This window comes from Aythya marila (assembly GCF_965140915.1).
Source record: "Aythya marila genome assembly, chromosome: 3".
NCBI classification, from domain to species: Eukaryota; Metazoa; Chordata; class Aves; order Anseriformes; family Anatidae; genus Aythya; species Aythya marila.
This window is the reverse complement of record NC_139044.1, coordinates 53,315,967-53,460,145: the sequence shown is the minus strand read 5'-3', so window position 1 is coordinate 53,460,145 and position 144,179 is coordinate 53,315,967.

The window sequence follows — 144,179 nt, the reverse complement described above, 5'->3', positions numbered from 1 at the left end:
TGCTTTCTACACTATAGTGACTTTGAAATACAGACATCTCAGTCTCTAAACTGCTTACAGAAATATTGTCCTTGATGAAAATTGATTCATTGGTCATTATAATTTGATCACTCTAGTTTCTTAACCAACCAAATATTAGTGAATACCTTCCATTTTTTTTATAAGCATTCTGTGAGCCATAAAATATTTTACTTTAGCAGAGTGTCAGTTGGAACTTCACACAACTCAAAAGAAAAAAACAAGTTATGATTTAAGTATTAACTTTTGCTATGCTACCTTCATATCCAAGACAATTTGTTAATAACAGAAGCTCATGCAGCAATGATGAAAGAACATTAACTAGATGGAAACCATGCAGCAATGATGAAAGAACATTAACTAGATGGAAAACTGCTGCAGATCAGAGCAGATCCATATGGCAGTTAACAATAAATTACTTTCCCCTCTATTAATATTACAAAAAGCAATAAACTTGGACCAAATTAAAAGTCATTCAAGAGTCCATGAGTGGACAAGATGGAGCAACTTCTGGTTGTTATTGTGCATGTGTACTAAAAAGCTGTAACTTAGCTGCTGTGCAGAGCTTCAAGCAAGTAAACCCTGCAAGCATCCCAAGTGTCTCCAGTAAGGGCTGTGTAAAGTGAAGAAACTACCCTGCAGTTCCTGGGGGTAGGGTGGTTGTACTGGGAAAATGCTCGCACATTCCCATGGACCTAGGAGAGAACAACTCCCAATACTACAGGCTGTCCTCTACATTGCCACAGATTTCACTGGCCACATGTTTTATTCCAGCCACACTCTGAAATCTTACTCAGTACTGGAGATAGTGTAGTTTCACATGGTCTCAGTTTCTTTAAAAGTGTAATTAACTGTCTGGGAAGAAGGATCTAAGACACAGTCTTAAAAAAATGATGATGTACTAATACTGACCAAGGCCAGTTTCAATCCTTTGGTTCTCTGTTTATGAAAGTTTTTGCCAAATCTGTGCCAATAATCCATCAAATTGGGGCAATTAATAAGGACATTTTACAGTGTTTCATGTGCTCTTTAGATTCTGGACCTGAGAACTGTTTGTGTGTTTATTTATCTTCTCTAGAAGGGGGAAAACAACAACAACAAAACCAAACACCAACAACAGAAATTCTGATTACTAAACAGATTAAGCATCCCTAGCTAACATTAATTTACAAATTGTTGACTTTAAATAGAAACAATCTGTTTGGGAAAAGTGGTAAAGTATCTGGTAAATTGTACAAAGTAGAATGGCACCTGCTCTTTTCTCAACAAGATGACATTGAAGAAATCTCTATCAGTGCTGACCTCTTCTTTTCATAGTTAGGAGCAAAGATCTTGTCTCCTTGGTGCCAACAACTTATGAAACATAACACAGACTTAATCACTTACAATGCATCTACTGTGCAGCATGTAGAAAACATCTGTGAATATTCTCATCATTGTCATTAAAAATAACCATTTTAACCAATCTGAGCAAATACCTCTTAAGGTGATAAAGTGCTCAAGGAATCATATTATTCCTGGAAACTGGATCTAAAGTGTCTTCAGTTTTCCTGAAGGTTTCCTCCTGTCTGATAAAATTACTTTATCAGAAGATCAGTTAGCATTTATCAACTGTGTCCCATCATGATACTTTCAAGTTCCATCTATTTGAAGTATAATGGCCACCGTTACGCAACCTTAATGAAAGTATGTGGGTCGCTGCAATAACAGACACTGAGTTCGATACAATGCAAGTTTCATTATATAATATCACTGTGTAAATAAGTACTGTATAGTGCCTTTCAAATACACTTCAAAGGAAGTTGGAGGAAATTTTAAAAGCTGAAAGACTTGAGAGGAAAGTGCACAATAGTATCAGGTAGGAGTTTGAAATGCAAGGCTCTCAAACACACATATATATCTGTCTTGCGAAGGCACTCTCTGGTTGTCTAGGTGATGTTCTGAAGAAAAAGACAAGGGAAGAAGTTCCATATCTCATGTCAGCCTGATTATTTTTAAGAGACTACTGACTGATTCCAAGAGGATGTTCAGAGAAAACTTATTGAATAATTTCAATGTAAAAGCTCTCCACAAAGTATTCCTGTAAAAACTGCAAGGGGCAGAATGTCTACAGGCAATATTTTATAGGGCATTTTGTCCCCCAAGTACAATTTAACTGAAATAGTATGACATTTCAAATTGTACCCATGTGACACTAGTGAGAGATAGTATTAGATGACATATGTTTGATCTTGAATATTCAGGAATTGTTTTTACCTAGACCCACTGAAGAGGTGATATGAAAAAATGTAATTAGATATTAGTTAACATAAAAGTGCTCTCACCCTACTACTTTCCTCAGTCAGTGCATGAGAGCTACACTAATCATGTGCTGTTTGTTTGCAGGTGACATTTTGTGGTGTTTGAGGGGAAAGTGTTGGAATTCTAATGCTGAGGAGGGTCAAGGTGAACTTCTCCATATGCCTATTTAATTATAAATTCTGAGAAATGACTTCCAGAAGGAAAACAGAATTAGACATGTGTTCCACCAGTTTTCATTAAGGTGGCAGATAATCCAGTATACTATTGCGGCTTCAGTGTGCAGCAACATTGTGGAAGTACTACTACTACTACTACTATTCTACTACAACTACAGCTACCACTACTAGTAGTACTACTACAAACAATTTTTCCTTTAAATAATGTATTTTTGTCATTACAATTCTGAAATTTTAAATATAAATATCAATTTTAATAACATCAATAGGCAGGTAACTCCTTTGATGCCAGTCATTCTGTACATTTATCCTTCCTCCCACTCTCCACAAATTTCAAGCAATAAATAATAAGGTAGGAATTGTTTTATATATACTTATTATATATAAGTATATACATATTATATATATGTATATATATGCTTTTTTTTTTTTTCTTTTTTTCTTTTTTATTTTTTTTCCAGAGTGGTTCATGGTCCTTAGTATATTGGAAAACACCATACCAAAGTATAAGCATACAAAAGTTATGCTGACACTGCATTAAGTATGTAATAACAGCAAATGAAATGGGGCTTCTGACTGAGAAAGGAACATTCATGGATTCACTTGTTAACATTCATGGTTAATATTATTGATTAATATTCTGTCTATTAATAAAAATGTCTTGTGTTATACATTAAAAGCTTATTCAATTTATTTTTGTTATATTTTTTAACTTACTGGAAGTGCTCTTCTCTCTAGGCCACCATTTTACTGCTGAGGTTTTCTCTTTGTGATACTTCAGTGGGCTTGTTGATTAAGATTTGGAGTTTTCTTAAAAGCAGACTTGGCCTTTGCTCAAATACAAAAGGTTATTTGAGACTGAAGGAGAAAAGCTAGTATTTTTACTTGACATTGTCCTTTATGCAGGGCATATGTCCTCCATCCTTATAATCTTTCTTACAAATATAAAAACAAAAACAAACAACCCCTACAACAACAAAAAAAAACATTATCTTTGGAGGAATGGGGGTTGACTGAATATTTGTGACATGTGAACTTTATTTTTTTTTAACCTAGAACCATCTGAGGATGACAAACAGCAGTGCTTTTTTTTTTTTTTTTTTTTTTTTTTTTTTAAATTAAATTTTGTTTATTTTTTTAATTTAATTTAATTTTATTAACTAGTTATACAGGTGAGCTCTAGAGCTGACCAGTGGAGAACATCTCTCTTTTGTAACCTACTGAGGTTTCAGTGTGTGTTTATTTTAGATTGAGGGAAACAAACAAACAACAAAAATGACAAAAAAAAACCACAACACATTAGCAATAGTTTCATGAAAGAAAACTGTCAACATGGCAGTATTTGTATTGAAGGGATCAGAGTTCTGATTTTATATCACTCTCACACATGAAACGGCCAGAGACTCCTGTTCTAAATTATCCCAGAAAATGTACTTTTCAGGAGTACCTGAGGTAAAAATACAAGTGTTACTACTGTTTTAAATGTTGATGATTAAGTGTTGAATATTTGCACATTTGAAAACTTAATCAAAATTTTAGTTGTATTAGTAGACCTAATAAAATATCTCTTTTTACAAACCCTGCTTCTCTTACATGACTATTCATATGCTTGCACAAGAACAAAGAAGTAAGTTGAAATAAGAACCCGTTGGCTTGTAAGTATCACCATGTCCTCACCAGAGACTGTACTGGTACATACACTCATGCTTTCCTACTGTATAAATAAAATAACTCTAATCTGCCAGCATGAAAAAATGTTAAGGAAAAACCTTATCTTGAAAATACACACATTTACAAGTATAGGTTGTATTCATTTTTCTCCTGTTCAAAGGAAGATCAACAAAATATCCTCCATCTTTGTCCCCATCATTCAATGAAATCCTAATTTCTACTGAGAGTCTTCCAGCTAGCTGCACTTTTCACAGAGAAAGATACACAATGTCAGAATGAAGCTGAAGTATCATGTTAGTCACAAAACCCTGGAGTCACTGAGCCTTTCATTTATCATGAGAATGTAAAAACAATTGTTTAACAGTTCAGAGTTCTCCTTTCAGACAAGAAAACAAAACCAAACATGAAGCAGAGATGAATTCTGTGCCTGGAACTGTCACATCCATCTCTCAGACTCTGCTGGCAAGTTCAATATGAATGGAAAGGGCCAGGTCCTGAGCTGACAGGAGTCAGCAAGAGTTCTTCTTGAAGTACAGTGCTGCATTACAATAGCTCAGGAAAATGCCTGAGAGGTGTTTAAATATCAGTCTGATTTAGGGCCGTTTGAGGATGCTCCCTGCAGCCATCTCTGTGGAGGAGCACACTATCTCTTCCCACCCTGGCAGACTACTCCACAAATGGCCACTAAGCACCTCCTCATGCTTCCCAGCAGAGCCTGGGACGCCTCCTGCAACCTTCTCTGTACTCCAGCCACCACTTGAAAGGTGGGGCAGGCCACCCAGTATGATGGCCAATCAACAAGAATTAGGCCACTGCTACTATCAGTTACCAGCACAAACTTCCTGTTTTTCAAGATCTTTTACAGGAGAGCCTGCAGTTTCCCTGAAACCATAAACTGCTGATTTTAGGCACCCACCAGCCTTTGTTTCTGTCTTTGGGATATTTAAGGCTGTAACCTTTCTGCATGTTTTCTGTCCATCTTGCAACCTTGGGAGTTACCGGGGACATGGGTTCTTTTTGTCTGTTTGTTTTTGTAAGAAGCAACCAAGAGCATAGCAGCCCTTCAGGTATGTGGTGTCCAATGTAACAAAACAAAGCACCACCCTCAACCCTCCCACCCTCACAAAAACAAAACAAAACACAACAAAAACAAACAAACAAACAAAAAACCCACAAACCTTAATATTTTTCTAACAGCTGCTGAAACTACAGTGCCTTGCCTGGAAAGTTATGACCATTATAAAAAGACCATTTAGAAAATTATTTTTTTCACTTCTGTGCCTCTTGGGCTAGTTTCTAGGTACAACATGACACACTTTCTTAGACTTTAAGAACTTCCAAATTTATTTTAACAAGCTGTTATACCAGTTACAATATTGCCTCCTGCTCAGATTTGCCATGAATGTTAAAATGCATAGCAATATCTGAAAAGAGAGCAAGATTCATAACTGTTCCCAGTTCAGCAATTCCACATGCTTCACTGCAACTCATATATCTTTTTTGTTGACATCTTTTCTGTCCCTGGACTTGTGCATCAGAAGCAATTTAATGACAGAAGCATCTCCAGCATGACTGATAATGGGAAGCATTCACCTTTATATCCATTATGTTTTCTTTCTCTGAAATGATTTCAACATCATTAGTAGATCATGGCATAAAGTAATTTCTGTTGCATAAGGCTTTAATGAGATGGAATATAAATTTTTTCAGGTTTCAAAATTTGACAGATGTGTTTAACTCTTTAGAAGACAATTTTGAATTAAAGTTCTCCTGGAAAACAAACAAACAAACAAACAGAGTAAAAAGAACATCTGCATATTTCCAGATATATTCTGTAGAAATATCTTGTGCCATTTTTTTTTTTTTTTTCATGCTCTCATCTCCAAGTAAACATTTTAAACTTTCTAAAACACTGGCTTGGAATCACTTGGACAATGAATGTTCAATACATTCTCCTACAGCTTTACTCATGCTGCACATGAAGGAACTCTGCATCTATGTGTCTTGTGGCATGGTGCTGGTGAGCTTGCAAGAAACTGCAAAGATTTATATGGTCACAAATATGATAAAGCAGTTTTCTTTCCCAAGCCCCACCTCAAAGGAAAATTCAGATTGGTTGAAACTCCGGTCTTTTCAGGGCAGAAATTCTATTTCAATTTTGAAATGATGGAAATATTTCTGTTGAGATGGTAAACAAAGTCCAAATCTCAGTTTCAATATTTCTGAAATAACATTATTATTGTTGTTGTTATTTTGACAGTTAAAATATTTATGTTTAAAGTGAAACATTAAAAGGAAAACAAACAAACAATATATATATATATATATATATATATATAAAAATGAACCTATCTAATATATATATATATATATATATATAAATGAACCCATCTTTCTCTTTCTGATCTTTAATTAAAAACAGACATTTGGGTCCTCATTCATATCTTTAATGTCTATAGTTAAAATTATATTATTTCTGTATCTAATTTGTATGTTATTAGACAGTCTGAAAGTCCAATTCTTTTTGTGGGATAATCACAGATACCACAGTAGTTGCAATTTAAAATGCCAAAGAATTAAACTACAGGGAAAGATGAAGCATAGTTATATTTATTTGCTCTATTTGGAAGTTTAGTGATTGTGAATCCTGTGAAAAGATAATGAACTATATTTCTAACCTAGTGTTGTGGAAATCCTACTCTGAATACCTACTGTTTTAATTCCATGTCCCTTGAGAAGGTGCTGAAAGATGGGAAATAGAGATTTTCTTCCTTCATATAGAATACGCTTGATCTTATTTAATTAATTAATTAATTTATTTATTTATTGCTGGCATCTCTTTATGCTCAAAAAAGGAGGTAATTTTTTGTTGCTGCTTGCTTGATTTTTTCCCCTTCAGTGAAATCTCTGCCTTAGGCCCAACTCCTGCAAGCATCTTTTTGTGCAGGGTAGCTCCTTAGCTCATCAGGAATCCTGCTGAAATAGCACAATTCCTGGTAACTCAGCTGGATTCTCAGCAATAGCAGTTTGGTGTAGCTCCTGTATCCCATACTGGCTTTATGGCCATTCACAGTATCCATGGGTACATTTAAAGCAGGATATTAAATGAGCCCAGGACTGTTGTTCTCAGCATGAAAGCAAATGGCACAGAATGGCCTGTGTCAATGTCTTTAAACTCTGTTATCCCCCAAACAGTGATCCCATCAAAATTTCCTTTGGGAAGTTGGCCTGGGCCAGTATTTATGTCCCAAGCAGAATCTTGTCATCAGTCTGTTGTCTCACCCAAGAATCAACTGGGTAAGTATTATTTAGCTAAAGCTGAGATTTAGCTATAGCTAAAAAGTCATATAAAAGGTCAGCTGAGATATTGTTTAATTTCCTTTTCAGTAAAAACATATCCCATTCTGCAGCAGTTGAAAATGAACTACTAACTCAAAGGTACAAGTAATCTAATGATCTAATGATGAAGTACATCACACCTGGCCATCCAGCATGTGTGAAACATCCATACAGCTAGCCTCTCCTCCCCCAAACATGCATCTCTGCCCTTAAAAGCCAACTGCACTGACCACATTTCTCCACAGCTCCCCTTAAGACACATACAGAGGACAGATTCACCAGGAGGAGAGGAAGGGGAGACTAATGCATACTTTGGTGAAGGTGCAGCCAGATTCCTTGTGGATACAGACCAGTTTGGGGGTGTATGTCCTACCTTATTCTTGAGGTAGCCCACAATGTGATGCCTCCTCTTTCTGCCTCTAGTTTAGGCCAACATAAACTTTTACCTATGTTTCTTTTATTGTTTTATCTGAAATTTTAATGCAATTCTCTCATGATACTTATTTTTATTTAAGACTGATAGTTCTAACTTTATGGTCATTTATTTCATTGGCTTCAGAAGAATAACTTGTCTGGCTTTTACTTTTTTTTTTCTTTTTTTTTTTTTTTTTTTTTTTTCTGTCATTCTGTTATTTATACCAGTTATTCTTGCTGCAGGCTGCCCATTTATTAAAGGCTTACCATGGTGAATTCAGAGACCCAGCAAGGATCAGAGGAACAGTGACAGGCAGAAAAACCCTAGTGGGGGGTGATATGGAGATATGGAGAATTGGCTTCTCCCTAAAACCATCCAAATGATGGGAGAAGGATTGTCTTTGGAGTGAAACTCATCCAGAATGAGTCATTTGGGAAGGACCAAAGCTGGAGAAGAGGAGGAACCAAGGTGGACTGGAGAGGAACAAGAGTGGAAAAAAAAAAAAAAAAAAAAAAAAAGAAAAAAGGGGGAAGAAGGGCCAGCTGAGAGTACAGGTCAACAATTTGTCTGACTGAGCCCTGTGCTTGATCACCGCAGTTGGTCCCCTACCCTGTATAAATCTGATTTCTGACTGCCTCCTGCGTGGCTGTGCTCTCTGCTCTGCACATGCAGGTGTGAACACCATGGGGCAGGAGCACAGGTCTGAGTGCTAGCAGCTGGGTGAGCCATGACTTCGGGGCTGCCAGTGGCTGGAGCAGGACAGGGGGCCAGGGGTTGCTGCTGGACTGTTGAGGGCCCAAGGAGCACAGCAGGAACGACCTATGCATTGTGGGGGCCATATTGATTGCAGCAGCAGACTCCAGCCCCTACCAGCAGGAGAGGAGGAGCAGGATCAGGGATCAGGCCACCCGTGCTGTTCACGAGTGCTGTGAGCATGCAGCTGGGTGCTGGTAAAGACAGCACTTTTTCTCTGTGTAAAGTCATCCATCTATAGGGACGTGTAGTGTGAGCATGCACATGCAGCCCACAGGAGGGTGTGCTCAGCCTCACTGCTGCCTTCACCTTCCCTGGGTACAGTGAACCACAGCAGCCTTGCATCCATGGGGCTGGGACAGGAGGAAAGCCCTGGCTCCAAATGTCCATCAGGTGCAGCTACTTCAGACACATACAAAAACCATTAACACATTTAATTTTGATGGGTTGCTTGCTACCTGATAAATTACCTTCTGTCTTTGGGTTAGAAACCGGCTGGATAGCCGGGCCCAAAGAGTCGTGGTAAATGGAGTCAAGTCCAGTTGGAGGCCAGTCACTAGTGGCGTTCCCCAGGGCTTGGTGCTGGGGCCGGTCCTCTTTAATATCTTCATCGATGATCTGGACGTGGGCATTGAGTGCACCCTCAGTAAGTTTGCAGATGACACCAAGCTATGCGCGTGTGTCGATCTGCTTGAGGGTAGGAAGGCTCTGCAGGAGGATCTGGATAGGCTGCACCGATGGGCTGAGGTCAACTGCATGAAGTTCAACAAGGCCAAGTGTCGGGTCCTGCACCTGGGGCGCAATAACCCCAAGCAGAGCTACAGGCTGGGAGATGAGTGGTTGGAGAGCTGCCTGGCAGAGAGGGACCTGGGAGTGATGGTTGATAGTTGGCTGAATATGAGCCAGCAGTGTGCTCAGGTGGCCAAGAAGGCCAACAGCATCCTGGCTTGCATAAGAAACAGTGTGACCAGCAGGGCTAGGGAGGTGATCGTCCCCCTGTACTCGGCTCTGGTGAGGCCACACCTCGAGTACTGTGTTCAGTTTTGGGCCCCTCGCTACAAGAAGGACATCAAGGTGCTTGAGCGAGTCCAGAGAAGGGTGATTAAGCTGGTGAGGGGCCTGGAGAACAAGTCCTATGAGAAGCGGCTGAGGGAGCTGGGCTTGTTCAGCCTGGAGAAAAGGAGGCTCAGGGGTGACCTTATTGCTCTTTACAGATACCTTAAAGGAGGCTGTAGCGAGGTGGGGGTTGGTCTATTCTCCCACGTGCCTGGTGACAGGACAAGGGGGAATGGGCTTAAGTTGAGCCAGGGGAGTTTTAGGTTAGATGTTAGGAAGAACTTCTTTACCGAAAGGGTTGTTAGACATTGGAACAGGCTGCCCAGGGAAGTGGTGGAGTCACCATCCCTGGAAGTCTTTAAAAGACGTTTAGATGTAGAGCTTAGGGATATGGTTTAGTGGGGACTGTTAGAGTTAGGTCAGAGATTGGACTCGATGATCTTGAGGTCTCTTCCAACCTAGAAATTCTGTGATCTGTGATTCTTTTTTTTTTTTTTTTTTTTCCTCATTCCTAGCTCATTTCTACCTGACACTCTGTGAAAGGGGCTCAGAGATTTCTGACCTTATTGCCCTGCTAGTGGTCTCTAATCTCGTTCTTCAAGTCTTCAACTAAACAGTTTACTTTTCCATCTGCTCTTTCTGCCTTACATATTTTCTCTTTTTGAAGAAATAAGCTAATGTTAACTATACAAATAAATAAATAAATGTGCTGGAGGGGAGGAGAGGAGAGGAGAGGAGAGGAGAGGAGAGGAGAGGAGAGGAGAGGAGAGGAGAGGAGAGGAGAGGAGAGGAGAGGAGAGGAGAGGAGAGGAGAGGAGAGGAGAGGAGAGGAGAGGAGAGGAGAGGAGAGGAGAGGAGAGGAGAGGAGAGGAGAGGAGAGGAGAGGAGAGGAGAGGAGAGGAGAGGAGAGGAAGTCTCAGTTGAGGATTCCGGGCTATACCCTGTATCTACAACATATTTTTCTGAGACTACGTTGACAATCAAATTAAACAGATTGCCTTTGATATTATAGCAATGCCTGAAATGGAGAGCAAACATCTAACAATAATATCTATTTTTAAAATTACGAATTGTGGATACACATCAGCCTTGGTGAATGGCTATATTCACAGGAACGGCATGACAAAAGCAACAATAATAACAAAAACTGAACTCAAATGAAAATAAAGTGTGGATATGTTAAAAAAAAACTTGGCTGTGATAAGAACTTCATTCTCGATCATTTAACCCAGATAACATTTTTATATAGGGAAATGTAAGATGGTTCAGGCAATTCTCTGGAAGATTTTGTGTGTGTGTCAAGTGAATTAAATAAAGTATGTCAGACTCGTGCATAAAGTTCTCACTCAGAAATCAAATAAAACTTTATTTTCTCTCTGGGAACTAAACTGAAACATTTGGCTCCAGTGATTAGTTCCAGTGACTGGATACAAAGACACAAAGATAGTTTTACCAAGCTTGGACTATAAGGTCCTGAAGGAATGAGACAGAAGGGCTTGAAACCCTGCTGGATCTGTGGGAGAATAAATAATTGTTATAATCTGAGGCTGCACACCAGGAATTTAATTGAATGCATCAACTTATCTCAGAAAGGATATTAGGAGTCTTAGGAAGATAATGCCTTTCAGGTATACCTGTCAGAATTTCTAGAACTAAAAGATTGCTCATAGCCATGATTTACTCTTTATGGAAAAAGGTATGCATATGCTTTCTGCTGACTCTTTTAAATTGGTTTTAACATATCTGCTTTTATATCTTAGAAAAATCCCTATGAGTGAAGCTATCAAAGTCAGAATCAAAAGCAATTAGCTGAGATACTGCACTTCAACGTGCTCATAAATAATCTCTATATGCTTTGCAAGATGTTGATACTGTGACCTATTTTAAAAAAAAACTCTTTTGCTTAGGCTAACACTTTATTATTATTATTATTGTTATTATTATTACTATTTGGAAGTTGTTAATAATTTATTTTTATGTTCCCTGAAAGACTTGTTCCATATGCTGTCAGATGGAATAATTTGCTTGGAAAAATAAACAGAAACAGAAGAGGAAAGTTTAGAATGTGAAGGCAAGGCAAAGGAGGAAATGGAAGGGGCACAGCCTCAGAAGGGGAAAAAGAAAACTAAAACTGAAGAAAAGAAAGAGAAGATGAAACATGAAGAGAAGATCAGGTTCCTCAGCAGGAGAAAAAGTGTTCCAAGCAGAATTAGCAGAATGAAATGACAAAGTCCAGGAAAAGTACATGAGAAAGGTCCATAAAGAAACTTTAAGGGAGAGAAAATTACCAAATAACTTATTTAAAACAACTTTTAGATGAAAGATGTAAATATAAAGTTTTGTATGAATTCAGTGACTTCTAAAGCCAACAAGACTTGTTTGATAGTTTGATGTTATATGCCTTGTTTCTATAAGTTGTATTTTTCTAAATGAATTCCTGGTTGAATACCTTTATGGAAAAATGTCAAATATCTTGATTTAGAATGCTTGTAGCAGAAGTGGCAACAAAACTCTTGGATTTTTTTTTTTTTTTGGGTGTTTATAGCACTCTTTTTTACATCTATTTCAGTCTAAATTGGTCTAACTTCAACTTTAGCTCAAAGCCCTTTCAAAGAGATTGAAGAGCCCTCTGTCAAATTTCTGTCTTTATGAGGTACTTAGGCTTAGATGAAATAATTTCTATAATAAGAAAAGTGGTTGAAGTTTTCCAAGTGTCATTATGAGGCAAGTTTTTAAACCTATTTCATGACTCCTTTCTTGCCCTCCCTTTCACCCTTCTTCAGTTTGTTAATACCCTTCTTCAAATAGACACAGTAGTCTGGTAGCAGGCAGAGATGACAGTCTCTCAGGGTTTCTGTACAAAATTCTGCAGTTTCTGTACCTGAAGACAGCACTAACCTTTTGGTCAAGGACCTAGGTGCAACTGAAATTCTGTTGGAGCCAGCACTGGGTTGTGGATTTGGGTAACGAGTCTGGGTGACTGAGGCAGTGGCTGCAAATATAGCTATTGACTAAGAATGTCAAGGTGGTTCAAGTTCATTTACAACTGTGCCCATATATGACCTAACCTTGCCAAATCCTTTAAAAATCCATTTCAAAGTAGCAATGTTTGTTCTGGATGTATGTCATTTAGACATTGTCTCTGAATAGATACCTTTTCATTTGGGTGTTCCATTTTGTTGGTGTCAGGCAGACAAGTAATCTACAGCACTATACGACATTAACACTATATTCCCTTTGTCAAAAAATTATTGATCTCAGAATCAATTAATTAAATTTGTATGATTATAACTTTTTATGATGGTGCAAATCTTTAACTGTTACTTTTCTTCAGTGTATTTAGATGGCCTGGTTTCATACATACATACACACACACACACATATATATAGATTATTTTTTTTCCAGAATTGACTGATATCAGTGTGAAAGACATATCTCATTCAGCCTAGCTAACCTTTAAAATGGATGCCTCAAATGTCACATATCTGCAGCTCTCTGGATTTTTCCAGAAGGAACCTTCTGAAGTTCCCTGTTCCTGGGTCAGAAGCCTTACTGGCTGTTGCTGCAAAGCTCCTCATGTCGGCTCTCATGCCAGTTTAGTCATCATTGGTTTTGTGTCCCACTGAGTTACTATTAAATTACTATCTTTGTTTTCTGGTATTTTTTTCAGATGCAGAACAGAAATATGAAATTCTCTTTCATTTATCTCTTTCATTTTTCTGACACTTCTAGGATTTTTCTCTTCTTGGCTATTAATATTGAAAGGATTTTTTGTGTTTCTCTTAAATGTTTTATTATTCTCTTTAGCCCTGTTTGCCCTAGATTTTGTGTTTTCTGCTTTTTGTGTGTGAATTCTCTAGAGCAACTAGGCTCTACTGGTTCTGATTTTCATTCCCAGTTAAGCAAATTAAGCAAATTATTGTCCTGTAAAGTCTGCATGTGTTCACATCCTGATAGGTACCACTATCCTCCTCTTTCTTCAATCTGAAATGTGTCCTTCACTTAAATATATTTTTGCTATAAAGAAATAGGTTTTTGTAACATTTTGTAAGATTATTTTTAGAACTCAATTGTCATGCATCCCTTTTACACAAGAACTAGAGATAATCTTTAAGCTGTATTTCATAATGGAAATATATTGTGGAAATGCAAAATTGTTCGGGTTTGTGAGCTGAACAGCAGAAGAAACAATACCCATGAAAACAAAACTATGTCCTTTTGCACAGGAGCAGTATAGTATTGGGCAGCTTTAAGGACAGGATAAGGAATAAAGAACTTTTACATGGAAACCTCACATCATGGGCACCTGTGAACAAAGGTGTGTTGTTATTTCTGGGACTCACATGACTGCAGTCTTAGGCATGTGTATTCCCCAGGTGAATATGAGCGCTATCTTTGTCCACCCTCCATCAGAAAGACTATACTATCAGGCACAGTGAACTTGTGTTTCATGGCTAACATAGGAAGGGTGGGAAAATGTAGGAAAAGCTTCACTTCACTTGTAGCTGTCAACTTTCTCACCACCTGCAAGATGGAAAATGTGCTGTATAAGCTAGTCATAGCTACAAGAAGAGTTGAATGCAAGTCATTTGGAGTACCGCATCTACCCCATTACTCTTAAATTCTGCTTTGAGATAAACAAGATGAATGAGAAATTTTTATTTTTTTCCTTTTTATTTCTAGTATCAACATCTTTTAATTTTATGAAATATTATTTTAAGGCAAAATTATTGGTGCTTCTATTAACTTTCTATTACTTTTATTTTGTACAAAATAAATAAATAAGTAAATGGTAAATGTAAGGTTCTTGCCAACAGATATAGCTTATCTGCTGAATAAGATTCCTTCTAATGAATCTCAAAACCACTTATAGAATGTAATTGTATGTGAAGATGAAGAAATCAAGTACCTAGTATGTAAAGAGGGAATGAAAAGTGTTGTGCCCTGCAATCAAGCACTTCCAGAGCTTAATCTGTGTAAACTGCTCTTTTATAACAAGTTATCATAAAAAAGCAATTAGAATAATTTCTCATTCTTTTGAAAATGGAAAGACTTGTAAGGCATTTACAGAGAGCCCAGTCAAAGAGCTGCACTATAATGACACGGTGTGTGAAATAAGGGTCTTTAAATATATCAAATTAAATTTTGCATGGAATCTGGCTATAATCCACATATGATACTAATAAATTTAGTGTTGTAGCAAATAAGTAGGTAGATTTGCCACACCTTTTAGGGTACAAAAGAAAGTGATTTCCAGCAGATGTAATGTTAAAACAAATTAATTCACTCCGTTGTTTTTAGAGTACACACACACACACACACAAAATCATCCTATTTTTCCTCTGAGACATGAAATAAGAGCATACGACATTTGGTCTTTAAAAGACATTTAAATGTAGAGCTTAGTGATATGGTTTAGTGGAGGACTTGTTAGTGTTAGGTCAGAAGTTGGACTCGATGATCTTGAGGTGTCTTCCAACCTAGAAATTCTGTGATTCTGTGATTCTGTGAAAAACTGCACTGGCCACAAGAAGTGCTTTTTGGAGGAGTAGACCATTACTGTTAGCAGTAGAGTATCATATCTCAAACTAAGTAATGGGTAGTTTCCAAAATACAAGATACCATTTCTGAGGAAGTTACATAACCCAACCGGGGGAAGGAACAGAATGAAAAGTGATTCCCAAAACAGTGGCATATGGAGAATGATCCCTGTTACAACTTTCTGGATTTGACTGGGTTATTTCTAACAATGGCTAGTTGTAAAATCCTAAGAGAACTGAAGGTTCACTCTGCAGGAAACATGAGATGGTTTTGTGAACTTCATCTCCTTCCTCAAACTCCAGAAGGTGTCTGAAGTATCAGAGTGAGATGGACCAGCCAGGACTTTGTGTCTGTGCAGTTCTTTTCAGCTGCACAAAGGGGAGCCTAAGTTCTCCCAGAAGCAGAAACACTGGTGCCAGTTAATTATTGTTTCTTGACACATTTGTCTACCAAGTGAGATCAATAGATTATAATGAGCAAGCTTCATCCCTGAATGGATATGTAGCAAGAAACTTCTAAATGTACACTGCAGCAAGCACTTGCAGACATTTAAAGGTTGACAAAATAGATAAGATAACACTGTAGGTCATCTGGCTTTCATAAATAAGCAGAATACCCTTAAGCAAAAATACCCCTTGGCCAGGGCAAAACAGTCAGTCAAAGTCTGATAGCTAGAAGCACAGAAATCTATCATTTGGTGAGAAAGCCTAGATCACTTGATGAAGGTGATTAGTAAATCATCTAAAAAGGTTATAAAAGAACCTCCCCCTCCCTTAAGTCTGATCCAGAACAGCAAGAGGAGAGAAGAATTGTTGTTGGAGATACTTCAGGTAGTCTTCATCTGAAGGCTAGGAAACAGACAGGCATAATGGACTCAGGTGTGTTTATCTTCTGCTTTGTTATTTACTCTTTACTGTCTTTCCTAAGAAGTTCTCAGAAGTTCTGTGCAAAATATATTTGTGTGGTGTGCTTTACCTCCCCTGCACCTCTGAGGAGGTGACTTGTGAATCCACAGTCCCTTGAGTGTCTTGCTATACATACCATCTGTGCAAGCTTGGGCACTTGTGGTTTTAAGGTCAGACAACTATATTAGTTGGGGGGGGGGGGGGGGGGGGAGGGGTGGAGAGGGGGAGGAGGCAAGCAAAATCTATTTTGTAAAAAGATCTCTAGCCTTTGAAAACATTACATCTTTTCTACTTCCATCTGCCGTTTGCACACAGTCTGTCTCCCACTGGTGTCTTCTGTCTCAGTAGATGGGGAGGATCCAAAAGAATCTCTGGCTTGGGACTTGGACTCATTTGACTTCATCAGGAGGCTACATTTGCTGTTTAATTGGAAAGAGGGCTTGGTTCTGGATCTTCTTCTGACAGCCAACAGATTATGAATATAGGGCCCTTTTCATCTGGAAGCTAGGAGCTATTTCCCTGAAATAAAGGCAGCTGCAGCACTTTAAATCCATATGTGGAAGTTGAATTATTTTAGCTAGGATTTCATTTAATATTAACAACACTGAGTAAAAATAAAGTTTCTTTTAGATCACTAAAAGAGAAGCATTTGTATCTAGCCTTAAGTAAAACACTGTATGGAAACCACACCAGTAACCCAGCAGCCATGGAAGAGAAAAGCCAAAAATACTGTAACAGCTGTCCTGCTGATCAGCTTGTACTTATTCAAAATTGTGCAGATCTGACATTCAGTACAAAAATAACCATTTCCCAGTCCTTTCACAATTACATGGGGGAATTGGGTAAACTTTGCAATATGTGCTTGTAAATAAATCTCCTTACCCCTGGAGAGAAGCATTCCTAATAAGTAATTAATTGAAGATTAAGTTCCAACTCTTGAAAAAAAAAAAAAATAATAAAATACAGTCTTGCAGGAGCTGATCACTCTCCATATCCTGAGTTACTTTTCATATTTGTCTCATTTGCTTAAGCAATGTCTGTTTTGGACCCAGATCACATTATTTATGTATTCTGGAATTGGTATCTCTTCTGACTTTGTTATGCAATTAAAATTACCTACTTGACTACCACACAAGGAAGGATAAGTTGCTTAGTATCTCAGCTAAAAAATGCAAAAGTCTCAGAATCTCAGGACTGAAATATATTCTTTTTATAGACTTTATTTTTATAGACTCTCTATAGATAAATAGACTTTTCATAAGCTTTTCTTTGCACAGGAGTATTTGTCAGTCACCATATGTCTTTCTTATTTATTATTTCTCCTTACTGCTCACAGCTTTGCTCCTTGTATGCCAATCTTCCTTTGCAAATCTATTTTAAAATCATTTTGAACACTATTGTTTTCTGTTACCTGTCAGGCTGTGGTGTCTACTGTTCTGTTCCCTGCTCTGTGTTTATTTTCCTTGAAGAGCCACGGGAAAGGGGAGGGCAAGACTACCCAGTACAGTGGTTTCCCTTTCATTTCTCTGATCAGAATTTTCTCTTCATCATTACTGTCTTTCCTCCAAGGATCAGATTGTACAAGTATGAGCTGTGTGAAGAGGAAGATATGAACTAAGATATGAACATTGACCTCCAAGAAATGGACATGGATGCAGTGCAGCTAAAAGTAAATAAATAAAAAATAAAAATAAAAAATCATGGTTTTGGCTGGGGTAAAATTAATTTTCTTTGTAGAGGCTGACTCAATGCTATGATTTGGATTTTGGATGAAAATAGTGGTGATAACACACCCATGTTTTAGTTGCTGCAGAGCAGTGATAACACAGAGCCAAGGACTCTTGCTCCTGCTGTTGCGCTGCCCGCAAAGAGGCTGGGGGTGCAGCTGGAGTTGGGGGGGGAACATGGCCAGGACACCTGACCCAGGCTAACCAGCGAGATATTCCACACCATGTGGTGTCTTGCTCAGCAATAAAAATGGGTAAAGAAGGAGGAAAGAGAGATGCTTGGAGTGATGGTGTTTGTCTTTCCAAGAAACCATTATGTATGATGAGCCCGGATTTTCTGGGAGTGGCTGAACACCTGACCGTGAATGATCTAAAGTGTTGAAAATTCAGCTTAAAAAAATAAATTAATATTTAATTTTAAAATCATTTTATTATTATTATTATTTTGAATGTAGGAATTCTCACTTAACCAATTTATTTCTGCAGGAGGCTGTAAATTTGGCAGTAGAATCCATGGCTGGTTAGTACAAGTGAGGGGCTGATCTGATTGAAGTCCAAAGAAGGTCTGGCATACAGCATATCATTTTTTCTTCAGAAATGACTGTAAGAACCTTCCTGTTATATCCAAGTATTCAGACTTCATTTGATCTTTTTTTTGGTTTGTTTTATAAGGTTAAGTCTTTTCCCAGCTCAGCTGAAGTTCAAAAATATTGAGTTGCTCCTTCTGTAAACTTGAAGGATAGCTTTAACTTTTAGCTCTGCTAGCTCTAGGACAATGATCAGCTGTTTAAAAGTCTACATGTGCATTTTTGTGTGAGTGACAGTGCAGAAAATGTTTCTATTGTTTTTAATTCCATCACCATCTGCTTATCTGGAAAATAATAATAAAAAAAAAAAAAAAAAAAGAAAAGAAACAAGAAAGCAGCCTTCAATTCTATTAAGTGATGAAAATAATTTGGATAAAAAAGGACAAATAGTGGATTCAGAGTGCTGTTTGATCAGTGCTTAGTAGGGTTGTCCTAACATCAGTAATATTAATCAAATCTGATGTTACAATTTGTGCTCAATGAAAGTACTATATATGTAACACAATTATACACCGCAAAAATAAATGACAGATATTTCACTTTCCCTATTGTCTTAACACATAGGCAAGCTCTATGTACAAAGCCCATTTAAAACAGGTTCCAGGATACATAAACAATTCTTAGCAGTGTATCTGGAAGACTTTTTTTTTTCTTGTAAAGGGTTTTGAAGATGGATGTGTGACTGTATTGCAAGGGAGAATGGACATATAGAATGAGACAATATGGTTAAATGACAGTAAAAATTACTGTGCAATCATATGGCCTGCTCTCTTTATTGGTACAATTAATCTGTTTTGTGGAAAGTCACTTTGCTGACCTATCTTTTTCAATCTTTCCAGATTAAATTATGTTAGCAGAATTATCTCGGCTTATCAAAAGCATTTTTCAAAATTAACTTTATTTTTCTCTACAAAACACCTTTTGTCTTACCTTGAGTTCCCTCTTCATCTTATTTTTGGCTTTGAGATATTTCTTGTATTGCATTTTTCATTTATCCCTAAAATCCATTTTCTTTTTTTTTTTTTTGTTGCTGTAACAGGATCTTTTATGTGCTGTTTCTTCTGCATTTCTGCCTTACTTCCACTCACTTCACCTTTTCTATTATATGATTATTATTGCGGTCAGTTCTTGAATTAAAATAATAATAATAATTAAACCCTGTTTTAATATCTTCCTAGATTTGCTTCTTTTTCTTTGTGTGGTACATGGATGATGCATCTGCTTTTATTGAATGTGCATGGAAGAGTTCACTTGAGTGTGCTCCTACAGTCTTCATATATATCCATCTGCATGGGATACTGGGTTAACATCCAAAGGCAATCTTCCTTTAAGGAAATGTTTTTTTAGTACCCATTTCCTACAGAGTGCCTGAAGAATTGATACATCTCCCAGGAGGCAGAAGATCCGTTTAAAAATGTTTTTCTCTAAAAAAGTCAAACTCTTTTTCTCTTGCGCTTGTAGTGGGTTTATGTGGCAAGGTTTTGGTAGCAGGGGGCCATAGGAGTGGCTTCTTTGAGAAGAATCTAGAAGCTGCCCCATGTAAGGTAAGGGCCAGGGCCAAGCCAATAAGCGATATTCTTTGCACATCTGTGAGAACATATTTAAGACGGGGGGAAAAAAAAAAAAAAAAAAGCTGCAACTCACAGCAGCTGGGAAAGTGAGAGGAGTGAGGAACAGCCTTGCAGGTGCCAAGGTCAGTGAAGAAGGAGGGGGAGAAGTGTTCCAGGTACTGGAGCAGAAGTCCCTGTGGTGAGGACCACGGTGAAACAGGCTGTTCCCCTGCAGCCAATGGAGTGCCACAGTGGAGCAGGGTTCCATGGTGAAGCCTGTGGAGGAGACCATGGTGGAGCAGGTGGACCTGCACCGATGGAGGCTGCGGCCTGTGAAGGACCCGTGCTGGAGAAGATTCTGGGCCGGACCTATAGCCCATGGAGAGAAGCCCACGCAGGAGCAAGTGACCTGGCAGGAACTGCTGCCCGTGGGGAACCCAGGCTAGAGCAGTTTGCTCCTGAGAGATGGACCCCATAGTATGGACCCATACCTGGAGCAGTTCTTGAAGAGCTGCTGTCTGTGGGCAGCCCATGCCAGATCAGTTCACCAAGGACTCCATCTCGTGGGAGGGACCTCACAGCACAGGGGACAAGAGTGACAGAGAAGGAGCGGCGGAGAAGAAGTGCTATGGACTGACCATAACGCCCGTTCTTCCCTTGGGCTTCTCAGGAGGAGGTGGTTGAAGAGGGTGGATAGGGGGGAAGTCATTTTTGGTTTTCTTTCCTTTGTTTCTCGCTTCTCTAGCTTGTTAGTAATAGGCAATAAATTTTACTATCTCCCTTCTTGGAGTCTGTTTTGCCCTTCATGATAATAGTTGAGCGATCTCCCTGTCTTTATCTCAACCCTTGAACACTTTTCATTGTATTTTCTCCCCATTCCTCTTTGAGAACGGGGAGTGAGAGAGTGGCCATGGTGGAACTCGGCTGCCCACCTGAGTAAAACCACCACAGCTCTCAAGAGATCAGCCTATCTGCTGGAATGGAGGAAGACAGAATTTTCTTTTCATTTTAAAACTCTTCTGAGAGCATGCCTTTGTTGGGGACAAAAGGAACAAAGTAAAGGAAGACTATCTGAATCACATGCTCATCTGGGAGAGGAGATTTCTGAGTGTTGGTCCCTGTTCTTACTAAAATTTCTATATTTTTATATAGTAACCTAGAAGATAAATCTTATTTCCCTGTCTTTTGAGAATTTAAAAGTCTTGGCTTTTGCTGATGTTTCACTTCTTGCTGCTATGGCTAGCTATCTAAGAGTCTTGAATTTGTCTCCATTGTATCATTTAAAGGAATACAAGTACATGAAACAGGTCAGCGAGTGCTTTTGGTACAGGGGTTACAATAACCTAGCAGGTGGACTAACCAGGAAACCCGCAGGATTCAGCTCCTGCACAACAAAGGCAGAAAGAAAATTTGAGCAATGATGGTTAGCCTGAGGCTTGCATGTACTTCTCAGGACATCTTTGGCTACAGACCTCTGTGTACAGACTGAATAACTGTGAGACCATGGGGGTATATTTCTGCTGTCCTATTTGTTGTGAAAATCAGGGTGCAGGAGGGAGAGCTATAATGTAATGGAGTGAGAGTGCAGCCAGGGCATGCACCCAGGCCCTGGAGCTGGGAGGCACTCAATTGTCATAGCAGGAAATGAAGGAGGAGTTCAGAGGGCTCTAACTGTGACATGCTGCATTCAGTTCAAAAATCCTAATTTGTAGCAGAATGTAAAACCCAGAACATTTTAGTACTCAACTTATTTGATAATAGTTGTCTGAAGTGACTGCTTGTTCTGGTCTGATCTGACCCACGGGCCCCATCTATATTTTCATGTAGGTGTTCAAAGTTGTCATTTTGTGCCTGTGATGATGCTATACTCCCTGGCTGTTCCACATTTCCCTTTTATAGGCTGTACTGTACTGCAGATAAGCATGAAGTTGAACACTCAGTGGAAACCCTCTCTTCTGCAGCTTTCAATATGCTTGTGTCGCAGGCAGTTGAGCAGCTGAAGTTTGATAGTGTTGGCAGATTTTCCTTCCTATTACAGCAGGGCAGTGGCAAGTTCAAAAGCTGAGCCTGAGGCTCTGTTGACTAAAAGGCCTCGTTTATCCCACAGCTGATCACTTTTCTGAAGCACTGTCTGGCGTACAGCTCTTTGGCAAATTCTGTCACTTCTTATGTCTCTGAGTGCTGTTGTTGGAAACAAAGGCTTACAAATATTTCCAGAAGTCAATAGCAGTAAACCATCCATAAACCTGTTTACCCTGTTAAAGGGGCCTATGCTTGCTTCCAAGCCACATGCCTGTTTTCTCTGTGGATGTGGAAAATATTCATCTGACACTTCCACGCCATTTTAGCTTCTCTTCCCACTAAATGAATGTATACACCTACCTGAGCTTGTCTGCTCATTGTAAAGCTTGTGCTTTACTGTCATCCCTCTCTTCCTATGAAAAGCAGAAACTTGAATAACTGCAGCTTCGTTAGTGCCCTCAGCAGCCCAGAATGCTTGCTGCTTTTCACACCTCCTCACTTTATTGCATTTGTCAAGATACAAATTTAAACTACACATGGACATGCAGTTTTGGGAGAAGGAGGAGATGGTAAACAAAAGAAATCAAACTGAGCCGCAAAAGAAGTCTTTATTATGTTGCTAGCAGAAGTTTATTGGAATCAGGTGGGAGGCAGAGCATAACAGGTTTCTTTCCAAGATCCATTCATACTGAATTTATTTATTAATTTATTTATTTTGAGCTGTAGAGAAAGAGCAATCTATCCTATCCTTGAGTTGCAGCTGTAAGCACAAATATAAACGGCTAATTAAAACTCACTTCCAGGAAAACCTCACAGTTTTAGAAAGGAAGAAAAATGCCTCTTTGCAATTTTACCTTATAAGGGAAAATAACAAAAATACTATCAAGCAAGCAATATATGAAACAATCTAATTGATCCAAAAATGTCTGGGTTCATGAGGGTACTGAGAAACCCCCCAAAAAATATGCTTCTGCAAACAAGATAAATCAAGGAAATACAAAAAACAGAGAAATCAAGATTTCTCACGAGGACCTCAAAATGTCCAAGGGAGATAGATGTTCCTAATGTGGGATTTTGCTCTAAGAAGAACAAGGAAAAATCAAGAGGCATGAAGCAAGCAAGCAGTTGTTAGCAATACCAAAGAGAAGAAATGAAATGTATTTACAACTTAACTACTTAGCTTCTGAGCTAGGTAAGAAAAGTGCTCCTGGCAATGGAAAATCTTATATTTGACAAGAAATTATAACAAAGATGTCAATAATTTAGATGGAAGTTAAGGTGGATACTTTTGAGAGAAACTAGTTAACTCTCAGAAAACTTTAATAAGAGTTGTAACATGTCCTCTATCATTAGAAACTTAAAAAAAAAAAAAAGCTGACTAATTATATTCAGCAACAGATTATGTTATAGATAATTTCTAGGAGCGGTCATAATGTTCTTTTCCTAGATTTATTTATTTATTTATTTATTTATTTTTGAGTCAGAGTTGTTATCTGATACTTCCACATGTCCACAAGCATACGCAAGTGACCAGTTAATTAAAAGTTTTCTTCATCTGACTCATACCTTTGCAGATTATATGATTTTACTACCTTATAACTATTTCTTACTTATGAAATGAAGCTGTAAATAATGTTTCACCTATATTGAGGTATGTAATCTAGATTAATTGAGAAACCTGTCCTTTTAATGTTTCCTCCTGTTACTAAATAATATTTATAAATGACATTGGAATTGTGAATTTCATGTGGGTCTTATAAGGAGATAAAAACCATAGGAAGATGTATGAAGGATGATATTGATTTCTGCAGATAAACTTTTTCAACATGAAATAAATTCACACATGCTTCTATTTTGAGTGTTGTATTTAAAATGAAATGATGAAGCTGAACTATCATGCACTCTACAACTTTCTGAAGGGAGGTTGTGATGAGGAGGGGGTTGGCCTCTTTTCCCAGATAACTAATGACAGGACTTGAGGAAATGGCTGCAAGTTGCACCTGGGGAGATTTAGATTAGATATCAGGAAAAACTTTTTCTGTCAAAGAGTGGTCAGGCACTGGAATGGCCTGCCCAGGGAGGTGGTGGAGCCACCATCCCTTGTGGTGTTCAAGAAGCACCTGGACGAGGTGCTACGAGATATGATTTAGTAGTATAGTGTGTAGTATTAGTCATAGGACAGTTGGACTAGATGACTTTATAGGTCCTTTCCAACTTTGTGTTTCTATGATTCTATGATAAACAAGTTGAGGTTTCTGTCTGGCAGGTGATACAATCTGGATGGACTAATTTCCAAGAAATACTTTTCATATTTATTTTTGAAACTCTAGACTTCAGTTGGTATATATTTCTTTCTAAAGAGATTTCTGTAAGAAATCAAAAACAAAAAACAAAACAAAACAAAACAAAACAAAAAAAGCAGGAATGTGGAAACTGAAATTTCCTATCATAGTTGCAGTGCAAGGGGAACTGCTTTTTTCTTTATCTACTGGTCAACTTAAGTTTCACTTCAAGTTGACACTGGATTCACAGATTCACAGAATCGTCTAGGTTAGAAGAGACCTCCAAGATCACCTAGCCCAACCTCTGACCTAACACTAACAAAGCCCTTCACTAAACCATATCCCTAAGCTCTACATCTAAATGTCTTTTAAAGACCTCCAGGGATGGTGACTCAACCACTTCCCTTGGCAGCCCGTTCCAATGCCTCACAACCCTTTTGGTAAAGAAGTTCCTCCTAATATCCAACCTAAACATCCCCTGGTGCAACTTTAGCCCATTCCCCCTCGTCCTGTCACCAGGCATGTGGGATAATATACCAATTCCCACCTTGCTACAGACTCCTTTAAGGTACCTATAGAGAGCAATAAGGTCACCCCTGAGCCTCCTTTTCTCCAGGCTGAACAAGCCCAGCTCCTTGTAGCTGCTCCTCGTAAGACTTGTTCTCCAGACCCCTCACCAGCTTCGTTGCCCTTCTCTGGACTCTTTCAAGCACCTCCATGTCCTTCTTGTAGTGATGTAGTGAGGGGTCCAAAACTGAACACAGTACTCGAGGTGCAGCCCCACCAGTTTGTCCCCCAAGTACAGGGGGACAATCACTTCCCTAGCCCTGCTGGTCACACTGCTTCTTATACAAGCCAGGATGCTGTTGGCCTTCTTGGCCACCTGAGCACACTGCTGGCTCATATTCAGCTGATTATCAACCATCACTTCCAGGTCCTTCTCTGCCAGGCAGCTTTCCAACCACTCATCTCCCAGCCTGTAGCTCTGCTTGGGGTCGTTGTGCCCCAGGTGCAGAACCCGGCACTTGGCCTCATTGAACTTCATACAGTTGTTCTCAGCCCATTGGTCTAGCCTTTCCAGATCCTAAATGTGCACAGAGATGTGCACAGGGCCTATGAAAGACACCTTTCCTTATTTTAGTATGAATCATCTAACTTCTTGATTACCGATGGTGAAGACAAAGTTACATTTCTTGGAGGTTCATGGTGGAAGAACAGAAGGCAACAGACAACCTGGAACATGGGAGATCCCAACATGATTTTCTTTTTTCTTTACCATGACAGTAGGGTGATCCTTTGACATATTCAAATCTCAACTGTAGAAGAGTTTGAGCAACCTGCCTTCAACAGACATTCCATGGGCAGGAGATTGGGTTAGATGAGCTATGGAGGTTCCATTTCAACCTACTTCAACTTCTATAATTCCCAATAAATTTTGAGAGACAATCTTTTACCTGAATCAAGTTGTGGAACTGCTTGCTTAAATATTCTTTAACATCTGAAAATGTAGTCTTTATTAACGTGTTAAAGCTTTCTTTTGGATGTAGTAAGTCATTAATTGCATCAGTGTAACATCCCAGTGTAACAGAGGAGTGAATCACAGCTCCCTGTGACAGGGAACACTACTTAAAGTGTTTGTTTTTCTAGATTAAGTCACTGTCATGAATCTGACAGTCTGTCCAGCTTTGCACTGTCATGCTGAAAGTGATAAATAACAAGAATATGAGAAGAGGACAAGTGCCTGCTGGAGGCTGGGGAGGTTATCATTGGCTTACAGTTTAGTTGATTCAAAAGCATTGCCTAAGGAGGTTTTCTTCCTTACAAGCTTTCAGTTGCTTTCTGAACCAATGTACTATTTTAACATATACCATTTACTAGGATGAGATGCTCACAGTTTACTGTAACGTGTGTGGTAAAAGTATTTCTTCATGGTTTAGACATGCTTTCTGAAATTTCACTTAATGGCCTCTAGTTTTGTTACTGCAAGAAAATAGGGAACCATTTATCTTTCCCTTGCATGTGTGGTTTTACAGATACCAATTTTATCTTTGCTCTCAGTAGGGGGAAATAGTAGTCCAGGTAAAGGTGTTTATTCTTTGTGTTTACACATGTGAAGTCTTGGGAAAGATGGTGACCAAGCTGTGGAGTAGTATTGATGTCTATTCAGCAACTGAGAGGCTGATGAGAGTAGACATTTCCAAATAGCAATACTAACATAATTGCATTTATTTTCTGAAACTTGGCAGAAACTTTTGCAGCTTTTCCCCAGCCCATGAGTCTTCCAACTCTCTCGTTGAGAGAGTTCTTCTTTGTTGTTAATAAAATCTATTATCTCTGAGGCATCACTGAATCCCATGTGCCAGTTTCACAGTAGTGGTCATACACTATAGCACCAGACAGAATTTTCTTTAAAAAATAAAATAAAATGTCTTCCTATAATAAGTATTCAGAGTTAGGATTCCATCTAGAGAAAGAATAGAAAATCAAAGTAAAAAAAAAAAAAAAAAAAAAGCTTTACTCTATGCTTACAAACAAGATTTCTATTTAAATACTTTTGTAGTGTCCTCGTCAAAGTCCACATCTCCTTTACTCCATCTTTGACATTCATTTCCTCCTCTCTGCTTTCTTCCTCCTTTTGCATGTGCTTTAGTTGCCATTCATTCAATGGATGATAATCATATTTGGACTGAATCTTAAATCTCTTATCCCCTAGAACTTTCTCTGTTACTTGTTACAACAGAGCCATTTTTTTCTAAATATGGGTCTTTTGTAGCAGCCATATTTAGGGACTGGTACTTCAGTTTGGACTTTTCTCTTCCTAACTCTGCATGATGAATATGAGCAACTAGAATATAATAGTGAGTTTTGTACACAAAGGACATGCCAAATCTATTGATTCATTGCAGCTTATACTGCAGTATATTTCAGAGACTTCTGAAATGAACAGGAGCTTTCTGACAATCTTTCTACTTACAGCAAGACAAAATTAGTTCTATAATAGTAGAGTACATAAAAAATGTGTGCCTTTCTTTCCTTTCTCTCCTTTTTTTTTTTTTTTTTTTGGTTTTTGTTTTTGTTTGCATGCATTATTAAAAACCATGTCTTTTGGGAAATAATAGTGAATTTTTGAATTTTGACCTCTTTTATTTTTTTATTTTTTATTTTTTTATTATTCAGCAAAAAACTGTGATGCTCTGTAAGAGCAAAGGAAATATAATTATTCTTGTTGGCCCAAGTTCAACTAGAAAGTGCCACAGGACAAGATGGATGAGGGCAGCAGCAATGAGATACTCAGCTATTTACTTCTAGGTCACTTACTTGAATCTGATCCAGGTCAATACTGCCTGAAATTTCTCGCAGATTGATAGCTGGTCAGTGGTTAAACATCAAATGAGTTGGCATTACCCCTACTACATTATAATTTCATTATCATCATTTAAGTTTTGAAACTAAGATGGCAGATATTACAAAAATAAAAGCAACTGTTGGTATAACTTTTGCTGCTTATTGGATGGTCGCCAATGTTTTATCAAAGAAGTCATTCTCTCAGCAAGTGCTATCTGCAAAGCTTTACCCCTCAGCCAGGTCCTAACATCCCTGCAGAATTGGGATTTTTTTAAAAAATGAATGGGTAAACAACTCTCAACCACAGGGAGCAGAATCAGTTGACAGGAAATTCCTTTTTGGAAAGTGGATAGGTAAGATTCCTAGTAATTGCAGGTGTATTATCAGGGTAGCTGCCATCTGGACCACCATTTCTTATCAACCCTTCCATAATGTGAAGCCTAGTTATTCTCAGAACCCTCACTCCAAAGCTTGTTTTCAAGATTTCAAGGTATCTGTCTGCTCTGTCTGCTAGGAGTGTGTGCAGGGTTTTCATCAAACCCTATTTGCATTCATCAAAGGTTACCAGGCTGCTGTTTTTTTCAGATAAAATGGTTTTGCTGGAAAATTTCTGACCAGCTGTTCTCACAGCAACCTGTTTCTACTGCTGTTTGTATGAAGCTCTAATTTCTCTGCAACTGAAGATCTCAGACGATGGATGAATACAAAGTAATGGAACTAATATGGTGTATGCTAATCTTTTTGGCACAAATGCTTCAGTTTTTGATGTATCACATCCTCTAGTCATCATCTGTTAACAATCTCTTTTTGCTAGCTATTTCAATTGAATTCTTTCAGGCATAGATGTCCACCTCATTTTTCATGTTCAGCACTTTAAAAAACCTCTGTAAAATAATAATTGTCTTTACTGCTTCCATTCCATGGAAGTCTTGTGACCAAAATGAAAGGAGATTCTGCTCCAACTTTGTGCTCCAGTGCTGGCAAAGAGAAGTTCCCAGCCCACTCTGTTCTTTTCACCCATGCACATCCCATTTACTCAACCCTTAAATATATTAAATGATCTTTATCTTGCATGACTAAAATACTTAAAATATACAATGCAATCAGTTTCAGCAATAAAAGTGTATAACAGATAGAAGGACAATAGATGTAAGAGAATTCTTTGTAACAACAAAGCATGTCTAACATGGAATTTATTTGTTCCTAATCTTGTGAGAATATTTTCTTTAAGGTCATATTCAGATGTGATTCAAATTTATAGAGGTCCTCAGAGTTACAGTTTACTTCCCACTGAGATAACAGTCAAGTTGACCTACTGATGTCTTTGTGGTGGAGCATTTAGGTATTAAATAGAAAAAAAAAAAAAAAAAAAGAAAAAAAAGAAAGGAAGGGATCATCAGTTTAGAAATGTTCTGCTTAGGTAGTGTTGACAGAACAGTGCTGGTCTCCTTTGGAGTATATCTAAAATGAAGGTCCAGACAACAGCTCAAAGATTTGTATTATGTTTGTCAAACATTTGTTTCTTCATAGGGTGGGCTGCACAAGCAAGCTCAGGCTTTAGCTTTGTGCTTTTTAGTTCAAAGGTATTAAATAGAATTAAATCACAATTGATTCTCCAAACAGAATTTAGGATGACTTAAATGTTGTTAGCACAAGGTTAGCAGGGAGAATGGATATTCTGTGTTTGTGTGTGCATGTACACACTGGCAGGAATAAATTTTATTCTCCAGTTTATCTTTATCCAAGATCAGAAAAGCTGTGAACTGTCTTATTTATTTAGTATGAACATGTCAGAAGTCTTACAAAAGAAGAGTATAACACTTGGCAAATCTCTGCATTAAAAAGTAGTTTGTAATTTGAAGAATGTGTAAACCCATTCTTTTCATAATTAAATGAATCAGGCTACAATGTGCAGGGGACATATTAAGGATAATGTATCCTGGTGAGCACTCAATGCTGTGGGAAGAATCTGATCCAAACTTAGCTTTTCCCACTCACAATGAACTTTTTTTCTAGGAATTTTCATACTTTAAAATCTGGCAACTTGACACTGACTGAGACCAGAGCTGCTGCAGAGTTTTTTTATTTTTATTTTTATTTTTATTTTTATTTTTATTTTTATTTTTATTTTTATTTTTATTTTTATTTTTATTTTTATTTTTATTTTTATTTTTATTTTTTTGTTATTACTTGTTATTAAAGAGAAAACAAAATTCTGTATAGAGAATACTGGTTTACCTTCATCAGCAAAGTTAAGATGTGCCACCAGGCTATTTGTTTTTTTGTGCAAATGAAAGGAGAAAAGAGGGTGATGTGGTGAAGAGTTCATGGCATCTTTTAAGAATCCTAGTGTCATTTTCAGGGCAAAAGCTAGCTTAGAAACCAGGGACTGCTCTTTTTTGCTTATAAAATCTCCTACAGTGCAGTGTGGTGGTGCTGCAGAAGTGGTGGTGAGGAAGGGGCAGTGCTACCCCATGTGCCCAAAAGAGCACCTGACGGGATTGTGGCATGTGGTCTGGGTCATTTGGCAGAGCTGCTTGTCTCTGTGCCTCTGTCTGACCTGAGCAGTATGTGTGGTGGTCAGTGACCTGTTATGGCACAGGTTAGTCTCCTGTGTAGTCTGTCCTGTCTTCACATAGTTGGTTCTCTGCATGCTAAGCTATATATAAAGATGTTGAAGCTGATCAAAGATTAGAAATTGCTAAAGGATATCACAGCTAAAGGATATCACAGTGGAACAGCACATTTACAGACAATGAGCTAATAAACTGGAATTCGACTACAAAGTCCAGACATATTACCAAGGGACAAAACCTTTGCCTTTGTGGAAGGTCAACAGTTGGTTACAGTTTCCTGGAAGAACTTAGTTTTGCATAAGTGTAGGGTTAGTGCATGTTTGTTATGTTAAGCTTCACTGTTGGTTCTGTAAGTGGTTGCTCGTTTTTTAATTTAAATGCACATCTTTATTCATCTTTATTCATCAGAACAGAGGTATCACCTCTGTTCTGGAGTGGCTTCCTTTAATTTCATTAAAAGATAGAGCATTAAGAATCAAATTACTGTAAAAGAAAAACAATATAAAAAGTCAGAAGAGAGCAAACCAAGTATTTTTCACCTTCTATTTTTGATTAAATTTAATATGTGCATTTTTTTTTCTAAATTTACATGTCTGTCTTAAACCAATAACAGAATATTGCCCTGTAGTATGCCAGACTAATTCAAATGTATAGAAATTTAATCTCTTGTTCTCTTCCACCCTCTGTAGGTAATGCAGTGCACTGTTTTGAATTTGGTCTAAGCCCCAACCTGGACGTACATCCGAGCATTTTCCGCACATTGTCATTTTTTTTATTGATAAGTGCTCTGGTTAATAACCCTGTTGAAGTGGAGAACTTCACAACATAGCTGTGAAATACAGTCAATACCAGCCAATTCCAGTGAAATATGAGTCAATTCAGGAAAAATGTATATGTAAAAGAAATGTAGATGTAAATGTAAAACAAAACTAAACTATCTTAATCTCCATTTTTCTCTTTGATAGCTTTTGATAATTTACTGTTATGTTATCTTTTGTTATTTTGCAGAAGATATGTGTATTTTCTAAAGAATTAAGAAGGGAAATTACTAAATTGTGCAGGAATATCTTGGTGAAGTCAGTGACAAAAGCTTTAAATTATCAGTCATCAGTATTTAACTCCTTTAATTTAATAAATACACCAAAAAAAAAAAAAAAGAAAAAAGAAATAAAATAAAAAGAATAACTCAGTCTGTCAAAAAACAGATCCTTGAGAGCAAAAGGAAAAGATGCCATAGTACAATAGGCACTACTCTTTGAATATGAGTTGTTGCATTTATCAAACAAGCAATGAAATGGAAAATAGGGAAGATGCAATTCTCAACATATTACTGATGGGTGTACTGTAAGTCATGAATACTTTCCTGTGAAAGAAATGCAGAAATTTTAAAAGTATTATTGAAAATTTAACTATGTGCAACTACTTTGTATCATTTCTGTTGCTGATGCACCTCTATTCTGAGGCATACACATTCAGAAAGATACAAGAGAAACTTAAAGCAGCCATGTTATTATTATTATTTATTTTATTTTATTTTATTTTATTTTATTTTATTTTATTTTATTTTATTTTATTTTATTTTATTTTATTTTATTTTTTTAATTTATTTTATTTTAATTAATTATTATTATTATTATTTTTTTTTTTGGTGAGAAACTCTTTCCTACTTTACAGCCAAATGTTGGAAAAAATAGGAGGGAGATAATGAATATAGGGGACTGCTGGTGGGGTACACATGCTCAGGACAGGGAACAAACACCAGAGAGGTTGAAGGAGGTCAGAGGAAAAATGAGGAGTTTCTGTGGGGGAAGGTGAGCAAGTTTTATTGTCTTTAATACAGTGAAATTTCACATCTTTTCCCAATGAAAAGACAGATCAAAACTCATTCTAGCAATGATTCAAAATACACTAAAAAAAAAAAAAAGTAATATTATCTCAAAGATAGTGAACAGCTGTGCTCTTGGAATTATATAAAATGTTTGAAGTTATATTCAAATGGTATTCTCTAGTCAAGTAATGATACTATTTTTATTAAATATGATGTCCCATTGATAGATGCTATTTAATTTTTTGTTAAAAATTTTGTGGAGATGAAGAGCCTAGACATTCTTTTAAAGAGAGAAGAAAGATTCCTTTAATAGATGAAAAGACAATTGTAACAATGTGCACATCACAGCTCTGAGAATTATTCATTATTATCTCTCTGACAAAATACAAAGAGAAATCTTAAAATACTTACCCTGTTACAGGAAAAAAATCTTATTGAATAGCAATCCCAAAATATGTTGTTCTGCTTGATTTTTTTATCTGGTTTTAGACAAAAATATTCAGTATATCACTATCAACAGTGGAAAATGACCCAGTCTAGGGGAACACCTGGGAGAAGGCAGTGAGGCCAAGAGAGATCACAGTAAGACAGGTAAGGTGGTCAGTGGTGATTTATGGAGGTGGAGGAGGTATGGAGAAAATCAGCAGGGAGAGGGGGGCTAAGAGTATGGAAAGAAAGAGTCATTAGGCTGTTCTCAGGTAAATTTTAAGGAATTGGGTGCACGTTTTCCTCTCATCTCCACTTTTCCCTGATGGAATCTTACCTCCCTGGTACCTGTATAAGCTTACCCCATATAAGAAGTCCAGTGTAGCTTTTTTGAACATCTGCTCACAAAAGTGCTGCCCCTCACCAAGGAGAAGACAATGGAACAGAGTGTGGATATATATATATATATATATATATTTATATTTATATTTATATTTATATTTATATTTATATTTATATTTAATGTATATATATTTAAGTCTGAGTAATCACTGTCCCAAACCTACATTGACATTGAACAAAATGCCGATTTGCAATTCAGCTGCAGAACTTGAATTGGTTATTCCTGCTCTGACAGGTTCTCAGTTTAGGGACAGATCAGTTTAATTTCTAGAGATAACATGCTAGCTCTTATTTCAGTTAGCAAAACAACATATACCATTTTCAGTTTAATGCATTGTCTTAATGCATTTCAAAAGCATCAGCATTTATTTATTTTGTCTTGGAAAGCTAGAATGTTTTTTAATCTTTCCTGTTCGGTATTTCCCCCTCCTGCCTTTCAAAGGAAGGAGGAAACTCCTAAATGGTTTCACTTTTATATGTACTTTTGTTCCTGTTGCTTATCTGCTGCTTATCATTAGTTTAAATAATGAGAATGATATTGCTTATATGGAGCTTTTATTCATGTTCTTTGCATACTTTACAGAAATTAATAAGTATGTTACCAGTTACTGCCCAGTTAAATGGAAGGGAATAGCCACCTTTTTTTAGCCGTAGGAATTGAGGACCTGTGAGATTAACTGTCTCTGGAGAAGTATATAAGAGGTGAGAAGAGCACTTGTTTCCTGTTTTTCCACTGTTGGGTTTTACATATCAGCACTCCAGCTTGATTTAATCACTGTTTTCTTATTTTTAACATGCTAATGCTTTACATTGTCTATACTATTAAAAATTTAAACACTGTCTCAGGGATTGATAAGAGGAAGGGCATGGATGGCTTTGCTGACTTTTGAGCTAGGATTTCGTTCCCTGAAATCATTAGAATTAAAAGTCTTACTGTTTTTCATGCAGGACACAATTCTTACTACAATTACTTTTGGATAACAGGTAAACAGAAAAGTGTCTCTGCTATGCAGCTGTGGAAAGAGGAAGGTAAACTTGGTGAGCATTGGTTAATGTCTGTGACAACGGGTGTAATAAACTGTGAGTAGGAGTCTGTTAGTGGTTTATAAATCGCAACAAATTCAGTGTTGTAGTCTTGAAACAACAGTGCCTGTACCTAAAGATGTCCAGCATAAGGACAGAGTGAGGTTCCTGTAGTTAAACACAGCTCATCTATGAAGGAGGCAGAGATGATAGGTGGATTTTGAGGAGAGACTTGAACTAACATTTAGGAAAAGAGTTTACCAGATACATTTTGGCAGATATTAGTAGATAAAGTAGTTCCGTAGAAAGTTTGAATTTTACTCTAAAGATTGAGATTTTCACTCAATCATACAGAATCTAAAAACGTGCTTCAATAAAATGCCAATAAAAGAGATTGTACAAATGAATTCAAATTAAAAACTTCATTGTGTAAGCCACAAATGTATAAGGTGCATCAGCAAATTCTTATGTCTAAGACTGCATTTTTTGATATATCGGGTAATCCTAAACATAATGAGTCCCTGGTTTTCATGTGTACCTCAATTCTACTGCAATATGAATAATAAAGCAAGGTAAACATGTTCATAATCTCCCAGATTATATTACTAGTGTCAGTAATTTAACATTTTTACTTGGCTCAATGCAAGAGTAAAAGCAGTATAAAGGAATGTTCTTTAAATTCATACAGCTATATTTTAAAGATGTTATAAAATCATAGAAAGAATCAAATTAACTGGGAATTGAATCAAATGTAATGCTTTGTTTTTATTCCTTACATCTACTATAAAAGTCTGAGATTTTTTTTCTTTTTTGTTTAAAAGCAGTTAGGGTGAGAAATTCATTTTAAGGTTGTTGTTTCCATTACTCATGAATAATTATTACTGGAATACTTAACGACAGAATAATTATATTCTTAAAAGATAATTTATTGCATTGATTTAATTTTCTTATGGTTAATAAATAATTTTGTAACTTGAAGTTTTAAACATTTTAATTTGTGTAGCAGAATTTATTCACTAAACAATTTATATTGTCAGTAAGTTATCTGCTAATTAAAAAAAAAAAAAGGAAATACTCTTCTGCAGCTTAGATTTTTCTGGCCCTTTTTTATTCATTGAAAAAATATTGATCATGAATAGAAAGAAATAATTTTCTTGCTGTCAGATATTAATTTTATATTATCACCAATAGTTTCATTTTCATGGTAATTTTCAGTAATTTACAATCTCTGAATGTCTTTCATCTTTGGGGAAAGGCTAATTCATAAATATTCATACTTAGATGAGTTAAACAGAGCCAAAATCCTCAAATGCTGTGCATGTACACTCAAAAATGTAGTTTTCCAGATGCCTCAGAACAACAGCACCTAAAACCTCTAAGAAAGAACAAAATCTTTGCTTTTACATAAGTATGAAGATAAGAATTAGACTTATTTAACAAGGAATGAATAAACTTTCAATGTTTAAGAAGTTAAGAAACAGGAAAATTAGGTTGGCAACTGAGGCCAAAATAAATACTAGCAGCTGGATAAGTGGGTGTCCAGAAGATTATGGATTAGAGGTCCGACCCTATCAATCTCAAGGTTCTTGTGTCTGTATGAGTTATGTTTTTAAGTCAAGATTTATTTTATTGTTTTAATGGGAATGTCTTTTAGAAGGATGTGGACCCATGTGTACTAATTCTACCATCTTTTCCTTTGGGAGAAAAATAACACAATTGTATCCTTTGAAAAACCAAATAATAACTTTCAGAAGTTTCCAAAGAACCTTTCATGTTACTTCAATTTACTTGTGTAACGTTTTTAGTTGTAGCAAGATTTTTGTTGTGTATTTGTGCTGTAAGTGTAGAATGACATGCAAGTGTTATGTTCAGCAAATAGTAATCTGTGTGTGCTTGAATGTAGAGGTTAACACATTAATGTAGTGACTGCACTTGAAAATTGGTCTGTAGCTTACAGTATGATCATTACTGTAAGTGATTTCTAATTTAATGTGTAACATTATATATATATAACAAAACAAGTTGTAAGAACGTGAAGTCACAAGTAACATAAGTGAGATTCAAGATAAGAAAGAAAATGTCTGATAGCTGGAATTTAGAAGCAGTAATGTGTAGGATTTTTTTTTTTTTTTTGTCCATCTGGGTTTTTTGGTCAAATTTTGAAGAATGGAGTCTTAAAACACAGGTACTGAAATTTATGTAGAGAAGTGAAAGCTCCCATACTACACAATACATACAGATGTCATATGTACAAGTACAAATTAGGTAAAAGTACAAAAATAATATTATGGTTATGCCTACAGAGTTACCTGATTTACACTGAAATCACAATTGTACTTCTGAACACTCAAGCTTTTGACCTTTCTTGGGTGACATGTTGCTCTCTAGCTTCCATTTTTCTTCTTCTATTTTGGCATTACTTTTTTTTTTTTTTTTTTTTTTTTTTTTTCTTTTTTTTCCTTTTATTCTCTGTGAAAAAGCTTCCAGGAGCAAAAGAAAATACATCATCATTTCTTCTTATGCTGTTAGTGTATTGATCCTTCCTGAAAGCCATCATGGAGAGCAATGCTGGGCGTGTTGTCTTTTATTACTTTCTTACTCCATCCTGATGTTCAGTCTGTCCCAGTTGAATTGCATCAGGCACTTCTGCAGTGATTATTTTACCAAATAACAGAGAAAATAATTACAGGTTTTCTTGCAAAATGTACTGTGTAAGGAAATTACTGCTACAGTCTGGCCTGTAGATAGATGAATCAACATAATAAGCTTTATTCACTGCTCTCTTCAGAAATCTCCCTTAGTTTGTCTGTCAACAGTTTTTAATCTGAGGATATGTCATGAACTCTTCATCATGTAGACTGGACGCCATATACATATGGCGAAAAGAATGCCTGAGTTACAAGGAGAAATTCAGTTCCATCCTGAAAAGTAAAAATAAAGCCAGGAGGAAGAAAATTTGTATATAAATGCTTCGTGATTGCTGGTATGTGAGTTCAATAAGATTTCAACATTTCCTGCTTTCTTGGGTGTCATGGTGGCTTTGGCATTTTATGTTTTATCTTCTTGTGTATTACACTTCCAAGAGAAACACTGCATATTCTATTTACTGCCAGCACAATATTTCTTGATGTAAGGACTGAGTTATCATTGCAGCAGAGCTACAGGGGAAGAAAGGGATAGGAACTCAAGTTAAGCTGTGTTTGGTCTTGGCCTGGTTTTACTCTGACCATGGTGGTTGACTGCCTATGGTGAGATGTGTAATGCCTGCTGGAGTGCTGTGTCTTCAGCCCCATCCTTTCCAAGGGACCGAAGTGTAAAGAGCTCCAAGAACACTTGCTCCAAGAACATATGCTGTGCATATGCACAGCAGTGCTGTATGAAAATGTAAATTAATCCCCAAAACACAGTGGTGCACTCAGTGACACCAGGGGTTAGGGCTGAGGGGATGCACCTGCCTTGATGCCTATTCCACTGCTACCTTGGCTCATGATGGAATGAGCATTTCTGTACCTCACTATATCTTCAAATGAAAGGCTATAAATGGAGACAGTCTCAGAAATGGAGGGTAGCACAGGAATGACAGAGCTTTGCAAAGTTGTTAATATTGCACTCCTTGACAGCAATAAAACATATATGTAACTAAACAAACCCTTGATTACTTATGTATATATTTTATTGTGTTTAAGTCAGCTAAGCTAAAAAAGATGGAATGGAAGTGTAACCATCAGAAACACATACATTTACTTTTTTTGTTTTTGTTGTTCCCCTGCAAAAATAAATGAAACATTCACTGTTTATGAAACCATAATTACAATTAATACATTAAATAAAGTTGTACAATTCTGAAAACTTACACTTTGATATCAGAAAAAAAAAAAAAATTAAAAATGACAAACTAAAAATTCCTAAATCCACTAACAGCTGTTCAAATATATCATCATGCACAATTTACTTTCCTGAAGTGTTTAGTAAAATATTAGGTTCTCATGGGACATGGTAGTTGTACCTGGATTCAACCTGTGAAACATGGAAAACCTTTAACTGGAAGGTAACCCACCACATATAAGTATAAATCTTACTTGTATGTGTATATGTGTTTAAGGATTTTCTAGCTACTTGCCCTGCTAAAGTATTCTGATGACATTAGCTAACTGCTTTTTGAAACAGAAGCGATTTTTAGAACCATTTCTGTAGCTGGAAGTTTTGCTTCTATGTGAAAGGGACAAGGAATCACAAAATTTATCCAAATGAATCCTACTGGTGTGGAACATGGATTAGAATATTAACCCTTAAACATAACCAAATAAGAAGGAAAATTCCAGATTTCAGGGTGATACTGCAAATCTGAACACTCCCAAAGGACTTGTCTTAGAAACATAGATTATTTTGGGTTGGTAGAGACCTTTCCTGAAGGATAAGATCTAGACCTTTCCTAAAGGATAATCTAGTTCCAACCCCTCTGCCACAGGCAGGGCAACCTTTTGCTAGATCAGATTGTTCAAGGTACCATCTATCCAATCAATCAGCATTCATGAGCAACCTACATTTTCCCAAATAGGTATGTCAAAAACCTAGTGTGAAGGAGAGATTTCTCATAAACCATTGCCATCATCAACAATAAAAAGATAATACAGTTCTGTTCATTCATTTAGTTTTGCTGCTTATGCTGAAATAAGGAAGGGAGTTAAGGCCAGGCATAATGGTCTGATACAGCTAAAATGAGACTGGAAGGGGTACTGACTGAACAAGGGCACAGTGGGCAATACTTTGCCTGAGAGATCTTCAGTTGCCTAAATAATGTGTGTATTGTGTTGCTATGAAAATTAATGGGACTTTCTTATCCAAATCTCCACAGTACTGTTCTTGAATATCTCAACATGAGCTTCTACAAACTCTTCATAGTCAATGAAGGTTGACCTTTACTACTTGTTTGTACCTGAGGATAAGCTTGTTATGCCTACCCTGCAGGTGAATCACAGTAGTTTAAAAGTGAAACAAGTGACTCAGAAGAATGCACCAATATGCATTCAACACACCAGGGTACATTTTCTAGCAAAATGTCACAGTTCAGGCATATGACCAGAACACTAAGCCACTTTCACCATTTGGTGCCCTTTGGCAAGAGTTTTAAATGTAGTTTTTAAGAGCATCAACACTCCTTTAGAGACTACCTGTTATTTTGTGAAACTGATTGTGTGAAGCTACATAAACATGTATTTTGAGATACACACCTGCAGCTGAGTGAGAATTTCTAAACTCATAGAAAAATTAAAGTTGGAAAAGACCTTCAAAATCATCTGGTCCAACCATCACCCTATTCCAATATCACCCACTAAACCATGTCCCTAAGCTTGAGGTCCAACCTTTCCTTGAACACTCCCAGGGACGGTGACTCAACCGCTTCCCTGGGCAACCCGTTCCAATGCCTGACCATTCTTTCTGAGAAGAAATGTCTCCTAATTGTTTTAACTGTTGAAGGGTAGTGCTCTTTGTTCAATTCTCTCTTTTAATTGTTGAAGAGTAGGGGCATGACATTTCCCTTTTTCCACTCACCAATGACATCACCTGACTGCCAGGACTTTTCAGCTATGATGGAGAGAGGACCCTGGGATTCATGTCATCAGGTCCCATAGACTTGTACCTGTTTAGATTCATCAGGTGGTGTCAAATCTGCTCTTCACAGTGGGTGGGATGTTGATCCCCCAGCATCCATCTACAGGTTCAGGGAAAATGAAGAATTGGGAAGCCCGTCTACCAGTGCAGATGGAGGCAAAGAAGTTGCTGAGTATTCCAGCATTCTCCACGTCTGTCGTTACCAATTACTCAGATATAGAAATTCACTCCTAATGTAAGAAATCAACCACCTATAATTGCTTACACACTACTATTTTCACCCCTTAGTCTATTTGTACAACTGTTAAAGGCGCATGGTGACCCTTGGAGACTCCTCCTGTCACCTCAGTGCAGCAGCCCGAAGGAAGCTGGGTCCTCTCTTGTGCTCTTCCTTGACGCTCTGTGCAGAAGGGATGCCACTGCTTGCACCACGGCTAGGGGAAGGGAAAGAAGCACTCATGCAACCCCTGAGAATTGGCAACAGAGTTCTTTACTGCTGGGACATCTTGCAGGTAAGCCTGCAGGATGTCCATGGTGTTTGGTGGCTCCAAGCTAATGCTTGGGATGGAGCCTGATTGACGAGTAGGGAGCTTGCCGGGCACTCCTGTGACTCTGTTGGTGCGCTCAGATGGCAGAGAGCAAAGACATGCTGGGGTAGTCGCAGGTCTGATCTGGCTGAGGTGGACACACTTCCATTTGTTGCTCCACATTTTCTGTTGGTGGATCCACCTCCATGTGCTCCATGGTGTTTGGCAGAAGGACAAGGCAGTTCTTGCCGAGTACTGCCTTCCATCAGGACTGTTTTCAGGCCATGGTGCCAAACCAAGGGGATGTCCAGTTCCACTCCTAGGTCCCATGCCATTGTCCAGCTGATTTCCATTTGTGGTTTTGATGCTGCCATCTGCTTTACAGCCATATCTGGGTCCCACACTGTGTGCCAGACTATGGGCATGCCTTTGCTCACCAAGGCTGTCTGCCTGACTCTTCTGCCATCATCCCATGCCACCATTGCACCAAAGGGAAGACCTAGGCCCCCTGTAGCCGTGTCTTTGACTGGCCAGCCTGTTCCCTGTGTCACTGTGGTGCCAATAGCACTGCCTGTAAGTGTCTGTGGGTTGCACACCAGAAATCCCTCAAGCACTAGCGTCTGTTGTGCCACAGGTGTGATTCCCCTGCCCATGACACTTCTCATTTTCATTAAGTGCCATCCTTCTTGGTCCTTCCTTGGACTGCATCACTGTCCTCACACCTGGAGGTGGCCTGCCGCTTGCCTTGCTGCTTCTGGACTTCTTTGTGCCACAGAAGCTGGCTGTCAGAGTGCCTAGAAACTCAGTGAATGGTGGGCCAGCTGCAGGGGGCCTATTTTATAGGGTCCACAGCAAAAACAGGGCAGTGGTGGACACTGTGACCTCAACAAGACTCTGTGATGGAGTGGCTCACGTGTGGCCAAAGGCAGCTTTGTTGGGAGTGGCCTGGAAGATTCCCTCACGTGGAAGTAGGAGGAGGGATGCGGGGGGCTGAGGGCCCCTTTTCTGGGGCTGGCTGCCCCAGGCCATTTGGCTTGCCAGAGAGAAAGGCTGCCCCTCAGCTACAGGGACTGCCCTCCACCTCCCATCCTGTGCCCTGGCTTTATTTACTAGAACAAGAATTTAAATGCAAACACAGAGCTTGATGATGATACATAGTCTGGGGAAAAAAGGCAATGAAAGATGTGGAACAGACTAAAATGAACTTCAGAACAGTTCTTTAAAACTCAAGTGAGGGCCATATGGAAAGTCACTTTTCTTTGTACCTGTACTTCAGAGTCTATTTGGGGGGGGTTATTTATTTATTTATTTATTTATTTATTTATTTATTATTGTTATTATTATTATTATTATTATTATGACTTAATTACTTTAGAAAGGAGTTTAATTTCACATTCATTATTAGTCTTTTTAAAGCATAATCCTCAGTATGGACTAGAGAGAGTCTGGGGCATTCTGCATTTAGCTGCGCATTACCCAGACTGAACATATTCCCTAACATACACTGCCTGTCTATCTATACAACATTGAAAATGCATAGATAACTTTTAATAGCCATTCCCAGCTGACCAATAGATGGCCAATCATTCATCTTTTGTTTTTTTTTTAGAAAAAAGATTTATGCTGTACAGGTAAAGACATCGTTCACATGAATCTCAATGAACCTGTTAGCCTGACAAGGAAGGGTGACATACAGGACCAACTAGCTGGTTGCTAAAAAAAAAAGAAATGGAAAAGTGAGGAAGGGATTGGTTTTCTGGGTAGGCTTTCTTGTCTATTTCTCCAATTGGGAAGCTGTTACGAAATGTGGTGTTCAAAAAGTTATATTTTAAATTGTCAGTTTAATATTACTTTTGTCCAATGCCAGAGTAGTAATATGTATCTGCAGTTGTATTGATCGCTATTTTAAACTGCTTTTTTTTCCTGTCTGGTTTGTACCTGGACAGGTTTACAGAGTAATTAAATGCTTTTGTTTTAGTAGACTGAACAATGTTCTCCTCTAACTACTTTATAGCTTATTCCCAGGCATGTTGATTGATTATAGGCCTGTTCTTAAGATGCATAAGCCAGCTGTGATGCTGCGTATCTTTTGGGTTATCATAGGCTGATGAGAAACAGCTACTGCTTTTCTAAAGAGAGAAAAGGACCAGTTGTTTCAACAAAAGCATACCAGTGTATAAAACAATAGTTTTGAATACTAATTCCTCATAGACATCTGGGCATAGACAGTTAAATGGATATGAGATCAAAGGCGTGAATTTCAGGCTCACACATTTTTCCATTCATTTTCTATTGATTAATAGAGTCATTCCACAATTTAGAGTGATGGAGCTCATAATCACATACAGATCCCCACCTTTCAATTTACAGAGAGTTCAAGCATGTACTGAAGCCTTGTGAATTTGATTTATGGAGTCGGATATCTAATTTTTGTCATTATATTGGATATCAAAAAGTTTGGTTCCTGTTTGCTTCTCACCTTAGTATGTGTGGGCCCATTACAGGTTACTTAATAAATCCTTTGTGAAGACTAGTACCACATGCTTCCTCCTTTCTTTTTGTTTGTACCTTAAAAAACTTACATTGTTTTATTTGTCTCTCCTTAATGCTTCCCTACTTTTAATCTATTTGACATAATTGTTGATCAACATGGTTTATTATTTTTAAAGATTTCTATTATTCTTTTATTTCCTGGAATATTTCCTCAGGGGATGATCGATCTTTAGCCTTGCTTGCAGAATGAAAGTGGAAAGTGATAAATTAATTTGAGCAGAGTCAAGAAGGTTAAGCATTTTGAATTTATTAGTTGATTTTATGTCCTGCATAGATTGGTCTGCTTCATGAGGAAAATGTCTCTCTAAACTAGTGACAGTATGTTTGGGAAACAAGGGGAATCATGAGACTAAATTAAAGACTCTTCAAAAGCTATATTAAAATTTTCACATGCAAAAGACTATCCAAAATTACCAAATGCTACTTCTGTAGGATAACTACAACTAAAATTTGTTTTGCTTGTAATAGAATTTGTTCACATACTTTTTTTTGTTTGTTTGTTTGTTTGTTTGTTTTTTCTTAAAGTGTTCTGTTTTTTGTTTTTAATGAAATTGTAATTAGATTCATGTGGTTAATCCTGTTCAGAAAACCCCAGACTTTCTAGCATGACAAAACATACTGCAGGAGTCTCCTGGAAGGTTGCCCCTCTTAATTTTGCCATACTTATAAGTCCATGATTCAACAGATATAGTTTAAAACCTAAAACATTTTATTCTAGAGCTTTTAAAGTTTCTCTTTCTTCTATAATTCCTGTTTTAATACATGAAGTTGGACTAGATGATCCCTGTGGGTCCTTTCTAAATCAGGATAGTCTATGATTCTATCACATTTAAAAAAGAAAAAGAAAAATTCCTATGGAAAATATACTACAGCACATGAAGAGGCTTGGAAAGGTCTATTAGCACTAAGTTCTAGGCTTTACGTATTCATAGGTCAAAACAGAATTACCCAGGATTTACACAATGGCAGTTTGTTGCAGGATTCATCTCTTGGATACTTTTAAACTAAGTACAAGTTTATGTACCATTCACAAGGCATTGCAATGAAAGAGATTAATGAAGGAGTTGGAGAGACAGCCATATGGAAAGATAAGTAAACTTGTTTGTCATTTGTTGTTGGTTATAATACTTAGTATCCACTAAGGTCACTTAGTGACACTTCATTTTGAAATAAGAAAAATAACAAAGCATTACAATGAAAACAATGAGCCCTATGGAACTTATAGGGCTGTTTCTGGTGATGGAAATTAATTATATTTGTACAAATAAACTTTGGCAAACCCTGGAACAGATGATAGCAGGAGAATTGACCTATAGGTGGAAAATAAAATAGTTTACTTCCACTAACACCACAGAATTCATATTCAGTGTGTGGAGGTTGAATAGATGCCATTCAACAACACTTTGGAAAGCAAAGCTGTTCCTTGTGTAATTCTGCGGTGATTTGAAAGGCTGTCATCCACATTCAAGACGAGTTGTCACTCAAACCTGGAGAAAGATGCAGTGAATCTAACCTGCCTGTGAGCATCTTCATTCAACCATTCTGCAGGCAGCAGAATTCACAGGCATGTTTTCTCTGTTCAGGAAAATAAGATGGTCTTTGCTGGTTTGTCTGTTTCTTTTCACTGAAACAACCAGAAATGTCACTGGATGAGACTTTTTATGGCACATGAACATAATGATGCTGCTTCCAGACTCGTGCCAGTGTTCTTGCACAGCCCTGCATTGTGCTGTGCTGGATGTATTAGCTTGGTCCATATCTTGTTCTCTATTGGTACCAATCTTTATATCTCGTGTATACTCATGATGTTCATTCCTTTTACCTTTATACCATCTGCAAACAGCAGTGAACGGAAAAAGATAAAACAAAAAATGGAATTATTTATTAGACTATACAAAATCTGCAAATTAAATATTTCATTTAAAAGTAGGAATTTGAGATAAATGAGGTTCTGTGCATAGTCTTTAACTATATTGGAGACTGAGATCATTCATGCTTAAGACTATTTCAATATAATGAATTTAAACACCAAAGCACTACAATATCTGACATAATTCTGTCTGATATGCATTGTATTTAGATTTATTTGACAATGATAGGAAAAAATTGCTTGCTCCTACTTGGTCTTCACTGTACTAGGGATAATGTGGCAATTTTTAAGACAGTGCAATGGTGAAAGAAATTAGGATCTGTTTCATCATTGCCTAATCCTCTTTAGAGCTGTTGTCTCTGACTGAAATACAAGGAGTATGTCTGTCCATACTTCTCAAGAGAGGCATGCTGAATGTGAAACACTTGTTTCCGGCTTCTCCCGTGTTTTGGTGAACGCTTCTTGACCACTGAACTTCACAGGGAGTTGAACATTGACACCCTCCACTAGTTTCTGTTCAGAAAGTTTTTGCCTGGAGATACAGTAAATCAGATCAACAGACCAGTACATCATACAGTGAATATCAGTAAAAACATTTGTAATGGAATTCACTTATTCTAGAAGTGAGTGTGTTAGAAATAAAATATGAATGAAAAATCAGTGCAAATATAGTAATAGTATAAATATATACATAGAAAATATAAATATAATTAAAAGACTGTTATCTTAATGTTATAAAATAATGGCTTTTAAAAATAAATAATAAATTATACAACTATAAGTTTGAGAAATCCATCAAGTCATGTTGAATGGCTGAGAATTTATTTTATTTTATTTTTTTTTGAGAGAGAGAGAGCTGGGATTAGAAGGAGATTTTGGAGAAGACAATGACAGCATTAAATGAACAATACACCTAAAATGACATTAGCAGCCTGAATTGCTCTTGTCTCTCAAAGTGTGGACATTTCGACATGCAGATCACAGAAAAAGCAGCTAAACGTGGTATTAAAAAATAATAACAATAATCATAAAAAAAAAACAGTACAAGTATATGTCCTGTATATATATGTGTGTGTGTGTATATATATATATATATAAAAGTATATATATATATATATATATATATTCCTTTTGATTTAGCTAAGGTCACTGACTGATAGTATTATTGGATGTCCTTTTGCCTTGGAGCATGAACAACTTTGAATAACTGTGAATAACTTTGACTTATTTATGCTTCATCTCCATGTAATTCACATTTTTATAACCTTCTCTCATGCTCCCAACAGTTTTCTCCCTTCCACAGATTATGATTATAGAAGCTGTTTTCAATTTCCAGTCCTCTAAGCAGTCTGTTTTTGTTTGTTTGTTTGTTTGTTTGTTTTTTCCCTTGAGATGCAGAAAATGGTATGACATAGTTTATAAAGTGGCTAAATGCAGTGTTGTTTTGTTTTATTTTGTTTTGTTTTGTTTTGTTTTGTGGAATATCTGTGGAATATTTCAGTACAGCCTGGTGTTGGTGAACTCCTGAGTTTCCTTACAGCCTAAATCATTCTATGACCCTTGAAACCTAGCAGAGATTTCTGTTTTCCAGCTTTGCCACTAAAATCCAAATGCTTCTTCTTCCTGTGAGATGATAGCATGAAGTCCCATGGTTCAGGAGTGGAAAACAGAATGTTCAAAACAAAAATCCTTAGATTTTTTAGTTGGCTAAGAAATTCTAAATGTTTTTTATGTTATGATGTTGTTGCAAGAACTCTTCTTGGTTCCTGAGTCCAAGATCAATTTCTAATCGTTCATTCTTAATACTAATGGTCACTTTATTTTATGTGTTAAAGAGCTAGATGACCTGACCTTTTCAGACCAGTTGGTCTTTTAATCAAAATTGTATTCATCTCCCCATGTTCAGCATTTCCACTTTATTAATCTTTTCTGTTGCCTCTGGAGCCAGTTACATTTGTTATGCATTTGAGAGCACAAGACACTTGACATGAATACAGTAGTGCTCTGGTGGAAATCAACCATTTTAAAAATCACCTCTTAGCATAACTTAATTTCATGCTGCTTTAACTCCCTACTGTCAAACCTGCTTAATATCTATCTTTTAAGTTTGCTCACATTTTCCCCCTAAATACCTTTTTGCCAAATGTACCCGTTCCATTAAATTGATAACATATGGCATAATCATAGCTTCTGAGAAGTAGTAAATACAGGCTTCCTGAAAGTGGTTATTATTTCCATAAGCTTTGGATAAATTAACATATATAGTCAATTTATATAAATTTCAAAGAATTTCCATTCTCTCTCATTTTTTTTTTTTTCCTGGCCACTGGGTATTTTGGAAATGGTGCACATGGGAATAGCTAGATTTGGATTAAGGTTTATCTAACCCTATACACTGTCTTGATTAGTGGTCCACAGCAGGTTCTCAGGGAGGAGTAAAAGACAAGCAAGCATTTCACTAGGTTTCCTAGACATATACTTCCTGTTTCAAGAGAACTGCTGTTTGTGTTTAAGCAGTTGTTTACTTGAGCCAGAACTGGTATCTATGCATTTGATTGTCCCTACATATCTCTACTTTCTTGTCATATCCTCATAATGTTTTAACCATACACTTTTTTTGTATCCATGCAACCTATGGCAATGTGTTGCAAAGTTTATTTTCCATGATGTGAGGCACTCTTTCCTCTTGATTGTTTTCAACTGCTTCTTGATCACTGAAATGGCCCCTAATGCCTGTGCTTGGACATTTATATTCATCTCCGAGCTGCTTGTGATTTCATGAGCTATTATCAGATATTTATCTCCCTCCTATTTTCAGACTTAGGATTGTTCTGAGTTCATTGATTTGAATGGAAAAAATTAATTACACAATTAAATTCACATTCAAGGGATACATGAGAGTGGTAGACTCTAGCTGTAACTTGTACCTTTCCAATATCATAAGTCAGTCAAGTCAGTTCAAAAGTGAATTACATACTGTATTTTTTGGGTAGTGTTGACTTCAGGGATTGTGGCAGGCTCTGAGAAATAGCAGAGTGGACATTGGTAACATAATATGTATGTCAGTGAATACCATTTAACTTAAGTTAACAATGACATTAGATAAACAATTCCAAAAAACAATGATCATTCCTGACTTGTCAAGTATAATTTCTTGTGAAGCTTTATAGATTTTTATTTTTGCTTTTAAAGTATAGTTTGCACAAGAGTTATCTATGTGATTGGGTTTAGATAGAAAAATATTATATAAATAAAAGTTTGTGTGCAAGCAGTTTTTGAATTTCATGAATACAATGTGTGCTTTATTAGACACAGGATCATCCTCCAGAAGATCTAGGTGCACTTTTGAATATTTAGTTATTCAGATATGCTTAAAATTGGCCTGATAAGGAGTGATAGGAACTTCAGTAAAATGGGCTTCATTCACTGCTTTAGTTAGCAAAAAGTGTTTTGTGTTGTGTGTGGTATTTTTGATATCTGCATTCACAAAGCAGCCAACTTGCATCCCTCTAAACCAATACTCCATGGATTATCTGTGGTACTGAAAAATGGAATGCAAATGTGCTAATTTACTCTTGGCTTCATGGAGCAATCTTCTTGCTGAGTAACACAGTAACAATTTAAGAGTACACCAAGGTAAAAAATCATTATGGCCTCATCTTTCCAACAGCTCTGCTTGAGGGGCGTGGCACTTGTTCCCTCAGGAAAGAAAGTGATAGCAAGGTTCTGCAGTACTACTGTTTTTTCTCATTTGTGTTTCTCATTACCTTTCCCTCAAAGATTCAAAGTCCTGCTGCTTTTTTGAGCTTTTTCTTCACTGCACATTTTTCATTCTTCTGATACTTTGCAACTCAAGCAAACAATCCTTACAAGCAGAGCTTGAATGTCAAATATCATACTGTGGATATCTGTTCTAAAATACTATGAGATCATTTGTTTTAAAAGGATAAAGACATTTGTGAAGTACTGGTGGCGGTATCAATTCTGGATGCAATTTTTCAACCAAGTTTTAAAATCAGAGACCTGCATATCTCTAAGAAACAAAAATAACATGGAAGAAAATGTATGTCCAAGTAGTGCCTACTAACAGCTGAGAGAAATATTAAGTTAATGTACAGCTTGCTGTGAGTTATTAATTTAATTTTACTAGGAAAACAAAAAAACAAAACAAAACAAAACAAAAAAACAAACAACAAAACACACCACAAAAAGAAACACAGACAATAAAATTCCACACTGGCAAGATATAGGGATAGTTAAAGCACAAATTTAATCACTAGCTAAGTATTTGTTAAATCCCTTTCAAATCAAATGATTTGGCCTCTTGTAATTTGGAATTGAGGGAGTAAAGTTAAATCATTAGCTGTTTTTGGCTCACCATAGAGTAGTCTGAAAATTAGCTTTTAAAGTTTGTGTGCTCTGAAGACAGAAGAAAAGTGTTCCACTTTATTTTTATGTATTTTTTGGATATATTATTATTTGTATTCTGAAATTCAAGATAATATTTCATATTTATTGCAGCAAATGTTGCTATAGTGAAACTGCTACTGAATCTGTAATTGACAATACAGTTCAAAAGTATTTAAAATTGTTTATATTAACAGATGTTCATGCATATGCTGTTTATTTTAATAAAAAGGAAAACAGTATAATAGTTCTAGAGTTTTTATTATATTGATTTCCAATGCAGTGAATCTAAAGTGGTTAGATGTACACCCGTACAAAAGCACATATACTTAATGAGCCATCAGTCCATGCTCGGTTCATTCATAGGTACAACCACTGGGATTCACTTCAGAGAATGGTTAATTCTCTCTGACTTTAAGCAGAGCCTAGGGTGAATGACTCGGGTGTAGACACGTCCCTGTAGGTATCTGCAGCATGTGATCTCTAGCATCTGTTCAGTGTATGCCATATTAATGCCTCTCCTCCCTGAAGACTATTAGCTTTGAAAATTAATGCTGGCCAGCTCCTGTGGTTGTTTTTCCAATAGCTTCATCTCTTTGTTTGGTATTTTTTTGGGATTTTTTTTTGTAATTTTGGTAATTTTTGGGGATTTTATTTTTTTCTGCTGTAGGATGTTTTTATTCTCCCTGTCCAAGCTAAAAATTTCTTAACCCTTCACATTTAACTAGGAATTGTAATTAACTAGGAATTGTATTTTTTGTATTTTTTCCCTTTCAATTTCCCATTTCTATTTATGTATTTATTTATTTATTTTTATTTTTATTTATTTTTATTTATTTTTGTTTATTTATTTATTTATTTATTTATTTATTTATTTTTCCTATGCAGTCAACTGTTTTCATAATGACCTTTGTTATCAGTTTTGAAATAATCTGGGCTGCTGTGGATTGTTTCTGTCCAATAATTGGTTCACTGCATGTACATCACATGTTCAGAAAGTCCCAAATCCCTACCAGTCCCTACCAAGTGCAGTGGCCGGCATCCACAAAAAACTGTCCCGTAATTTTTCATGAACTAACATCAAAAGATCAAATTGGAACAGTTTAGTTACCATATTTCTCAGAATTTATAACATCTTTCTCTACCTTCTTCACGCACTTCCCCATTTCACACTAGGAAGTTTTTAATGTTAGTCAATACCTGGATACTTCCGTCATCCATTTCATTTTCAACAATCTTGAAACTGAAAGGAGAGAAGAGAGGAAAAAGAGAGGAAAAGTTGGAATTCTAAGATGGTTGAGACCTGAATCTGAAGAATGAAATTACCTTAGTCTACAGATGCTTGCATCTTGTTTCTAGCCTAAATCTTGATGTGTTGTACTTTTCTGTTCATCATCAGTGCTTCCTCCTTCTGCTTTTCAACAAGTCTTACATTTTTGCATTTTTGTCTCTGAATCTCTGAATTGCCTGCATGTTACCTTTTATTTATTTATTTATTTATTTTCCCCTCTATGATTGGCCTTTCAAATAAATATTTAGTCCCTAAGCAGGTACATCTGCCTCGCTTCTTAATCCCATTGTACAAGCAATTTGGGTACATTTGTTTCAGACAATTAGAGACTGTCCCTTATGCTCACAATTTGATAAGTGGTCTGCTAGACCTAACAATCCTTCATAGAACTGTTCCCTCACTTCTATACTTCCCACACCTTGAACACCCATTGTTGTCATACCTATGTTATTTACCTATGCTTTCTTCCTTGAAGACTGTCTTTCATGGTCATCTTTCTTAGATTTGTCTTTGTTCTCTAATGAGAATTATCAGTCAAGACCTCTCCACTGCAAACCTTTCCCCAGAGCATTAGGTCATGGATAACAAGAAGGTACCTCTCTGGCATCGTATTTTTGAAGAGAAAACAAACAAACAAACACCTTACCAAGGACAAAACAATGTTTCTCTTGAAAGTCAGAAAAGCTACCTGGGAGAAAAAGCATTCTGTTTCTCTAAAAAGATTTTATGCAGGTAGTTTTTTTTTACAATCATTGTCACTTTATCTACATATGACGGATGGACTTTTGATGATCTTAAGAGTCTTTTCCAAACTAAATGATTCTATATACCCAGGCACAGGACTACTAGGGAGGCAATTGCTCACTGAGGAGTTTACCAGTTTGAATGGGTATGAGTTTAAGCCATCTCCAGCTATTTATAACACAGTCAAGGTGATGGCCTTGAACACAGTCAATGGGAAACATTTATTTCTCCATTTTAGAGGTTGTGTCTGTAGGTATGGTACTGTCTGGATATTAATGTTTGTTTATAGAATATACATGTATGCTGTTGCTGATTTATAAAAAATCAGTGTCCTGCTTTAAAAGTAGTGAAGGATAACCTAATAGTAATTTAATAATCTATCCCTACCTGGAAGCTGAACAAAACACAGGAAGAAAATTCAAATTCTATATTAGATACCTAAATCAATAAGAGTTTTCAATAGTGATGAAAGAGTGATTAAAAGATAGCAGCAAATATATACAGTTATGTAAGTCCATTTTCAACTGATAAAACAGTGCTGGCATCCCTAGGTGGCAGTCCAGTGTTCATAACATTCCTTTTCTATGAGATACAGATGCCTCTTTTTCATATATTTCTGAGGCAGTAAAAGTGTTAACCAAATGAATGAGGCAGTAAAGAATTTGTCCGTTTCCCATAACTGCCCCCTTCGAAGAAGGAGCAGATGCAAGAAGAGTGGTTGCACTGGGTTTCTAGCTTAAAAGAACTCTATCACTTGACATGCTGTTCCAGGTGACCCATGAGCTTGGATGGCTCTCGCTCTTCTTCCCTGTGGCACCCTTCCTGTGCCTGGCAGTTTTGCTCAAAAAAGCTCACCTTAACTAAAACTGTGGTATTTTCACTGTCAAAATGTATGCTTTTGTGGGAAGGAATCATCTATATATTAACATGTTCTTTGATGTAAAATGATTAATTTCTGAAAATAATGACAACTGGGAAATAAAAATATAAGATTAATCTCCTGGAAAAAAAAATATTCACAGTTACCAGACTGTTGATTCCTGGCATACAACCTGCAGCTAGCTCTGTCTTGTCTTTTGTTCACCATTACAGTGCATGAGTTTTTTTTGTTTGTTTGTTTTTGTTTTGCTTTGTTTTGTTTTGTTTTTTGTTTTGTTTTGTTTTCCTTTTTTGCATTTGTCAAACACAGGCTTGGTATCTTCCCTTTCTGCCTCTTCCACTGTCATAGTCTGCTTCATATCATCAGTAAGTGTTCAACACTAAGCTTTTGAAAATTAGCATTCATGCCAGGTGAACATTTAAAAAATGATAAATGTTCTTGCAGTTTTAAAGCTCTTTGTATAGTTGTGCAATTTACTTAGTAATAGTGCCTTTCTGCAAGCCAGAGACTATGAAACAATTTGCAGTTTGGTTCAAATAAGTATCAAGTATTCATCTACAATCTTTCTTGTGGTCCTGCACCAGCTGAATTGGAGTAAGCAAAACACTTTTTTTTTTTTTTTTTTTTTTTTACACATTTCTATTTATATTCCATTTTAATTTGGAACTTTCTACCTAATATGAAAAACATTTTTTAAACAATGGTGGAGATCTACATTGTATGCAGGTCACTTGCAGATTGCCAAGATTTTAAGTTGTAATTTCTTCTTGAGAAGAGGGGTGGCAAATTAAATGAAAGTGAAGAGAAAGTAATATGATATGTATGGGGTTGTTTGCAGGTTCAGAACCTCCAAAATATCTTTGAATATTGTGTAGGCAAAGGGAACAATTGCAGTATACATATACTATTTATTTTTTTAATGGAAATATGTAACATTTATCTTTTTTTTGTTGTTGTTAGAAAATGGAAAAATGGCTTTATTAAACAAGAATTTAGAGAATATAAGACTTAAAATATATAGTTCCTCCTTAATAGATGCAAAACAGGAGCAGCTGTGATCTTTTCTGTGCCTTACAAAAAGGTAGTAAAGTTTATAGCATCCTCTGGAGCCTCAAAGGCCAATTGCTCTGAGTGCAACAGAACGAAGATATTGTTGTCATAATGACTGTAATAATATTGTTGATGGGAACTTAATGTGAGCCAAAACCAAAGCAGAGTTTTAGCTTAGAGAGATATTTTGGCAGGAATTTTAATAATGAAAATAAAGCAATTAAGTCTTCAAACATATCATCTGCTTTTACCCCTACAGCCTGTACGTTATCTCCCCCACCCCTGTCCCTCACCATAAATTTCCAGAATTCTTTTTTTCTACTTGTCAGAAATTAAGGTCATTTTTACTGAATATATGTTTATTGTTAAGAGAAGATTCTCAAAGGTGAATTGTGGGCAAAGCCTAGGAAGCAAAGCCCCAGAGCAGCATGGTTTTAGCTGTTATAAACAACTCTTTTAGCCAAAGCTTATTAGCTTTCTCTTTCCCAATATCTCACTGTACCAAGGGAGCAAGAAAGGTTTATATAAAGGTGCAATTTTGACATTTCTGTGCCATTCAGGAGTTTCTCTGTATGATATGAAAAGTTAAGATGGCTTCTCAAAGCCTCTGGGATTCTTGAGACTTTGTGGAAAGGAAGAACTCCAAGTCCTTAATCTTGCTCCATATTGGTGGGTAAAACACACTAGAGTTTAAAGGACTAATTAACAGTGCTGAAGTACTGGGTACAAGCAGAAGACATATAGAAGACTATTTTTTTTTTTCTTTGTTCTATGTGTGTGCACGAACACAAGGATGCAGTTTAAGGGACTCTAGCTTACCCTCTCTATTTTTAATAGCTGCATTCACTTTCATACTCCCACAGGCATTTGTGAGCACACAGCTAAGTAATTACAAAATAAAATCCTGAAGTCTTTTCCCCAAGACTGGTTACCAAGAAGTTCAGTTCCTCCTTCCTGTCACTTGCTACTCAATGGCATAATTTATTACATTATTACTATCTTTCAAACGAGAAATAACAAGCACTAAGGAAATTTATGATGAGTTAAATAGTTATTTTCTCACATACTCAAAATTTTGTATATGATGATTTCTAGCATCCATGATGGACAGCAGTGTTTGAATAGTGCAATCAATAAACCCCCAAAATAAATAGTTATAATAATGAAGAATCTCAGAAATAACAAGGACCTTAATCTGCAGCATCCATAGGACTTGTATGCTGACCACGGTTCTTGGTCTGGCATCATTTCAGGAAGACAAAAGGCAGCTGTTATGCTTTCCAAGTGTTTGTTAAATAATAAATCCAAAACACAGCCTGCCCATTTTCTAGACTTAACAATGGTTTAATAACAGTATTGTAACATGAATGCCAAAGTGGAAGTATGCTGAATGTTCCCATCAGGAGAAATTTACTCATGTAAAGCATCTTACTGAAAGTTCATATCCAAATAACAATGCATCCGGGCAACTTTCATATGATTCTAGAATTCCATGAGTTAATTAAATACTTTCTAAAGAATTTGTGGATCTTTAACATGTTCCTTCAAATTCCAGTGTAATTTAAAAACAACAACATCAAACAAAAAACAAACAACAACAAATACCCCACCCTGTTTGCTCCATATCTGTTGCATTTTTTCTGTAAATAAGCATTATTTAATTATTTTGGACTTTTATGTGTTTGATATTTTCATTAAAACACAAAGTCATCTGAAATCCTCAAAAGCATAATCTTCTATTTGTCTTTTATTATTATTATTATTATTATTATTATTATTAATTATTATTTATTGTAACTGGCTACCATCACACCCATATTTTTATTTCATAGAATAAATAAATTTTATTTATAAATAATTTTTAGTCCATAAAATATTTATCAATTTTTTATTATATTTAATTTTTATCTACTCTGGGTTGTGTGATCAGCTTTTTTCTTGCTAAAGAAAACCTGGGGTTTTCTTTACCTATAACCTATACTTTTATAACCTCAATGTTGAATAAATCACAAAAGAATAAACCACTTCAGAAAATTATCAAAATAAGATCTCTACAGTAACATCATCTGGATTTAGTAGGATGGCATATCATTACTGTGTTAGTCCTGTACACACTCCTTTTTATGTTCTAGGAAATATTTTTTTTTTCTTAAATGTGAATATATGGGAGAAACTTTACATAAAAACTTTTTTTTTTCTTCCCAGTTTTAACAAGTAATTCTATTGATAGATTTCTGTTTCCAACATCAGACCCTGAGTCACTGTTTTTCATATACTATAATCCAACAACATTATGACCATTGTGTTTGACCTGCTGAATTTAATAGTTTTCATTCATTCTGCTAGAATTTTACCAGATGCTTAAAAAATAAAATAAAATATTAAAAAAAAAAAAGCCTGTTAAGACATTATATTGAGTTGATTTTATTTTGTCGTTGCTTTCTAAAAAATATTTACTTGTTTACACAGAAATTTTAAAAACCGTATAAAACCAATTTCAACTAGAATAGCACATGGAATAAATGCTTTCCTCTTTTCAAAGTGTCTTCATTAGTTTGATCAGTGAATTAATTCTTTCCCATTTGATAAAATACAGGAATATTTTTTGCAAACATGGAGTGAAAAAAACGATGCCATTGATTTTTATTTTTATTTTAGATTTTAGGTTGTTTCTCAAATTTCAACATATTCTGAAGCCCTGCATGTAGTCCACATAAATCAAAGTACTTGTAACAATAAATGATATTCATGTGAAATTAAACAATAGATTTCCAAAAAAAAGCCCGTTAAATGACTGTCCAAAAACCATATCACTTGGAATACTTTCATTTCCAAAAAGTTTTCAATTTTCATCTGACCTTTTAAAAAAACATGCATGCTTATACCAGAATAGATAATATTAATTCATTACTCAATGGACAATGTAGTTTGCAAATGTCAACTGCATACTTCAGACACCTTCAAATTTTTATTTTACTTTCTGGCACATACATTAGAAAAATGAAAAAACTCAGTTTTGACGTCTATTTTTTACACATTAAGTTAGTAGAGTGTGGTTTTCAACTGAACTATCCAGAAGATGATACCTTTCAGAACTGAGAAAAGAAAAAATACCTTTGAAGTGTGGAAGAGATGTAAAAGTAGAGTCACAACCTCTTTTCTTTTCAGTTTCTGTCAGAAATGAAAAGCTAATTCAGATGGAAACGGTACTTTCTTCCTTCAACCACTTGTCTTTCAAGGCTGACCTAAAACTCCAAGTCACTGTATTCTACTTCTCTATATTTGTCTTCTGTAATCTCAGGCTATAGGTGAGCTTTGAAAAAAAAAGTGTGAAGAAACACTAAAAGTGTAAGTGTGAACAAACCAAATATTCTACACTGTTTCAGGAATTTTTCTGTTTTTGTTCAATGACAATTTTGATTCTGATCTATGTCAGATGTCTTCTGTTCTTTTCTCAGGTTTCAGTCCTTGTCTGAAATGAAAACTACAATATAAACAATTTTTCCAACTAATGTATAATGATGTATGGTAAATAATTATAAAAAAAATCATTTACACTGTTAAATGTTTGGATTTATGTGTTATCACAGTATGGTACCAAAACATGATACTAGAAAGAAACATCTTGGTTCAACATATTATTATTAATAGCTTCATTATTAGTTATTCTCCTTTATAAATAAGCTGTGTTCTTTCTAGCTTTGTTTCCATTCCTGCCAGCTCAGAGAAGATTCTGATGCCAAGCAGGACCTGTGTATCATCAACCAGAAGTTTTCTGCGAGTGCTACTGAGCAACTATCAGGAAAATATTGCAACATTTCACAATGGAATCTAATTGATTTTCTTTTGTTTCTGTCTCATGTTACCACAACATAGGAAAACGGAGAGAAAAAAAGACATTATTTTAAAGTCAGCAAATCAGATATGGAATATATTCTGTGATTATGTCTGTAGAGTCAGAAAATACCATGCTTTCTAACTGCTTTGTGGTCCAGCTCTGTATGAAAACCACTTGAAAACTGTATTATTTTTTGTTTTAATCAGATTTCCTTTGTGTGCTTTCACCAGAATTAATCTAAATATATATATATATATAAAAAAAAATGAGGTATTGAATTGTAAAGAAAAGTGGAAAGGATCTCTTCTGTGCATCCTGTCAGGATTAGCTACTGATGGAATTTTGTCAGCCTAGATTATTTCTCTTGCAAAACAATAAATGATGGTTCGTACATCTATATTAAACAAAAAGGTGCTCGGCTAGCCCATGATAAAAATAAAAACTTAAAAGGAATTTAAGAAACATCCAAGAAAAGAATGGCAACAGGAAGTAGCTACTTAGCTGCACTGCCTGCACATTTTGCTGAAGTAGGTGGGAAAGACCTTCAGCTTAATAGAAATAAATAAATAAAAATTAAAAATAAGAGATGAGGCCAAATGACTTTTTGCAAGTCATTACAGTTGTATTTAGGCTAAAAATTTCTTCTGGGATCTTTGATTCCTCAAGTGATACATAAATTATAACAGTTAAATTAACTTCACAACTTCTGTTTGTTGATTTATAAGATTAATAGATTTTTGAGCATCAGAAATTAATGATGATGGATATCTTGCCTTCTTTAAATGCTTATATCTTGAAAAAGTAAGAGTTCATAATCAAAATGCCTTTGATATATGAAAACACATTCAACCTAGTCCTCCTCATGCTGTGTTTCAATCAAGACTAGCAGTCTCCTAAACTCATGAATATTTTAGACATTTTTGACATCATATATTCGTTTGTGGATATTGAATCAAGAATATGAGGAACAGTAGATAAAAATATATTTTATGTAGTTATCAAAGCCAAAACAGCATGATAATTCATCTTCAGTAGCTCTGCTTTAGAAGTTGACAAACAATATTTTCTCTTCCAGCAACAAAGCATTTTGGGCACAGCATGAAAGCAGTGCTCTCCAGACCTAGCATTAATATTCTGCATTCATACACCTCCAAGGGATAATGACAATATCAGTTATTGTCTTAATCAAAACTAGGTGATTGAAAGCAAGTGAAAAGCTTTTAACTAAGATATGGTCTATTAAGGAATGAATTTCACTTTTGAATCATAGAATCATTAAGGTTGGAAAAGACCTCCAAGAACATCTTGTCCAACCATCCCCCTTCCACCAATATCACCCACTAAACCATGTATCTAAGCACCACGTTCAACCTTTCCTTGAACACCCCCAGGGACAGTGATACCACCATCTCTCTGGGCAACCTGTTCTGATGCCTCACTACTCTTTCTGAGAAGGAATGTCTCCTAATTTCCAATCTTAACCTCCCCTAGTGTAACTTGAGGCCATTCCCTCTGGTCCTATCACTAGTTATCTGTGAGAAGAGGCCAACCTCCAGTTCCTCCAACCTCTTTTCAGGTAGTTGTAGGGAGTTGTAGAGAGTTGTTGTCCTCCAGACTAAACAGCCCCAGCTCACTCAGCTGCTCCTCACAGGACTTATGCTCTAGGTCTTGCACCAGCTTCGTAGCCCTTCTCTGGGCATGCTCCAGGGCCTCAATGTCCTTCTTGTAATGAGGGGCCCAAAGCTGAACACAGTACTCAAGGTGTGGCCTCACCAGATCAGAGTACAAAGGAATGATCCCCTCCCTGGTCCCGCTGGCTACACTATTCCTCATACAAGCCAGGATGCCATTGGTCTTCTTGGCCACCTAAGCACACTGCTGGCTCATGTTCAGGCGAACTTCAGTGGGCACCCCCAGGACCTTTTCCGCTGCACAGCTTTCCAGCCACTCTGCCCCAAGCCTGTAGCATTGCATGGGGTTGTTGTGACCCAAGTGCAGGACCTGGCACTTAGCCATGTTGAACCTCATCCCATTGACCTCTGCCCATCTGTCCAGGTTCCTCTTCAGGGCCTACTTACCATCTGGCAGACCAACACTTCCCCCCAACTTGGGGTTGTCTGCAAACTTACTGAGGGTGCATTCAATTCCATCATCGAAATCATCAATAAAGACGTTAAAGAGGATGGGCCCCAACACTGACCTCTAGGGAACACCACTTGTGATCAGTTGCCAGCTGGATTTCACTCCATTCACCACTACTGTCTGGGCCCAGTCATCCAGTTTTATTTTTTAAACCAGCAAAGAATGCAACCATCTAAGCCATGGCCTACCAGCTTCTCTTCCCTGGCCTTGCCATAACATTTACAAATGAGAAAAAAAGTCTTAGACTGTAAGTAGTAGGTAAAGATATAACATAGACATACTTAAAATGAGAAATAATTGTTTCTTTCCCAGCTTGCATACAGTCTTCTCTTGTTCTTGTATTTTCTCTGCAACTCACCTTTCTGCTTCTCTTCTAATAAGATTAGGCTTTGCTGTATGAGAAACTGGTTTTTGTTTGTTTGTTTGTTTGTTTGTTTTTAAATCATTGCTGCTGTATTGAAAAATTAAAATACACTATGTCGTTTCAAATACATAGCCATTCTTCCTAACATCCAGAAGCATATCTCTACTTTTGGTCCATATTAGAAATGTTAAGTTTCAATGATAGCTATGATGGAAATTTTCTTTCAGATAAATCCTGACTATTTTTATTAATTCCAGCTGGTAAGTTTGATGGAAAATCTACAAAATAAAAGCATTAGAAATATCATCTTCCTAGAGGTGTAAAACAGGTGGTGAATTTGATAAATAAACACCAAAGGATTTTTTATTTCCTTATTATCAGAGGTGAAGTGGGATTTGATTTGATCACATGAAGTGTAGTCCTGACAGTATTATTAAATTTCATTAATGCAACTGTTTGTATGAAAATATCTCTGCAGGTATTAAAAGGCTGTTGTCAACAGCTCTAAAGAAGCCTGAAATGCACTCTCCTGGCAGAAAAAAAAAAAAAAAAAAAAAGTTTTATTTCCATGCTAGTGGTGTCAGGCAGTCAGTAAAGTCAGTAACCTTGACTAATAGGAGCTTCGTAGCTCCCCCCCACTTTTTTTTCTGACTTGTTTCTTAGGGAAATTTCCTGCTTTCTCCAAAGGAAAAAATATGTCCTCTTTAAGAGCAAATTGCTGATGTACAGATCAAGCAGTAGATGTTTCAATGACACTGGGAGCAGGGAAAGATTTCACAGACTAGATCACTGCTCTTTTAACAAACCACATCATGCTGATTTATAGATGATTTTGTAGACAAGAATAACCAATATTTAAGCACTGACTGGGATAAACAGAAGTTTTCAGAATAAAGTAAAATCAAGGTGGTATTCTATTGTAATGTCTTTAAGTTTTTAACAGTTTCAATTCAAAGAGAGAAGATTATTTTTTTATGTATTTATTATCTGGAGAGCATGACTTTCCAAGCAGAGAATATTTTATGTGCATGCAATGATCTAGGAACTGGAACTTTCTCATTGTTATAATAGTGACTCAGAAAAAGTTAGAAAAGATTAGAAATTTCTCTCTTCTAAACAGGAAAATTTCAGCCACAGTAGGAAGAAAAATCAAATTTATAATGTACATACTTAACAGTGCCTGGTTGTATAGTATAGAGAAAATGTCAAGGACTTAAAGATGGAATAAATTTAGTCAAAGACCTTACAATCAGACCTGGGATGACTCAGCATCCTGTTTTTGTCAAAAACATTTAATGATATTTTCCCTAAAGCATCTAGTATTGATTGCCTTGTTGCTTATAACCCCATTCTCGCATTGTCAGGGATGACCCTGTTTTGAGCAAAAAGGCGGTACCGGAACTATCCCCACAAGACACAGTACTCTTGGAGGTACAGCAGGGTGCTCTCTAAAAAGCTTTTCAGCAGCCAGATTTGACCTGGCTTTCATAGCCTCATGCTGGTAAATGCCACTCATCATTTTAATTGTAATTTTTACCAAAAGCAAACAAAGAAACACCCAGGTGGAAAGTCAGTGACTGTGAAGTGAAGATCGATTAAGAGTTAGTGGGATGTATCTCTACAATTGGCCCAGGGATAGTAGCCACCCTAACCATCCACCATTCGGCTTAATTTGCAGAAGTGCTCCCAGCATGTTTGTCATTGCTTGACAGAGGAAAGCTAAAGACTATAATTTAAGCAATATTATTTCTATAACATTTCCACAAGTTGTTGTTTCATATATAAGTCCCTTGGGCTCTTTATTGCTTTGAAAAATCATGACTGATGTCCTTGTGAGTTTGTCCCTCAAAGAGCTGTCTTCTTCATATTATAAAGCATATGAGTAAAATATATCATAGGTTAGTCTCTCAGATTTTTGTCATAACCTTTTGCTCCAACTTTGGCTTTTGCACATCCTTAAATATTTTCAGGAACTGGTCAGTAGCACACATCTTGGCTGTGAACATTCTGGGGTTTTGCTTCTGATACTGAGTTTAAAGGTTAAAGCAAAGTAGCTTTCCTTATCCTCACACCTTCATGAAGCAGCCCTGCTCCAATACTGAAATATGTGTGCAAGCTTTAAAGAGGTAGCCAGCAGTAAATTAGGGCTGGTAAGATAAATCTTCTGAAACAAATCAATATTCCTTTTACAGTTGGACTACAAAATGTAAATGTGCTTGGTCTAGAATGGCCTGATGAAATCACCATATCAGCTAGTTAGCAGCACAATGTGATAACTTTTATTTTCTTACCCTATTTGTGTTACTACTCCAAACTTTCATTTCCTTGTTTATAAATTTTCTTCTTGTACTTCATATAAGATTGCACTGTTGAAAGTGGAAGATGTCCACTATTTGGGGCCCTTCAGTTCTTTGTCTGCAGTCATGCCTTCTTGCCTCTCAATTAAAGGTAAGATTTTGCCATCTTTTACCCCTTAAAAGCAGCATACAATAAGTGGGGAAGATGAGATATTCACAGCGATTGCAGAAATTTCTGAAAACAAATGTCAATTTCCATGAAACTGTTAGTGAAACTGCTTATAAGAGTTTCTTGAGTCCCCCTCCAAAATGATGGAAATAATGATTTATTGCTGCAGGTTTTGGTGTGGCTAGCATTGTGAGCACTTTGAGAAATGCACATAGTGAGCACCGCTAGACTGTCCTGGAAACCATGATCATGTTTTTACTGTGCATTTCCTGGTTTTTAGACCTGTTCCTCTCCACATTTTTTGGGACAAAATGGTGCAGTGTTCAACTTTTTTTTTTTTTTTTCTTTTTTTTTTCTTTTTCAGGATTATGAAATTCAGTTATCAATGGACTTTCCAGGTTGAAAAAAATTGAGCTCAAGAAACCAAATGTCCCACCTAGCATTGCTGGCAATACAGTGCTTGATATGAAAGAATAAATTTAGGATCAAAATGAATGCTTGAATATGGAGGAAAGACAACCATTTTTAGAAATTATAAGTTTTAGAATTAACCACAGCTCATGCAATTAGGATTTCCCCTTTTCCCCAAACCAAAAATGACATAGTATAGGATCTTCACAATAAATGCAAATACCCTCTTAAGAGAAGTAAAACGTCAATAGCCAAGTGTCTCATCTCTAGGGAGAGTTTTCATGCATCTGCATTCAATTGGTTTTGTTTCAGATTGGCATAATCTCTCCCAGGTCATTCATTTTAAGATAGATTTTGTTTTGCAAGCTGTGGATTTCAGGAAAAAAAAAATAAAAAAAAAAATCATTTGCTCCTACTTATAATGGTTTTAACAGACGATATTAAATTTATTCCAAAGCAAAACCTATGAATTACACCCACTAGAGTTGAGAGAAAGCCCAAGAAAAACCTGCTTGGATCTACTGTTCTGCTTCTGTAGCATCAAATTGCTTAGTAATGCAGATATTGCCTATGGAATTAATAACAGTATTGAGACATAGGCTTATTAAATACTGACTAATGCAGTAATGTTTTCTGTTATATTCATTCAAGAAAGCTTTGAAAGACAGTGTTATGGTACTGATATACACTGCTGAGAAAACAGAAGTGAACACAAGAAAATATGGAAAAGCAGAGAGGAAAGATGTAAATTTGGTACTGTGACAGAGTTAAGGTTATTTGTAATGTTTTATTTCAATGTAGATTTGTTATGCTTTCTGGTTATTAACGGAATTAAGGTATTCAAAGTAGAACTAGAAGTTGTTTCAAAATAAAGACAAAATATTTTATTCTGAGAAAGCTAAAATGAAAACTGAAGTATTAATCTTTTACTACTGTTAAAAAACTTTATGATTTTATTATCTTTTCCCCCCAGTTTTTAAACTAGAAATTAATAAAATAGTTATATGTTATTCAGTGGTAGGTAATTTCATCAAAATTCATGATTTCTCCAGGTATTTGTGAACCAATAGTGTGAGGTGAGTCTAAAAGGAAAATGAATTTCTTACTGTATCTCGTACTTGGTTGTTACTGATTATTCACTTATTCAGCATCTGGGTATTATATGTATAAGAATTATGGGAAATGTTAAAAGAAAGAATAAAAATCTAGAATAGCTTTTTTTTTCTTGCATACAGTAAAAGGGAAAAGAATATCTGAAAGAAGTGACGAAGGTAAAAGAATCAGAGATGGAGATGTTGGGAAAAAAAAAAGAATGTCAAAAGAAACTGCAGGAAAGGAAGTGTTTTTGATATGGTCTGGTCAGCATGCATTTGAGATACTTGAAAGACACTAGGATGCCACTGGTGAGATATGACATAGCTGCTTTGAACGCATATATCCCCAGGCACTGATGGAGGATATATGAGAGGCAGATCTGTTAATGAGGATGTCTGGATGGTCCATGTTGACGTTTGTTGCACTATCTGGAAGAGTTATGTAAGCATCTCTGGAACTCTAAATACCTCAATTGCTTGCTCCAGGATTTGAATTCTGTCATTTCCTACAACAATTGAGCTGGAAGGTCCTGTTGCTGGTTAGCACCTTTTCAAATAACTTTAAATTGGAGACAAAGAGGTAGCTAATCAAGAACTAAAAAGGAGACACCAGGCACCTGCAGATTATTTGGACTGAAGGGAGATTTTGGCAAATTTGGAGAAATTTGGAAATTTGGAAAATGTCCTTGGAAAAAGAAAACCAAAAGACGTCATGTAGCAGGCCTAGTGGCTCTGAGGAAGTATCAAAGATGTGTTTTAATCCTGAGACCTTTCTTTAATTCAGTTTTAGTGGCAGTCACTGATGGAGCCTTCACAGCTTTTCACATGATCTATTCTGATACTTCACAAACCTTTATCATAAAATCATAGTAATCTCCCTGAGCAATTCATGTTCATTATCTCATGGAGAACAGATTATTCTCCCCTTCTTTGTAACAACCTTTTATGCTTTAGAATATCAGTATTATGCCATATTATGCTCCTAAAATTTTCTTCTTTAGGCTAAATGACCTCAGCTGATTTAACTGTGCACCTCTTTTTCCATTGCTGTCCTCTTTTCAGTTGTCCTATATTTTGCAAGAGAGTCCAGTAACTTCTTAACTAAATAGGGAAGTTGCAGCTAAAACTTTCCAGTGCTGTGGAGTGGAAGAATTATTACATTTGTCTTGTGTATAGAACTCTGTTTACTTCCTGGAATGAGGTTTACCTTTTTTTGCAATTATATTTTTTTACTTCTATATAGTATAAAATTAATATCAATTATCAGATATCTTTTGTTATTATTATTATGATTATTACTGCCTGTTTTCCATTAACCCACCCTGTATTTTGATAGTTTATTACTCCTGCCCAATTTGTAAATTAAATCAGCTACTATAACTTTCCCTTTCCTCCTATTGAATCAAATATTTTTCCAGGTACTATTTTCTTATTAAAATTTTAATTACATTCCCCAGCAAGCTTATCATACTCTTCAGCTTCTTAGAATGTACATGCTATAGAAATGTGCTCCTTTTCTTCATCTCGGTTTTAATGAAAATACTGAAGAAAACTGAAGAAAACTAGATCTAGCCAGAAAACTAGCCTCTGCAAGAGTGCAGTTCAGCATCCTTTTATTTAAAATACAACCATTAATTAATATTTTCTTTGGTAAGATTATTCAGCCACTTTGCTACTCACCTTTCATTTAGGGCATACTTCACTATATTGCTTGCAAAAATGTTATATCCAACTGTATTAAAAGTCATCATAAATGACAATTACTCTTTCTTCTCTATTCACAAGTCATGCTGTCCCATGATAGACTCGTTAGTTTGGTTTAAGATAACTTACTTTTCACAGATCCTTAGTAATTGCTACTTTTTTTTTCTTTTTTCTTCCATATATACTTTTTCCCTCATTTTAATTATATATCATTTTTTTTTTAGTTATGTGCACCAACTTGCCTCATTCCACTCTCTAGTACCTCTGTTTCCTTCATGAATTCACACATACATAATGGTGTTAAGAGTAACTTGGACAAATTTTCAACTATTTAGAAAGAAACTTTCCTGGCTTTGGTAACTTAATAAAATTTATATATTTTTTAAGAGTCTCACTGACTTGCTCCTTCCCAATTGTGTTATTTTTTACCTTTGATGCTGATATTAAATTGTGCTACTCCACTAAATTGTGCTATTCCACTATCTACCGAAGACAGACAGAATGCCTTGAATACTTTGGCTCATCATCAACTGTTTAGTTTTACATTATTTAATGTTCTGTCCCTGATGCTACAATGCTACAAGGGATTCTCTCTCTCTCTCTTTCTCTCTCTCTTTCACACGCACACACACACTATTTCTTGTTTTCTTTATTGTCACTTGCAGGTCATGTTATAGCTTTTCTGACTTAACATCTACGCATTCTACTTATTTCTACATGTCTCTCATAACCTAACCCAATTTCCACTTTAGCATTCTTCCATTCCTGTAGCTGAGGTCATAGTCATGGCCCAATGCTTTTCTCTGCACTGGGATTGTACCAGTTGTTTCATCTCTTTGAGGAAATGCCAGCTTTCTTTAATAAGTTTCTTTCTTTCTTTCTTTCTTTCTTTCTTTCTTTCTTTCTTTCTTTCTTTCTTTCTTTCTTTCTTTCTTTCTTTCTTTCTTTCTTTCTTTCTTTCTTTCTTTTTCTTTCTTTCTTTCCTTCTTTCCTTCTTTCCTTCTTTCCTTCTTTCCTTCTTTCCTTCTTTCCTTCTTTCTTTCCTTCTTTCTTTCCTTCTTTCTTTCCTTCTTTCTTTCCTTCTTTCCTCCTTTCCTCCTTTCCTCCTTTCCTCCTTTCTTTCCTCCTTTCTTTCCTTCTTTCTTTCCTTCTTTCCTTCTTTCTTTCCTTCTTTCTTTCTTTCTTTCTTTCTTTCTTTCTTTCTTTCTTTCTTTCTTTCTTTCTTTCTTTCTTTCTTTCTTTCTTTCTTTCTTTCCTTCTTTCTTTCCTTCTTTCTTTCCTTCTTTCTTTCCTTCTTTCTTTCCTTCTTTCCTTCTTTCCTTCTTTCCTTCTTTCCTTCTTTCCTTCTTTCCTTCTTTCTTTCCTTCTTTCTTTCCTTCTTTCTTTCCTTCTTTCTTTCTTTCCTTCTTTCTTTCTTTCCTTCTTTCTTTCTTTCCTTCTTTCTTTCCTTCTTTCCTTCTTTCTTTCCTTCTTTCTTTCCTTCTTTCTTTCCTTCTTTCTTTTTCTTTTCTCTTAGACCTTCCTAATACAAATTGCAAAATAACAAATTTCTGAATCCAGTCTTCATCAGTTTTACTTTTCTGTTTTCCTCCTTTCCCCTTCTCATAGGCAGCCACTCTTTCGGTGAATGGTCAACCTCACTGAAGCTGCTTTCTATGCTGACTTTCTCCCCAGCTGGTAAGATTCAAACTCAATAAATTAGTGTCCTTGAGTGACATACTGCCCTGATCTATTATTACATAAGATATAATTATTCTTTGTGTGAGGCAGTTGAAACTTTACAGGCATGAAGATAACTTCATAAGGGAGGAAATGCTGTAATATTTGCTGTTGGTGTTAGTCTTTTTATGTAGAGTTGTTTCAACAGATTGACTGCTCTTAGTCTTTTTGGAAAGGTGATGAGTCCTTTTGAAGTGATGTAATTTGATGTAATCAGGAATCTTGGGTTAATTTTTCTCCATCCTTTCCTTTGATATCACTAAAGAGCTTTCAGCTCACCAGTGAACAGCACACAGACATTCCACCTCTCTTCCTGAAGTATCTTCCATATGCAAACTATTTGTTCTTATTCAGTCTTATTCATAGTCTTCAGTACTATCCTGATATTAACATTTTTATTATTCAGTAATAATTGACCTTGTGTTTACATCCTGTTTACTTCAGTAGAAGTTGAATATGTCATAGAATCATACGACAGTTTGAGTTGGAAGAAACCTTAAAGACCATCCGGTTCCAACACCCCTGCCATGGGCAGGGACACCTCCCATTAGATCAGGTTCCTCAATGCCCCATCCAACCTGGCCTTGAACATTTCCAGGGATGGTGTATCCATGACTTCTCTGGGCAATGTATTCTAGTGTCTCACCATCCTCAGAGTAAATAATTTCTTCTTTATATCTAATATAAATCTCTCCTCTTTTAGTTTAATTCCCTTGTCCTATCACTACAAACTCTTCTAGTTCCTCCCCAGCTTTCCTGTAGGCCTCCTTTAGGCACTGAAAGGCCACTATAAGGTCTCCCTGGATCCTTCTCTTCTCCAGGCTGAATGTTCCCAGGTCTCAGCTTGTCTTCATAGAAGAGGTGCTCCAGCTTGCTGCTCATCTTTGTGTCCCTTCTCTGGACTTGCTTTAACAGGTCCATGTCTTATGCCAGGGGCCTCAGAGCTGAACACAACACTCCAGGTAGTGTCTCAAAAGAGCAGATTAGAGGAGAATCCCCTGCCTCAGTCTGCTGGCCACACTTCTGTTGATGCAGCCCAGGATACAGTTGGATTTCTGGGATGCAAGCATACATTGCTGACTCAGGTTGAACTTCTCATCCACCAGTACCCCCAAGTCCTTCTTTGCAGGGCTGCTCTCAAATATGCCTCAGGAAGCCAGGTATCTGCAGGTTATTGCAGCCTTGTTTATACAGCATGCTATTATGAGGCAACTCTGGAAACATTTTAAATTATTTGCTATGTTTTTCCACTTTTTTGTCAACTCTTTCTATGAGGGAAACAAACTGTTTCGTAGTCTGCACACAGTGGCCACTGCAACAAATAGCTGTCTGATGATTTCCTTGCCAGGTCACAGTGTGTTCACTCACAGCAGCCAGAAAGTTGAGATATGCAGAACAAGGCCTGTGAAGCATGACAGTGCTTCACTTAATAATATGTACTCATTCCTTCATGCATTTTATTCATTCTGGTAATACACAGCTGACTGGCTACTGTTTTCTACAATGAAAATACCAAATCACCAGTACAGTCAACAGTGTACGCACCTAACAAATCTGTGGTAACATTTTTTATGCTTTAGTGATAGTGTTTGAGGTACAGATATTTGAAGCAGATGTGTTTAAGTGGTAGCTAAATCACTAAAAAATGTGTTTGTATGGAAACACACACATACAAGAAAAAAAAAAGTATACTCCTTCTGAGACTTCTCTCCAATAGAAATCAGGTTCCATAACACACAGGCAATGTGGATAAAGAGATTAAGAGAATATATTTATTTAACCTCCAAATTCATCAATTGCCCTAAATCAAGAATTTTAGCTAGAGCTGTAAATCAACATAGATTATTTTTAAACTTTAATCTCCATGACATGGCAGTTAGTAAAATGAAATACATTTTTCCAAACTCTTTCCCTTGGTAGTTTTCCAATGCTACTTATTAGGACAATCAAATAGAAGGAAAATTGTTTAAACAAGCTGTAAAGAAACTGAATCTTTATTTGTATGGAAAGCCACAAGAATTCAGCCAGGCTGTGTATTGTACAGCTTGGGGTACAATTAGGAAGTGAAAGTAAAGAAGGCAAAGGTTATGATCCCCAGAACACAAAGGTCTTTTTAATGTATTTATTTATTTTTATTTTTTATTATTTTTTTTATTTAAACTTACTGTGTGTCTGACATTTTACTAAAAAAGATAGAATTAAAATTCAGCTATATCAATGCACATCAAGGCTACCTAACTGTAGTAAGATTCATCTTTGAATAATTAGATACCTGAAAATGCAAAATGCACTATTTGATTTTGAATAAGCTTTCATTAAGAATTCTTAATACTGTCCTTTCAGACACCCACAATATGTCTGTGAAATACCTGAAAATGCATTACAAATACATATGGAATACTTTGTTTCTACTTTTGTCCTCAGTGAGGTGTTATTTAGTCGGTGTGAACAGTGCTTATCAAATACTGGTTTTCTTCAGGACTACTGTGAACAGTCAAAGGAGAGAACAAAGAGGTGGTCTGTATTTCAAAACACATTGAAGAATGCCATCTTTCTACACACGATAGGGAAAATCTAGTATTGTACACCAAACATTATTGTATTCTATCTTCTACACAGAAGAAACCCAGAGAATGTTTAAAAACTTTTGCACAGAAGTTATTCTGTAGGTCAGCTGTTTAATTATTTTTTCCCTGTTATTGTACAGAATAGTTGTATGCTTGAAAACCAATTTGAGTTACAAAATATGTTCACAATACATTTTTTTAAGTCCTTTCATTTCTGTGGAATTCCATAAAGGCAGCTTAAGGGGAAAAATGACTGAAGACAGGACAGTCCCAAAACAACACTGAATCATAAGACTAAACCAAGATGAGATAAATTTTATTTTGTAGCCTGAATTTGAATTGTGAAAATAAGAATCTATATTATTATTTATAAAAGTGAAGATCTTAATCTATATATCAGTTTGCTAGTTCTATAGACTATTATCCACAGAAAATGATGGATGAGAAACCCAGATATACTCAGCTTATTGATTTAACTGAAGCAACTTTCATATCATTTTCCTTGAGAAGGTCTGGCCACTGTTTGATGTATCACATCAAATAGCAGAATACAAAATGCTTTGCCTTTGTTTTTTAATGGAACTTCCAACATAAAAAACATAAAAATAAAAAAAATGTCCAGTGTAGGACAGATAAATAAGTACTATATGTGCTGAACAAAAATACCAGCACTGTTGTCTTCCACACTGCTTGTGACATGCATATAATTGCTATTCAGACTGGCAAGAGTGACATCCAACCATTTCTGGTTAGCCTGCAGAACATATTCTACTCAGCCTGGTTTTAATGTCTCCTCTCTTTTGTGGAATTCGATAGAGGTCTATATTTACTGTAGCCATGTCACAAACAAAGAGGCCTGATTAATATTTTTGTGTGTTTAAAAAAACTTTATAATTAAACCAACATTCACAAAACAAGCAAGTAAAAAATTATAATTTTTAGAATGTCTCAAGAAATTTTCAGTAAATAATCACAAGAGTCTGCCCAGATCATGCTCTGTCAAAAAGAATATATGCTGCAAGCAGGATTTCCTCTTACATGGAGTACATCATGTTTATGGTTAGCAGCTACAAATATACCTTCATGTACATGATATATTGTGTGTATTGTAGAGGAGTTAAGTATTTTTTATGAAAACTTTCAATGTTTTCCCATGTTGACTTTGAAGCTGTATTAAATATGAAAGAATCTATTTATTTCTATTATTTTCATTACAGACTATTTTCAATGCTGATAATTATACTACAATGAATAAAGCTGACACAATAACAAACACAAATAGAAACTTCTTAGTGCAAAACATGATAGATCTGCACAATAAGGAAACATTTTCTGTTTTAATCTCATTTAAACAAAGATGAAACAAAAATTAAATTCTTAACAATGAGAGTTTATGGGAAAAAATATATTTCTGGCAAAACAAAACAAAACAAAAAAACATAAAGGCTTTGAGAATATTGGCTAGAGATTACTGCAAAATTGATTTTCTGTCTGCAAATTTAGTGTATTTTTATTAATTTTATTTTTTATATGGAAGAAGAGTGTTAATAAATTTAATGGAAAGAAAAAGTATTTTCCTCATCCCTAGTAAGGAGGATTAGCTCAGCAAAGAAGATAACTGTGGAAGTTAGTATAATTTATTCTCTTTTTTTCATATGTTCCCAACACATAAGGTTTTGTTGGAAAATGTACTTTATTTTTCTAGCAGTTATGATATATTTTAATATATATAATGATAAGTGAAGGAAAGAGGAGATTAGGAACATTGACATCACTTTGTAACAATTCCTTCCTAAGGTTGCAAAATGCATTCGGAGCTTTCCAAATTCATGACACTTTCCAATCACGCAGGCACACAAAAACACAAACAGAAAAGATCATGTCTGATAAAATTACAATATCTACTTTCCTTTCCCAGTGCCTGCACCAGCACAGATTTTCTTCCAGATCCTTTCTTTCTCTGTTTTTGCTGTATGGGCCTCGCGTGGTAACTATGACTTCATGAGTTTCCTATCAAATTCCTGCTTCTGCTCATCGCAGCCCCTTGCTTAGTTTCTGTTCTCCCAAGTCAGCCTGCTCTCATCATCCTTTCCAGTCAACCTGGATTTCTTTGAATTGTGCTTTTGTTGTACATAATACATTCACAGGTAGAATGGAAAAAAAATTTGGGGTGCAAGTTAATTCAGGGCTTTGTAATATATTTAAAAAGAACTTATACCTATCTTGTTTTAATGTAGAAAATATGAATATAAATCATTATTTCCAGTATTTAAAATCTATTTGTTGGCCAGGACTGTTTTGAGCTACATCCCAACAACAAACATTTCTACATTTCTCTTTCAATTTGAAAAGAAGTCATCTCTTTATGTTTCTTGCTAGTGAAGATCTTTTATTCTGTAATGTCATTTGGGTTCAGTTTATTTAACTGATTTAATTAGTCTAGATAATCTAAATCACTTTAGCATGTTTAGAAAGAGAGAATCCTGTAGGAATTTCTACATCTTTTTTTTTTTTTTTTTTTTTTTTTTTTTTTTAAATAAAGATTTAAATACTTGAACCTGCAAGGCTTTCCTTAAAATATGCTGTCATTGTCATTTAAATTATCGGTGACTTCAGAAACCTTTTAGCTTGGCATGCCCTGTGTGACACTATCTGGCTGCTTTTAGATCTGGAAGAAAATTTCTGTTTAATATTACATACCTCTTCTAATGCATAGTTTGTTATTTTGTCATACATCTTGTCAGCAGTATTACCCATGCACTGTGAGTTATAAGTTTGAATATATCAAAAGCCAAAATAAATTAATCCATGTTCATCCTTAAAGAAAGCAAAACATAGTAAATATCTGTTATTTAGACTTCCTTTCTCTGAATTTGCAAATCCTCACTTCATCTGCTGTATGATTATTTAATCTGCTTGGGATCATTAAGAATCATTGAGTCCAAATCCTGGCTCAGGGTTTGGACTCAATAAGTGCACAGTCCAAACGCTTCTTGAATTCTGACAGCCTTGGTGCCGTGACTACTTTCCTGGGGAGCCTGTTCCAGTGTGCGACAGCCCTCTCAGTGAAGAACCTCTTCTTGATATCCAGCCTGAACCTCCCCTGTCGCAGCTTGCCATCATTCCCTCGGGTCCTATCGCTGGTCACTAAAGAGAATAGGTCGGTACCTGTCCCTCCACTCCCCCTTGTAAGGAAGCTGTAGGCCATGATGAGGTCTCCCCTCAGCCTCCTCTTTTCCAGTCTGTACAGGCCTAGTGACCTCAGCCACTCCTCATATGTCTTCCTGTATAGGCCCTTCACCATCTTAGTAACCAAGGAAAGGTTGGATGTGGTGCTTAGGGACATGGTTTAGTGGGTGACATTGGTGGTAGTGGGGTGGTTGGACCAGATGATCTTGGAGGTGTTTTCCAACCTTAATGTTTCTATGATTCTATGTTACGCTGATGAGAGACTAGAACCTGAGCTGGAAAAGGCCATGTGGAACATGTGGAACAAGGTAGATAAGGCTGCAATTTGCAAGTTCCTGCAGTTTTGCCACCTAAATTAACCCATAAAAGTGGCCTAAAAGAAAGCTAGAGAAGGACTCTATCAGGGAGTGTAGCAATGGAACAAGCAATAATGGCTTTGAACAAATGGAGGGCAGATTTAGATTAGATGTGACGTGAGGAAGAAATTCCTCACTCAGAGCACAAAGCACACATGGGAATTAGGGCCGAAGATGCACCTTGTTTCTGTTCTTTTCCGTAAAGAATAGAATGAAATTACCTAAAAACTGGTGTTAAAAATAAACCCAGGGCACAGGATGGGAGGTGGAGGGCAGTCCCTGTGGCCAAGGTGCAGCCTTTCTCTCTGGCAAGCCAAATGGCCCGGGGCAGCCAGCCCCAGAAAAGTGACCCTTAGCCCCCCACATCCCTCCTCCTACTTCCACGTGAGAGAATCTTCCAGGCCACTCTCAACAAAGCTGCCTTTGGCCACATGTGAGCCACTCCATCACAGAGGCTTGCTGAGGTCACAATGACTACCACTGTCCCGCCTTTGCTGCGGACCCTATAAAACAGGCCCCCTGCAGCTGGCCCACCATTCACTGAGCTTCTAGACACTCTGACAGCCAGCTTCTGTGGCACAAAGAAGTCCAGAAGCAGCAAGGCAAGCGGCAGGCCTCCTCAGTGTGAGAGGACAGTGATGCAGTCCAAGGAAGGACCAAGAAGGATGGCACTTAATGAAAATGAGAAGTGTCATGGGCAGAGGGATCACACCTGCGGCACAACAGATACCTGTGCCTGAGGGACCTCTGGTGTGCAGCCTACAGACACTTACAGGCAGTGCTATTGGCGCCGCAACAATGCGGGGAACAGGCTGCCCAGCCCAAGACACAGCTACAGGGGGCCTAGGTCTTCCTGTTGGTGGCATGGCATGACAGCAGACACATCAGGCAGACAGCCATGGTAAGCAGAGGCGTGCCCATATTCCAGAATGCAGCATGGGAGCTAGGCATGGCCGTAAAACAGACGGCAGCATTGAAACCATGCGTGAAAATCAACCTGATTTTCAGCCTGCCCCTCCACTCCCCATGGTGAAGAAGCTGTACACAACAATGAGGTCTCCCCTCAGCCTCTTCTTTTCCAGGCTGAACAGGCCTAGTGACCTCAGTTGCTCCTCATACGTCTTCCCCTCTAGGCCCTTAACCATCTTTGTAGCCCTTCTCTGGACACTCTCCAATCGTTTCACATCCTTTGATGCATGTATATTAAAAGGGATATTCTATGCTCTTTATAATTTGAGATATAGGCAATTTTCTCTTTGGAGCAACTTAAAAAAAAATAATCACTTAGAGACAGTGAGGTTGTTTACTAAGATCTGCTGCATTAAAATTTGTTCAGGACAAACACAAATTTTCTAGCGCCTTGGAGGGAGTAGTGTAGATGTATTAGAGACACAAGGTGTTTCTTCTTAGCCTTGTGAATTCAGAAAATATTTTCCCATGATTCTCAGTACTATCAGTGATTGTTTGGCATGGTGCATATTTTAGCTTTTCACAAGTGTTTATTACTATATCATAATTTGTTTAGCATCTTTATTTTGTAGTGCATACATTATTGTTAGATAATAACTAATCAAAGCATATTCTTAATTATCTCTAATACTTCATTTTTCTTATGTTTTAGAAAAAATATTCAATACAATTGACCATTATGACCTCTGAATATGAATATTTAAAGATCTCTATAAAATTCTTCAGCATGGGGAGGATAGTATCTACTAAAATCTTGAATGTCTTTAAAGTTCACAGAAAAGTTTTCCTCATCAGTTAAATTTTGGAACTTGTGTTGAATAATTTCAAGAGAAACCACTTTCTCTCTCATTCAATTTTTATGTTCTGTGAGCAGACAAATGCTGACTCACTTGAATAATTTTAATATGAGGCAATTATAATTTTCTGTCCAATGTTGAGTATAATGTGATATATTACGTATGCAAATAATTAAAGACCTTAGTAATACCATTCAAGATCACTGCTCTTTTTATTTCAACAGAAGGTAATGATTCTTTATACAGCATCTGATGTTTTTGCCAATATCATCTAAAGAAAAAGTCTACGAAAAAGAATCAGTTATACAATAATTTGTTACATTTCTTTACTGTGGGCTGATAAAATCCTTTGTGACAATTTTTGTACTTGTTACAATGACAACAACAACAACAGAGATACTTTCCACTGCTCTGCATCACCTCATTAGTATATGCATTTACCTTTATATTTTTTCTACTTTTTTCATTGAGTCCTGGTGGTGGAGAATTTGCTGCAATATTTGTGTTAGAATTCATTCACCGTAGAATTCACCCCCATTTTATTTGTGTCTCAGTGAAAATGATGAAGATGGAATTAGGAGGGACAAGTAGAGGCTGTCTGACCTGCTCAGCATTAGCGAGCAGAACTTGTTAACAGAGAAGATTAATACACAGCTCAGCACCAAGTGTTATTTGAGCAGCCGTTCTGACTGAACCAACCAAGCTGCATCTACTACAGCCCCCTATGGATATCTATTGGTTTCAGTATTTCTGAGTCCTGTTCCAACTCTATACCTCCAAAAGGCTGATACAATGCTAAAATAACAAATGGATTTTAAGCTGTTTAAGATGTTTTCTCAAAACAAAAAAGAGTTTGTTTAAAAAAAAAAAAAACTTTGCTGAAATTCTTTTTTTTTTTTTTTTTTTTTTTTTGTTCTAAAACGTAGTTCTGTAGTTCTGACACATGTTGGATTGTCAAAACTGTTTAAAAGTTTGCCTTCATATGAGCATCAAAATTGAATTTGATTTCTCTAAATAATCTAAAAAACACATCATCATACTCTGGTCATCATTATATTTCCATTATTCCAAGAATTATTTTTATCCAGTTTTCAAGCAATTTTTCTTACTCTACTCAAGATTCCATAGAAAATCTTGAGTTACGGGGGAGATAATCAATACCTTGCAGTACAGTGAGACTTTCCTGAGGTTTCAAGTCTGGTACCTAAAAAATGGAGCCAGACAAGCTCATTGGTCACATTTTAAATTCATAGTGTATATGCGAACATTTTTCTTACTTCTAGCAAGCTTTTCTTCCTCCTTGTGGAGCTGTCAATGTCACATAATCTATTTTCAAAGTGCATGTAAGATGCACACAACCTTGAGATGTTTCTCCAGGAGCTCACCAAATATGTTACTTAGTTATGTCTGTACAAACAATACTTAGCATTGTTTTTACAGCCTGAATAAAACTTTCGTTTGCTTGTCTTGTGTGTTTTTATCATCTTGTGATACAGTGGACATTAGAAGTCCATTTTTCATCAGTAACTTAGTTCAACAGGTATCAAACTGTTCCACTTGATCACAGTGATAGTTCATCTTTGCTGAGTAATGTTATTGTCACATCCTCAGTTTATTTGAAGTGCTGGAAAAATTAGTTTGAATCTTACATGTTTGGGTGAGCACAGAAACAATTTTACCACTATAGATGATGTGATATATCAAGCTACAAGAAAGTGAAATGTTGTTTGGCTGAAAGGTTCAATGTGCACGTTTAAGAGTGAGACAGCACCATGGCTGTTAGGGGGTCATGTTATGTTACACTTGATAGAAAAAATGAACAAATACAAACCCTTACTTTTAGGCATAAATTCACAGCCTATACGGGGAAGATCGAGAGAAGTAAGAAATAGATTAAAAAAATAATAATTTAAATGTCTGAAACAGTTAATATGCCAAACAAGCTGATAGAAGAGAGTTCTCTTTTACTTTAGGTCTCTGTATTATGTATTAATTATATAATATTGTTATATTTTTCTATATGAATGAATTTTTGTTTTGAAAGAAACTTTGAAGTTTCATCTACTCTTTCCTGCAGATGCAAGGCAACATTAAACTAGCTATTTAACCAAGTTGCTTTTCAAGTTTTTTAGTACTTACTATTCTACATCACCCATAGCTTATTTATTCAAATGTGCTGTCCCTGTGACTATTAGAATGGTTTCCTGGTGTTTCTTTCTGCTACTTAAAGTTATTATTTCTTTCTATAAACACACTGCACAGTGAAAACAGGTAATGTTCTTCCTGGTTGGAGCAGTATTTTAACCTTTTGAGGACTAGTATTTTGTATTCACTTAGGATTCTCCTCTTGCTTGAATTTACCTACTCCTTGGTTCAGTCAGTCTTTCCCCACAGCTCATGCTTTTTGGACTTCCGATCAATCTTGTTGCTCTCTTCAGGACTGTCTCCTGAAGGTGACGGACTCTTTTTAAAGAGCAACAGCAAAACTGAACCCAGTTCTCAAGTGTCAATCCATGCTGACTTCATGCACTTGTAAATTACACCACTGTTTGCACTCTCAGATGATATTTGCCTTTTTTTACTATGTCGTTATTGATGTGTTTAACTTGTGGTCAGATAATAACAACAACCTTTTATTCTGAACTGCTTACTTCTTTATTTATTTTTCACCTTTTGTGTGGCTGACTGCACCAGAAAAGATAATTCACATGTACATATTGAACTGTATTTTATTTAGGTTATTTTTCCAATTTATTATGAACAAACTATTCTGTAATATACCTCTAGTGTTTTCCAGGATAATGCCATTATTTCTTGAAGGTGTCTTTGAATAGGCTTGATATTTATTCACTCCTCCTTTAATTTTCACAGTATTGTACCCAAACAGTCTGAAATGTTTTGTTTCTATCTGAACAATCTCCATACTTATCTCTAAACATATCTCCAACTTATGTTTCTTTACTGTAAGTCAAGAATATTTTCTATGGAACTGTCTGGGAAGATTTTAAAAAACTCCATTTAGCATGGAATTATATTTGATAGCTTTTCTTCTGTGTTAGGTAACCGTTAATTTATATATAATTTACATATAATTTATACATAATATATTCTATAATATACAATATATATTAAGTACTATTTCTTTATACCCTAAATGTCACCTGTGAGATGTGCTTCAGTTGGTATCCTGGCCTGAATGTACTCAGCTTGTATTCTGGCCTATATGCATACAGTATTTATGTATAAGCCTTATGTAATCTACTCATTTTTTTTTTTTTTAATTTTAGTTATTTATTTATTTATTTGTCATTTGACTTGCCTAGAAATTGTCTTAGTTTATCAACATTTTGTAATAAGTTATCTGTTCCTTTTATTTGTAAAGACTAGGAGTTCTGGCATTATTTATTCGTTTATTTATTTATCTACATGTATCTATCTATCTATTTATTTATTTATTTATTTTGTCACTTCTGTTATAATTGTTTTAATTCTCATTCCATAATTTATAGCAAGGCTTCAGTCTGGACTAGCTTCCCACCTATTCACTTTCTTCATCTCTCTATAAAGAGATATCTTAGGACCTTGAGGGGCTCACTGTATCTGGCTTTGCCTACCCAGGTACAGCTAAAAAATCTTTCATTCATATATCCCCTTTGCAGGATGATTCTTCTAGTTATTCATGAAGATTCCTGTTCCTGTAAACCCATAGACGCAGCCATGGCAGCACTTAAGCTTTTCTCAAACATTCTCATTAGTCTTAGAATTCTTGCACTCTCTACTTGAACAGAGACTTATTCTTGATATATATTTTTCTCTCTTACCAAAATTCCCATCTTCTATGGAGATTTAATGATCATTTATGTTGAAAAAAAAAAGAATAATGGAGTTGCTGTTATGTGAATCAGACATAATTTGTAGTCTATGAAACTTTTATGAATAACCTAAAATCTCAGTCCTACTTTTAATAATCTCTGCTAGATCAACATCAAAAATGACAGCTTCTATGTGAAATATGGTATGCTGACTATGAATTCAGGATTGTTGATCTGGTCAATATACTGAAATCACTGTGATACTTTTATTTGCAGCTCATAGCATAAATTTATGTGATATATTTACCTAAAAGTGGTAAATTTCAAAGACAAATTAGGATGAAGGTCTCAAACATAGTTTATTGTCTTCTGGTGGGTTGCTTATAGACTTGAAACATTTTATTTCTAGAATCGGCCTAGAATTTCAAAAAGTCAGGAGGCAGTATAATAAACAACAGGCTTCTTAACTTTGAAGTAAACAACAGGCTCCTTAACTTTGAAGTGAAAGAAAAAAACAGAATTTATTTACTGGGAAGTAAACACAGAAGATTAATCTCTAAAAAGTCCTTGAACACAAAATACCTTAGCTCTCTGTAAATCAAAGATAATTAGTGTTATAGCTGTCAGTTTGATTAAGAGCAATGCCATTTGTTTTCAGGAGTTTCTGTATTTTTTTTTTTTTGTTCTTTTTTGTTATTTCATTCTTTCTATGCCTAATGGTGTTAATGTTGTACTTATTGTTTCTTAATTTTACTCTTATCTTGGTGACACTGACTAATCCAAAAACTCTTTGCCATCGTCGCAGAGTCTCCTGGGTAATAACAGTGCCAATGCTTGATAAGTGGCTGCCAGATAAAATGCATGTTGTGTTCAGGAGGCTGTGTCAACTATAATGCAAAAATACATGAATCAAGACAGAAAAAGACCATAAAAATTTGCTTTAAGTTTTGGTTATTGAAACTGTGTATATTCAAGTTAACCAAATGTTTCAGGAAGCAGTGCAGCTTAATTTTTACTTCCCATCAATTAGGACAGAGTAACCAAAATAATTTTGTTTTTCTATATATCAAGTACTCTGCTGGGACTTATAGTGATTAAGTCTTTGCTATTTTACAATTTGTGAAGGATAAGTTGGTAATAATAGAAGCCCGTTTCTGAGTGAAAGAAAATATATATCATTTCAAGTCTTTACACAAAACCAATAAAGATGTGGAGACTGAACTGCAGCTTCTATATATTCTAGATCAGAGTGTAGTGGTTAATCAGAAAGAAATATGGTGCAATAAGAAGGAAGATCAGCAAGTTTTTATATATATTATATATATATATATGTTTTATTTTGAGGGAGAAAGGATATGAAGGGGACCAATTACTTGTATTGTGTACAATTGCAGAAGACAACTGCAGCCACTGAAATTTAATGATCTTTCTTTTCCTTCCTTCCTTCCTTCCTTCCTTCCTTCCTTCCTTCCTTCCTTCCTTCCTTCCTTCCTTCCTGTGCATGAGTCACTTAGTTCGGGACATCTGTACAGGGTATGTAAAAAATGCCTCCTGCATAACACATTTTTGCAGGTTAGGAAGACGTTCATCTTAGATACAATCCAAACCAATTTGGGGAATCCTTGAATATATAAATTACTGGACAATATGTACATTTAGATTACAGCAGGTTGTTATAGCCAGCAGAATTGTGCTCAACAAAACTGCAGTAACAATATTTGAAAATGAGTAGTAAGAAATTGGGAATTATAGCTATGAAGGAGAAACTTAGTTTTGAAATGTTTACATTAGACTTTTACATTACTGTTTTACATTACTTTTAAAATATATCAGGTCAGACTGGTCAGCGCTAATCATTGTCGTTTTATCAGAACATGGTTGCTCTGCTGTTAAGAGGAACAGACAGTGTTATTAGTGCTGTAATTAATTTAAAGAATGAAACTAATTCAAGAACAATGTTTACTGTGGAAAGCTGTGTGGCCTTTGAGTGAGAGCTTCTGTAGAGTTCATCTGTATTCTTAGCTAAAGAAAACTATCTAAATTTGTTTTGAAATTTTGTTACAATCTTTTCTTATCTGTCCTTAAATCAGTGAATCATGAAGCTGGTGCACTGGGATGGATCAGAGCCACTTCTATCTTTTTAAGAGCATGGAAATATTCTTAATCTTTTCCATTCTGTTGTTGTTGTTTTTGTTGTTGTTCTTGTTCTTGAAAGGACTGGGTATTATGTGTGTTACAAACTTGGATCACCTAATCTTAGTTTTCTACAAATCAGCTACTCAGATATGCATATTACCAAGAAGTTGGGGTAATGGTTAGGTTGGACAGACCAGCAAAAGCCAGTTAAGTTTGCAGTAGTCACAACTGTTCATCATTTGACATTTTACTACTGCATTGGAGCATTCAATTTGCTGGCCTGCAAGGACAGAATCTCCTTCAAGATTAGCAGAGTCTTGATTTAAATGCCTTTGGTTTCAGGCGTGTGTCATGATAAAGTTCAGCAACTCTGTGAAGTCATCTAGTTTCCATCATTCAGTCTGACAGCATGCAATTCCCTCTACTACCACTTTTCCCTTTTATTCTCTTTACATATATTATTAAATGTTAAATTAAATTCTCTTTCTCCCCTTTAATGAGTTTTCTTATCTCATCAGAAATGTAGCATGTTGAACTTCTTTTGCACTGAGTTCCTCAGGAACAAACCCTGACAAAAGTACATGATGAAGGGAGCTGGCACATCTGAGTAATCTTTATCACTTACAGATTTTGTTACTACAATTAAGGAAATTTTCTTAAGTCATATATCTGTAACACCACTGAACCCTAGTGTCCTCATGCTACACATTCTTTGAATCATCTAGGTTAGCTTAAAAATGGCAAAAGAGGCCCAGAAGGAATATCTTCATTAACTGAAGCCTTTTTGTGTTCAAGTTCGTGTTCACACTCCTGTTCATGACATATCTGGGTTCTTTTATGATTGAGCAATAATATAGTTATAGCCTTTGGAATTATAATAAAAGTTGAAGTCAACATCAGATTATTCTGCCACTGTTCTTCTGTTCTAGCTACCTCAATACAGACAGACAGTTTTCACTGTAGTGGGAGGTTATCAGCAGAAGCTCCTAAAATCTTTATATGTATTAAATATAATTATAAACATTTTTAAATTGTTTTGAAAAACAAAAGGAATGTCGAATGACTTATGTAGCTAATGTAACTTTTTTTTTTTTTTTTTTTTTGCCAGTCTACCTGAAACATAGAGAGAAAAGAGACATAAGGTTCTTGTAAGACTGTCTGAAAAAAATGGCCATTGAAGTCCAATGAGGAAAACTGCAAAGATCATGAAACATATTTTGTAGTGGCTTCTCTTTATATATGAAGTCAAGAAAAAATGCCAGGAGATCTGTATGGATGAACAAGGATCTTCTGGCCAAACTCAAGCAGAAAAAGGGAGCTTACAGAGGGTAGAAACAGACAGCCTGGTATGGATATTGAATGAACTGGCTTTCCTCTGTGCTCTTACCTAAACTTGTAAGTGTACCATATGCTCTTTCTGTAAAACTGCAATGATGCTAAAAAAGGAATTGTGAGAGGAAAAGAAAAAATAGCTCTAGAAATAAGAGGGTAGGAGTGGGGATATATAGATAGTGTCTGGCTTTTCAAAATATTTTCATTTGTAAATGAATATGAGTATTTTTGAGAGCAAATAAGAGTGTCTTCCTCTGCTTTTATGTTTTGTTTCTAGTGTCTGTTGATAATATTGGCTAAGCACCTCTTAAACTGAAGGAAATAGGAATTGCAAAATGAACTGGATAAACTCATGTACAGATTTGTGGAACCAGAGCATTAGTATCATATTATTCTTACCTATGGTGCCTCTGAGGAGATAAAACATTGTATATTCAGTTTTATTCAAACTCTAAAAATCATAAAATTAGCAATAAAAATAATAAGTCAAATACAAGATTGTGGGAAATTTTAAGCTAAGATGACCACAGACTGTGAACAGGATGGTTCTCACCCAATTTGTTGGTAGGAAGCAAAAACCTCACTGCAAATGTTTGTGGCATGTTAGACCATGGTCAGCGATATCTCTGACATTCTTGAATGCAGTGATTAATGTACAAATAAAGAGGTGACATTTTATATCAAAAGAAAAAAAGCGATTTTAGGGTATTTGTATCTCTTCAGCTCACATGATGGTGATGGATTCATGAACACTTCATGAACACTCCATGAACACTTCCAGCTATCACAAATGAATGACTGGCTTTTACAGCAGAAATGCTGAAATAAATCTAAATAAAGTATCAAGCTGAAAACTGGGCAAATTTGTTAGCTCTATTTCAGGTGGGTCAATGACAGTGTCCTTAAAGAAAAAATGATGTTCTTGCCTGCTGATTATTTGTACCATGAGGCAGACCAACAGAAATGGTAGCAGGCTTTATTAACATTACAATAAGGTATTTTACAAAACTGAAATATTACCATATGAGGGTGTAGCAGTATGCACATAACCATGTATATGCTATGCAGAATGTGGAAAAGTAAAAGTTAGATAGCAAAAGTTTGGCCATAACTGCACAAAAAATAAGTTGTGGTTGCATCCATATTGTGAGAAAATGACTAGGGCAGAACAAATATAGATGATGTAATAACTAAGGAAATGTACAAAGAAAGCACATATTACTTACTCATGATCATAATAATCAGTATACTATTACTACCAACCTAGAAGCTACAGCATAACATCCAAGGGATAAAATAAGGGTGTTGGCAAGACTCACAATAAACACTGTGTTAGATTGGTTATGCAAATTAATTTTCTGATGTTTTAAGTAGATTATTTATCTGTCCCCAAAGGTGGCTAATGTATGGAAGTATGCTGTTCTGTTGCCAGAGCCTACAACCAGCAGGCATTTCTGTGGCATTAGTCACAAACTGTGCATTAACAAGATACGCACTAAATGAGAAGAGAAAGAGGTCTTCTAGATATGATCTAAGTTTGATGATGAAATATGATCATTCCCTGAATATGACCAGAGGCAACACACAGCTAAGCTAGTTTAAGATTCTAAAATATAAAAGATTATGAGCTTTCTAGAAAAAAAAAAAAAAAAAAAAAAAAAAAAGAGTTTTATGGATAAAATATGAGTTTTCTGGATGAAGGGATCAAGTACACCCTCAGTAAATTCACAGATGACACCAAGTTAGGTGCGTGTGTCAATCTGCTCGAGAGTAGGAAGGCTCTGCAGGAGAATCTGGATAGGCTGGACCAATGGGCTGAGAACAACTGTATGAAGTTCAATGAAGCCAAGGGCCGGGTCCTGCAGCTGGGGTGCAATAACCCCAAGCAGAGCTACAAGCTGGGAGAGAAGTGGTTGGAAAGCTGCCTGGCGGAGAAGGACCTGGGAGTATTGGTTGATAGTCAGCTGAATATGAGCCAGCAGTGTGCTCAGGTGGCCAAGAAGGCCAACAGCATCCTGGCTTGTATAAGAAGCAGTGTGGCCAGCAGATCTAGGGAAGTGATTGTCCCCCTGTACTTGGCTCTGGTGAGGTTTGATGATGAAATATGTATGTCCTATTATAGTGTAGAGAGGGATGGTACAGTGTTCTAGGCTTCACATATTAAAACAAAACAAAACAAAACAAAAAACTAGTAACTTTTCTAGCTGACACAATCATACATGATACTTCAGCTAGAGAAGATACCGTATGTTTCCTGAAGCCACTGTAAAGTTCAGATATCGTGGATGACTATCAGGCAGGCTTGAGGCTTGCAGGCCACCACCACCATAGTTATATGACAGATATGGTTTAAAATAGCCAGTTTCCAGGTGGTTATTACCATCCTTTTTGCAGATAAGCTAACATAAAAATTCTTGAGGACCCTGCTTCAAATTACACCCACTGTCTTAAACATGCAGTACCTGTGAACATAGGGAGAAGAAGAAATGATATCCCAACTCCTTCATCTTTTAAAATATACCATTGTAGAAGTAAGGTTAATGAAAATAAAGATGCCTTTATAAGCCACAGTACAGGGAAAAGGAAGGCAAGGTACAACTGAGATATATGTCTAAGCTCATCTTACTTAAATTCCCATGAGAAATGCACTTTAATATACTTTCTTGCCCTGGTGCTAAATTCCTTCTTTGTTTTCAATCTCACTTTGATATGAGAGTCATGTATGGGTTCTGGGTCACTAAGACAATGTATACTTTTTGGCAGAAAGGTGTCTGTGAGTCTTGGTAAGCAGGCAACGTGCCTGACTGCTAGCTGTCCTATGTTCCTTCTGCAGCAAGGCACCCTGAGTTGCCAGTTATCTTTCTAGGCACTAAATCTTCATACAGTGGTTTGATGGCATTTAATGAGAGGTCAATGTTGCAGAGCATTTATCACAGACTTGTGTAAGGAAATGGGCAAGCCACCTGATATTACAGGAAAAGGTCTGTGAGGAAGCAGAAAAGACTCGCCTTCTCTCTGGTTGCTAGTCACAGATATCACTACCTGCCTAAAATATTTCACCAAGAATACTTCAAAATGTCTGCCTGCAGCAATACACATCTGGATATATGTTCTTTCAGCACATAAGTAATACTCAGAATATGGAAACATCCAAGTTTTCCATCAGCCTTGACATTTCCGCCTTCCTGTCTGCTTCCATATGATGCTTGATTGCTCCTGCAGTGACGTGTGAGCAATTTGCTGCCCTCAGTATCTGCTCCTTTTCTGAATTAATTTGAAGTGTTACCTCATTCTTCCTACTGGACTAAGCTTGCTCAGTAATGATCTCATGGCTGAGTGGCTGTGTCACTGGAGACAGCTAGCTTTTGCATTCATGGTCTCCCATTCTTTCATAGAATGCTGTTATGGCAAATGATTTTCACTCATATAATACTTTATACATTTTCTGAGATAGTTTATCACATTTGCACCTACCCACACTGTCACTTTTTTTTTTTTTTTTTTAATTAGTAGTGACATATTCAAAAGTTATCTTCTGTTTTCTATTGAACAGGCTTTCTGCCTGTTGCTGCCCATGTTACAAGTTTTTTTTTTTTTTTTTTTTTTTTTTTTTCCTTTCAAGTAGAAAATAAAGGTTCTCTACGTATATAGTCTAAGCTTCAGAAAATATCCTCCCTATGTATTTTATTGTAATTATTTCCCCATCTCCTCCAAATAGTATTTTGCCAATAGACAATGTGGTTTCCAACACAGACTTTTGCAGGCAGTTTAAGATAACATACATAATTTTTAATTTCTTTATGACTGCTGCATTTTGTTGACATATTGTATAGAACTGAAAATATTGTTTGAGTAACTAGAGCAGCTGGAGCAAAGTGGTGATTTGTTTCTCAGTTAGTTCCACAAACCTGGCCAAAATCCATATGTCAATTAGGTAAGCACATGAAGTGAGTTAGATTTTAGAAGTGCCCAGGCACCACTAATTGCATCTAGATGAGGGAGAATTGAATCCTACTATGAAAAATATTAGCCAAGTATGTGGTTTTATTTAAGACATATAAAAGTGAACCTGTTTCATTCACACTCCAGTACTAGCAAGACTTTTGAATGCTTCATTTTTCAGCTGCTGATGCTGAATGTGCAAAGGAAGATAAAAGTTGCAGTGGAAAATCTTCATAATGGAGGATATTTTGTGGATTGAAACATCATAATGCTTGGAATGGTTTTCTAAGCTGCCCTTATGTAGCCAGGATTCAGACCAAAATACCAGCTGTGAAAACTTATTAACACATCCTTTTGTTTATGATGACTCATTACACAGGGGCAGCATATGAACAATTACCCTTGTTAAAGAAAGTGCCACTCTGTTCAGCTTAATTATGTGAGATTTGATGTAGACTGATTATTATTGCAAATGAGGACACAGGGACAGTAGGAATCTAAAAGCATCAAAGAAATGCATGCAAATTTTTGTAACTTCTATAAATCACTTTGCTGAATGGTAAGAACATTTACATATCATTTTGCATATGTATTGCCTACTCTACCTAAATGACAATGTAATTTCTGTTAGTGGTCTATTGGAGCCATTGGATTGTAACATACAGAGTGCATTTCTGTGATAAACTTGTGTTAAAAAATAACTTAAATTGTGGATTGTCAAGGTAACCACATGAGATACAGCAATTTCTTTTTAAAGGGATGACTAACAGAGTAGGCAAGCTATGCTTACAGTGTCAGTCAGCCTAATTACAAGAATTCACTGCAGGTGTTGCCATGTAAAAGTAGAACAATTAAGTCTCCCATCAAGCTTTTGGCACCAGATAAGGCCTAATACTTTGGTTAGAGACAAAAATCCCATGTTCTACCTGACCAGTTCAACACCAGTATATAAGCACTCTGACAGGAACATCAGGAAGGCTTTGTCCTTCCTGAATTAAACTCATCATGAACATCTCTACTTTGGAGGTGTTTTTTTTTTTTTTTGTTTGTTTTTTTTTTTTTGTTTTTTTTTTTTTTATAAACAGCTGGGATTTTCACCAGATCATTCAAGTTCTTTGTCAAGGGTTACCTATTGACCATGTTATCTTTGTCTCTTGGCTAGCTAAGTAAGAATCCAATAGGCCATGCTAACAGAACGTTGCTAAGGGCTGGCAGGGATCAGACTAGATTTCTTACTGTCTAGCACTCTTTCGTAGATGTGGATGATTATACAAGCTTTAACAGACATTCTCAAGATATCAGGAGTTTAAACCCTCTTCATACCTGTGTAGTGTTAAAAATAAGTGGTAGTAGGATGATGAAGAGTGATGTTCTTTGGTTCTAATACACAGTTTTGTTTAATGGTAAGTCATAAATAATTACTCCATAGTTTCTTTATACATGAGTAAGAGTTTGGATGAAACTGCTATCTGTTTGAAATAATAAATTAAGAGAATTTGAGTTGCATTTTTAGGATGTTTTTCTGATTTAAAAATAAAAAGCTGGCCACCAGGAAATTAAAATTTCTTTACACATTCATGCTAAGAATGGGTAAAGGTATGTTGGATATCATTAGGCTTCTAAGCATTTAAGTTTTCATTTGAGTTTTTGTGAGGAGTGTCTGTTAGTACCAGTTTGTGGTGACTAATCAGACAGTATATCAAAGAGAATTGATCTCCTCGGCAACTTTTCTTCCATACTGCAAACTGAGTAGTAACAAGGGTGAAAGACCAAATACAGTATTTCACTATATGGAGATAAACAACAACAACAAAAAAGCTGAGAAGTGTTTTCTAATTAAAATCTTTATGCATGCTTCATGTCCCATTATTTCTTCTGTGTACTGTATTTCTTTTTTCTTGATGTGTCATTCCATTGTTACACTTTTTAAAAGCTTGTTCTAAATTATTCTTATATAAGGCATTAACTTTAATAAGGCAATGTGTTCCCCTGGTTGTATGTGATCCTATAGCATTGTTTAAAACAGGACTGTTTCATGTAGGACAGTTCTGTCTTTGAGCTGAAGGAAACCTTTATATCATATACTGTTACTTATGTATAAACCTCATATCATTTTGATGCAATAATCCAGTTTAAAGCCTTCAGTCTGGCACCCACTTAAATTTTTATCAGCAAAGTATGAATACATTTTGTTTCAAAACTCAAGAATTTACTGTGATAACAGTAATGGGCAACCCATAACATAAGCAGGCTAATGTAAATCTAACAGCCTTCTAGGCATAAGGACTGTCCATCCCTTTATTTAGGGTCAACTAAATCCCATTAAAATGTTAATCAGACAGTTTAATTAGCCATGATAAATGCCTTATGCTGCTGCAAAATAAACTGTAGTCACAGAACTATCTGAAACTATGCTAATGTCAATAAGTGGGCAAGGTGGATTCCAATGCAATAAAGTTATGAGAGACAGCATAATGTTACTCACAGCACCATAATGCACAGACAGAAAACTTCACAGGCAGTATAGTTCTGACATTTCCTAACTTCTGTGTCATTATCTTAGAAATGAATATCTAAGAAGTGTTTGGTTGTTTGTTCCACTAGACCTTCAAGCAGAAGTGCCATTGGAATATATGTTCCATATGCAGACCAAAGATAACATACAGGTACTTCATACTTCACATACTTGCATGTATGATGTAGGAATAAAACAAACAAAACCATCAGAGACAGTAAAGGATCAATTAATTTTCATTTGCATGGATTTAATCTATAAAAACTAACTTAAAGTGTCAAATTATTCTGTCAAGCAAGGAAAAGATTTGCAGTAGCCATTAAAATAAGGATGGGAAAAACAGTTAGACAAACCAGAATTGCCTCTAAAGACATTGGAAATGCAAGCTACTAAACAATGTAATTTTCATAGGATATCTATCAGTATGTGTGAAAACTTCTCTCAGCTCAGATACAAATGTGATTCTCTATATTTTCTCATATTTTCTTTCATTATTGTTATTTCAAAATTGTGCCCTGAATATATAAGAATGAAAACAGAAAACATTCCAGAGTGACAGACTGACACATGCTGATGGAAATAACTGTGGAAGTGTGATAACTATGATAACTCTGAGCTGAGGAGCTGGTGAAGCCTAGCTTTCTACAGATGGGCTTCTTGCTGTTTATAGAGCTACTAACTCCAGATAAGTTTTTCTTGCTGTTGCAGTGCTCATACTAGTACTCTCTTATGTGGCTCTTCAGTGTCTGTAATAAAATTCATATCACACTCTTTTGTTTATCAGGGCATTAATAGAGCCATTCATCCAGCTTATTTTCATAACACCTGTAAGTTGTTAATGCCTCTGAAGGCACTGTCCATCTGTCAGATTGGTTGAAATTGTTCAGAAGGTGTTAAATGGAAAATGTGGATAGAAGAAGATGTATGTGCTTGTATTTAAAAAACAAACAAAAAAAAATGTGATTGCATTCACCTCATTCCTCTTGATAGATGGACTAAAAATGCAATCTAAGTTAAGATACAGAGTACATTCTTTCAAAGGAATCAGTTTTAAGGAAACAATTGTAAAATGCACCTTGCATCTCGGTAGAGGTGGAGGGGCAAGGAGGGTAGTGGAGGGTCTGCTGCCTAAACATAAGAATCAGATCTTATGCTTACAAACACATCCTACCTGGCATCCAGCTACCTCTTCAGGAGTTTCTTATCAATCTTCTGTTTATAACTGTCTATGCAGCTGTCTTAGATGACCTAGCTATCCAAATAATAAATGCCTGTATTTAGGGAATTGAGTCACTTCCTTAGAATTCTGGTTTTTCAGGACAGTGACTGTCTTCATAGAGATAACTGCAAAATGTCTGACTAACTGCTGCTGTTACAGAAATGGCAGTAATACTAATCAACCTAATTTTGCCTCCTGTCGTCCTGTTAGGGATATTGCATGTGAAGCTTCTGAAAATAAGGATTTATACATTTTATAAATTGCTTCTATTGATATTAATTTTCTGCCTCCCACTTCCCCCCAGTCTGAAGATCTGAATTTCATGCTCTTTTGTGAAGGCTTTCTTCCAAAACTAAGAGCCAGTACAGGAAAAATTGCAAACCTTGTCCCTGGGCTGAAAGTGGATCATGTCACCCATATACAATATTTCCTTATTTACTATCTCGTCAGGTTTCAAGTAACATGACTGAAGAGAAAGGATATTAATCAATATGTCATCCTCCAGTTTTCCCTCAGGTCTATAAATCACAGCAGCATTGACATGATGCACTTTCTTTTTGTAGCTAAAAATTATCTTAGGATTTGAGAGCTTCTTTGCTAACTCTGTTTCTATTTAAATTTACCCTTTTTTTTTTTTTTTTTTCAAAATTTGAATACTATGAGTTTTCAGATAAAAATAGAAAGTTTTTTGTTTGTTTGTTTTTTCTACCACTCCTAGTTACTGTAAATATGTTTAATTAGAATGTTCTGGATAAAATTTGTAATCCATAAAGTCAGTGAAAGAAGTTAAGAGGCGTTGGAACACAGGAGTATCTTAGCACTTACCTCCCATCTGAGTATCGTAGCACTGGTAACTTGACCCAATCGATTCTTTGTTTAGACTTGTGGATTCCATAATAAGAAACAAGCAATTGAAATTACGTGTTATTATGCTTATATTTCTTCAGACACACGAGCCTGTGCACTATCTGAGACCTAAATCTTCTCTAAAATATTCTCACACACAATACAATACAGTCTCACAATTCACATCTGGGGAGCCATAGTCTTCAGACAGTGATAGATGGTCCACATACTTGTTTTTGAGAAAATACAGTCTATGTCTATAAATCCTGCTGGCAATATAAAACCTACAGCCTGCTTTCCTTTTATTTATGGAGTAGAAACATTTTTGATAAATGATCTCTACAGATGCAAGAACGTACTAATATGCTTGCATAATAATAAAATGTTAAAATGAGAGTGGTGTAAAGTAATTCTTTGCTTGCAAGTCAATCAGATGTATTAGAATGAAAAAAAAGGTATGCCTGTAGGCCACTGATGAGTGCTGCAACCTTCTCCTCTTTCTCATTCTGACAGTATTCATGCCTATATACTCTAGCTTGAAAGTTTCTCCGTGAATTTATGCATCCAGGTGTGGAAGGCCACAGTGGGTCAGTGAGGAGGCAGTTATCACACAGACTTTTTTATTTTGTGGCTGTGATAGCTATTTGATGCTCCTGTCCCCATTAACATTTGCCCTTCATTACAGAGCTTTTTTTCTTCGTGAAAACCACTTCAATTAAGTATATGCAAGCTGTTATCCTCACACTATTTTATCATATTCAGGTGCTGTCATGCAATATTTCAGGTTTGCTCATTACCTTATAATTTGGTCATATGCTTTCCTCTCTCCCACAAAAATCTCATTATCTTTTTCAGACTCATTCTATCTTAGCTACTTTGAAAGGTTTTCATTTTTTTGTAGCACTATGGACTTCTCTAAGACTCATTCTCTTGCTTTAAAACATGATCTGCTGATATTTGTCCATATTACACTAATATTAACAGCTGATGCAGTCAATAAAGCATAGTCTACTGCTTCAGTTGCTCACATATTCACCCTTAAAAAAAAATGAGACCTCAGATGCTTTATTATAAAGCCTTAGAAGAGGCTGAGAGTTTTGTTTGTTTGTTTCCTTATCTACAATGATTACTTAAACTTAAAACTATGTCCAGACATTTTATATAATCCTGAGCTTACATTTCTGAATAATTCAGCATTTGGGGCAAAAACCTACCTTACTAAACAAAATGCTTATTGCTCAACTGAAAGGCAAGAATTAAAAGAGTGACTTGACATACTGCACACTAGAGTTTCAACCCAGAAAGACCTCAAGTACTGGACAAATTGGTCAGAAGAAATCACATGAACTCCAAGAAATGAAAACCTCTGCATCTGGAATGGAATAACCCCATGTATCAGTGAGGACTTGGAAGGGAATTGCTGGGTAGAAGCCTTGCTAAAAAGGGCCTGGTGTTTACTGTGGAAACCAAGATGAACACAACCCAACAATAAGTTCTCAATGTGAAAAATGTAAATTGCGTACTAGTGTACAAGAGGAGATATATGGTTAGCAGACTGAGGGGAGCTATTATTTCCCTCAGTTCAGTACTGGAGAGGCCACATCTGGATCCTTAAATTAACATTAAAGAAATTAAGTAAGTTTCTGTGGAGGGCTGGAAAATGGTCATATATGACTTGCTAAGAAGGGCATGAAGTGGCAGACTTGTTTATTCCTGCAGAGAGAAGGCTAAAGGGTGGGAGATCTTATAGTCTACAACTACTAGATTACATTAGATTGATTATAAAGGTAATGAAAGTCTGTTCTGAATGGTGTCAAATGACATAACAAGGGACGTGGTCCACAAATTGTAAGTTCAGATGTTGTATATTCTCTGTATTTGAAAGATTTCAAGGTTTGGCTAGACAAAGCCTGGGATGAGTGGGCTTGGAAATACTTCTGCTTTGAGTTGGAGACTGGCCTAGATGACCTTCAGCATTCTCTTCCAGCCAACATTTTCATATACTCTTTTGTTTTATTTTTTTTCTCTATGTACTGCTGAACCAAGGTTATAGATTTTCACATATTTTATCCTTATTATGTTTTATTAAATTGTCTTTTTCATTATCTGAAAAAAAATGTTATTTAATGAGAGAAATGCACTACTTTGCACAATTTAATATTATTTTTTTTAAATTATGTACATTACAAAGCCAGTGTAACGAGGCTTCATATTCTTGTCAGTCATGTCCACTATTTAACATATGATATGGAATAGATTCTGTCACCTTAAGTGTAGTTACCTAATGTGATTTTCTGGAAGATATATAAGGTAATTTCTCAGTAGTGAAAATATAATTGCAAGCATTCTCTTCTATAGCTGAAGCAAATGAGGTATTCGCATATTATTACTTTTGGGGAAACCGGCACGACTGGATGCCTCTCTGAAGTGGCTGTCCACTTATGCATACAGCATAGTGAACAAACAGGAGGAACTGGAGAACTGTGTGTAGTTATAGGGCTATGATCTCACTGGGATGATAGAGGCACGGTGGGATGCAGTGGTTGGATACTGACTCTTTAGGAAAGACCATCTGGCATGTGTCATCCTGTTTGTGAGAGAGTAGTGGAAACACATGGAACAATGCCTTGGTACAAATGAGGAGCCAGCTGAGAATTTATGGGTCAGGATTAGTGGGCACATCAATGTGACTGACATTGGGGTAGATATCTGTTACCAACTACATGATGAGGAAGAAGAAGCAAATGACTGACTGGCTGGAAAGCAGTTTAGCACAGAAGCCCCTGGGGACCCTGGCAAACATCAAGCTGACCATGATCCATCAATATCCTTTCAGGAAAAAAAAAAAAAAAAAAGAGAAAGAAAGAAAGAAAGAAAAAAAAGCCAAGAGCAGCCTGGGCTGTGTTAAGAAAGGCAACAGCAAGTAAAGGGAGGTGATCCTTTCTCTCTGCTTAGCGCTGGTGAGACAGCTGTTGTGCTGCATCTAGTTCTGAGTTCTCCAGTATGAGGGAGATATGGACATGTTGGAGTGAGTCCAACAAATGGGATGGTTAGGGGACTGCGTGTGGAGAGATGTTCAGAGAGCTGGGACTGGTGAGAAGAACAGACTCAGGAGGATCTTATCAATGTGCATGAATACCTGCAGGCAGTGAGGCAGGGACGTTCTTAATGACAGGTTAAGAAGCAACAAGCACAAACTGAAACACAGGCAATTGTGTTTAAACATAAAAATATATTTACTGTGAGGGCAGCTGAACATTGGCTCATGTTACCCACAGAGGGAGTGGAGTCTGCCCTTGGAGACATTCAAAACCAGATTGGGCACCTCCATCAGTAACTTGCTGCAGGTGATTGTGGTTTGTGTGTGAACAGGGGGTGGACTGAGCAATCTTCAGGGGTCCTGCCCATCTCAGCAACTCTGTGATATCTGTGATTACAGGAAGTGAGAATCTGTCAGGGAAAACAGAAAAGATTACTACCAAGTTTACATTGATTTAAAACCAGTACGGAGCACTGCTGTACAGTCTCACTTTGGACAGTCACAGGAGTTCCATATTCACTAGAAAGGGATGAAAAAGAGAAAATTAGCCATTGTTTTTTGAGGTATTGACATGTGAATAGCTCATATAAATGCAAGTTAGTGTCTGAATTATTCCAAACACAACTAAGGCCGGGCAGAGAATGGATTGAGAGCAGTGCTGAGAAGGAACTGGGGGTGTTGGTTGATGAGAAACTCAGCATGAGCTGCCAATGTGCCCTTACAGCCCAGAAAGCCAACCATACCCTGAACTGCATCAAAAGGAACTTGACTGACAGGTTGAGGGAGGTGATTCTCCCCCTCTACTATGTTCTTGTGAGACCCCACCTTGAGTACTGCATTCAACACTGGGGTCCCCAACATAAGAGGGACGTGAACCTGTTAGAGAGGATCCAGAGGAGGGCCATGAGAATTATCAGAGGGCTGTAGCACCTCTCCTATGAAAACAGGCTGAGGGAGTTGGGATTGTTCAGCCTGGAGAAGAGAAGGCTCTGGGGAGACCTTACAGTGGTTTTCCAGTACCTAAAAGGGGACTACTGGAAATCTGGACACTTAATCAGGGAGTATAGTGAAAGAGAATAATGATTTTAAACTAAAAGAGGTGAGATTTAAATTAGATATAAGGAGGAAATTCTTTACTCTGAGGGTGGTGAGGCACAGGAACAAGTTGCCAAAAAAAATTGTGTATGCCCCATCCCTGGAAGTGTTCAATATCAGGCTGGATGGGGCTTTGAGGAACCTGGCCTAGTGGAAGGTGTCCCTGCGTATAGAAGGGGGCTTGGAACTGGATGGTCTTTAAGGTCCCTTCCAACCCAAACCATTCTATGATTCTATGAATTAGCATCATATTACAGATTCTACAATAACGGATGGTATATTTTCTCTGTAGCAATTACGGTTGGTTGCATATTTATAATAATGTATATGTATATAGGCGACTGCCAAAGAAAGGCCAATGCAAGTCCAAACCCTTGCTTGTCTCATGGTCACTTAATCAAGTTGTCGGAGAATCATTTCAATTTTACTCCAGGATTGTCAATTTGAGCTCTAGGGCTGACATTGAGAGGCCATAAGGACAGAATTACATCTGGTAATAGCTACATGTAATTCCTACAGAGGCAGTTTACACTAAATGTCTGGAATGTTGAAGATTCAAGAAGAATATTTTTGTAAGTCATTTGCATGTATTTGACTACATCAAAAATGGTTCTTAAAACTGGAGTGAGCAGGTTGTCTAAGCTAATTTTCTCAATGCCTCTTGAAAGTGCTCCTGGGAAGAGGACAGGGAAAATACATTTCAGAGCCAATCAGAAGTTCAGAAATAACTTCACACATGCTGGGCATCAACCCTTTATTCAAATAGTGGTGCTCGCAATTTCAGTAAACACAGAAGAGGAAAATAGAAATTAGGCTGTTATGAGAAAAACTGATTTCCATTTGCAGCGTAGATAGTCCTGCTGTTTTCAAATAATCATTTTAACTAAGTAGTTGTTTTGCACTAGGAGATACTGGTCTGTTACAATCCCAGTAAGAATGGCACTCAGGCTCTGTAAAGTACCCTTTAAAATACTATTTGTTAGAGATAGTGCTCTAAAGAAAGAAAGAATAGTAAAGATACTCTTACATCCCTCAGGTACTGGGAATCCCCAGGTACGCAGCTTTGAATGAGCCTCTGACCATGTGTAACACCACATGCAGACCCTGGCCTTGGAAAGGGTGACCCCATTTTGGTCATTTGGACTTCTGTAGGATTTTCTTACAAGAAAACAACCCTGATAATAATTTCTACTGTCACAGAAAGGATGTTCCCATGAGAACTTCTTGTTGCACTTCTAATTGAAGGCGAGGAGAGGCAGGCGGCCCAATCCTTCAGCCAAAGGACAGGTGCAGCACAACACAAGTGTAAAGTCCATGCTGGATGTGCAGCACAGCACAACACAGATCTGTTAACTCTCATGTTAACTGCTGTGTAGCTCACTAACTCCTCCATGAATAATGGTCTCCCAGGCAAGATCATTACAGCAATAGCTTTTGAATATTCACTATATATTGTTTAGAAAATATTTCAAAATACCATCTTATCTTGAGTTAACTTAGGAAATGTCTAGTTCCTTTTCTGGCACTGTATGAGTAAGCTGTATTTAATGGTATATATATTTCTTTGGCAACTCCTTTTTACTCCAAAAAAAAAAAAAAATAAAATTATTCTTTCCTAATTAAACATATTTTTGGATATAGATTTGCATTTAATAATTTTAAACTAAATTTTGAAAATCTGAACTTCTCTAAAAAAAAAAAAAGCAAATAGAAATAGTAAAATATCAGATCCTCTAAAATTGACTTGATCTCAGGATTTGATTGTAAAGCAAGGAAAGTTATGATAACTGTAGGCTACCTCAAGAATTTATTTTTCAAATTATTAATTTATTTCAATTTTATCTGCTCTAAAGTAAGGTGTTATTCTAATATTATAACAGGTGAAATCTCACCCTAAGTGACTGACCAATTATTGATAAAGAATTAGAAGTTTTGGCTGACAGCAACTTGAATATGAGCCAACAGTGTGCCCTAGGAGCCAAAAGGGCCAACCATACCTTGGGGTGCATCAACCATGGCACTACTAGCTGTTTGAGGGAAGTGAATGTCTTGCACTGCTCTGTGCTGGTGTGCCCTCACTTTGAGTACAGTTTGCAATTTTGTGTGTGTAGTGGGTTTACATGGCAAGATTTTGGTAGCAGGGGGGCATAGGAGTGGCTTCTGTGAGAAGAATCTAGAAGCTGCCCCATGTTAGGTAAGGGTCCCGCTGCTGGCCAGAGCTGAGCCAATAAGCAACGTTATTTGTGTCTCTGTGAGTGCATATCTAAGAAAAGGGGAAAAACAAACAAACAAACAAAAACAACAACAACAACAAAACTGCAGCTAAACATAGCTGGGAGAGTGAGGCACAGCCTTGCAGGTGCCAAGGTCAGTGAAGAAGGATGGAGAGAGGTGCTCCAGGCACCTGAGCAGAAGTCCCTTGCGGCCTGTGGTGAGGACCATGGTGAAGCAGGCTGTCCCCCTGCAGCCCATGGAGTACCACGCTGAAGCAGATCTCCACACTACAGCCCGTGGAGGAGACCACAGTGGAGCAGGTGGACCTGCACTGATAGAGGCTGCGGCCTGTGGAAGACTGCCTGCTGGAGCAGGCTCTGAGCCAGAGCTGCATCTTGTGGAGAGGAGCCCACACAGGGGTAGGAGGTCTGGGGGAAGCTGAGGCCCACGAGGGACCCATGCTGGAGCAGTTTGCTCCTTGGGGATGGACACCATGGTAAAGAGCCATGTGGGAGCAGTTCTTGACGAGCTGCTGCCTGTAGGCAGCCCCCGCAGGCTCAGTTGGGGAATGACAGCATCCCATGGGAGGGACCCCATGTAGAGCAGGGGCAGAGAGTGACCAAGAAGGAGTGGTGGAAACGAAGCACTATAGACTGGCTATAACCCCCATTCCTGTTCCCCTGCACTGCTTCAAGGGGAGGAGGTGCAAGAGGGTGGATGGGGAGAAGGCGTTTCTTGTTTCTTTCCATTGTTCCTCACTTCTGTAGCTTGTTAGTAATAGGCAATAAATTTTACTGTCTCCCTACTCAGAGTCTGTTTTGCCTGTCACAATAATTGTTGAGTGATCCTCATCTCAACCCTTGAGCCCTTCGCATCATATTTTCTCCCCCTTTCTCTTTGAGGAGGGGGAGTGAGAGAGCAGCTGGGGTGGAGCTCGGCCACCCACCCAAGTAAAACTACCACAGGATGCCACAATAGAAGGACATGAAACTACTAGAGGGTGTCCAAAGGAGGGCTAGGAAGATGGTGAAGGGTCTAGAGGACAAGACGTATGTGGAGCAGCTGAGGCCACTTGGTTGCAGAGCAGAGAAGAGCAGACTGAGGGGAGGCCCCATGGTGGCCTGCAGCTGCCCTCACAAAGGGAGCAGAGGGGCAGGCTGAGCTCTGCTCTCTGGGGACAGCAACAGGACCCAAGGGAATGGCATGGAGCTGGGACAGGGGAGGGTCAGGCTGGGGGTTAGGGAAAGGTTCTTCACTAAGAAGTGGTCGGGCACTGGGACAGGCTGCCCAAGGCAGTGGTCATGGCACTGAGCCTACTGGAGTTCAAGAAGCATTTGGACAATGCTCTCAGGGACGTGGTTTGTTTTTTGGGTGGTCCTGTGTTAAGAAGGTCCTGCCTTCTCTTCCAACTCAGGATATTCTGTGATTCTAACAAAGAAACAAAAATTTCTGGTAAGTAAACATATCGTTCATTCTGTAAAACATTAGAGCTTCTCAGTGATTTTGAAGCTTGTCAGCAAGGTACTTCTGAGGTGGACTTTCATAGTGGTTTTGTACACCCTATATGAAATATATATGAAAGGATGAAAGGAAAAGCAAAAAACAAAAACAAAAACAAAAACACAAACCAAACCAAACCAAAAAACCTCGGGATTTATTAGCTAATAATTTTTCTTTTTAGATTTTTTTTTTTTTTTTTAGATTTATTAGGTAGGATATATTGCAATATACAGGATTGTTCTTTGATGGAATAAGAAAATCACTCCAGGGTATGAAGAAATGCTTCCAATGAAAGTCAGTAAAGGTAGCTTCATTTTAGCCCTTCTTAAAGCTTTTTTCTTAAAAGCAGAAAAGTGTTAACAAACAAGCAGAAAGATCTAAGCAGGCAAACAGACCAGAGGGAGGAGTGAAAGAAATATGATATTCTCCATGTAAGGAAAGAACCCAGGGCAATAAGTGAAGATAACTTCTACCAAACTTCTGTTTTCCAAATACAGGACAAAGGAAGGAAAGCCTCTGCAAGGAAGCAGCCAAACTAGAGGCACCAGAAGAGAAGAAAATCAGTATGTCGATTGTCACAGCTGGACTTTTTGCCTCTGTAAAAGGATGCTGCAAAACCTGAGGTCTGTTTGTGCCTGGTTAAAAATAGGGACTTTTCAAAGCCAAGGTGAACATGCCAGTTGCTACAGAAATGGAAGTGTTCAAGCTGTGTTAAGCAGGATGAAAGCTCAGGATTTTATTTGCTATCAAGGTGATTGCAGAAGTGGTGAAAACAGATGAAAGGTAAAAGCACTAATGGTTAGAGCTGTTGGTATGTATTAAGTGAAAATGGGTACTGGTGATTTATAGGCACTAGGAAGAGTTGAGAGTTGATTTAAGGCCAAGGTACTGATTTGAGAAGGGCTTGTCACAGACATTAATGGAACTGGCTGCAGTGCTTGGCCAGCCTGGACACCAACTTCAGTATGTACATGAACAAACTCCTTGAGTGAATGGGCCTTACCCATCTTTTGAGAGCTTCCTTACTAGCAAGTAAATGATTATGCATCATTGTTGTTACTGTAACATGGCAAAGGAAAGAGCATCATGCAAGCGAATGAACCATGCATTTGACTTCCATTAAGAAAACTGTGTCCACTCCTACTGGGATTATGTGCTATATCACATTCTTATATAATCCAGGGTTCACGTCTCCTTCGGAAAGCTAGAGACCATGAAAGAGTATTATTGATATAGACGTAGTCAAAGTTCATGGTTTATAAAGTTGTTGATCAATGCAAAATTTCCATGGGAAAGTGCCTCAAAGATAACACAATCCTAAAATAATTTTTTATGCAACTTTCTGTGTTTTGGAGGAAGTTCTTCACTCAGAGGGTGGTGAAGCACTGGAATAGGTTGTCCAGAGAGGTTGTGGATGCCCCATCCCTGGAGGTGTTCAGATTGCCCTGGGCAAACTAGTGGGTGGTGTCCTTGCCTATGGCAAGAGGTGTAGTACTAGATGATCTGTGAGGCGCCTTCCAACCTAAACCATTCTATGATTTTTTGATTCTAAATGAGCTCTGTCTTGTACCTACAGTATGCCTGAAGATGTGCAGTTCATCAACATTTATAAAAGTAAGATAATTTCTTGTGGAAGCAAAGTAAGCCTGGTAAGAGCTCAGTTAAAAATCCAGTCTTTGGATCATCCATTCTTCATTTCAAAAGGTGTACATAATGGCCAGCAAAATAAATAAATAAATAAATAATAATAAACTTGAAATTAAACTTCTCCTGTCATCTGAAACATATTTTTTCATTGACAAATCACAACATGAAGAACAAGAGAAAGTGCTATGGATATGAGATCACACCTTTGAACCATTATGTCTAACCAAGGTACTATTTTTTTTGTTTTTCACCCAAGGCAGAATTTCATATATCAGGAGAGAATGCAGAATAAAGCTGTTTCTTTCAGATTTCAAAATAGAGGTCTTTGGTAGATGTATCAGTTAAATAACCACTGCCTTCCAAATATCTACTGCCAGATTAATTACTGACAACAAGGAGAATGCTCATTATTAATCATGATAAATAATATCCAGTGGAGAAACTGAACTGCAACGTCACAGAGCTGTGGCAATTTCCAGTCTGACTTATTTAGTTTATGGGTAGACTACATTGTCAAGTACTGTAGTGCAAAAGAACTGTATAGCGAAACAGATGGTGCTGAGGACTCGATGACCACTCTATATATATTTTGTGTCTCTCTATTTATTTTTTTTTTAATCTATGTTTGGATTTCCATCCTATGTTTGGATTCAGGTCTCAAGGACTAAATGCATTAGCAATTGGAGAGTGTTTTTGTACTCTTGGGCCATATCTTATCATTTAGTCTCACCCAAAATAAATTCAGTTCTTACATTCCAAAATCACTTCATGAAGTGTGACTCACAGCATGTAAGTAGGGAGATACAGAAATACAATTCAGAAATGCTAATTACTTATAAATTGCTAATACAAGTGGGTAGATATACTTTGTTTTGAAATTAATGCTTAAGTCCACCCTATTCATAAAGCATCTCATTAAAGTTTTGTTTGTACTGATAGTGAATTGATGGGATTTTTCATTGTGCAGATTTTCTATTTCAATGAGATCGAGGAGTGAAATTAATTATAATGGAATTTCATTTTTGACTGTGATGATAGCTTCTTTGATGGGATTTGATAGGAGAAATAAACCTTCAGTTTTTGTTATAAGCGGAAACACACCAATGGGGGAATAAAACACTTTTAAAAATTATTCTATTTTATACTCTTTTTTTTTTTTTTTCCTTTTTTTTTTTCTTTCTGTAATTTTTCATTAATGAAGAAATCCTTACCAAGAAAAATAATTTTTAAATGTATCCGTTATATGACTTGAAATATTGATGTTCTTAACAGTTATAATAACTTGAGTGAATATCAGTGCAGTCTGTTGGGATCCTTCCACAAGATTCCATGAGAACTTTGGCTAAGATTCTAAATTTCATTCTGTTACAGTATTCATTTTTCAGAGAGAGTTGGGCTTGTTGATAAGTGACCCTAAGTCATAATGAGAAAGAAGATCAACCAGTATATATCTTTGATTGTTAACAAAGAAAATGCCAAACAAAAACACCACTTAAGTTTCTCTGATGCTGATCTCATAATTTCTTGACCTCCTAATAAATGTTATAGGTTTCCATCAATAAGTACTGACATTAATAGATTATTTTCAAGCAGATATATAATTTATAGCTCAAAATGTTTCTATCTATAAATGGGGGACTCTTTAAAACTGTTTAGATCCCATGTTTATCCCATGTTAGACTACATGATAGTTTATGCTTTTTTTTTTTTTTTTTTTTTTTTTTTTTTTTTTTTTTTTTAATTTACCTATATCTGGAAGACTAAAAAATAGTACAATAGGGAGTCTTGTTTTACAATTACTCTACAGTTCAACAGAGCAAGAAACAGCTTATTTAAACAAAACAAACAAACAAACAAAAAAAGTCAATTATAGTTTTTCTCCTGAGACTAAAATTTCTGGCTTAAAAGAAGGCAAAATTATAGTGATATTAAAAAAAATATATAAAGAAAGCAATGCAGATGATAAGTAAATAAAAGATTATTGAAGGTAGATCAAACAGTGCAGAAGAAAAGAGATAGTAAAAAAAATCCCTTCAATCAGCTTAATTTCTCTTTATCTTCAGTTCTGAAAAACCTGCCAGGGATACCATTGCTGCTGAATCTTGGCAAGTTGAAGATGTGTGGGAAACAAATTGTTATAATGGCGTGTCCGTATGCTTAGAAAGAACGTGCATTGAGGAAAATACAAGAAAAACATTACACTAATCCTGACCAAAAGTGAGGAATGGAAGCTCTGGAAAAAAAATAAGAAATGTGTATGAAGTAAAGATAATGAAGTGGTAGGTGAAGGCTAAGGGAATTGGATGAAGATTTGCTAGAATTTGGGGCTTTGAAAAATGTTGACAATGGTAATGATAACTGCAGTGTACGTAGGGCATTGGTTCAAGGACCCAATAAAAAGGCCTTGAAAGACATTGCAGCAGAACGTTGAAATGGTGGACTTAGAGTTGCAAAAGACTATTTCTCTCCTCAAAGGATTTAAACAGCCTTTGATTCTGCTCTAGTTCAGAGTAAAATATCTGTACCTGTACCGCTTCAGAACAATCTGGGAGGTATTTCTCTGGCTGGAAGTCATAGGAAACAATAATGCCAGGGTAGCGAAGATGGGTGACCTTGGCAGCCCAAGCCACCTGGCTGGCAGGTTGCCTCAGGGCTCTACAGGGATCTTTCAGGAAACAGAATGGGAAAGTGAAAGGCCTGGAGGGGAAGACGTACGAAGAACGGCTGAGGTTACTGGGCCTGTTCAGCCTGGAGAAGAGGAGGCTGAGGGGAGACCTCATCACAGTCTACAACTTCCTCGTAAGGGGGTGTCGAGAGGCAGGAGACCTTTTCTCCGTTAACACCAGTGACAGGACCCGCGGGAACGGGGTTAAGCTGAGGCAGGGGAAATTTAGGCTTGACGTCAGGAGGGGGTTCTTCACAGAGAGGGTGGTTGCACACTGGAACAGGCTCCCCAGGGAAGTGGTCACTGCACCGAGCCTGTCTGAATTTAAGAAGAGATTGGACTGTGCACTTAGTCACATGGTCTGAACTTTTGGGTAGACCTGTGCGGTGTCAAGAGTTGGACTTGATGATCCTTAAGGGTCCCTTCCAACTCAGGATATTCTATGATTCTATGATTCTATGATTCTCTCTTGGACTATTAGACTCATTTCCCCATCTCTGCTAGTTTTCCATGGAATATCCTTTCTTTGAGCCCCATTTGCCATCCCATGGCCTCCTGTTGAGAGAGGAAAAAGGCTCAGTAACTTTTCCTGTCTTTCTAAGGGAGGGAAATGGACAGAGAACAATGGAGAAACAGAGGAAGGTGGGCAGCTCTCTCCCTTTTTCTGCTGCTGGACTAGGAATGAAGATAGTGTTAGCTGAAACTCCTGCAGAGGGGAACCACTTCTTTTCCTTCCATGCAGTAGATCTTACACAGTTCAGTACTTCTCTCAGCTGCAACAACCACAAAAATGAGCAACGATTATAGCAACTGAGTGTGATACTTCAGTCTGGAAGAGTTCATGCCATCACTCCAAGCATTGGCAGGTGTGCACGTTGTTATCCCCCACCTGCTGCCTTAGGCAGTTGCCTTCCTTATCTTATTTTTCAAGCCAAGAATGCCTATAAAATTGACTTTTTTTTATAACTCAGAATAAATAATTGTCTTTCTTAACTAACTACAGCTGTGGCTGAAATGATAGGAAATGTAATAAACTATGTCATTTATAGCATTGTTTATAATTTTATGTGAGTTTTCCTGTCTTCTTTTCAATTATAAAATCAACAGCTTTGCAGTGTTGTTTTTGTCATATCCAAAGGGCAAAAACATCCTTTCATAGTTGAGCCAATTTTCTTTCACCCGTTTTACTTTAGGATCCTGTCATTTTCATGTTTTAGTAATCTCTTGTATTTTAAACATTCAAATATAGTAGTGTTTATTTCCCAAACTCTAAAATTTCTAAACTCTCACAGGTCAAATAATGAGTAGTTGGTTTTGTTTAACGTTTGTTTATTCAACGTCTGTGCACCTCCAAATGCTTAATTCTCTGTTCACGTACAATTATCAAAATGAAAGCCTGATGACAGCATATTTCATTGTGACTAAAACATAAATTAGTACACCAGAAAGTGTACACTTACAACTATATCTGTAGAACAACTTTTAGCCAAACAGAGTTTGGAGAGGATACCATAAATATCCAGCTATCTTTAGTTACCTAAATATTTTATTTTATTTTATTTTATTTTATTTTATTTTATTTATTTTATTTTATTTTATTATTTTATTTTATTTTATTTTCTGGGGGGGAGATGAATCTGTATTTTGCAGTACAAAAGCAGAGTGAGGAATATATTGTCTTGTTATGGGTTTTATAGCTATGTTGTTTCTATAGGAAATCTTCAAAGTTGATCTTGTTTAGGAGCTGGGGAATGGATGTTGTTATTTCTTGAAGTCTCTTCGAAACGATAGTTCTATGATTTTATCAAACAAAAAATTTTGTGATGTGAGGGATGTAGTAGCAGTGGTTTGTAAAGGATTAAAGAGGGAATTCTTTACAATCCTTCTCCTTAAGTAGCTATATAGTCTCTACTAGTCTCTAATTATTCTAGGAAACAAGTCAAATTAAATGATAACAACCCATGTTATTTCTTGTACCTATACATGAATTTTTAGACAACAGTGTTTTACTAATATCCTGTTGTTTATTTCAAACCTGCCTTCCACTAGCTTCATTTGATGGCCCCTAATTCGTTGAAAGATGTGGAATATATTCATCTCACTTATTATTTTGAACGCCTTTACATATACCTGTTCACATTTAAGGAGCCTCACATGGAAAGATTGAGAGCTGGAAGGAAATATTTCTTATCTCATCCTAATCCTTTCTCCAGGTGCAATGTCCCTTCATTTTCTCTCAAAGATTTATAATTTAGACATTTTTTCCCCTTTTGAAAGTAAAATGGCAAGAAGCTTATACCTGGTACCAAGAACAAAGCTGACAAGTTCTGAAGCACAGTTCACTGACAAAAGACTTTTAGAGCTTATTTTTTGTTTGTTTGTTTTAATATAGGAAAACAAAACAAAACAAAACAAAATTTCTTTCTTTAACTGAGGTCTTAAAAATGTCTGGAATTGGAAAAAGTATCAGTCTGGAAGACAGCAAATGAAAAAGTTCAGATCATAAGAATGTCAAAATAATAAGGAGATTGAGAACTACACCTCAAAAAGGGAAATATTCTAAACAAGGCTAACAGCTTTGCCTCTCATCTCTCAGTTTTCTTTGCTTAAAAAAATAGAAGACTGAAACAGCAAAAAGACTGTAGAAATCATTGTGTTTGTTGTATTTGCCAGGCCTGTTCTTCGTGATTAATTGGTCCAAAACACTTATCAGCTATGTGGTTTAAAATGAGTTACTCCATTATTCTCCTACCAGTTACAGAACGATAAAGGGTGATGGTCAGGATTAAAGTAATTGATGCAGTCAATGATAAAGTGACATTCAACCATTCTCAGCTCCTGTTGAGGGTCCTAAAGTTCAAACTGAGATCCTTAAAATCTCTTTTTGGGTGGAAACATTTTTTTTTTCCCTATGAGGAAGTGTGTTGTAAGGAAAGCAGCAAAATGTAAAAATATAGAATATAGATGAAGAACCCCTTTTCTGTGTCCCAGTAAAAGCCATGGCTGAGTGGATGATTGATCTCATGGTGTGCAGAAATGCCATTGGCTTTGCTAAACAAGCAGCCTATTATTTGTGAACAGAAATTGAGGGTGGTGTGTTGTGGTCCCAGTGCCCTGGAAAATGTGCACAAAAAAGGATGTCTCCTGGGCTGTCTCTGCAGAGATGAAGAAATACGTGTCTGATCTTTTACTAACTATACTACATCTAAATTTTAGAAATCAATAGGAGCAGAGAATGATGCTTCACATATCTAGCTGTCTATAATGATTCTTACAACAGTCCAATCACTTTCCTTATTAATGAAGTAGTGTGAATTTTGTGCTAGGCAATAAAAGTATGAGGGACTGGAAATAAAGAAGACAAGGAATAAAAATCACTGGTGAAGGTAAAATAGGTTAAAAAAACATGTCACTGCAAATGGAGAAAAAGAAGAATGATGGAAAGGCAAGGAAAAATAGACAAGGAATATAATAACACTGAAAATACATTTTCATAAATGTATAAATATTTTGTATTAATGATTTTAAATGTCAATGAACTCCAGAAAAACAGTGAGAATTAACTAAAAGAGGGAAAAACAAAAGTGACAAGATCCAGCATAAAGGAAAATAAAATTGGGAAAAAGAGAAATTGAAATAATTTATAAATAATATTACACATAAAATGCTAAAAAAAATAAAAATAAATAAATAAAGTTGAGTGCATAGAGTAACATTTAATTAAGGAGCCTAAACTACAGGTGCAGTGTTTTAGTGCCTTTTGGAGACATCAAAACAGTTGTGAACTTTGTGAGGCAAGAATTGTGGGAATGAAAACCTTTTGGACATCTAAAACAGTAAAATAAAACATGGGGGGAGGGGGAGGGAAAATATATATTTTATTATTACTTGTTTCTACATAAATTGATACGGTGGGTAACACTGAAGGGCTCACTCACAGAGCCAGAAAAGTTAAGAAAATTATGGTATTCCCTAGTACATGCCAGAGCATACAAGCTGCCTGCCTTCACCCAGCTTCGGTATGGGCATCAGCCTCCCCCTGTGGCAGACTTGCTGATACCACCATGGAGGATGGCATCAAGGATGGAGATGTGTGTTTGTGCAATTCACAATAGCACCAGAGAGCCTGAAATACAGGGGCTTGTCAAGTCAGTGGGGACATGCCCATGGCAGCTTCAAGGTACTTCCAAAGGAAGGATCTGATTTTTGCTCCAGTGAGTGTTGGAACAGCAGCACCAACAATGAAATCATGCTGAGCAGATTTCCTCTGCTGTTCCTGGCATTGCAGGCCCAGCCTTTTCTAGTCTGAAATCTTTGCTCAGTCATTTCCTCTTACTTCAAAAAGCATTTAAGATATGTAAAGCCTGCACTTTTTCCCACTTCTCCCTCAGTTTGTGAACTCAGCCAGCTGAAGCAGTGAGATTTAAGTCTCTCTTTCTTGTTACAGTGGCAGAAGATAGCATTGTCCAAAGGATATCTCTGTCCTGACATTTTTGCCTACCTTTGTTTTTGTCCCAAATACAGTACAGCTCTAAGGATCTCCAAGCTTGCTGCAGGTGAGCCAAGGTCCCTTGAGTACAACTCTTCTCTGAATTGATCCACTCCCTGAAAATTCTATCAGCTTCATTTGAGTCCATTTTAAAATACTGAGGCAGCTTAGACTGAAAACAGCATGTTTTATGTCAGCAGTGCAGAGGCCGAACATTCAATTACAAAAGCAAAAACAACATTTCAAAACACATCCCTTAGACAGATAATGAGCTGAAATTAATCTCTTTTCCAGGCTCTCTTTTAGGTCTGTTCTTCACTGCCTTAGTGAAAAGCTGTTCTGCCTGGAGGCAGCCTGGGAAGCCAACACACAGGGCGCTCACCTATGCTAATGCTCCCAGGCCACCTCCTTTCTCTGCTGTGATCTCCTTCTTCTTCCTGCCTTTTAGCACTCATAAGCTTCCTCACTGCTTTGTCAGTCATTCTCACATCCCCTTCAGTTCATTTGTGTAGTGTATTCTGGTTTATATCTAATGTTTGAGAACCCTGTTTTTAACCTCACTCTCCTTTTGCAGTTGAGTTCTCAGAAACATAGTGCAGAGGAGGTAGTACAAAATCCCCTTCAGAGATCTCCAAATCACCACTTTAATTTTACTCCTTAATTTGTCCTTCCTGTGCAGCTTGAGCAGAAAGTCTGTTCATCTATTTAACTTCTAAGACTGCCAGTGTGCTTTATAAATGCAGCCTGAGAAAGATACGTTCTACATGCAGCATACCAGCCCACACTCTTTGGGTCACTGGTAGATTCTCAGGGAGACGTAGGTATTGCATGATAACAATGTAAATGATAGCCTTCTGGCGTAAAGTACTTTTTCTAAATTTGTTTTCCTTCCCTCATCACTCCCTCTGCTTTTTCCCTCAGTTTGATGGCTGTTACAGCAACCAAAATTGAAAGAATATTTTTCTTTACCATATCTATATCTTACATTCATGCACTGCATTAGTATTATTATTATTGTTATTACTATTATTATTGGGTTAAAATCAGCATCTTTTATTGCTGAAACATATGCAGTTCTTAACTAGGAAATTTCCATAGTGACGTTTTCCAGAAGCTGGAGGACATGCTGTAAAAAGCACCATTTGATATGTATATGTGCAACAACTTTTGTGCATTTCTCAGGGGCCTTGACAAACTGACAATTAGCATCTGTTACAAATAAGATGCTCTTAAAGGTGTCCTGAAACTGATGCTTAGCAATATTCCCCCACTCCAATAATATTCAAGTTTATTTATTTATTTGTTTTCAATTTATGAACTGTCATTTTCATTGGCTGAACCTTCAGCTGGAACAGCATTTTTGTAATTTTGTACTCTTTATTAAGGAGTGTAGGGATAGGGCAAGGAATAATGGCTTTAAACTAAGTGAGGGGAGATTTAGATTAGACATTAGGAAGAAACTCTTCACTCAGAGGGTGGTGAGGCACTGGCACAGAGAAACTAACTGCCCAGAGAAGCTGTGGATGCCCCATCCCTGGAGGTGTTCAAGGCCAGGCTGGATGGGGCTTTGGGCAACCTGGTCTGGTGGGAGGTGTCCTTGCCCATGGCAGGGGTTTGGAACCAGGTGGCCTTTAAGGTCCCTTCCAACCAAACCATTCTATGATTCTATGATACCTATTGATATATGTGCCTCCTTTCTATCTCGTCTTTTGCAGGCCAATACTGTTTGAGAGACTTTTCTTCTCATATTTAAACTATAGTTTCAAAGGAAGACTCTTTTTTATTTTATTTTATTTTATTTTTTCTGCAAACAATTTTTACTTTTCAATCATCATGGAAGAGAGTAACAGCTTTATTTATTGGTTTGTTTGTTTATAAATTTATTTATTTATTTATTTTAAAAGTCCCTCTGGCAGAAGAAGAACTATATGCTGAATCAGTGCACCATACTCAGAAGGAATTGATTTTATATGTTACTACTATAACACTGTTATGTCTGATGACTCATTTTCCAACATTTTAATAACTAGTTTGATTAATAATGGGTGTACATTTTTATAACTAATTTTTAAACCAAGTGTCTTTTCTAGACAACAAACTTGTTTTGTTCCTCCCCAAAATTTTAATTCTTAATTCTTCTGGATAAATGATGCAAGGGAGCCTTGCTTCCCCCTCCCATCCTCCCCCCTCCCCCAAAGAAGTGAACTATATTTGCCTTTTCACATTCACAATCCAAACAGGGTATTTGGAGAGGAAAACCCTCTCAGTATGGTGCAATTCTGTTTTGCTGTTGTTGTTGTTATTGTTGTTTTCCTCACCATACTTGTCTGCCTTTAAAATCACAGCTGAATCAAATTATTCACATGGCTTCCTAGAAATTTATTCTTTATTGAACTGAATCTGTGAAATCCCTATTCACAGCCCTCAAGTTCTTCTGATGCTCATTCTATTACCTATCAGCCCGTAACATATCATGGCACAGCAAGGAACTGGCAGGAGGTGAAATAAAAACTTAGCCCACTGATGTGTCTGATGTTCCTTCTAAGTAAGGCAAATAATTCCTCAGGCTTCATGTGAGTCTTTGATCATTTTTGAACAACTTTGTGGAAAAACATAGGGCTCTTGCAGAATTTCAGCTATAACAGCATTTCCTAAAAAAAACCCTCTGTAAGGTTTCCATAGTCCTATGCAATTTTCTGTTTCGATCTCTCTTCTTTATGTGATGGCTGACTCTGGGGAGAAATAAAAAAAAAAAAAGAAAAAAAAAAAAGAGAGAGAGACCTTTATTACCAAATTATATTAATTATATTCAAACCTCCAAATTCCTGCCGAGAGATTCCATATGTTCTGTAAGTATCCAGTCACTAGTTCTTTTTTCCATAGCTTACATTTTTCCGTCATTAGCAGTAACCCATTTGTATCTTCTCCATTTCCAAATTTAGGGATAATTTTTAGATTCAGTTGCTGGCACCCTACTTATTTTGATTAAAAACTCTGAAAAGACAGAAAGGCTTTTAAACTAAGCTCCAGGGATCAACAGTGCATTTTCATTTTTCTGACTTGGCTTTGGAAACTCAGTAGTACTTTCATCCTCAGAAAAACTTTGTCTTCATTTTTACGTGTCCTATTATTATGAATGACAAGGGACATCGGAGCATTCAAGTGGGTTTCAAACAATGTTATTAAGTTCTCAGCTGATTAAATGCATATTTAAACACTAACTTACAGCTGTTCTGTATATAATTAAACTTCCTTCTATCAGATGTTCTTATGTTAAGACTCACGTTCATTAGCCAAAACAGTGAAGTGTATTCAAACACTTTAAGATAGCAGTGAGCACTGACATGTTATAGCTATCCGTAATGCCCATAGAGTACAGAGCTAGAGTTCATTCCATTTAGACACAGAGATAGATGCTAGCTGTACTGAGAAACCAGCTAGGTATTCCTGTGCTAATACACAGGAATCTGCATGAAGATCTGCAGACCAGCAGAAATACTTTTGGCTAGCACATGTATCTACAGGCAGCTTGAGATAAGAGGATCCTGGAGACATGCATTAGTGAGGCAGCCCATGAAGTGCTGGAAGACTATTCACTCATACTGATCTACAATTTTTACATCTACCAGATGGTAGCTTCTTGCCAAATTGCTATCACCCCACAGCACCAGCAGCTACTGTAATGTTACTAAGTCATGTGAGACTAGTAATATATGAAGGCATCTTTCAGAGAACAATGAAAATCTACAAGTTGGCAATTTCTGACAGTTGTTACAGTTTATGTGCACACCCCAGGGCTGTCTCCTCATCAAGATCTTCATCTACCTTTTGAGAACACGGCTTCTGGAGCAGCTCTTATGGCATTTTCAAATCAGCTATGTTTCATCTACAGCTGAAGGAAGGAGTGTGCAGAAAACAGAGTATCTTAGTTTATGGACTTAATGTCTTTTAAGTGAGTTGGCAAAAATAGAGAAATTTGAATCTCCACACCCCACTGATTTAGTTTTTCAGACTGAATATTATTTCACATTTAAATGTCATGAAGGCAATATATATGATTAATGTTTAGTTAGAGAAAGTCTTTCCAGTGCAACACAACTTTGTTCTGAGCAACATCCAGTTTAGAATTCAATAAGACTGTGTGTTTTATCTAACAGAGAAATCAACAATACTTTGGAGAGGGCTTTCAAAAATAAATGTTGACATTTCCTAAATATTCTGCTCAATGTCTTTGTATTCTCATCATAGAGCCACCTCTGTAATATGAAAACAAAATCTGAACTGACAATTGTTGTTAAGCATTAGGCAAAAACAACTTAAACTGTAATAATCCTCATGTGTAAAGAATATGAAGGCCTTCTACATGTCCTCTTAGTACCATCCTCTGTATACTTATCTCAGAATGAAAATGAAAGCTCAGATGTTATCATGACTCCTGGGACCTAAGTCTAAATAGATGTATCTTTCACTAAATAGATGTATCTTCGATAAAACCAGAAAAACAGGAAAATGTTGGGCAAGAGAATCAGACTATGATATGAAGGTCATGGGGAACCGGCATGTCTACAAGGGCTTCTTGCTCAAGAAAAGAGCCAGATATTTTTCTTTAAGAAAGGAAGTCTGGGACTCCTCTTCATCAAGATCTCTCATCAAGACCTCCATCAAGACCTTCATAAAGTTCCGCTGGCAGGGGTACCTGTTTAGCCCTCTTGGCCCCTCTGGGGGTCACTGATCATGCCAGCCTGCCTAACTTCAGCTGTCAGTCAGGTTTCTTCTCATGCAATTTTTGCATTTTCTTCTTGTAGCTTCTATCATCCATATCATACTAAAATAAGCCTGTACAGCTCTACTGCTCTTTTTTTTTGTTTGTTTGTTTGTTTTGTTTTGTTTTGTTTTGTTTGGTCTCTCTTTACGAAGAAATGAAGGTAGGATCTACGTGACTCCAATGGAGTTATTAAAACCAATAATAGAGAGCAGCAAATAAGTCATGAAGTTTTGTGGGTAAAGGAGAAAGGATGAATGCTACATAAGGATGATACCTGCTGATAATAGACTTGTGGAGTTTGTACAAAACTGATAGCTGCTCGTAGCTGCTTTTTATGCATATCCAGAGCCATTCTTTATCAGTAAGCATATCCATAGCAATCATAATAGCCCATACTAGCCCACCAGCCAGCCTGGTGCCAGAAGGAGATATGATTAATTTTAGTTTGCTCTTCAGAGGTTGTGCAATGAACTGTGTGTTTGTGTGGATGTCGGAATTAAATGCACATTACCTCTTGTCTGATCTTCACAAACCAAGAGATGCAGGAGTCTCCCCTGTGGTAGGTGCTCCTAGGCAAAGCATGGAGGACACTTCCAGTTTCAAAACTGCAACACATTTTTACATTTTCTGTGAATAAGTAAATTTAAATGCAAAAGTATATTCACAGAACAGAAAACTTTTTTTTTTTTTTTTTTTTTTTTTTTTCAGAACCGCAATATTTGTATTTTTAATATTCAGTTATATATGTAGCATTTTAGGCATTTTCTGATTAAAATCTTTACTGCTCTGTGTGTTTAAAAAAGTTAAAATCTAAACATCACCTGTATTTTGCTGCTTGACTTAAACATAAGAACTTTATTTGAACTTTTCTAACTTCAATTTTTCCTGGTGTTATATCATACACCAGGAAATATTTCCTGTGCTTGGTCTTCATCTTTAGGTGATTATTGTGGTACTCAATTCTATCTAACAGCATAATATAACATTATGTTTTTCTGCAATCTTATGAAGAAAACAGATAAAATTAAATATTTATTTATTTATTTATTTTGTATACACATCTTTGTGTTTGATAGCTCAGGGTAGTAATTACTTAACTGGATCTTGGTAAATTTTATAAAGAGATTAATTGCTACTTTTTAATAAAATAGTTGCAATGTCTGAAACTTGTCTCCACAGAGACAATGATAATGTCATCCATCTCCTGGTTTGCGGGAGACAATAAAAAGTTAATTTAATTGAACTTGGCCCACAGATTTATACTGCAGAAGTAATTTCAGAAGAAATTAAACCTAGCAGGATCTTTTCAGTGAAAAACATTCATTTCATCAGAAAATATTACTTTATAAAAACTGTAACTTGTAGTGAGAAAAAAAATAATCATCAGACTTTTCACATTAATATTTTTACAAGTCTTCATCTTTTTAGTATATCTGTCTTTACTTTAAATAAAATAATTTAAAATGTAAACTAATTACACTTTATTCATGTTTCATTGTAATGGAAACATTTAAAAGCAAAAATTGAAACAATGCTTTGAAATTGCCTTTGAATTTTTTCTTTTTTTTTTTTTTCTTTTTTTTTTTTTGACATAGTTTCATGTAATTTGGTTTTGACTTAAAATCATTTTTACGAATAAGTAGATAAAATAAATACTATAAATCTTATGAATTAGCATAAGCATGCACAGAACACCTTAGAAGAATAATGAATTTAATGTTATATTAAAAATGATGATTGCATAGGAAATTGAGTGAAATCTTAACTACTTTTTTCTTTGTAAGTAAAAGCGTACTTTTATGCTAGTCATTTCTTACTCTCAAAGCAAGATGTCTCTGTGAAGTAGAAAATAAAAATTTCCATTTAAAAGTACTTGTTCTTTGGTGAGAATCCAAGACAACTGTACATAAAATGATTTACTGGGTCAAGATGAAATTGAAGAAAATAAGGGTATGCCTTATATAATCTTTTTATAATCTTCAGTAAACATCATAAAGCCAGTCCAGTAATCTACTTACTCCTTAGCATCTCTGATTTGATTTTCCTCAGAGGCAGGGTTCTAGGCAGTGAGGACAAAAGTGCAGCTGCACAGTTCCGTGGAGCTGAAGAAAAAAGGTATTTTCTCAACTTTTTCTTCCCCCAAAATATTAGCTAAATCACAATGATTTGTACACCTAATCTCAGAGAGAAAATAAAGCAAGTTTCTCTATAATGTTTTTGATAGGGCTATGTGGAAGGTCAACATATTTATTGTTTTATCTGAAGCTCTAACTGAAAGGGGTAAGAGAGATCACTGAAATACATTTGTCATAGCTGCACCGGGTTTAATATTTAAGGAACGGGAGAACAGTGACGCCTCCCAGCCTAGAAGAAAGAGTATTAGAACTCAAAATACTGAAGGCACGGTAGTACTTCCTGATAACATTCAGGTTTCCAAAATGGTTTACTATCATGTTAGATCCTTTCTTGTTTGCTGTCACAGTAAGGGACAGTAGAAAACAAAGCAATATTTGCCATTAGAAACACCCTCATTTTAATGTCTAGAAGGATATATGGGTTAGAATCAACAGTTTTCTATCTTGAAAAAAAATTGAATATTTGCCAGTCTTTGATCCATCATACTGTATTTGATTCTATTCTTACAAGATCCAGTTTGTCAGAGGAAGTCTTGCAATTGATTTATTGAATTCAAACTACTTGTGGGGTGGGAGGTGAGGGAAGTAGAGAAGAGAGGAAAGTCAGAGTTTTCAGCTAGGCAAGCAAAATTAATAATAATAATTTATCTGTCATGGTAGCATGTATGGGTGTAAGTTTGTCGATGTGTAAATGTTCATACACAGAACAGCCACCTTTTAAACCTGCCCACACACTTTTCCCAAACTCAAGACCAGTCAAAAACTTGTGCCATTCCACACCTTTAAGAAGAAGTGTGCACCACAGTATTTCAAAAAGTGAAGTACAGGTAAATGGATTGTAGAACAGGACTTGAAAATGTTCTCTTCAAAGATGGTATAAGGTGTATAGAATGCAGCTATGCAAACTACGTTAAAAGCTGACTGCTGTACACTTTACTTCCAGATAATCTTCCCCAACTCTAATCTTCCATTTGTGTCTTTGTTACACCCCAAGCCTAAATCGCCCTCTCTTATCTGAGGATTCTTCTTGTATTTTGCAAGAAAATTACTCTCAGCTATTAGCTACATGAGTAGGTTTGCTCTCTGGCGTAGATATCCACAGGGCTGCACTTCTAAAAACTCTGAGCTGCTGGTCTTTAGCAGCTCTGGCCCACGTGAAATCATGTTTGTTGTACAGAAAGGAAATGCAAAGCTTTTAGCACCTTAGCTAAATTTTTCTCCATGAGAAACAAAACAAAACAAAATAAAACAACAAAAAAACAGACAAAACAAAACTATTAGTGTAATCAATGTCCTACCATTTCAACTGTTCTCTACTGAATTAAAACACTTGCTCTGGCTGCTTTGCTGCTTATGTCCAAGTCTGTTGTTGTTGTTGTTTGGTTGTTGTTTGATTTTGTTGTTGTTATTTGGTAGTCTTTTTCTTCATATTTATTGTGTCCTTGAGTTACTCTTATGTATGTGATGTATTAGGCTAAATAAAGAGCTCTGTACAAAAATAATTAGATTTCTGTGCAGCAAGTGCTTCTGTCATTTACAGTGCATAATAAAGTATAAAATAGTCAGAAATTTTGAATTAAGGAGAAATCTAGTTTTCCAAAGCAAATTTCTCAGGTTTTGTTTGTTACTCAAAAATAAAAAAATTAAAAAAAAAAAAAGAGGAAAAACATCCGCATCATACAACAGTTTCACTTAAAATAATAAACACATCATCAACAACAAAATGCTCCCCTTTCCCAGCCAGATACTGGAGGTGAGTGAGAAGCTCAGCTCTTGACTGAACTCTTGGAAGTATTAACACTTCTCTTAGTAATGTTAAACTTGAGTTTCATGATCACTCTGGATTCACTCTGGGCATACAAATTATCTGCCTCACGAATAACTCCTAGCTTCAACACACATCTCATTTCTCTTAATCCACAAATTCAAAAGCTGTTATTTCACAAAACTTCACTGTGATTTTTGCTTTTTATATACTTTACAATACAGGCTGAAAGATTTTCCTGAAGTAATTTTGAGCTAAATGCTAGATGAGCTATTACCAGACAGAATATTGAGAGTATCAATATCTAGCCAACGGGAGTCCTTACCTGATGAAGGAAAATATCACGTAGGAGTAAGAGTCACCTTTCTGGCATAAAAATCTTTTAACAGTTAAATGGTACTTAGAGATCAAAAAATTATTCTGGCAGCTTCCCTCATCAGAGATTATTAAACAAATCCAGATGTTATTGGAGAAAAGGGAGCATAGTTTTTTGTAGATTTATAATCCATGAAAGAATGAGAATCGAAAAGGAAGAGCAGATCAATTTTATCAATAAAAAGAGGTTGTCAGCAGAATTTCAGAGATCTTTTATACAGATGTATGCAAAACAGATCTGAAAGGATGTAAATAGTGAAGGGATAAAATTTACTTTTAGAATTAAAAATAAATAAATAAATAAAAGATAAGCTAACTTGAAAACTGTGAAAATTGTGCTGAGTGAGTAGACAATAAAATTAGAGAAATTCTGTCTAACTCCTAGAAAATACTGTAAGTGGGGGAAAAACAAAACAAAACAAAACAAAACAAAACAAAACAAAAACCAAGCCACATCCTAATTCAACATAAAGAACAATGGACAGTAAAATAACTGTTCTACTTAGGAAGGAAGCTCGTGGTCAGTGCAGAAAGTTCTGTGAAAATGTTACTTATTGCTGTAAAACAGCAAATAGAGTAACATGGATGAGTAGAAAGGGACTAGAGAAGAAACTCAAAATATCATTGCACTATTGTAAGTACCTATGATCAACAGATTACCTAAGTAACAGAGTACCTAAACTCAACAGGTTATTCTTCATATTCCCCATCAGAATGACTGTATGACAAAATAGGTAAGCCTATTTTGAAGAAGAGCAGCATGACTTCTAAGGAGATTTTTATCAACAACACTTCAACCTGGTAACACCACACCACATACTGGAAAGGACAGGAGTCTATATAGTAATGGACAACACTAAGTAAGTGATGGGAATGCTTCTTCTCTGTTGCTTAAAACACAAGAAGGGAGGGGTAACACAGAAGGCTTACAGGGAAAGATAGATAATACCATCATGTATAGCTTACGTGTATCTTGAAAAAATTGTGCTTTAGTTTTTTGTTTTGTTTTGCTTTAGATCAATTATAAAGATAGCCAAAGAAAAATGAGTCCATTTCAAGGATCACATAGCTATTCTGTCTATATATCAATGCAGTGGTCTGAATAAAGCTTATACCCCAAAAAGTGCTGCTCAGAAACAGTCTTCATTCCTATACTTTCTACAGGTATCATCTTTGCTGTTGCCAAGGGCAAGATACAGTTTGTGACTTGCTTGGGGCAGTGACATTTTTACCTCTGTAGAGTATGTTTAAAAGCAGCAAAAAAGTTCAAATCATGTTTTAAATTTACAGTATAGCTGCTCATAGTTGCTCTGCTGGCTTGTAAGATTAATTCTTGTTAGGGCACAGAGTATTACGTGTGAAAGAAAAAACCACAGGCAGACAAAGCTGCCCATTAGTGTCAGCAAGAGCAGGATATGAAATAATATTTTACATGGCAACACACATAGCTCCAGAAAAGCTTTCTTATTTTCACTGCAAGTACTTCATACCACCACAGAGAAGCTTAAGGAAATTACAACAGGGAAACAGTCCAACCACTAACATCTGTTCATAAAAGCTAGGAAATGGTCTGCTGTAACACAGGCAAGGCATCTCAGAATTTATAAAGAATTTATAAAAATCCTTTTTTTTTTTTTTTTTTGGAGTCACAGCATCTGCTCTCTACTCTTTGACAGTAGACATCTAATAAGTTGACTCAGAAATGATGGGTTAGAGAAATTGAAGACTTGTATCACAGCTATTAATGAAGAAACATATATTACTAACAGTAAAACACTTCTGTAAAACCAGACACTTTTTATTTTGAGGCCACCTTATGCCTCAAAGAATATCCAAGTAAACACTGTTAGATTAAGTGGATAGAGAACATGCTCTGCTGATGTTTGCTTTAAAGCAGCTCATGGTAAGCAGGAAGACTGCTCCAATTACCAGCTGAGGACAAATTTATATCTGGACTTTTGGAAGACAGGATATGAAAACAGTGAGTGGTACTCAGCTAAGTCTCTGGGGATACCTTTAGACATAACACACACAGTTTCCTGCAAGATCGTACAGAAAATTCTTTCAAATGTAGTATGAAGTTCAAAACAAGTACTGGAATGGCCCTGACAAAGCTCTAGATGTCTGTGGCACATCCCTTTTCTTCATGAGTTAAGAGGGGAAGAAAATTAGGAAGAATGATTGTGCAATTTTGTCCCAGGAGCCTTAGTGGTTTTTTAAGCTACTTGTCCCAGGTCCTCTTAGGATGTTGGCATTGCAGAACAAAGCAAATGATAGTTCAGTGCCAGTTATTTCTGTTGTGTTAGCAACTGTTCCAGGGCTGCATTTCTCTTCTAGCCCCTTCCTCAAGTCCAATTCAAGCCTATAGCAGTAATCCAGTCTTGCTGTATGCAACATTGTGGAAAAGAGTGGCCTGAACTACTAAAGGTACCTTTCCATTATTTCCTTATAACTTAATTTTATGTTCCATTACCTAACAAAACTGAAATCTGATATAATAGGATTTATCTTAACCAAATACTAGATGAAAAGATTCAGACCTAGAAAGGAAGGGCTCACTCTCCAGGAAGTGGCACATAATTTAACATTTAGGAAGTGATTTAAGGTTGCAACTATGCTCTCTAACCAGTACTGTCCCTATCTTAGCATAGATTTCTCTTCAATGTCAAAAAGTCTGTAGAAGTTCTTGCTCAGACTGCCAGCATAGCTACCCAGAGAAGCTGTACTGAAAATAAAGGTGTATATCACAGGACCAGGAGATTGGGAACCATTAACGAGGAAATGCTTAGGCTTAGCTGATGAGAATGGGAACTTTTACTGGTTTACTCTTTGTTAGAGTAAGTATGACAATAGGCAGTGGAATGCGTCAGCTAAGAAGGTGTTAAGAAACTAGAAAAACAGTTTAAAATATACTGTCAATACTAATTTAAAAAATAGTGAAATTAGTTTTCCCATAATACTGGAAATGGATTTGAACTGGTCCATTGAAAGTCAGTTTGCTCTGTGTTTAGGACTCAGTCAGTTTGCTAAATCACATTTTAGATACAACTCTTCATATGTCATCCAGCTGTTGCTAATAATCTGGCCAGCATGAAACATTTTGATCATATTGGAGAAAGGAGATGGAAAACTAATTGAAGTAGAAAAACATATTCATTCCACTGGGGAAATAAGGGAGGAAAGAAATATTAGCTTTTATGCTGCCATTCTCTGAGCCTCCAATTTTAATAAAACAGATGCTTTATAAACAATCAAATTTGAAATGTAGCTCAAAGATTAGACCTCTGTTGTCTTCTCAAAAATAAAATTAAGGTTAACAGCAATCTCAGATTAGTCATATCCTGAATTCTTAACGTAAAAGAGAAATATGTTACATTATAGACACTAGTAAAGTAGATATAAAATAAATTATGCAAACTCAATCTGATACTTATCATGTAGAAACACTAATTTTTGAGAAGCAATTCCTACCATCTTACGAAAATAACGGTTTTTGTCTAATACCAATACAAATTCAGATTTACATAAGTGCACAGTAACAACATGTATTTTCTGTTAGATGCCTGGGGATGTTCTGTGCCATTCTAGCAGTACATGGGACTTCTGCTGAATGCAAAGTCAAGGTTCAAACCCAGTGTCACATACATGCTTTAAGTTGTGCCATGCCTGCAGGTAGATGCTATTGATTCCCAGGGGACCTGGGACCAGCCCAAAGGGAACAACTAAAATCTGACACAAGAGTGCTGATGGAAGAAATATCTTCCAGGTTTTGTAAAACACTGAAAGAAAGTTTGGGATAAAGTGCATGGTTACATAAGTTAAAGTGAATTGGGGGCTGTAGTAGAATAAAATTGGTCTACCATGTGTGATGTCCTGAACACCACTGAAAACCTTGTGTTATTGATGTGAACATGTATGACACTCAACATCTCGCTTATGGGCAAAGCAGAAATACACACTACATATATCTACCTAAAGCTAAGAATGTATTGTTTTTATAATGGAAATCCTCAGGACCTAGTCATTCAATCAGTCCAGATCTGGCTGTTACAGAAAAATAAAGAATAACTATATAATTGGAATTGCTATACATATTCTTCTTAGCTCCTACCCCTTTTCTGGGTGTTAATGGTCCCCTTCCCCTTACTTGTCTGAGTCCTGTGGTGGTGGATTCAATTTGATGACACTGTTGCCATGTTACAGTGAGTTGTCAGCACCCTGAGTTCTTTTCTGGGAGGAAAGTGGTGTTAATTTAGATAATTTCTTCTTCCTCACGCTAGGATAAACTTGGAGTAATTTCTGTGTTTGTTATCACACTTTTAAACCTCTGCTCTTTCTTGCTTGACCTGCAGCTCTATGTTGCATCTGCATTTACTACATATGATGCCTTTTGCATTTGCTAGATACTAAAACCAGCACTGTCTGGGTCTGCAGTTTTTTTGACTGTGAGTGAGTTTTTTATGGCTGTGGAGTTTCCAGTACTAAACATGTACCTGGCCTCCGGCACTCCACATTCTGAGTCTTCACTACATGATTCCCCTCTTCTTGTACCAGGTCTGTATTTCTCTACACTATGTCATTATCTCAGGCCTGAGTTATGGCCCACTTAATAGAAATTATGTCATGCACAGAGAGACATATTTATTTGTGTGCAGTTTTATTAGGCACTGTCTTTTTTTTTTTTTCCTTTTTTTTTTTTTTTTTTTTTTTCATAGTTTAATTGACTATAGATACCACTGCATAGAAGAGGTTTTATGTATAAATTACATTTGTTTTGGAACTGTGATAGCTCTGAAGGATATAATAGGTAGTAACTCCATGCAGTTTTAGTGCAGAGGGGGGAAAGAGATATAAGGGTGTCTTTCAGCGTTATTACTTGCAGATGATCAGTGAGAGAGACTGAACTACAGTGGTGAGCCTTCACGATGCAGCATTTCTCACAAACCTGTAGCACTACTGAGGTTACCATTGCACCGGCAGGTCCTGGAACAAGAGGATTCCATCTTGGTATGAAATTGAACAAATTCATTTACCCTGTCAGGACTCAGATCACTTCTCACTCAAGTTAACAGAAAGTCCTTTATTAACTTCAGTTGCATCTGGAAAGTTCTGACTGACACTTGGAGAGATTTGTCTGCAATATTTATTAATCTATTTTGTACTAGCATCATGAAAAATAATGAACGGTCATAAAACTAAATCACATAATAAGCACATCTTAAAAGACTTCCAGTAGTAATCGCTGTGTGGAACAAACCTGAAAATGCTGAAAATATCTGAATATATCTGAAAATAAAGGTTTGACTGAAATAAGACTGATAAATCTATAAGTTCTAAAGATGCCAGCATAGAATTAGGAATATATTTTTTTAACAATAAAAAATAAAGAATATAAAGAAATTATAAAACACCATGCCAACACTTGCTTTACATTTTTATTGTTCAATTAGCACTAAAGAGGTAACATAACTCAGGATATGACCTAAAAGTCTCAAAGAAAAATCACACACAAATATTACATATTACTTTCTGAGGCTTTCTTTGTTTTTGTTTGTTTGTTTGATTCCTATCATATGTAATTTTTCAAAGACTTATTTTGATTTCATACAAGGTATGCATTTTCTATCTTGACTACATTTTGTCCAATGGATTAGAATTTCCATGCAACTGTAAATCATAATTCAACTGTGTTGCTGTAAACAAAAGTAATCCAACCATGTGTTCCTGTTCTGTTCTTACTCCTTCAGGCATGCACCAGATTCAAAGTCATCTTTAATTCTCTTTCATTGTTTCATTGACATTGAGATGATCATATTGTTACATGAATTGCTTTCCAGCATGTATTCTATTCCCTGGTGGGAGAAAGTTTGGCAAGGTGAGTAGAATCACAAACCTCACTGCTGCTATCTGAGTGACACTGACACTGTTCCAGGTTTCCTGGATGCTGTTGTTCTATCAGAGGAGCCTTCTAAGCCCTACTTGAAGTACCTTCAAAGAAAAACTTGAGATTTTTTTTCAGAGTTTCGGAGTTTTTTTTCAAGAGTTAACTCTTTCAAAGTTATTTGTGCAATGGGCAATAGGATTAAGTGACAAGGGCAGTGGAGGCAAATGAGCCCTGGGAGACCAAAGACACAGAAAAGGTAAATAAAGCAGGCAGGCAATCTCCAAACTTCTTCACACCAACACAGTTCAGCTTTAGAGTACACATCGCTTACTTCTGTGAATGGTATTGGCCAGAATAGAGATTATTTATTTTATAGAAAAATACTGAGAGAATGAGAGGTAGCAGTCCTGTCAGGAATGCTGTGAAATTGAGAAAATCTTCTGTCTCAGCAATTGTTGTAAACTAAGGAAATCACTGCCTTTCTAATATTTAGAAACTAAAGAGAGAAAATGTAATGTGATCTTTTTGCTGTTTGTCACTGGAATTTTGCCATTTGTTCTGAAGGACTATTGAGGACTATTATAGGGGCCGTATACCATCCTCCATAACCTGTTTAATAAAGATGTGAACCTGAACTTGACATTTCCATATTGTGCACTTTTTAATTTTGTGCATCTAAATTTGACATGCTCTTAAGATGTGGTCTTTAAAATTTTACACTGTCTCCAGAAGATATTTCTCATCTTTAGCTATTTACTAAAAACAACAAAAATGGAAACAAACACGTGCCTGAAATGAAAGAAAAAAAATATTTTAAGACATTTTAAGACCTGTTTTGCTGGACATTTCAAATAGGCTGTAAAGCAGCCTAATCAAAGTCTGTCCTGTCAGGAAAACAAGCCCTATTGACTTCACTATTACAAGTAGGCTCAAACAGTGACTGACTCAAACCAAACTCAAAATAATGTTATATCAAGCAATTTTAAGATCATAAATATGGATTTTTGTTTTCTTGTGAGCTACTTGAAGTTGTGTCACTAGCAATATTATATAATAATTAATATATAATTAATAATGGTTCATAGCCCATTATTTTTCAAACCATCTAAAAAGGAGCTTTAAAGTGCTATGCTGCTATTTTGATTTATTTGACCATTTGTGAAGCTGGACTTTCGCTGCAAGGATTCGAGTACAGCCTTTTTTTTATATACCATAAACCACCCTGTCTGTAACTCCTGTAACTCCTCCCTAACCTTGTCTTATTTTTTATTCTAAATAAGAAGGTTTGATAGTTAAATCCCAGATTATTCTCTCTCTCTCTCTCACACACGCACACAAAATTAAAATACCATCCTACAGTTCTTTGATACTAAAATGAAAGTATCTTGCTGGAAGTGAATAGAAATCTGTATTGTTAGACTTTTAAATCATACCCTTTTGACTCAGCTGAGTTCTGGTGGAACAAGAAAGACTCTTTATTCCATATGCAAGTGGTCTGTGGAGCCTCTATTTTTTTTTCCTCATCTTTCTCAGGTAACAAAGATGTTGGGACTAGTTGGCAGGAGTGTTTATATAAATCTGCCTTCTACTACAGTGGTTTCTAGAGAAAGTCCAGAAGTGCTTTAACTAAAAAAAAATAATAAAATATGTGAAAAAATAAAACTTATTATTTTTTGAATACTAAAAACTGCAATTAAGGAAGAATAACATTAAGGAAATTAAGTTGAAATTGAGTAAGGAAATTAAAATTAAAGTTATGAAATGTACATATCTCCCTCACAGTCCAAGTGCATGTCCTTGTTTCTAGGGAGTTACACAGCAACTTATACATAGCAGAAACCTGCTACCTAGAGAATTTATTTCTCTAACCTCAGGCTTTCTGCTCCCTGTCACCCTTTCCAATCCCTGAGGCTAAGCCTTCAGCAAACTGCTCTAGAGAGTGCTTCTGGGCACTGGAACTTAGTCATTTGCAATGTTAAACTGCTGGAGTGGTGGCTCTTTTTGCTCTGTGTTGACCAAGGTTGTACCCAACAAATCACAGATACATTAACAGAGCCAACACAGCCAAAGACCATTCCCAGAAGATGCACTGGACTTGGCCACTCCTTTTTGTAGGGTCAAAAAGCCTAACAGTGCAAAAATGGGCTGCTCCATGCCAGCTGAATGCAGTGCCAGAGAATGATATCACAAACATTAATAAGGACTTAATCTTTCCAGAGACTTTCAGGTCTCTTATCCTTGCTCTTCCCACAGGAGTGAGGGGACCCAAACTTCACATTGTGCCTCTCTCCTCACTCACTCTCCACTCTGAGCAGCCTTCAGGGAAACAAGGAAATCTTTCTCCAGTCTAGGAACTCCAGACTTTTTTTTTTTTTCCCCCTTAATCAACATTAATGGCAAGTAGTATGGATCAACTTTGCAACGCAGAGAGACTTTTCAGTACATAGCTCATGTGTCCAAGCTTTGGACAAAATAAAGAAATTTCTCCCAGTCTTGGTAGACATGGTATGAGGAAAGAGAGAAGGGCAAAAGAGGTTTGCAGCATTGGGTATGATTTGCCTGCTGGGATCATCTCACCATAGTTTTCCAACAACAAAGATTAAGGTACAGACAGTGTTTTAGTCTTTCTTTCCCTCTACTCATGGCAATTTGAGAACAGAAACATCTGGTTTAAATAAATATTTAGATTTGATAATGAGTTATTTGTGTCAACCCTACTGACCTGTGGTATATAAAACGTCAGCCTAGATGATCTGATGTTCCCATCTGTCTCTTTCTGTAAGACTAGAAGAAGATGATATTTTCAAAAGTGTTTTGTTCAAGGTATGTTTAAAGCACAGATGAAATCCACTTATGACATAACAATTCCAGCTATGAACCAATCTGCGGTTATATCTCAGATGATTATCACAAAACACACATCTATTTCTGTTTAATATTCAGTTAGGTGAGAGCACATAGTAAAAGGAAAGGCCAACACTCCTTACTTCTCAAATCAGCTACCCTCTGTGAAAGTTAAATAACACTTTTTTTTGGGTCTGGTTTCTGAACAATTATAAGTGAGCCTATAACAAAGAATTCATCACAGAGGACAGACTTAACATGACTTCTGAGAATATGTATTTGTATTGGTCGTATTATATTCATTTTTCTTTTTCCTTTTCCTCTTTCCTGAATCTGCACTGATATTTAATGAGCATAAAAGTAGTTTCATTTAAAAAAAAAAAAAAAAAAAGATTTTTTTAGAAAAAAACAAAAGTTTTTTCAAGAAAAACTTCAAAGTGGGAAATTTTGCTGCTAGACAGTAGATAGTTCCCCTAGAAAAAATAGAGAAAGGAAAGAAAAGATAGAGGAAATGAGAAACTGAGAGATTTTCACTTCCAAAAAAGAATTCAAGAACCTACATGAAAACAGAGGAAGAGCAGAACTTCAGCAGTGACATGAGAGAACAGACTTTTCAGGCCTTAGGCATGCTAAAGTTGCATAATTTTAAATAGTAGATACATTTTCCTCAGCATAGATCAAATGTTGAAACCTTCAAAAATACCTGAAAAACAAAAGATGATCGGACAGGTCTGCAAACAGTCTTGAAAAAAGTCGTATGGATTCAAACTGGGTATCATGTGGGGAAATGTTTTACTAGAAGTATAATTAAAAACAAATTAAAAAATATATATTGTGGAGAGCAAAAGAAAAGTAAGGTAAATTTAGGTGAGAGAAATCCCCACACCAAACATGTTACCTGTGCAACAACAGAACAAGCTGAGCAGTAATGTCCTCTCTGGCTCTTCTGACAACATGTCCACAGGCACTAATAGACAAGCTGCTGCTGTGAGAGTCAAATGCCTCAAATCTTTATATATACCGACTGATGGTGTTAAGAAAAGAGGCAGAGTGTCTTAAGGAAGCTCTTCAAGCCTGCTCTAACAGGAGCACCAGGAAGGCTGTAGACAGTTTAACAGTGAATGCTTTTGTGCTCCTGCCTGAAAACAGGCCTTGACGGAGCACCAGGGGGAGAGAAGTCTCTTTGAACAGAAATGTTGAACAGCTGGGGAGAAAAAAATGAGTGAGATTAAGCAGGTGACAGGAACGGCAGACTGAATCACACAGTATTTAGAGGCTTATACAATTATTCATACACCTCCTGAGTTCAACTTGGTAAATGTCTGCCATCCTTACCTACTTCTATGAACACCAATGATAATGTCTTCGCTGACTTAAATGACTTTTACTTATTGAATTCTAAGAGATCTTTTTTGTTGTGTGTCTCAGTGGGACATCCTCCAAAACCGTAGGGTACTTTGATATTTGTATATGGAGGAAGCAGAAAAGAAACCAGTTTGTATTGCAACACAGAAAAGAATACTTATCTTGTCTATCTTCAGAATTTGAGGAGTAATTTCATACTGTCTGGAACAAGTTGCAGAGGATCAGACGTGAATTAAGAGCTACTATAAGAGGAGAGATGGACAGAATGCAATACAGAATTAATCTAATTAATCTAATTTTATAGAGGGGACATGGCCATTCCAGTTGTTTTATACAGTTGGTTGTTGATTTAATATACGTTTAGGTTGAATACCCATGAAATTAGACTATATGATTAGGAACAAAAAGGCCTAAACTTTAAAGAATTTCCTTTTAGACTCATGAACTAGAACTGAAAGGTAGTATCTGAAGCCTAGTACTACAGAATACTTGTAAATCACAGCGGCTACAACATTAAATCATCTAAGAATGAAATTTAAATATTGACTAAGACGACACTTAAGTTGCCACTGTTCTTAAAATTAATGTAATTATGCCTACATCAAAGGGACAGAATGCAGAAGTGTTGGAACTCTATGTCGTCTCCTGAAGATGCTTATCAGGACTGCAGGACTGCTGCTAGAATTAAAAACTTGACTACGCCTGCTGATAGCTCCTGAAAGTAAATATCATTAACGTAAACTAACACTGACTAGAAAATAAAAGTGAAATAACTTTCTTAAGGTGTGATTAATATACTCAGAAAATAATGTATAATAGATGTGTACTCAAGGTTGTGTTTATTCCTTGTGTTGTCTTAAACTGTGTTTTTTGTTGTTGTTGTTGTTGTTTGTTTGATTGATTGTTTTTGTTTTGTTTTGTTTCATACTGGTTTCTTAAATTTTATATATCTGTCTGTATTGCTCCATAATGAGATATTTCTTTTGCTTATATTTTCATGCTTACTCACAGTTTTCTAAGATTTAACAAGATTCACTGTCATTCCATTGAAATCTGAAAGATAAACTGATTTTGAGCTCACAGCAGAGTTCCCTCTCAATTTGCTTTTTAGCACTCTGTGCATAAAAAGAGACTGATTTCCAACAGCCTCGTGGGGCTATTTGTGGTTATTTAAACTGGCTGAAAAATGCTATGGATTCAGAATAATGTAGAAAAATAAAAAATGTACAGGGCAATAGAAGATCAAACATAATGTCTGACATCAAGCTTTGTAACCAATAAAGACATAGTTGCTATTACTCCATATCTATAGAAACATCAGTCACCGTTCTTCCTGCAGAGTATTGACTAAAAATATACTTTCCCAGTGAAACAAAATTTAGCAACAGCATGTCATCAGATTGACTTTTATCATTTGATTTCTGATTCCTAAGGGTAAAATATTAGACTAGAAAACACTCAAAATTGTGTTTAACCCTGTGCACCACTTTACCAGGGAATCATTCTTTATTACTATGGTCAGAACCAGAGAATTTTCTAAAGTCCTGTGTTCATTTTTTGCTTTTACCTATGTATACCTCCAACTCTCTTCAAGTAAACGGTGAGACAAAAGAATACATGATTCCTTTGATATAAACATTCATTAATGACAAAGAAGGAAAGCGGCAAACTGTATTTTAAAGTATTCTAAAATACCGAAATGTTGATATTAAATAGTTCTAAAAATAAAAAAAAATAAAAGGATAAAGAAAATTATTACTGCATTTTTCCCTGAATGGATGGATATAGGAAACATTCACCAAACACTCTAAACACCACCATCACCAAAACAAAAAAAAACAAACAAGAAACCAAAGAGTGAAACCATAAGAACAATTATTCAGCAATGTATTTTTTTTATTATTTTTTTCTTGAAACTGAAGTCAGTGTTCATGGCTCTGATTTCCTTGTCAAAGTTTATGTTTAATAAGGGGAATCGTTACAGAATTAATTTTGATAACTTGAAACTGTTGAAAGAGATGATTATCTCTTTATTATTGCTGATTATGTATTTGTTTATTTGTTTAAAATCACTGCTCTCTATTGCTGCCTAGGTATGCATGTGCTTAACTTTCCCAGTAATTTCAACTATCAAAATACCCTGCACAAAACTGGAGACTTGTGCAATTATTGAATGTGCTGAAATCAAGCCACATTTTGAGCTTGCTCTGCTCACTGAACACTATTATTAAAGGTATCATGTACAGACCTTTGACAGTTAATGCAACTCATGTCATTCTCTTTAAATAGCTGTAATCTAGATTGAGACATATAATTTATATTGGCCTTGAACACAGAAAATAAACAAAGACTAATAATTTTTATTACCTTTTCATTGTTAAAAAAAAAAAAAGTCAAAAACAATGTCTCCATTATACTGAAATCCTATCACTTCCATCTAATTCTGTTTAATAGTACATTTGAGTTACATTCAAAATAAAAGGAAAGAGACAGTAATGTTGGGAAGGACAGAAAAATAGGATATGCTTTTCCTTACTTTGCCTTGTCATTCTGTTCTCATTGTAAAAGTCTGTTCACATTGCTTAGTTTTTCTAGTCGTGAATTTCCTCTGGTATGCTCACTGAATCATCACCTATATCTATGAGAAGATTTAAGGCAGCACTAATGCAGCTGTACTGGACTTGAATGGTGAAATTGTCGACACAGTAAATATCTGCAGGTTGACCACCTGCTATGAAGAATGTACCACAGTGTGAGGTCCAAACTGAGAGGTAAGCCACACTCAGTGGAATTTACAGCTCACACCCAGCATTGCTGCAATTCTATGTGCCCTCTGCTGTATATAACTACACATAAGAGAAAAGATCTCTCTTAGCTCTAGACCAGTTAGACTACCTACAGTCTCAGCCAGCTGGAGGCCTGGCTGTGCTCCATAAAGGACCCCTGGCTCAAGACTCACAATGTACACCTAACCCCTTTGGCAAGCAAAGCAGACAGATTTCAAGGAGGAATTTCTAAATTGCAGATGCAGCACTTTGAAGCCTCAGAAAGTTAGAAAACTCTGAGAAGGAAACAAACAAACAAGCCAACAAGGAACAGAAATTCTGTGTTAAATTTCTGATGGTTTATATCACTCCTACTGTAAATTCCGGAATTAAAATCAAGATCAAGATTTAAAATCTGCAAACTTTCCATCTTCTTGATTTGGTCTATTCGCATGCAACAACATAAGAGCTTCCTTTCACGCAGAAAAAAGAACTTTTTTTCTTTACCCTGTTAACATTTTCCCCATCCATGGCATTAAATAAAGTATTATCATATTCCTCTTACAAGTACAAAGTATTTTATTTCACTGGGGAAAAAATAAATTAGAAATGAAATGCTTTAAAAGCCTATTATTTTGTGGATACCCAGCTACAAAATAAGTACATTGCTCTAAATCCAAAAAGGAGACTAGAAAACAAAAATGAAGATTACCGTGAAAATTGCAACAAACAAGATATGCTGTTCACAAAATAGAATGATGTTTACAGTTGCATTCAGATATTCAGATAGTGCTCACTTTGTTGCACGTGGTAAAGGGAAAAATATTACCCTTCATTAAGTAGAAAAGAAATGGAGCTGAGTTGAATTTTAGGAAAGAAAAAAAGAAAAAAGAAAAAAGAAAAAAAAAAGAAAAGAAAAAAAAAAAGGACCTTATTCTTATCTAATTTGAATGGATAGGAAAGCAGGAAAGGATAAATATTAATCCTCCATTCCTTTGCCTTCACTGAAGTTTGGATGTGAGAAGGACAATACATATTTAGCCTGGAGAAGAGGAGGCTCAGGGGCGACCTTATCGCTCTTTATAAGTACATTAAAGGAGGCTGTAGCGAGGTGGGGGTTGGTCTGTTCTCCCACGTGCCTGGTGACAGGATAAAGAGGAATGGGCTAAAGTTGCACCGGGGTGTTTTAGGTTGCGTATTAGGAAGAACTTTTTTACTGAAAGGGTTGTTAGGCATTGGAGTAGGCTGCCCAGGGAACTGGTTGAATCACCATCCCTAGAGATCTTTAAAAGACATTTAGATTTGGAGCTCAGTGATATGGTTTAGTGGAGGACTTGTTAGTGTTAGGTCAGAGGTTACTCGGTGAACTTGGAGGTCTCTCCCAACCTAGGTGATTCTGTGATTCTGTGATATTTCCTACCTATGACATGACTACCGTTCTGCAAATCCAGTACAGTGATCCAGGTCAATATGCTATTCAGAAAGCTTATGTTAAATGTTTTTAGAGATGAAAATGGTTATGAAACTGTGCCTGGAGTTTCTTTCTGATGGCTTATTGACAAGCTACACAGAACTGTTTTTCCTGATTTAGTTTTAGTTGAGGTGGATAGCTACTGTACAAAATACATGAACAAATAATTAAGTAAATAAATTAATAAATGATCACAAAATTAATAAAAATAATAAAATGATCACAAAATGTGCAGAGAATTTACAACTTAAAGAGTCAAAAAAGAAGGTTAGGAGTGTTGGGAAATATTAAGTAGTTAGCTGTTTAAAAGTCTTAATATGCTGATAAATTGATACTTGAATTATATATATATCATGGATAATTCTTGCTCCATTTTAATAACTACTCATAGAACAGAGAATAATATGTCTCCCAGCTACAAATAAGTACTGTTAATACTATTAGGAAAGTAAGGAACAGTTGAAGTTACTGCCCAGATATTTTTGTTATTTCACTTTGAAGGACGTGCAAAAGTACCTCTGCTGGGCTGTTCCTTACTATGGAGACATCCCAGACATTACTCTTCTCCAAAGGCTGTCAGCCAGTGAGCAGTCATGACAGAGTCTACCACACGAATAATAATCCCTGTTTTCACTAGCTTTTTTTTTTTTTTTTTTTTTTTTTTTAGGTTAGGCTGTTATTTTTGAGCAATCTGAATCTTGTGTTATTTTGAATACCTTGATTTTGGAAGTATTTTTTCCTCTTCCTCTTCCATTTTGAATAGTACTGTTATTTCAAATATTGTCTGTAAGGCACATTTTTCTTCATATTACTTCAAATGATGAAATATCTGCCTTGGTCATCCCTCTGGAATGCAAATTATTTTCAGTCCTACATAAATATATGAAGCTTTATAAACTGGGCAAAAAGGCAAAACTGTGACATGGTTTTACCAGAAAAGATATTAAATCATTGAAAAAGAAAATTCAGCATATATTGCTTTTGTAAAGAAAATGATATCAGTTGTTTAGAAATCAATCTTTCCTGCTTTGTTGCTCTTCCCTGTATATAAAATTCTTTGTCACTTCATACTATCTTACTAGATAAAAACAAGAATTGCTTGGTTAGACTTCTGTCCCGCTACTAAGAGAGTCTTGGAGCTGAAGTAGAAAACCAAAAGCTGATGATATCTTTGAGTGTTTTCCTAAGATACATTTTAAGTCTTTCCAAAGATTTAATGATTTTTCTTATGCTCATATTTCAAGAACATTGTTTTAATTTAATGTTAGGCACAATGTAGCTTAAAGATTTTGGTTGCTATTGAAAACATTTATATGCCTTCACTGTCCAAAACATTCCCTCAAGGATATTCTCAAGAACTTGGTTCACAAAGAATAATTTATGTCTTTGGAGCTAGTTTTCAATCTGTCTAACTTAGCAAGTAAAAGTAAAGATAATAAGGCAGTATGAATGAACATTTGCTTTTCACTTTTAATTTTCTTTTCCCCAAATATACGTTCACATCTACATCTCTTTCAATGATGCTGTATTATATCTACAAAAAGTATTAATCAGATATCCGTTAGAAGACATTTTGCATGAGCGATGATTGTCAGATATACAACAATAGGCACTCCAGAACATGAAACAGCCTCCCTGGGAGAGAACCCAGTCCAACCCCCATGCACAAACCACAGCCACCTGCTAGCAGGTTGGTCACAGCTGCGTCCAGTTGGTCTTTGAATATTTCCAAGGATGGAGACACTCCACACTCTCTCTGGGAAACCTGTTCCACTGTTTGACCAACCTCACTGAATAAAATAGCATTTTATTTTGTTTCAATGGAATTCCTGTGTCCATCATCTCTTACCCTGTCACTGGACACTACTGAAAAGAACCAACCCCACCAGGTATTTATACACACTAAGATCCCCATGACCCTCCTCTTCCCCAGACTGAACAGTTCCATCTCTCTGAGCCTCTCCTCATAGGAGTCCATCATCTTTGTGTCCCTTTGCTGGGCTCTTCACGTCTCTCTTGCACTGAGGTTCCCTGAACTGGACACAGCACTCATCACCAGCATTGAGTAGAGGGGGATCACCACCTTCTTCACTCAAGACTTTTCAGGGCTGTTCACCGTATCAAATAGTGCTTTAAATTAGTTCTGTTTCCCAGGATGAATGTAACTCTCTAAATTAGACTATTCCTATTGATATTCCTATTCATAATGTTAGATATACACTTACACTTTTTTTTTTTTTTCAGTAAAAAGATGTTTTCCTTTATTGTTTGGAACAAATTTCATTATCCATTTCTCCTAAAACACTAACAGAAATCAAGAGGAAGATGATGAAAAATAGTGATTATACTGTATTAAATTAGAAGAACCCTATCAAAAATCACTTCTATGCTCACCATATTAATTCAAAAGTTGTTGTTGGACATAGTTGGACATAAAATTGATATTTCTTTCCTTTTTTTTTTTCCTCTCATTTAGAATTTAAATTTGACCTTAATTAAATGAAAAGCAGCAAAACAAACACAATGTCCTGGATGGCTCTGCTTCAGTGGATTTCTGTCCCATTGAATGAACCAATGGCTGCAACAAATGTTAAATTTAAGTTTAAAAAAAAATATTCTATTGCTATGCAAAAATAAAGGATTTAAATTGTGGTTTTACTGTTAGTATTTAAAGTTTTTAAAGTAGAACATAAAAGAGGGGTATCAGAAAAAATTCCCAATTAATGAAACATTTTTTACAGAAACAAAACAAAACAAAACAACAATAACAACAAAATGGTCAATATTATTACAGGAATTGAGTTTAAACACATTAGTCTGACATCCTCCATATTCTTCAGAAATCACAGAATACTGTTTCTGTGTCCTGTTTGGGCCATCATTTTTTCTTCATGTATTTCAAGGTTCTTTTAGCCTATGTTAAAATAGGGGGCGTTTTTACTCATAATGATGAAATGAAAGTAATCCACATACATAAATGTATGTCTCTATATCTCTACTTTTCTATATACATATATAACTTTTTGATGATGTTTTAGAAGAGCTCTGAAAAATGTTTACTACAATTAATATGTTATTTTGAATATTTTAAATATCTAAAGATATAAATATATCTAAATATATATATCTCATATATATATATATTTATATAAGACTATATGTCACATCTTGTGCACTTACTTTCATGCGTACTTTTTAATAATAGAGCCTTTCAGTACCTGTGATACAAAATGATCCAGAAGTTACTCACTAAATTACAAATCAAAGATATATATGTACAAAGAACCCCCAGAATTTGGTTCTATATAATTAAAGACAGATTTAGAACTATACAAAATTAAGTTATGATTTAAGGTTATTAGATATTTTGAAGCAATCAGCTTTGTACAAATAATCTGATGCCAAAATTTAAATATTTATGAAAGGGTGACTTGGCACTTAGCTCATTGTTGCTTGTATATTTCAGTTTCCTTCTGAAAAGTTATTTTGCCTCTTCTAAGTAAAAGCCAAAGTATGCTTTTTCTGGAAATTCAAAGTTCTTACATACACAACATTCAGCATTTGTTGTTGTTATTGTCGTTAATTTATTCATAAGTGTAACAAAGAAAATGTCTTAAAGGAAGTTTCTTTCTACATGTATAAGCACTTTTTTTTTTTTTTTTTTTTTTTTTTCCCCCTAGGGAAGTAAATTTTCCTTGTGAGAAATTGATGATGAGAAAACTGTACTTTTTCCACATGAAAGATAAATCCACACATTTTATTATAACTCAGTTGTCAGTTATTCCCATTTACATGCAAGTATTTGTTTCATCTGCATTGCAGGTTGCCCCGATCACTGTGAGAATTGTGTCTTTTGATTCTGAGAATGAATTATTAGTTAAGATAATTGTTTTTACCACATATTTTTTCATCTATGTGAATAGATGAATTGAATTTCAAAAAACATTGAATGGTTATGTTCTCTGTTCTGCTTGGTATAAATCCAATTTCCTGCAGAAATGACTAGCAGTGAATTTACTTGGTACCTTGTCATTCCCTTATTGGTTTCAGTCATAATAATAATCAACATTACTTGTTGAGGAAAAAGTAAGAGCTTTCTATATTAAATGGAAATGATCTTTTTGTTTTACAGGTAACTTTGATACAGGACAATAAATGAATACTTTACACAACATTAAATTACCTTAGATTCAAGAAGAAATACTTAAAGAAAAATAAAGTGCAGTAAACATTTGTTATTGTGAAAGGTTCTGAATTAATGACTAAGCAAACTTTTTTAGAAGAATAGATAATTTGGAATTGAGAACCATCTTTTTTCCTCGTATAGTTTTTACTCTGTTGAAATCAGCAGTAGTCAAGATTGACAACATAGTCATGGTGCATCTCTGCAAAATGCATCCTCCATGGTTCTACCTGGACCTTCCTCCTGTCAGTAACATCTGCTTTATTGCCAAATGGACCCACATGTGCAGCATGTGGAACCACCTAGGAGATCTTAATTTCCTTTGTCCAGTAGCATTTCTGCAGGCCATATCTAAACAGTCTTTCTGAGGAAAGCTCAAACATGGAAAGTTACATCACAAGCTGGGTGGTTGTGGTGATTTTACCCTGTTGGGCAGCTGAATTTCACCGCAACCACTCTCTCACTCCCCATCTTCAAAGAAATAGGGGGATAAAATACAATGAAAGGGCTCCAGGGTTGTGATAAGGACGGGGAGATAGTGATGGGCTAAATAGACTCAGTGTTGGAAGATTACAGAAATGTATTACTTATTGCTAAGAAGCTAGAGAAGTGAGAAACAAAGAAACCAAACTAAACTTTCACCTATCCACCCTCTTTTGTCTCCTCCCCTTGGGCAGCACAGGGGAATGGGGGAAAGAAGGCTGCAGTCAGTCCCTAACGCTTCATCTCCGCCACTCCTTCATGATCACTCTGTCCCTACTCCAACTTTAGTTTTCTCCCTTTGGAAGCTGTCCTTCCTGAACTGATCCTGTGGGGGCTGCCCACGGGCAGCAGCTCTTCAAGATCTGCTCCCACATGGCTCTGTACCACAGGGTCCAACCCCTAGGCACAAACTGCTCCAGCACGGGTACCCCATGGGTGGCAGCTCCCCCCATATCCCCTGCTCCTGCGTAGGCTTCTCTCCACAGACTGCAGCTCCGGCCCCGGGCCCGCTCCTGCGGGGGCTCTCCAATGGGTTGCAGCCTCCTCCTGGCCACATCCACCTGCTCCAACAGGGGCTCCTCCACAGGCTGCAGCATGGAGATCTGCTCCATGTGGGACCCATGGGCTGCAGGGGGACAGCCTGCTCCACCAGGGGCATCTTCACAGGCTTCAGGGGAACTGCTGCTCTGGGTCCTGGAGCACCTCCTGCTGCACTGGCTTTGGTGTTTGCAGCAGCACTGTTTCTCACTCCTCTCCCAACTACTATTGTGCAGCTTTTTTTTTTTTTTTTTTTTTTTTTTTTTTTTTTTTTTTTTTTTTTTTCCCAGTCTCAAATCTGCTCTCACAGAAGCCCAACCAGCTCAGCTCCCTGGCTCAGCTCTGGCCAACAGTGGGTCATTTTGGAGCCAGCTCCATCTGGCTCTGATCTGACATTGGGCAGCTTCTGGATTCTTCTCACAGAGGCAACCCCTGCAGCCCTCTGCTACCAAAACCTTGCCACTAGAGTGGTATGTAATACTATCTTTCAGGAGGGAGAACAGAAAAAAAAAAAAAAAAAAAAAAAAGAAAAAGAAAAAAAAAAAAAAAGGCTTCTTTTGCACACAATGATATTTATTTACTTAGAGCATATATAATTATTTTTTATATCCATATTTATGTTTTATATCCATATTTATGTTTTATATCCATGAAAGACACTGACTCTGCTTTTTGTTCATTACAACTTCTGTATGAATCCCCACTGTATTTTAACTGTGAAACCAAGTAGGCTGGAAAGTAGAAACTAGCAAGGGAAAAAAACAAATATTTTTGCAAGATTTGATGAAAGGGCCAGGCCGTTTTAAAATTATTTATTTATTTCTGTTGTTTAATTTTATTATTCTTTTCTATTTAATTGTATATGTCATGCTAACAGGAATCTTAAATATTTTTGTTGTTTTTTAAATGAAGAAAAAGAAATATCTGGAGAAAGTATTTAGTACTTGCTTATACCACTAGTTACCCTAATAACTTCAGGAACATTTTTAAGATAATTTTTGGAGGTTATAAGTAGTTTAGAGTCTATTAATTCAGTTGTAATAGGTTTTCAAAGGTATCTGTTGTTATGTAAATTAAATCAATCCAACCAAAATTATCTTTGCAGCAGACTCTACAAACATGGCAAGTGATAGAAGAGAGGTAATTTTACTTTGGTTAACACTTCTGATACTGGGTAAAGTTAATCTGCCTGTATCTAGCCATCCACAGTCTAGACTTCCATATTTCTTTTAATCATCCTTTTCTGTGTTAATGGCAAAAAATTAAAGATTTCTAGAAAGCGACTCACATCATTGTATAAATAATAATAATAATAATAATAATACATTTAGAATAGAGCAGAACAGTTTTGCATTTGAAGTGCCTGCTCTCTCTGCATAAAGAACAAGAAAGACAACATGGGTGAAAATGCATCTGCATTATAGACATGTAAATAAAAATAGGATGATTTGTACTTTGCCACACATGATAAGCAAAGTAGGCTGAATTAGTCTAAATTGAAGGACTGTTAAAGTATGGAACTGAATTGAAGAAAAAGAGTGATTGGAGAACTGTGCTGTAATATATATATATATATATATATTTTTTTTTTTCTGTTAAATTGAATTTATTGAGTTTCTGTCTATAGTTATCACAGAATCACAGAATCGTCTAGGTTGGAAGAGACCTCCAAGATCACCTAGTCCAACCTCTGACCTAATACTAACCAGTCCTCCACTAAACCATATCACTAAGCTCTATCAAGAGCTTATAAGCTTATAAACTCTATTTTATCATCAATACAGTACTCTCCAGTATTTTCCTAATGACTTTGTGATGAGCTAGAGGATGTTTGTTACATTTGCAAATGACACCAAGCTGGAATAAACTGCAGACTTGCTGTAGGACATTGTCAGAGTTCAAATCACTTTAGAAAATTCAGAAGCAGTCAAAACAAGCAAACAAACAAACAAAAAAAGCATTCAAGATGGGAGAAATGCAAAGCTTTACACTTAAGTAAGAAGACAGCACGCACCAACATTAGCTAGAGAACAGCTGGTTGGAAAGCCCTCCGCAATAAAATCTGCTAGTTCCATGAATTACAAGCTCAATATGAATCAAAAAAGCAGTAGTCTTACAATACAAACATAGTTCTGGAATGCTTCAACAAGACCTTATCTTCCCCTATTAAATAAGGGAAGTAATCTCTCCACTTTGTTGACACCAACAGCGATTTATCTGGGGTAGTGGACAGTCTGGAAAAGTTCTGGCAAGTCTTTCCAAGAAAAATACTTTATAACTGAAGAGAGAAGAGAAGAGAAGAGAAGAGAAGAGAAGAGAAGAGAAGAGAAGAGAAGAGAAGAGAAGAGAAGAGAAGAGAAGAGAAGAGAAGAGAAGAGAAGAGAAGAGAAGAGAAGAGAAGAGAAGAGAAGAGAAGAGAAGAGAAGAGAAGAGAAGAGAAGAGAAGAGAAGAGAAGAGAAGAGAAGAGAAGAGAAGAGAAGAGAAGAGAAGAGAGAGAGAGAGAGAGAGAGAGAGAGAGAAAGAAAGAAAGAAAGAAAGAAAGAAAGAAAGAAAGAAAGAAAGAAAGAAAGAAAGAAAGAAAGAAAGAAAGATCATCTTGAAAATATGATCAGTGAAGGCCTTGTTAAAGGTAGGCTCTTATCTATGGAACTTCACTTACCTCTCATGAGTTCTTAGGACAATAGCTAAAAACATTATGATTGCTTCTGCCAGTTGCATAGATGCCTTCTAGCTTGGTAGCAAAATCTGCTGTGGAAGTTTCCTATCAAAACAGCTTTTACATGTGTTTTATTATTTTTTTTAATACAATTTAAAGATTATTACTGAGCAAAATATCTAGGAAATTACATAACTGGAGGGGGGAGACCTTGACAAATTCCATATGAAAGAAAAATTGTGCTGATATTATATTGCTCTTAGCCACAAAATTTTGAGCTTACTTTTAAAGCAAAGAATTTTCTTCAGAGCACATTTATTTCCCTTCAGAAGTACAAAATGAACAGAATAGTCTCCTTGTGATCACTGCATTTCAAGTAGTTGCTGTGATTTGGAGACTGAAAAAATAAAAATAAAAAACATGAACTATAGCTAGAAGTCTTTGAAATTTGACAGAAAAATAATTAAGTGATAAAGCATGTCAGCATGTGCCAATATTCACCCCATGAGCCCAGCTACCACCTCTATTTGCTTTTATGGGGAAAAAGATTTCAGTTTGCAAAATATCACATGGTCATAATCAGATGCCCTAAGTCAGATTCCCTGCTGTTGAGAAACAGCTGGGTGCTAAGAGAAGCAAAGAATGAGCAGTAACAGTTGTTTCATTTTCACCCTACAAAAATGTAGAGATTGTCAAAATGTAGAGATTGTCAAAATGTTTCTAATTTTGAAAAATTTCCATGAAGTACAAAGATATGCTTTGGAGAGAATTCTTGTAAAAGCTCTTTTCATTTTTTTTTTGTTTGACTGGATCTAGACTGCAGGCACTGAATTATGCCATGGTTATTCTTATTTGAACAGGAAACTTTTTCCAGTGAACTGATCCTGGAAGTCTTTTATTTGTGGTGGTCACAAGGTATTTTGTCTGCAAGAGTAATTTAAGGAACTGTCAAAATGCCAAAGAGAATATGTGGATTATGTAATTTAAGGGGAAAAAAAAAAATATGTTAAAAAGGTTGTCTAGGAATCAGAACAGAATGTTGAATTGTTTTGCTATAGTTGTGTTTACAATTAGTGAAGTGCAGAAATTTATGTGCAGGGGAAAAAGATGATAAGGATTTGTTTGTTCCTGGAGTAGAAAGATGAAGGGTATATAGATTTGTTTGTGCTGGCTGGGCAACTTATTGTCAGATAGACAATTTTTCCTCCAAACTCTCCATGTTATACAAAGAAGGCAAAGACCAATACATTAAGGTTCTGGTCTCTGTAACTTCTTTGTAGAAATGTAGTGTAATGCCATGTGTTATCAGCATCTATATCTTGTGAGAGGAATTTGGTTGTGATCACAGAGGATGTGGTATAAGTCTTTCTATTCTTGCCTTGTTTTATTGGCTGTCTCTTCCACAACATGAAAATCCATGTTCCTCTGTTTCCTTGGCTTTGTAATTCTTATTGCTAATGTTGCTATATGACAGGGATTCAAACAATAACGCCATTGATCAGTAAGAATAAGAACTTCTGAGCTCTGGTGGTAGATTTTAAATTCAGGTGACAGTTAATCATCTTGACTGGAGGAGTTACACTTCCTTCAATAAATAATAGGCATGAAGAAGAAAGCCAAGGCATCTCACTGTGGGTTGCATTTCTAGACTCGTAGAAACAGGTGCTTCTCCAGCAAACTACTTTTAGCTATGTGTCTGTCTGGATAGTCTAGGAAAGGCATTTTTCTAGGCAAACCTCTTGCTCATGGCTCAGTTTGCTCACACAAACTAGTGCAGTGTTATCATACCAGTGATCCTGAGAACTAGAAGGACACTCCTGTGTCTAGACTATAGAAATATTTCTATCTGTTACGTACTGAACCTTGTTACGTACTGAACAACTGGTTATTTCACTTCTCCTTCATTTAGCAAGTCTCTATCTTTGCTCAGTTTTGTAAATATTTCCAGAAATATGCTTTCTGACCAACACATTGCTTTTCACAGCTTTTTTGACATCTTTAGTAACGACAAGGTAAATTTTGTTTCTGCTTGGTTTTAATGCCATGCATCTAGATAGTGAAAAATGTCATACAATGAAAGAATATTTCTGTTTTCATCTGTCTATAGTATCTCAGCTCAGTATTTGAAAAATTTATCCTAAAACAAAAGAAATTGAAACTGTTGTGTGGAAGTAAAGAAAGATTAATTTATCCAACTGGTGAAATATTTCATGCTGTCATTTCCATTAATTTAGTCACAGAGTACCTATTATTTTAAGGTAGTTTAATTTTAATATGACACATTAGAATCATAGAATCACATTACCCTTACTGTAGACATTGAAGGGGAAAAAACAAACAAATAAACAAACAAAAACTCATAATATTCTAGTTCTTGAAAAATAAGATTCTTAACAGCTATTGGTTTTAAGATAATCTGTGGGTATTCATAATTTCAGTGGAAGGATCTGTCTCTTGTAGAAATGGCAAAGAAGAACATTCAGATTTAACTTTTAGTGAAGAAATACATACAAAAATAAATTCTGCTGCATAAAATTCAGAGTAGATGCTTAATAGCACTAATGTTTGTGTCAGATACAGCAAAAAATTCAGGATGATGGAAAAATCAGAACAAGAACAAGAGAAAAAACATTGCTCAGCTATTTTATATAGAGGAAGGAAATTATTCTTAATAGATTATACAATAAAACAATCTTAAGTTTAAACAGCTCTATCATAGAACAGAAATGGAGAAAGACTAATAATATAATGTTTTCTTAATGGAAAGAAAGCTTTGTAGAAAAAGGAACCAGGTTTGAGTGAGTTGTATTCCAAGCCTTTGAAAACTACACTTTATAGTAATTATAGCACCAATAGTTTTAACAATTAGCCAACAACATTTTTAAAGAGTGGAAAATGTACATGAGACACAAGTAGTGGACTGAATATGTGTCAAGGTGAGAAGCAGAGTTTATACTAGCAATAGCTGCAGTAGGTAGGAAATGGCAGAAAACCTTTGCCTCATGCTCTGCTCCTGATGGCTCTTGTATATCAGGTAATATGTGTGCTCAGAGCTGTGGTACTCCTGGATAGACTCTACAACACTCAAGAGCAGGGATTTTTTATTCCTTACACAGATTTAGAGGACAAGGCATGTTTGCAAGTCCTCTGAAAGACAATGCATTGCCTTACAGGTTCTTCTTTCTTTCTATAGGTGACATTCTCTCACCACCTTGAAGGTATCTGTGGGCCTATGGACTGGGAGACCTACCCAAAGCTTGTATTACAGTCTCCAAGATCTCTTACTTCAGTATATAGAATATAGTATTATATTCTATAATACTATTATAATAATTTTCCCAATAATAATAAGGATCATTTCTCATAATGTACCCAGGTTCATTTCTCATAATTTTTTTGAGTTTCACCTCATTTTTGGGTATTTCATAATCCTCAGAGAAATCCAAGAAGCTTGGCATTCCTCCTAGTTTGTCTTCACTGGATGTGAAGACAAGTTTTTATATTAATTGTATTATGTCTTGAGTTTTCTCTGATATAATATCATACCATATATCATATCATAACACAAAAATGAAAGTTCTTTGAAAATTGTTATTGGAATGAATCTTCTTGCAAAGTAGAAAGCTATTATTTTACAAGACATGGAATTACATTTAAAATATAAAAGAGATCAGATGATAATCATGATGGTCCTTTTCGACAATAACATTAGTGAATATGTTCCTTTTTTCCTTGAGGGAAAAGAATGTTATTGACTGATTTCAAATGTTGTAGATAGCCATTCTTACACTCTATTATTTGTTCTTTCTGGAGACATTTTTCTTAGATTGTTGTAGATTTCTTGATTGTTGTAGATTTTCTTAGGTCATCATGGTTCTTCCTGACATTTGTTTTTAATTTTTTTTTTTTGTCTTTTGTTTGTTTGTTTGTTTTGTTTTTTGAAGTCAGTGCTCAGAAATGGGATGAGTCAACTCTACTAAATTTAAACTTTGTAAGGAGGACATAAGAAGCCTGATATCTTGATATTTCATGAGTCTTCCAAGATACGTTTTCAAATAATGTTCTTTCTGTTAAATTATATATGCATTTTTTGTATAAAATATCCCAAGTTCAAAACGTCACACCCATTAAAACAGGCCACCTTCAGTGATTTATCTCCCATTTTTTTCCTCCGTTAGATCATTATTTGTTCCAAACTGTCCAACCTTTAATATTTTCTGGTTGAACTCTTATTTGTATAATTGTAGTGTTAACTCAAAATGCAGGTTTTATTTTCTGAACTATTTACTATTTTAAACATTTTTATTTTTAAAACTTTTTGGTGTCTGCAACCACTAGAGACTGTTTCTTTTATCTTCCTGTACATATTATCCCAAGGATAGTTTGGAACTGTATCCCTCTTGGGTTCTGCTTACTTTATACCTACATTTGGTGCTGTCTTGTCTAGGAGAAAATAACCCCAGAAGAGGACAGACATTATCAGGAGCTCTAGCAACAAAAGCCAGAAGCAGTAGTTCTTTCAACAGCCTCTCCAACAGCCTCTTCCAACAACATCATCCCATGTTACACTTTTATGTCTGTCTTGCTGTCATCAAGATATTCAGCCCACAGAACAATCTTTCTGTTTATTGCAATAAATTTTATAGAACATCTCTATTTGTCTCTAAGTCTATGTTCTATCTAGTTTTCAGGTCAAAACATGATTAAATCTAGCATATTCTGCAGTTTCCTTAGCAGCTTTTTGACCACTCAAATGTACCCAGAGATATTCTGGCAAATAGACAGGGAACTCTTCTGTCAAGTGCTCACCTGTTTTCAAGACATCTTGGAGAGCCCTTGAATTATTTTGTAAAACACAAGTATGTCAGTATTTGTAATTTTCTCAAATATCTTAAAAAAAATATAAAAAAAAAAAAAATACAAAGGCTTTTGGGTGCCTGGCAGAGTTCTTCTAAACATTAATCATCATACTAATCAGACTGTCCAATACTTCCCAACCCACAGACAGCTGTGGCAAATGGCACAGCTAGTGCCTAGGCAAATCCCTCCCAACCATTTTAATGTGATAGAAGTAATTAGCTCCATTAGCATGACTAGGTCTGTCTACACATAGAAATAATCAACATAATTGCCATGCTAAGAGAATGAAACCTTTCTGATTATAAAGATGCAACTCAGAGGCACATGCTGGTTGGTAATTTGGGGAAAAAATAATGTGATGGGTAAAAAAAAATAATATCAGGACAGAGCTGAAATATGCTTGTAATAATACCAATAAAATATAAAGAAAAGCAATTTTTGTTGTTTAAAATCTCTCCCCTCCCCCCCCAGTTATAAAAATATATTAAAATTGTCACATTAATGTCATCTAAAACTATAAGAAAAGAAAAAAAAGTTTATTTTCCCTTTTTCACAGGTCTTCAGACAAACCAGTTCAGAAAGTACTCAGCAACAAATGAGCAAAGGTACAAATTCCTCTTAAAGGCACTGCCCAGTGTGTATGAGGGAGCAGCGATCCTGCAAATGAAAATCAATCTCATAGTGTTCAGGTGTCTGAGGTATGCAACACTCCCTCCTAGCTAGGGATTGTTTTGAGTACAGCTATATCCAGTATATATAGGAGACACAGAAAATGGGAAAGTGGATTTTTAAGTAAAAGCATCCTCCTGGGGCTGCCCTGTACATCACTAATACATTCATCAATAGGTTTTGTGCAACCTGACATGCCAAACTTTCATCCCAGCTCCTCCTTCATACAGAGGAAGGAGAACACTTTAGAAAAGGTGTCAGGCTCCACAAATACTGCTGAATAAAACAAAGACAAAGAGAAAACTCTAACACTGTCTACTGATTATCCAAACAACCTATCACAACCATGCAAAACATAGCTCTCACATGGTGCATGGGCTTAAGCCAGAGCTAACACCCAGTATTGGTATATATGGACAAAACTCAACTCACTTGGGCTCTTTTCACAGTCTTATTAAACTTTATACCCCCTAA